Source organism: Bufo bufo, chromosome 3 (genome assembly GCF_905171765.1).
Source record: "Bufo bufo chromosome 3, aBufBuf1.1, whole genome shotgun sequence".
In the NCBI taxonomy this organism is placed as follows: Eukaryota; Metazoa; Chordata; class Amphibia; order Anura; family Bufonidae; genus Bufo; species Bufo bufo.
Window position 1 is genome coordinate 220,170,559 of NC_053391.1, and position 144,179 is coordinate 220,314,737.

The 144,179-nt window shown below is 46.0% G+C and overlaps 1 protein-coding gene across 1 annotated transcript; it reads left to right on the top strand.

The window, feature by feature from the left end:
- The first annotated feature begins 26,335 nt into the window (after positions 1–26,335).
- CTSE (cathepsin E) lies at positions 26,336–110,914 on the top strand. Its single transcript, XM_040421844.1, has 9 exons — positions 26,336–26,391; positions 30,464–30,611; positions 52,811–52,928; positions 54,888–55,006; positions 59,008–59,207; positions 86,368–86,490; positions 87,635–87,776; positions 88,363–88,461; positions 110,735–110,914. Exons 1-9 carry the CDS (start codon positions 26,336–26,338, stop codon positions 110,912–110,914), a joined length of 1,185 nt encoding a protein of 394 aa, XP_040277778.1.
- Positions 110,915–144,179: the final 33,265 nt, after the last annotated feature.

Below are 144,179 nucleotides of genomic sequence, written 5' to 3' on the forward strand. Positions count from 1 at the left end.
GGCCAACATGAGCCCCTGGGGATCACCATGGGCAGACGTGCACAGATGCTGGGCACATCTGTGCACATCGTCCCATGATGCTATGTCTCATGTATGCACATATATACCATACATGCCCGCACGTGTTTGCAGGCATGCATGGATATATATGCATACATCTCAACCGTTCCTCAACAATCCCCCTGTTGTCGGAATATAATACGACAATATAATGGGGGAACGGGTTGAGATATATTTGCCCCCCTTTAACCCCATCTTTGGTGGAAGTTCAGGAAGAACTGTAGTGCCAGCCCTTCCCTTAAGAACCTCACCGTTCCAGGGTTCAAGGTGGCAAATGAATTATGCCTGTCCCTATCGTGACCTAACCTTATCCCCATTCACACAAAATACACATCCCTCCCAACACCACCAAATTCCATTAAATGTGTGTACCCATAGAGACTAATGCAACCTGGCATATCTCTACACCTCCAAAGACACAGGTAGGTCGCAGACCCCTGTGTCAATGGGAAACTACTATAGGATGCAAATGTGTACAGCCGAATATAGGCTGTCACACATTTGTACCTAGAGTGTCTATGGGTATGCAATCAACCGACAAACAAAATCAATACATGTACAATACAATGTGCTATGGGGTTTCAGGGTAGTACAAGTTATACGTCCCGAACCCTCATAGGAAACAAAGTGTGTCCATACAATATTTGGCTACAGGAACAATGTTTGAGTTATGTCCTGAGCCTCCTCCTCCGGATAGTTCTGTAAAGTTCTGTCTGGTTCTGGTGTATTTGGTCAGTAAGTCCCTTGACCCTCCGATTACGATGACCAGAACCAGAAGAAGTTTCACTGGGTGAAACAAGTGATAAGTTCTTCCACCCGAACGTCTCCCAAGTCTTCCTCCAGAGCCTTAAATAATGCTCCCGCTGGATTGTGGCAGTCTTCATTGCTATAACACCTCTAGGCAGAGGTCGCTTTGTTGCCAAAATCCAGTGGGATCCTCTGGAGCTTCACAACAGTGTCAGGGGGAATAGCTGGTCTCTTCTGTGGCGTCTCCTAGGTTTTTCTTCCGCTCCATATCCTATGGCAGAAGAAAACACCAGGCGCTCCCAGGGGAATTTCTCCCCTAACAGTGCAATTAATGTGAAAATTTCCAGCACCAATACCTTTGACCCATGGGTAGAGAAAGGTATTGGGCTGCCCTTTGTCTCACAGGACCCCTCGTCATCCCAACACTGGTGTCTGAACACCCTATCTTCAGAGGATAGAGTCCTCTGCTGCACATCCCTCTGCACCAACAGATAAGGATGGCCACCCTACTAGGTTGGGATAACTGGAGTTCTGTGGACAAAGCACCATCTTGTTATTGATGGCACCGCATCCCTGTCCACCCATGTGCACCCAGGCTGACTTCCCCCTGTGATCCCGTCCCGTGGAGGCCTGCAGAACCAATGGCATAGTCATGCCCCGGCTCCCCAGGACCCCACAACACAAGAACACAGTCCACACTCTGCTGCTAAACATTCTGCGTCCAATCCCTATCAGAGCTGTGCCGCCTGCTAGACTAGAATTAAGTGCGCAGCACAACATTACACCAATGTTGTCTGTCCGCCTCAGTCCCCAGCGCAACACAGCCCTACCGAAAACCTTGAGCACAACAGTGTTATCCGTATCGATCTGAGACCCTGGTTGCCCAGAATAATATCACATCATCCTTTGTGTGCTGCATGGAGAAGGTCCATGCCTTCTCCCGACCAGCAGGATTTCCCGTGTGATATTATCTGCTCGCGAACCTATACGTTCTCGATCCACAGTATAACACTGTTCCACTCCAAGGGGACACAGAATGAAACAAAGACAGCAGACGGGACTTACAACACTAAAATCAGCATGGTAGAACACATCCGTAGACAAGGACTACCACCATCAACATCAAGAAGAACGTACAAACAGATAACAAAAACACACAACATGGACATACACAGGGAACACACGGTGTAACAAATAGTACAGGGGTGTCAAATGTTGCCTAGCCTAGCCTGGCCACTCTGACCCCTCAGCAGCTGGTGATGCTGCCGAGAGGTAACCCCGTTATGGCCAGACTGACTAGACCCCACTGCACAATTTGTTACCTGGCTGATACTGTTGGACACATTGCAATTACTTGCACAAGGGCAATTCCTTGCAATGTGTCCTTTGTTCCCACACCTGAAACACGTGACTTGGTTTCCTGTCCTGTGTGTTTTGCAGTGTCTCGCTATGTGACCTAGGCCACCACATGCAAAACATCTGATGTTTGCTCTGCATGGCCCAGGTCCATCTACACTGCAGTCGTGCTCCCTTCTCCTGAATTGTACCATCCTCAGGGACGCACTCTTCAACACAGTTCTTTTTCCTAAAGTCAGGGAAAAATCTCTGTTAGTCTGGACCGGCTTGACCTGATGATTTGACCGGTCACAGACTACTCTCCCCCCTTGTGGCCCTGCACAGGGCAACATTTTGGGAGATTCCGACCCTGGCTTTACTGAAAAAGAAAGGGCCGGCACCAACTTAGTGATTACCTGTTGCATGCCAGACATTAGCTGGGACCTTACAGCAACCTGAGCCTTCAATTTGGCTACCGTCACGTCAGTAGAGGCAGTCCGCTCCTTGAAGGCTTTGACTTCAGTATAAGACTGAGTCAACTTAGCCTCAATTTCCTCCTTCTGCCTCTGCAGCTCTACCAACTGTGACTCTATCCTAGCCACCTGCGCATCTCGGTCAACAGTAGACTGCACATTCTCTGCCAGCTGTGCCTGCAATGTCGAAACCTGGTCCGAATTACTGGCACAGCACTGGCAGTGAATGGCCGGAGGAATTGTCTCCGTTGACCGAGACACCAGCGCCACTTCCTTTGGCTTACAGATGCTAGCCTCAAACGTATGAACGAGTTTGGCTAGCATCCGAAGCCGTTTGGTGGCCTTGTTCAAAACCGTCCGTTTGTTAACACAAAGCTTGTCGTAACTACAAGCCTGTGCTAACAAATCGGACCACAGCATTTCTGCTGACTTGTATGTAGTGGGGAGGATGGGGTTAAATGTGCTGTGTTTGGCTAAGTGTTGCAGTGTGGGGAAGTTCATACTCACCGTTTGATGAGTGTCCATTTTCTCCTTGGGGCCGTACCTCTTCGTCCTTGCAGCTGCTTGGAAGAAGTCCATTTTCCCGGATCGCTTCTTCCCCAGCCGGACTTGTACGCCGCTCCCACGAAGATGGATCTCCTTCAGTGACGTGTGCTCTTCTCCCTTGCAATCACTTGAGCGATGCTTGTTGGTGCTGTACTTTTCCGTGTCTTCTTCTCTTACCCCAGCGACGGTGACCGTGTAAAGCAAATACAAAAATATTAATTCACAGAACAATTATAGATTCTCTGCAAAAGGTTTTGTTTCATTTCTGGTACTCTAAGGGAGGTATCGCTTCTCCTGTACGAATTATCGGGTCCTAGACGCTCAGACACTCCGCTGACCGCGTCTCTCCTGCCCGCTAATTCACAGTACCAGCGACCCTCAGCCTTAATACCAAAAATAAACGCAAAATCCACGCAGTGGGCCTGGCTCGCCAATGTAAAGGGGGAATATTAATCACCAATATTTATGCAAATATCGATAATTAATATTCATAAATGGGAGGAGCCATCTAGTGATAACTCCGCCCATTTATGCCTTTATATAACAATTACAATACTTTCGCTATGCTCTACACTGATCACTTATGCTAACTGCATGCGCCTTACTAACTTGCTACCGCTAACAAGTACACGCTACACAAAAGGGTATAAATATAACAGTATTTATTACACCAAGCAATACACTAACAATACACTATGCACGCAGTACACTACAATACACTACGCACGCAGTACACTACAATACAGCACTAAATATACAATCCTAAACTACACTACACATTCCCAATTCCACCCATCAACTAACTATACAATTTACACATTCAAGTATATGAACCCACCCCACCTGACTATTCACTGTCCCTACGGGGTATGACGAAGGGTTAAAAGGATTTGTTTGCAGAGCAGAAGCATGCTCTACAGGACCAGGGTAACCACTAGGGGTTAATCAGGGTTAGGGTTCCAGGGGTCAGTAGGGGATCAGGGGATATAGGGTTAACCAGGGATCAGGGTAATAAAGGGTTTATCAGGGGAGGTGGTGTGGATAGGGGTGGATTAGGGGTTATTCAGGGTACAGGGGTCTATAGGGGGGTGAACCAGGGGAGAGTAGGCACACAGGGACCAGGGGAGACCAGGGGTGACCAGGGGTGACCAGGGGAGACCAGGGGAGACCAGGGGTAACCAGGGGAGACCAGGGGTAACAGGGTTAGGATAAAGGGGGTGATACTTAGGGTTCTGCTCGTCCGTCCAGGGGTGGAGATGTCCGGCAGGGTCCCTCTTCCTGAGCGCAGGATGCGCTCTCCTCCTGAAGGGGGGGTAAGGGCTGCAGGGGTTGGGTCCGGTCGGGTCAGCGCAGGACGCGCTCCTCTATAAGGTGAGTGGGGGGGTGTCCCGATGTCCTGAGCGCCGATGCGCTCTCCAGTGGGGGCCCCGATCCTCACCCCCTCGGAGGACGAGACGCGTTCCTCCACGTGGGGGCCCAGAGCCTAAGCGCCGATGCGCTTCTCAAGATGGGGGGCCCTCTCCTAACTCTGGAGTGCCGGGGCCGCCGGATATTTATCCCCCGGCGGCCCGCACTCCCGCGCCACCAGGGGGCGCGCGCGCGCTCCCATCCTCCACGTGGGCCGGCGCAGTGATATGACGTCACTGCGCCGGCCAGCACATCGGGGACGCGCTGCAGACAGGCGGGAGAAGCCTTTGATCTCCCGCCTGCTGCACCTCGCATTCCGGACAGTGCGATGGTAATCGCACTGTCGGAATGCACATAATAGAAGGAGGAGAGGCTTCTCCCCTTCTTCTATCATGTGTAATTATCTCCAGCAGCGCTGAGGATAATTACAACAAAGGGCTCAGATTCTGTTGAATCTGAGCTCTTTGTATCCATCAGGATGACCGGACCCTTGTCTGGTCATTCTGATGTAATTAGCCAGATTGCATCGGTGCGAATGCTTGGGGCACATTCACACCGATGCACCTGGTTTCAGTTGTAGGAGGGGGGGGGGATATATATATAATATACATGCGTATTGATGCTTGGGGCACATCCATACACATGTATACATTAATCATATCTAAGGGGGATTATATAAGGGGATATATAAGGTGGCACAAGCCCCTACACTATAAGGGGGCACAAGCCCCTACACTATCAGGGGGCACAAGCCCCTACACTATCAGGGGGCACAAGCCCCTACACTATCAGGGGGCACAAGCCCCTACACTATCAGGGGGCACAAGCCCCTACACTATCAGGGGGCACAAGCCCCTACACTATCAGGGGGCACATATTTCCCACAGGGGCCAACATGAGCCCCTGGGGATCACCATGGGCAGACGTGCACAGATGCTGGGCACATCTGTGCACATCGTCCCATGATGCTATGTCTCATGTATGCACATATATACCATACATGCCCGCACGTGTTTGCAGGCATGCATGGATATATATGCATACATCTCAACCGTTCCTCAACACCCACCAACATACCCCCGAAAGGACTGCCCATACCTAACAGGTGCACTGCCTTCCGTTGCCTAAATTGCTCGTCATAACGCAACCAGGCTTGCCCCCCATAAACCCGATATGCCTCCCCAATAGCATCTACATAACAGAACAGAGCTGAACAATTTTCCGGCGCCTTCTCCCCCACCACGCTATCAAAAATGGCAAACGAATTGAGCCAATTTGAAAAAGTGCGAGGAATCAAACAATACTGCCTCTTTTCTTCCTCCTCTTTCTTACTCTCATCCTTATTTGCCCTATCCAAATTATAATGCTCAAGGGGGAGCAGTGAAAATATATCCACGTACTCACCTTTTCAAACCCGCTTCAACTCCTGACTTAGATGCTCCCCCAACAGTCCCTCAAAACAAACATACACCTCACCTCTCGCTGCGTCATCCACCCGAGAACACTCCGTACCGACACAGAATCCCTTACTGCCGAAACGCTAGAACTCCCCAACCCCACCACAATAGACCCCCCCAACACTCCCAGATGCCAAACCGGACGCCGCTCCAGCACACCCACTGAACCCACCTGTGCCCCATGCCTGAGTCGGTGACGATTGCGAAACCCCAGCCCCTGCTAACAAGCTGATTGAGCCCCCCAACAGCTGGCCTGAATCTCTACCTAACTCCCCCGAACCCGCCATCCACGGCGCCAATGGACCAAGTGTGTACTCGCCAAGCTGCCTGGGCGCTGTGAACCCAGCAGCCGTAATGCCTGAATCCGACCTCGTCGTCCCGCCATCTTCTCCGCTCACCGCTGTTGAGCTCTCAGGGGATCCGGTGCCCTCTCTTGATGGACGCTGGGCAGATCTCACATGGGACGAAGATCCGCTGCTGGAAACTGACACGCCAGGAACTTGGGACATTGCAGACTTCCCTCCCGCAAATGAACAGCAGTGGGTGGTCAAGAGCATTTGGCACACATCTCTCGGTGCAGCCTGAGCAGGGCCAGCCACGTGCTGCCCGCTCTCACAGGAATCTCCAAGATGGCCCCTGGTAACACCACTGCCTCCTGCCTGAACACAGGAAGAAGCACCAGAATCACCACTCCCACGCTGAGCAGGCATCCCAGAAGAGAAGCCTGCCCCCCTGGACCTGATTCCCCACTGACTGCAGCACCGGAGGGGGAAGATACCCACCCCCTCCATGGGTCCCGCCACAAAACAGCTAAATAGGTTCGCTGCCTTCTCCTATAAAATGGCCCCTTTCTTCACCCACAGCTATCTTTTAAAGCCAAGACTACCCCCTTCCTCCCCAATTTACTAACCCCCACCCCCACAACTCTGCCCAATCCCCATTCCTGCTTCCCTGAACCGGCCTCCCACTAAGGCTACGCCTCCAGCCTGGCCTCACTTTTTCTTAATTCTTTCTGTCTGAAATTTACTAAGGCACTCAGGAGGGAATTTATGAAGCCCTGTATGAAACTGTCATAAAAAGTTGTACATTTTGTTGCTCTCCATTTTACAAGGCAAAAACGTGAGACTTTTATTTTATGTTGCGCTTGCACCTTTGAAAAATTGGATGGGAAAGTGGGCATCGTTAGGTGGGTGAGTAGGTTTAGGTCAGATTTAAGAAATTCCCCTCATGATGAATTTCCCTTAATAACTTTATTCAAGGGTTTCTAATTAAAAAATTAGAACAATATTTGCAAGAGTTAACTCTATTTTTTACCAAACAAATACCAAGCCCTACCCTTTGCTAAAAAGGTGCATAAAGTCAATCATACGGCTATGTAAACTTCATAGACAAACATTAGAAGTAAAATGAGTTTATCACAACCAGGGACATGCCAAATCAACTGTCCCAAATGCATGGGAGTCCTTATAGTATTATCTATAACAGGGATCAACAACCTCTGGGACTCTAGCTGTTCCGAAACTACAGCTCCCAGAATGCGTCATTCACTTCTATGGGAGATACAAAAACAGCTGCCGCACAGCAAACATGCCGAGAGGAGGCCGGACAAAAATTACAGTACTCTGCGGTTTTTGTCCGACCACCTCTCGGCTTGTTTGCTGTGCTGCGGTGGACCTCCGGCCTGCCCCTATCTGATCTATAAGCTGTTATCAAGTTAGAGAACCAGATGGCTACAGTACCTCCTTAAAGGGAACCTGTCATGTGGATAATTGATTATAATCTAACTAATTATATACAATCATTAACTACTAAAAAGTACCTTAGATGTATTCACTTACTGGTGTGACAGATGGTTACCTCATAATATACACACAAAGATGCCACATGCTAATGATTTTGAGTCCAGCATGATGTTTAATTCAGAGCTATAGCCACTCCCCTGCCCACCTGCTGCTGATCATATGGAAAATAACTGTCAATCAGCAGCAGGTGGGCGGGGAGAGTCAGGAGCTCATAAATATTCATGACTCATCATTATCAGCTGGAGCTTTTCAATACAAGATGTTGGCAGATTGACTGGGTCAATTAAAAAAAGTGACCCAGCATTTTGCTAAGAGAATCAGTCACTTATTTATGTTGCCCTAAGTTAGGACACCATAAAACTGGTGACAGGTTCCCTTTAACACAATCATTCAGTGTAGTACATGGGTGTCAAACATGCGGCCCGCAATGAATATCTTTGCGGCCCGGCAAAGATGCAGCATCGCAGACTGCTATGTATGAGCCGGGAGAGAGGAGGGGCTGGAGTCCGTAACTAGGGGCGGGGCCCGGTGCAGTCACTGTACTCTTACACCGGGCCCCGCCGCTCAAAGTATTTATAAAAGTGAATCCTTATCCTGTTATTAAGTTGAACTAACGCTGCCCTCTCCCATGTTCCCCTGTATCCCCATAGCACTTACTTAAGCTTCAATAGCAGGCAGAGCGGACGGCAGCAGTAACGTCACTCACTGACGTCGAGCGCCTGCTCCGCCCACTTTATGAATGAAGCAGGCGGAGCAGACGCGCGACGTCAGTGAGTGACGTTACTGGTGCCGTCCGCTCTGCCTGCTATGGAAGCGTGTTCGTAAGTGCTGTGGGGATACAGGGGAACATGGGAACATGGGAGAGCGCAGCGTTAGTTCAACTTAATAACAGGATAAGGATTCACGTTTATAAATACTTCGGTGAGCAGAGGGCCGGTGTATTGGGGGACACTGTTATGAGGGGGATCTGTGGATGACATATAGCAGTGTCATCCACAGATCCCCCCCATAACAGTTCCATCCACAGATCCCCCCACCTCATAACAATGCCATCCACAGATATCCCACCCCATAACAGTTCCATCCACAGATCCCCCACCTCATAACAATGCCATCCACAGATCCCCCATAACAGCACCATCCACAGATCCCCCACCCCATAACAATGCCATCCACAGATCCCCTACCCCATAAAAATGCCATCCACAGATATCCCACCCCATAGCAGTACCATCCACAGATCCCCATAACAGTGCCATCCACAGATCCCCATAACAGTGCCATCCACAGATCCCCCATAACAGTGCCATCCACAGATCCCCATAACAGTGCCATCCACAGATCTCCCATAACAGTGCCATCCACAGATCCCCCATAACAGTGCCATCCACAGATCCCCCATAACAGTGCCATCCACAGATCCCCATAACAGTGCCATCCACAGATCCCCCATAACAGCACCATCCACAGATCCCCCATAACAGCGCCATCCACAGATCCCCTATAACAGTGCCATCCACAGATCCCCCATAACAGTGCCATCCACAGATCCCCCATAACAGTGCCATCCACAGGTCCCCTATAACAGTGCCATCCGCAGATCCCCCACATGACAGTGCGTCATCCACAGATCCCCCATAATAGTGTCATGCACAGACCACCATTAATTCAAAGCCCACCAAAAGCACAACTTTTGGTTAAAAATATTTTTTTCTTATTTTCCTCCTCAAAAACCTAGGTGCGTCTTATAGTGAAGTTTAATATTTGTATATATATATAGGTCTCACTTGTGTTATTGGGCAACGGGATGTTGGGGGTCAGCAGTCATGAAACAACAATGTTGTTCTATGAAAATGTACGATTTTTTATTTTTTTTTGATGCGGCCCACATAAACCTAAATTTTGTTTTTTTGGCCCATGTTAGCCTTTGAGTTTGACATGCTTGGTGTAGTATATTCTTGGCAACATTGTAACCTGTGTCCATACACTACATCCAGGCAGTCATAGTGCCCACCATACCAGTGATAGCCAGCCATCACATTCCTACTATAGCGCCAGACGACCAGTGCCATAGTCATCCCTGAAGACACTTGTCATTTATCTGGTATTGCCAAAAAGTCTGAGGTGGGCACTAAAAAGTTTCAAATTACAAAGTGATTATTAAAACTCCACTGTCAGCAGGTTAGTTGGACTGGACACTTGCTCCAAGTACAGTGGTAGTTCAACCAAATTACTTTATGTACTATTTAGTGCTAAAATACTAATATCAAATAAACCCATATTCTATTTTACACATTTTAACATAGTTTACCTGTCAAAATCTGGCCAAAAACCCTTACAATTTGATTTCAAATGTATGCAGTTTTTCCACTTGGTTTTTGACTGGCCTATGTAAATATGCCATTAGAGTGAGGCCATCCAATTCCAGACCAAGACCATATGCAGTGTCAATGCCACCCAATTTACCAGCAAAATCATGCAGCCTTTCACTCCTACATGTGGTCTGTTTGCTCAATATTGGCCAACCCTGCGTCATGAATACTAAACTTAGCCATACTTGTTTACAGCAGATGAAAAATCAGATAAAGACAATCCAAGGTGCCACCCATCCAACTTAACCCCTTCAGGACACAGCCTTATTTCACCTTAAGGACCAGGCCATTTTTTGCAAATCTGACCAGTGTCACTTTATGTGGTGATAACTTTAAAACGCTTTTACTTAGCCAAGCCATTCTGAGATTGTTTTTTCGTCACATATTGTACTTCATGACACTGGTAAAATTGAGTAAAAAAAAATTCAATTTTATTTATAAAAAAATACCAAATTTACCAAACCTTTGGAGAAATTTGCAAATTTCTAACTTTCAATTTCTCTACTTCTACAATACATAGTAACAACTCCAAAAATAGTTATTAATTTACATCTTTGTACAGCTTCACGCCATACCTCGCTCGCTTAGAGGGAACATACTGGCGGAAAATTAGTCTCCCCTTGAAAGCAATGAGAGACTCATCAACCGCGACCTCCCTTCCAGGTACGTAGGCCTCCATGAATTTGGGCCCGAAGTGATCGATGACCGGCCTGATAGGCATAGGCAGGATCACCTTGGGGGGGACATGCTGCATTATCTGCATAATGCAGGCATTTCCGGATGGCCTCAAATCGGGAACGTGTCATGGCCATACTGTAGAGTGGGGTCTGGTAGAGGAAGTCCCCACTCCAGTACAGCCTGACACTAGGCTTTTTGAATAGGCACATATGCAGCACGAGGCCCCAAAACGTCCTCATCTTGGCTGCACTGATCAGAGTCCAGCCACCGGCCCTATCCAAAAACGAGCCCGGGTGTTGAGCGACGAACTGTTGGGCGTACAGGTTCGTCTGCTCCACCATCAGATTTACCAGTTCCTCACTGAAAAAAAGACTGAAAAAGTCGTATTCAGTGAAGCCCACTGTGTAAATCTGGATTCCTGATTCACCAACAAATCAGGAATCGGGGGCTCAAAGTTCTCTGGGGTACACCAGACAAGTCCACCTGCAGGGGGCTCAGGTGGACTGACCTGGTGGGCAGGAGAACTAGTAGGAGCTTCAGAGCGGCTCGTACTAGGTTGGGCCACAGGGTCCCTAGCATGGGGTGCCTTGGGGGCTCATCATCGCTTGATGATGAGGAGGATGCGGATGACAACAGGAACGTGGGGTCATCCTCACTGGGGCTCTCGGACTCGGAGGCGTATGCCTCCTCGGCCGAGAACGTCTGGCGGGCCATCGGGGAGTGTGTGCCTGCTTTTGTGTGTGCGTGCGTGGAAAACTTTATTAGGTGTGCGTGTGTGTGAGGCACGTGTGATCCCTAACTAAAAAAAGTAATAAAAAAAAGTGTAAAAAAGAAAAAAAAAAGAAAATAATTGCACCCCTAAAAAGTGTGTGTGTGGGGGCAAGCTGCAGCACCCCTGGGGGGGGGGGGGGGGCTAGGGTCACACAGCTAACTGCTGTGGACCCCAGACACCCGATCAGGGGGCTCACAGACCAAAAAAGATATATATTTTTTTTTTAAAAATTACAAATATATCGTGGCTCACCCGTGTCTGTTAGTGTGGTCAAGGTGCTCTGTTTTTAGGATGTTTCACCTGATCATCCAATAAAACAATATATTACAATTGCGTAAATAAAGATAAAAAATAAAAACAGGCACTCACCAACTGGTATGTCTACAGTAGAATATTTATATAATAGAATGTATAATAAAATATCACATAAAATTATAAAACATATAAAATATATCCTGAATTAAATACACTGAGATAGGTCTATCTGTAATGGACAATGAGGTTCAAATATTGGTTGCTGACATAAATATATATAAATATAAATAAGCAAAATAGGTAATGATGATAATGTGTAAAATATGTGAAAAATTCATAAAAGTGAATAAAGTGAAACAAATATATTAGCTGTGTCCATATAGAATTGTGTCCATATAAAATTATTGCAGCAACTAAATAATTTCCCTACATAAAGTTCAGTCCAATATATAATAGCGCTATTGTAGCAAAGTGTATCAGCACACAGAGTCCGCACTCCAGGTTCAATGATATAGGTAGTAATCGGGTTATAAGAATGGGGCGTCCCCCTCACTGTAAACCCTCTTACCTTGCCTTTCAGAATGCTTCTCACTGTGTAATTTCTGCTGCCGATGATAGTTAAATCCTTTGTACCGCTCGATATGAGATCCGCTGTTTAGGATTTTGAATTTCCCGCTTGTAGCTCTCCGGTCTCAGCGTTCCACGTGATGTCAGTGCGTGTCACCTTCCCGGAAGCAGCATGCAGGGATCGCGTATTCTCGCGGTAGTTCAACTCAGCTTTTCTTTTGCTGGTATCCAGAGACTTGTATTAGCCGATGATTTGCCGATAATTTATGGATCTCTTTCCTTGGGTTCAGGTGGATAGTGTGTCACTCGCAGGACCAGCCAGACGCGTTTCGAGGGGTCTCCCTCTTCCTCAGTGGCTATCTTATATTTTTTTTACCTAATCTAACCCTAAACTTCCCCTAACTACCCCTGCCTACACCTCCCACTACCTGCCTGTCCCTGCCTCCTAAGGTGCCCGATGGCACCAAAAACTCACAATGTCGGTGGGCAGCGCGATATCAGCGCGATGATATTGATACTTTGGAGAGAGTTCAGAGAAGAGCTACTAAACTGGTACATGGATTGCAGGATAAAACTTATCAGGAAAGATTAAAGGACCTTAACATGTATAGCTTGGAAGAAAGACGAGACAGAGGGGATATGATAGAAACTTTTAAATACATAAAGGGAATCAACAAGGTAAAAGAGGAGAGAATATTTAAATGAAGAAAAACTGCTACAAGAGGACATAGTTTTAAATTAGAGGGGCAAAGGTTTAAAAGTAATATCAGGAAGTATTACTTTACTGAGAGAGTAGTGGATGCATGGAATAGCCTTCCTGCAGAAGGGGTAGCTGCAAATACAGTGAAGGAGTTTAAGCATGCATGGGATAGGCATAAGGCCATCCTTCATATAAGATAGGGCCAGGGGCTATCCATAGTATTCAGTATATTGGGCAGACTAGATGGGCCAAATGGTTCTTATCTGCCGACACATTCTATGTTTCTATGTTTCTATGATCTGCTGCTCTCCCTGCTCCACGGACCGGAATGAGCGGGGAGAGCAGCGGCGGAGATTCAAACTTGCCGCGCTCCACCCACATGCCGCATTGGGACCAATTGCAGGCGATCCTGAGAGGTGGCGTGATCACCACCTCACAGGATCGCAGGATGGTGATTGGTGGTGTATAATCACACCACCGATCACCGTCCTTTCCGGGTTATCGGGTCATCAAAGACCCGAATAACCCGGAAACGCAGAAAACCGCAGGTCTGAATTGACCCCCCCTGGGCAGGGCCGGCGTCATAACCCGGCATCCCCGGGCAAGTGCCGGGGCCCAATGCTCCTGGGGGGGCCCACTGAGCTGCTATGAGCACTTCCATCAATACAGATGGGAGCTCTCACTGCTGTCATTTCACATACGCAGTACCCCTTTGGTGGGCCCTCTGAGCTGCAGAGACTCAGGACACGCCCCCTCTACACAGGACATGCTGCCTGAGGAGAGAGACCGCAGCCTGAGGAGAGAGACCGCAGGGCTGGAGCAGAGAAGTGTGGAGACAGTCTGTGAGTGAGTCTGCACTGTGACTGTCTCTTTTCTGTGGGATAGAAGGAAAGGAAGGGGGACTCTTCGATCTGCTGCTTCATTCTATTTAGGGCTCTTTCACACCTGCGTTGTTGTCTTCCGGCATAGAGTTCCGTCGTCGGGGCTCTATGCCGGAAGAATCCTGATCAGGATTATCCTAATGCATTCTGAATGGAGAGAAATCCGTTCAGGATGCATCAGGATGTCTTCAGTTCCGGAACGGAACGTTTTTTGGCCGGAGAAAATACCGCAGCATGCTGCGCTTTTTGCTCCGGCCAAAAATCCGGAACACTTGCCGCAAGGCCGGATCCGGAATTAATGCCCATTGAAAGGCATTGATCCGGATCCGGCCTTAAGCTAAACGTCGTTTCGGCGCATTGCCGCATCCGACATTTAGCTTTTTCAGAGTGGTTACCATGGCTGCCGGGACGCTAAAGTCCTGGCAGCCATGGTAAAGTGTAGCGGGGAGCGGGGGAGCAGTGTACTTACCGTCCGTGCGGCTCCCCGGGCGCTCCAGAGTGACGTCAGGGCGCCCCAAGCGCATGGATCATGTGATCACATGGATCACGTCATCCATGCGCATGGGGCGCTCTGACGTCATTCTGGAGCGCCCGGGGAGCCGCACGGACTGTAAGTATACCGCTCCCCCGCTCCCCACTACTACTATGGCAACCAGGACTTTAATAGCGTCCTGGGTGCCATAGTAACACTGAAAGCATTTGGAAGACGGTTCCGTCTTCAAATGCTTTCAGTACACTTGCGTTTTTCCGGATCCGGAGTGTAATTCCGGCAAGTGGAGTACACGCCGGATCCGGACAACGCAAGTGTGAAAGAGGCCTTAGTGGTTTTACTGTTTCATTAAGCTGTTTGTCTCCATGACACCTGCCCCCCCCCCATATCCTGTCCTATCTCATCCTCATGGAGCCCCTGCTGTCTCCTTTCCTCCCTCATGTATCCAGAGCTCCTGTTCCACCTTCCTATTTCTGCCCTGCGCAGACCTCCTGCCACTACTTCTTGTATGAATCCCCCTCAGAGCCCCTTCCACCTACTTGCTGTGTCCACCCCTCCTGTCATCCAGGGCCCTTGTCTCACTCCTCTGCCTCTCATTATGGTGGCATCTGAACCGCATTCACCATAAGGACCTTCTTACGTCACAGGGTCAAGTGACTGTGCCCCCCACCCTGTACAGTGCCCCCCACCCAGTACTGTGCCCCTCACCCCGTACGGTGCCCCCTTATACCCTGCATTGTGCCCTCCTACCACACCCTGTGCAGTGCCCATAGTCATTCCCTGTACTATGCCCTCTTATACCCTTTTATCCGGTCACTATATGGCGGTGTTATCACTATATGGCGGTGGTATCCAATAACTGCATGGCCATAACTGTATCCCTTCCCTGCCCTCACCACTTTTTTTAGACCTGGCATGAGCGGGAAAAGATACAGATTGCGGTGTTAAGGACCTTTGCGCCACAATCTGTGTCAGAAATACGCCTAATATAGACGTATTTCTATATAATAAATGACCCCCTAATTGTATTGTTATTCGGGGGTAGGGCTGATATCTTTATAGTATATATATTCTAGTGTATTATACTGCGCCCTGTATTTCCCAGTAGAAAATGATCCTTGGGAAGCACAGTCCTCACCCCTGACCACCAGGACCAGGTAGCGCTCTGTCAGTACATGGCGGCCTCCCTGAGTTCCGTCACAGGGGCTCAATACCGGAAAAGACCTGATCAGGCATATCCCCATGTATTCTGAATGAAGATTAATCCGTTCAGTTTGCATCAGGATGTCTTCAGTTCAGTCGTTTTGACTGATCAGGCAAAAGAGAAAACCGCAGCATGCTACGGTTTTATTTCCGGCTAAAAAAACTGAAGACTTGCCTGAATACATTTTCCCATAGGAATGTATTAGTGCCGGATCCGTCCTTCCGGTATGCGCATGCGCAGACTGAAAAAAAGGTGAAAAAATAAATGCCGGATCCGTTTTTGCCGGATGACACCGGAAAGACGGATCCGGCATTTCAATGCATTTTTTCGACTGATCAGGCATTTTTAAGACTGATCAGGATCCTGATCAGTCTTACTAATGCCATCAGTTAGCATACGTTTTGCCTGATCCGGCAGGCGGTTACGGCGACGGAACTGCCTGCCGGATCTCTCTGCCGCAAGTGTGAAAGTAGCCTTATTCTGACACTAGGGCTGGGTTCACATCCTATTTTTTCCATCCATTTAATGAATACCAAAAATGTCTGCGTTAACAGATGCCTCAGACTGATGTCGTACAGTGGCGTCCATTCACCATACAGTTCCATGGTAAAAAAATATACCTTAACGTATGCATTTTTTACTTGACTCTGCAGGATACAAAAACATGGAGTGCTGCACATTTGTATACATCAAACCGATAGGAAAAACGTAATGTGAACACACATTGGGGGGGAGGGGGGCGTACTAAAATTCGCTGTGGGGCCTAGTCAGTTCTAGCTTCATCACTGCACATCTCCTTCTCTCCTCCAGGCCTGGCTCACTGCTGCAGCGGGCCGCTGTAGAGAAGGAGCGCAGGGAGCTGCGGTTAGTGAATGACAGGACCACCAGCTCCCCTGCAATGATAGGTATGTGAGGGGGCCACTGGGGGGTCATTCATCACACTGTGCGGGCCCCTTACACAGTATAATGACTCCCAGTGCCCCCCATTTAGTATAATGATCCCCATTGACCCTCCATTTAGCATAATGACCACCAGAGCCCCCATTAAATATAATAACCCCTTGTGCCCCCTCCATACAGTATAACCCCCAGTGTGGGGGCGACTGGGGGTCATTATTCTGAATGGAGGGTCACTGTGGGGTCATTATACTGTGAGGGCCCTTTACATAGTATAATGACCCCCAGTGTCCCCCATTTAGTATAATGATCACCAATGACCCTCCATTCAGTATAATGACCCCCAGAGCCCCCACCATACAGTATTCCCCCAGTGTGGGGGCTACTGGGGGTCATTATTCTAAATGGGGGCGACTGGGGGTTATTATTCTGAATGCAGGGCCACAGGTGGTCATTATACAGTGGGGGGGGGGAATTGGGGGTTCATTATACTGTGTGAAGGGCCACTAGTAGTCATTATACTGTGTGAAGGGCCACTAGTAGTCATTATACTGTATAGGGGCCACTGGGGGTCATTATACCGTGTAGGAGCCACAGGGGGACATGTCAATGTAAAAAAATGCCTCATGGGGGCCCACTGGGATTTATCGCCCAAGGGCCCACATGAACCTGGAGCCGGCCCTGCCCCTGGGCATTGGTACAGAGTGCCTGCCGAATGATTTTAGTGCCAATAAAACCGCCCCCTCATCCCGCAAAAAAATGAGCCCCTAGCTACTGTAATGCAATCGGCTAAAAAACTTGTCAGTCACAGTGAAGGGGCAGCGAAAGGGGCGTGGTTACCTTGACTTGAAGCAAGGAGGCCGCTGCCTCTGTGACTTTAAGCCTGATTAGAGAAGCGCGCCGGCAGGGGATTAAAGAAAGTTTTTGCAGCTTTTGCTACATCTGCCTGCAGAAAGAAAATGATCGTTACAAACATGCTGCTGGCTACTCTCAGGAACTGCTGCTGGCTTGGGATGTTTGTTAGAGGTGACAGGTGTCCTTTAACTCCTTCCCAATGAAAAAAGAAACTGCAGCAAATATGGCAAAATCACAATGTGTCAACACAACCTAACTAGCTTAAAGGCAGAATGGTGCGGAAGATTAGGTTTTTATAATTCTAAATAGAGATGTCTTTGCGGTTCGCCTGGCGGTTGTTTGCGGGGAACTTTGCTCGTTCGCGATTCGCTGAACATGTGAACATATGGCAATGTTTGCATGCACCATATTTTTTTGCATTGTGCCGAACTTTGGCCTATGACACATCCATCAGGTGGGACAGGACAGCCAATTAAGACGTTTCAGCACATGGACACACCCCCATCCTATAACAGAACCCGATTTGGCAGCCATATTACATTCTGTGTTTTGCCAGTGTAGGAAGAGGTTGCTTTGTGGAGCAGGGACATACTGTTAGGGACACCAAACGCTAGCTAATAGGCCCACAAAAGTCCTTTTAAGGACTGGTATAGGTGTGCTATCGATAGGTGTGATATACTGAGGGGTGTAATATACTTATATTATTTTTTTAACATAAAAGTATATTATAGTACATTTGTATTGTGCAGATGTTGTGTGCGGTTCTGCTGCGATACCGCAGGTATATAGAGGGACAAGCGTTATTGGAACAACTATTTGCAATGGGTGTGATATACCTGTTGCCCCCAAAAAAAACTGATTGAGGGGTGCGATATACCTGCTTCAACAAAATACTGATTAAGGGGTTTGATATACCAGCTTCCACAAAATACTGTTTGAGAGGTGCGATATACCTGCTTCCACCAAATATTAATTCATGGGTTCTATATACCTGTTTCCACAAAATACTGATGTGACGGTCACGTACACTATACACAGGGTGGAGGATAGTGACCACTGCGCTCCACCCTCACCCCTGGCCCTGCCTACTTGCCTCGCAAGTCCTAATGACAGGGGACAACTAGACGGCAGTCCCAAACTTAGGATACTTGCTAGGAAGACAGACAAGACAAATAACGGAATGTGAACGGACCGGGTCAGAACCAAGAGAGCTACGCAGTACAAAGGGTTAAGCAAAGAATGGTCAGGAGAAGCCGGGGTCAAATACCAGGAGAGTAGAGAAGTACCAGAGGAGTCCGCAAAGAGTAGTCAGGTGGGAGCCGAGGTCACAATACCAGGAGGGATGCGCAGTACAGGAGGAGAAGGCAAAGGATCGTCAGGGCACAGGATCAGGTGAGTATTCAGTAGTCCAACAAATAGCCAGGAACCTAGAATTAACAGGCAACCTGTGGCCAGCAGGCTGCCTGTATTTATAGTGGGGTCTGAGGGTCATGTGACGTGGCCAGCGTCACATGACCGACAGACAGACAAGTCGAGCACCAAGTGATCAGCTCGGCGCTCAAGGCAGACCTAGGAGCAAGGAGCTTCCCAGCTAGCAAAGCCTCCCTGGGAACGAGGCTAAACACAGATCCTCGCTCCCGAAGCTAAGCAGCAGGTCTGCGGCTGATGGGAAACCGAGTGCGCCTTTGGCACCCCATGACAACTGATTGAGGGGTGCGATGTACCTGCTTCCACCAAATATTGATTGAGGCCTGCGATACACCGGCTTCCACAAAATACTGATTGAGGGGTGCGATATACCTGCTTCCACCAAATATTGATTATGGGGTTCTATATACATGTTTCCACAAAATACTGATTGAGGGGTGCGATATTCCTGCTTCTACAAAATACTGATTAAGGGGTTCTATATACCTGCTTCCACAAAATACTGATTGAGGGGTGCAATATACCTGCTTCCACAAAATACTGATTGAGGGGTTTGACATACCTGCTTCCAGAAAATACAGATTGAGGGGTGCGATATACCCACTTCCACCAAATATTGATTCAGGTGTTCTATATACCTGTTTCCACAAAATACTGATTGAGGGGTGTGATATACCTGCTTCCACCAAATATTGATTCAGGTGTTCTATATACCTGTTTCCACCAAATACTGATTGAGGCCTGCAATATACCTGCATCCACAAATACTGCTCTTCTCTAGGGACTTTGGCACAGGGTCATTTTGAAAATGACAGGCAGAGGAAGAGGCAGGCCGTTCCGCAGGGGTGGTAGGAGTCGGGCAGGTGCACCAAGCCGGAGCCTAAGTGGGAAGTTGGAGAAGGTGCGTGCGATTATGACAAAGGACGCACCAGAGGTGGTTGAGTGGCTCACTCAGCTTTCTGTATCTGCACCCTCCTCACTCTCTGCTGTGCTGACCCCCAAAGACACCACCACCAACACCACCATAGCCCCTCCACTCGAGTAAGAGGAATTATTTTCCCATCCATTCCCAGACCTTACCGATACGCAGCCATTCTTGGCCTCGGATGAGGAAGAGGAGGTAGCAACGGCCGCCACCCAGCAGTCTGACAGTACCCAGATTAGCCCAATGAGGGTGTTCCCCACTGTTGCTGCCTACTCCGAGATCTCTAATGTCAGTAGTGGTGAAGGTGACGATGATTACGTGTCGATGGACGTCAAGTGGGTGCCCACAAGAGAGGAAGAGGAGGGGAGTGCAGAGGGAGAGATGGAGCAGCAGATAGGGAGGAGAAGGAGGAGAAGCAGGCAGAACTTGCAGTGCACAGGAGGCAAAAAGCAGACTGCAAATGTATCTAGAGCGAGCCATCCACCATGCACGGTCACATCTTGTGCTCCCAGGACGCCGGCACATGGCTCTGCAGTGTGGGCTTTTTTTAACGTGTCAGCTGCTGACCATAGTGTTGCCATCTGCAGCCTGTGCTGTCAACGCATAAGTCGCGGTAAGCCCAACACTCACCTAGTGACGACCGCCTTAAGAGGGCACCTGGTCTCCCACCACCGAGCCCAGTGGGAGCAACGCCGTCAGAACCCACAAAGCCACACTCCCGGTACTCCACGTCCTGCCTCTTCTCCTCCCATTTGTCCTCCACTTCACCTTCCACCATGCCGTCGTCGCGTTCATCTGGCACAAGGCAGGCTTCCGTTGCCCAAATGTTCGAGCGTAAAAAGTTGACGACGACACATAACCCTCTTGCCCAACGGCTGACCGCTGGCTTTTTTGGAACTGCTAGCCTGACAAATACTGCCATATAAACTGGTGGACTCGGAAGTCTTTAGAAAATTTGTGGCCATGGCACACCGCAATGGAAGGTCCCGGGAAGGAAATATTTCTCCCAGAAGGGCATTCCAGAGCTATATAGCCACGTTCAGCGGCAAGTGAATATATCTCTGGCACACAGTGTCAGTGCCAAGATACATCTGACCAGACACGTGGTCTAGCAAACACGGGCAGGGAAGGTACATAACTTTTACTGCCCAGTCGGTGAACCTTCTGACGGCCATCAAGCATATTACCCATGGTACCTGTGTGGATTTGGTACTACCGCCATGGATTGCATGCAGGCCTGCCTCTTCTTCTCCCCCTCTTACTCATCCTCCTTCTCCTCCTCGGCTGACTCCTCCTTTTCCACTGCTACTGCCTCTTCTGCTGCATCCCCCAAGCTCCCCAGAACCTATTCGACGTGCCAGGTGAGACCGGACGTTGCCATGCTGTGCTGCGGCTGTTGTGCCTGGAAGCCAAGAGCCACACCGGTCCTAACCCCTCTCATTTTGACAGTTGGTAAAGTGGTGTGCGACAACGGTGCCAATCTGCTGAGCGCGCTGAAACAGGGCAAAATGACACACGTGCCGTGCATGGCACACGTCCTGAACTTAGTCGTGCAGCGATTTGTTGCCAAATACCTCTGGGTCCAGGACGTTTTGCGGCAGGCCAGGAAAATCTCTGGCCATTTTAGAAGATCTTCCACCTGCCCATCAGACGTCTGATTTATGACAGCCCGACAAGCTGGAACTCCACCTTGTATATGCTTGATAGGCTGCTCCAGCAGCAACGTGCCGCTAATGACTACCTGTACGAACTCTGCAGCAGGACAGGTTCTGGGGAGCTTGGTTTATTTTCTCCGTGCCAGTGGCTGCTCATGCGCGATGCATGCACACTTCTGCGGCCATTTGATTTCACCAAACTGGTCAGTCGCAGCCAGGGCATCATCAGTGACATTGTACCTTACACCATCTTTCTGGAGCGTGTATTGCGTCGTGTCATTGATCAAGCCATCATGGGGCAGGAGCTGGAAAATGAGGAAGTCGCAATGCTGAATAAATTCCCAGGGGGGAACTACTCGATCTGAGAGAAGTCAGCAGGAGTGTGAGGAGGAGTCAAAGGAGGATGGTGTCTGAGGGGAGGAGGAGGAGCAAGAAGAGCAGGCTTTCAAGGGAACTTTAAACTTTTCAGGGATCCCTGCTGTTGTCCGTGACTGGGGGGAGGAGAATGAGGACGAAATTCTCCTGGGCAATGATCAGGAGCCAGGGCACTCCACCGCTTCCAATTTAGTGCAAATGGGTGCCTTCGTGCTCCAGTGTTTGAAGAGGGACCCCCGTATAAAAAGCATAAAGGGCAAGGACCAGTACTTAGTGGCAACGTACTTAGACCCCCGGTACAAACACAAAATGGCAGACATGTTACCAGCATCACAGAGGGCTGTCAGAATGCAGCATTTCCAGGCCTTGCTGCGAGAGATGCTGCATTCTGCTGTTGTGAGCGCTGGCAGAGGAATTTCCACCCACAGCGAAACAGGTGCGGGTACCAATCCTACTACGCCTGCAAGAAGAGAACGGTTTGAACATGTGTTGGCAACTTCGGATATGAGATCATTCTTGCATACAACCCATCGAGAGCCGCACTCCGGATCCAGCCTCAGGGAACGCCTAGACCGCCAGGTGTCTGACTACATCGGGTTAACAGCCGATGTGGACACTCTGAGAAGCGAGGAACCCCTAGACTACTGGGTGTGCAGGCTTGACCTGTGTCCAGAGCTAGCACAATTTGCCATGGAACTCTTGGCTTGCCCCTCGTCGAGTGTTCTGTCCGAAAAGTCGTTCAGACTGTTCGTGACCGATAAGCGCCCTCGCCTAGCTCACAACAGTGTGGACTACCTCGCATTTCTAAAAATGAATGAGGCATGGATCTCGGAGGAATTCAACACCTGTGACGACAACGTGTAATTGAGTTTCCTCATGCCAGCCCACATATCCGCCACTACCCAGAACAAAGAAGGTTTCTGAAGGCCTTTTCTGTCAGGTGAATGCCTAATTTTTGGGGCCTCTACTCCAGTGGCCTACAGTAAAATTTTTATCCAGTGACCGCCTAATGTACCTCCAGCCACATAATCACAAGTTCTTTTCTGTCCGTTGAATGCCTAATGTTTGGGGCCTGTACTCCCGTGGCCTAAACATTTTTTAGGCTCCAGCAGGGAACATTTTTAAGAGTTTCCCTTTAAGACGCATAAAAATGGCCCTGATTAAAATACACATTTTTTGTGGGAATTTTTGCCAATGAACTGTCCATGTTGTGGGACTATTTGTGCACTTCTAGGAAGTATTTGGTGGCAGCAAATATGACCTGAAGGTTTTTCAGGTTCGCCTGCCATTAAAGTGAATGGGGCCCGCCACAAACGCGCAGTTCGCGAACATTTGATTGAGAACGCGCACTCTTAAAACGTCCTGGCCGATGTTCGTCCATCACTAATTCTAAAGTGTCTTAACAAGTGATGAATTTTAAAGTACCCTACAAGGATCCTTGAGGTTACACTTGTGTTGTGCTTTTGGTAGCTGCACCTAGTTTGAGCAGATATTTGGTTATATTTTGAGTGGAGATCACATCTAACTTTTATTTTGTGCTGTATATTATTGTATATTTTATTTTCAGAATACTGTTGAAAACAATACTTGACCGCTATTTTGGGTACATTTGCAAAAGGGGACACCAGGGCCACAGTTAAAGTAAAAATACTAGGGACTGTAGTCTTTAGTACTAGGAGAGCTATGCTGCCACAAGCAGCCTCCCACTGGTCCTCCTGACGTAGATATTACAGACATCCCAACCTTCAGAGAGGTTCTCTTTTTTTTTTCTTTCACAAACTTTTTATTACATTTTCCAAACATATGCAGTATCTGCACACTTTGCTCTATGGTGTGGAGAACTGGGCTCATTACCCTGCCCCAAATTATCATATTTATGTATATGATTAAAGGGATTCTGTCACCACCTATAAGCCCTGTGAACTAAACATATGCTCATGTCTAGGGTAGCATTCTGATTTTTAAGGTGGCCTTATAAAAGCTATTTGTGGCTTTATTCTGCAGAAAAACAGGGTTTACTAACCTGTCAATCATTGAATTAAGGTGCCCAAGCAGGGGAGGTCTGTGGATGCATGGTGCCCGGCCGCACACATCGCCGTTCGGGCCCAGCACCGCCTTCTACTCCTCAGTGCCGCCTCTCCCTCCCCTCCTCCCGCTTTGACATCCCGCACGTGCGCACAGGCTCAGCCTGATGCGCCGTTGCGGACTGCTGGCATCAGCTTCTTCTTGCACTGTGCGCACGCGCCGAGAAGGGGACACTGCTACAGGTTGCCGGGAAGGTTTACTGCGAGTAAAAGTAAACCTTTCCGGAATATATTGTTTCACATGCAGGCATCAGGGAGCCGCTATCTAATAGCGGGAGACTCCCTGAACGTCCGGGAGACTTGAGATCCCTGATATTAACAGTTGCTAAGTTTCTCCTACATGACTCTTTACTTCCTTTCAGCATTCTAGGAGGCTTCTTCTAGCAGATATCAAGATCCCCTTTAGCTATGGGTCCGCCTCCCGTCTTAGTTTCAGCTCATTTGTGCAGGCTGTGGCTCTGCTGGTGTATCAATATGCCAAGCCATAAAATACCATGTGTTCCACTGGGTAAATTACACTTTTAAACTTGTTCATTAGACCATAGTTTATCTCTTGTACTTCTGCAGGTCCTGATTTCCCAATATTATGGAATGATCCTCGTGTGCAAGCATGACCACCAGTAATAGATTGCAGGGTGGTCATAACTATAGAAACGAGCAGTGTATAATGTATTGGAAAAATGAATAAAGCCTGCAAAGGAGGCAATATGGATGATAACAATACATTAGTAAGCGCCTTGTATTAACTTCCACTACATAAATGCTATTTACATGTCCTATCTTTTTGTGGAAAGGCCGGATCGCTGCCCCACGGACTGCGCTCATGCATTGAGGCCCGCATTTTTCAGGCCACAGCACGACCACGGGGCACACACGCCCGTGTGAAAGAGGCCTAGGTGAGACAACCCCTTTAAACAGTACAAACCATGGGTGTCATTTATTATTCAGAAATACACCTATATTAGGCTACTTTCACACTAGCGTTCGGGTGTCCGCTCGTGCGCACCGTTTGAAGGGGCTCACGAGCGGCCCCGAACGCATCCGTCTGGCCCCAATGCATTCTCAGTGGAGGCGGATCCACTGAGAATGCATCCGCCTGCCAGCGTTCAGCCTCCGCTCCGCTCAGTGAGCGGACACCTGAACGCTGCTTGCAGCGTTCGGGTGTCCGCCTGGCCGTGCGGAGGCGAGCGGATCCGTCCAGACTTACAATGTAAGTCAATGGGGACGGATCCGCTTGAAGATGACACAATATGGCTCAATCTTCAAGCGGATCCGTTCCCTATTGACTTTCAATGTAAAGTCTGAACGGATCTGCTCAGACAACTTTCACACTTAGAAAATTTTCTAAGTTTTAATGCAGACGCATCCGTTCTGAACGGATGCGAACGTCTGCATTATCGGAGCGGATCCGTCTGATGAAACATCAGACGGATCCGCTCCGAACACTAGTGTGAAAGTAGCCTTAAGCACATTTCTGGTGCAGATTTCGTCGCAATGCTTAGATGTGCCACAATCTGCGACTTTTCCCCGCTCATGCCAGGTCTAAAATAGTGGGCGGGGAAGGGCAGGCCTGTCTCATTCATCATTTTCTACGCCTGTTTTAGGCATAGAAAATGGTCTAAATGTAAGACAGATTGGAAACTGTCTTACATTTAGGACTCATGCACACGCCGTGCCGTTTTTTGCGGTCCGCAAACCGCAGATCCGCAAAAAACAGAAGCCGCCCGTGTTGCCTTCCGCAATTTGCGGAACGGAACGGGCGCCGGCAATATAAATGCCTATTCTTGTCCGCAAAGCGCGGACAAGAATAGGACATGCTATATTTTTTTTAACGGGGCCGCATCTTTTGCAGTCCCATTGAAGTGAATGGGTCCGCATCCGAGCCGCCAAAATGGCGGCTCAGATGCGGACCCAAACAACGGTCGTGTGCATGAGGCCTTAGACTGACGCTGGATGCGGCGAAGTTATGTAGAGGTCGTGCCTCTTCATAACTTTGGCGGATCCACCGCCAGATATAGGGGGCGGGGCTATTAAGACCAGTGTCTAAAATGCTGGTCTTAATTAATGACCCCCATAATAACTACATTTGTGCTAACCTGCTTCCCCCTCAGGGAGAGCACATTTGTAACCTAACTTTCTCTACTCGCCATGTCAGGGTGACTATTTCAGAAAAGAATGGCGTGGTTAATCCTTGTACAAGCTTTTAACCTTGTTAACTCTGTGAATACTGCAGATATCAGTCACTTGTTGACTTTACACAGCAAACAAGACTATCTGCAGTATATGGGCTTGGTTCTAAAGAAAGATATAAATTGGGATCTATGCTAGGTTTGTGCAGCGGGTCTGACAGAGCCGTGGCATGCACAGAAGATGAAGCGACTACTTGTAATTCTATTGTGTGTGGCTATTGTCCATGCAGTGATACGGTGAGTGGTCTGCTTGCTTTTTTAGATTTAGGCCTCATGCACACGGCCGTTGTTTTGGTCCGCATCCGAGACGCAGTTTTGGCGGCTCGGATGCAGACCCATTCACTTTAATGGGGCCGCAAAAGATTTGGACAGCACTCCGTGTGCTGTCCGCATCCGTTGCTCCGTTCCGTGGCCCCGCAAAAAAAAATATAACATGTCCTATTCTTGTCTGTGCTTTGCGGAGAAGAATAGGCAGTTATATATTAAAGGCTGTCCGTGCCGTTCCACAAGTTGCGGAATGCGCACGGACGCCATCCGTGTTTTGCAGATCCGCATTTTGCGGACCGCAAAACACACTATGGTCGTGTGCATGTAGCCTTACTGTGGAAAAAAATCCTGAAAGATCCAAAAAGTTTAGATAGACAGAGAGATGATAGATAGATAGATAGATAGATAGGTAATAGGTAAATATACCATATGTCATAAAAGGTTAACTAGGAAGTGTCAAGGAGCTGACACCCCACCAATAGTGTTGGGCGCGAATATTCGAATGGCGAATTTTAATTGCGAATATCGCCACTTCGAGAATTCGCAAAGATTTAGAATATAGTGCTATATATTCGTATATTCTAGATTTCTTTTTCATCAGTAACCTCCCTTTTTGCTTGTGGGCCAATGAGAATTTTGCAATGTCTTTGTCTGAGCTTAGCAACATCCCTAGCAACCAATAGGAAAGTTGCCTACCCCTTACTATATAAACCTCCCCAGCAGCCATTTTCTGTAGTTTTATAGAGTTCTGAGAGAGACAGCAGTGTTATTGCTGTGCTCTGTGCTTTTCTGTGTCATTACATTAGATCAGTGATGCCCAACCTATGGCCCGCGGTTCAAATGCGGCCCGCGAAGCCGTGTCATGCGGCCCGCGCAGTGACCGGACTTTATCAGCGCAGGGCACGCTGTGAACGGCACAGGCAGCAAAGCGATGCTGCCTGCAAACTCCCCGCCTAGCGCCGCCTCCTAGCTAATTTATTCACTGCACTTGCCTCTGTGAAATTGAAGAGAAGCGCCGTAATCTCGCACAGGCGCACTGGCAGAGGCATCGAAGTGCGCATGCACCATCTTCCTGGCCTCTGCCAGTGCGGCTGTGCGAGATTACGGCGCTTCTCTTCAATTTCACAGAGGCAAGTGCAGTGAATAAATTAGCTAGGAAGCGGCTCTGGGTGGGGGGGATTTCTGTGGATGACAGTGAGGGGGGATATCTGTGGATGACAGTGAGGGGGGGGGGGGGTATCTGTGGATGACACTGAGGGGGGGTGTATCTGTGGATGACACTGAGGGGGGGGGTGTATCTGTGGATGACACTGAGGGGGGGTGTATCTGTGGATGACACTGAGGGGGGGGTGTATCTGTGGATGACAGTGAGGGGGGGGTGTATCTGTGGATGACACTGAGGGGGGGGTGTATCTGTGGATGACACTGAGGGGGGGTGTATCTGTGGATGACACTGAGGGGGGGTGTATCTGTGGATGACACTGAGGGGGGGGGTGTATCTGTGGATGACACTGAGGGGGGGGTGTATCTGTGGAGGACACTGAGGGGGGGTGTATCTGTGGATGACACTGAGGGGGGGTGTATCTGTGGATGACACTGAGGGGGGGTGTATCTGTGGATGACACTGAGGGGGGGGGGTGTATCTGTGGATGACACTGAGGGGGGTGTATCTGTGGATGACACTGAGGGGGGGGGTGTATCTGTGGATGACACTGAGGGGGGTGTATCTGTGGATGACACTGAGGGGGGGGTGTATCTGTGGATGACACTGAGGGGGGTGTATCTGTGGATGACACTGAGGGGGGGGTGTATCTGTGGATGACACTGAGGGGGGGTGTATCTGTGGATGACACTGAGGGGGGGGTGTATCTGTGGATGACACTGAGGGGGGGTGTATCTGTGGATGACACTGAGGGGGGGGGTGTATCTGTGGATGACACTGAGGGGGGTTATCTGTAGATGACACTGAGGGGGAATATCTGAGGATGACACTGAGGGGGGGATCTGAGGATGACACTGAGGGGGGGATCTGAGGATGACACTGAGGGGGGGATCTGAGGATGACACTGAGGGGGGGATCTGTGGATGACACTGAGGGGGGGATCTGTGGATGACACTGAGGGGGGATCTGTGGATGACACTGAGTAGGGATCTGTGGATGACACTGAGTGGGGATCTGTGGATGACACTGAGGGGGATCTAGGGAGGGGTGTGGGGATGTTGGGGTGGGAGCTCTGGAAGGGGTGGGAGATCCGGGAGGGCCATAATTTTTTTTGCTATAGGGCCCAGTCATTTCTAGCTATGCCCCTGATTGGTAAGATTGGGCGGGCACTGGAGCGATAGAGCGCCCTGCTGTAGGAGAAGCCGGCGGGAGATGAAAGGAGGAGGGGCCAGCTCCTGGTGTATCTGACTGAAGCCTAAAGACCAGACATCAAGGTAGACCTGCAGAAGAAGGTGACAGCGCAGTATGTGATGTATACATGTGTGTAATGTGTGTAGTGCAGTGTGTGATCATCACATACTGCACTACATACATTACACACATGTATACATCACATGCCCCCTCACAGTAATAATGCCAAGATATGTGCCCTCTTCACAGTAGTAATGCTCACACATGCCCCCTCACAGTAGTTATGCCCAGATATGTGCCCCCTCACAGTAATAATGCCAAGATATGTGCCCTCTTCACAGACGTAATGCTCACACATGCCCCCTCACAGTAGTGATGCCCAGATATGTGCCCCCTCACATTAATAATGCCAAGATATGTGCCCTCTTCACAGTAGTAATGCTCACTCGTGCCCCCTCACAGTAGTTATGCCCTGATATGTGCCCTCCTCACAATAGTTATACCCTGATATGTGCCCCCTCACAGTAGTTATGCCCAGATATGTGCCCCCTCACAGTAATAATGCCAAGATATGTGCCCTCTTCACAGATGTAATGCTTGCACATGCCCCCTCACAGTAGTTATGCCCAGATATGTACCCCTTCACAGTAGTTATGCCCAGATATGTGCCCTCTTCACAGTAGTTATGCCCTGATATGTGCCCTCCTCACAGTAGTTATGCCCTGATATGTGCCCCCTCACAGAAGTTATGCCCTGATATGTGCCCCCTCACAGTAGTTATGCCAGATATGTGCCCTCTTCACAGTAGTAATGCTCACACGTGCCCCCTCACAGCGTTTGCATTTCTTTCTGGCAAAGCTACCTGGTTCCGGCCCGCGAAATTTATACCAAGTCTAGTGCGGCCCTCAGATGAAAAATGGTTGGGCACCACTGCATTAGATAGTTAGTTAGTGTGTGTATATATATATATTACAGATAGTTAGTGGGAGATAGTCAGTGTAGTTTAGATGGTGATACAGTGTAGCTAATAGGTTCCAGTGCAGGGTGTTAGGTAGTGTGACAATACTTAGTGCACCAATCAGTAATATGTACTCAGACCTGCTAAAATGTGAAGTTGCACGTATTGCACAAAAATATGCGCATCATTAATTGCCGATTTGCGCAATCGTGAATATATCGGAGCACTTTATCTGCATATAAAGCTATTGTAATGTTCTGCCGTGCCAACCATTTTCTCCAGTCTCAGGAAACTTCTAGCAGCTTGAAAAATGTAGCAACAGTGACCCACGCCTGTATTGCATGTGCAATACGCGCATATTACATTGCCAATTTTCGCAATCAAGAAAATAATATAATGACGAATATTCGCAAAATATCGCAAATTCGAATATTGCCCCTGCTGCTCATCACTACCCACCAACTAGTTCCCTAGGTTTAGAGTTGACTATAGAGGTTTCCTTTGCTCTGCTTTGCCTGTACATTTAAAGAGGAATGGTCCATCATTAGGGTTGCTACATTTAGGGTGTAAAGGCTGATCAGGTTTGGTTTGATTTGGTTGGACACTGATGACCAGAGTATATGCTTTTATGTATTAGTGTTATGTTAGTGTTATCTTGCTGCCATCCTTACTGTATACTAGGAATGTTTATATAATGGGTGTTTTAACACAGATATTGTCGCCCATTATAGAATACCTCTGAAGAGACAGAAATCATTGAGGAAAACCCTCAAGGAAAAAGGACGTCTTTCTGATCTATGGACAAGGAAGGGGCTTGAGTTAATGCAATCCTGCAATAACCCAGAGACAGCCAATGAGCCCCTTGTTAATTATCTTGATGTATGTATATATGTATTCCAGATCTTTTATAGTATGTCTTGTATTGTAGTATGTGCTTTAACTGCCTTGTGTGTGTTTATTCAATTTTTCTAATGTAGAGACATAAAATATTAACACTAAGGGTACAACCTCATTGTCAGGTTTCTGCATGCAGTTCTGGAAGCCAAAATCAGGAGTGGATCATAAAAGCAGAGAAAGTATAAAGGACAAATAAAACTTCTTCTCTTTTTTTAATTCACTCCTATTTTTTGCTTCCAAAACTGCATGCAGAAACCTGACCATGTGGCCGTACCCTAAGGGGCAGGAAGGGGTAAAGTATTCTTCCAAGAGCAGTTAGGGCAAACCGTCTTCATTTAGTGGATATTACTAGTGTTGATTGAGCACCAAAGTGCTCGGGTGGTCGAACACTTGGGATCCTCGGGTGCTCTACCGAGCACCCGAGCACAATGGAAGTCAATGGGAGAACCGGAGCATTAAACTAGGCACCTCCTGCTCTAAAGAGGGGAGGGTGTCTGGTTCATAGGAAAAGGTCAGAAATTGATGGAAACACTACTAAAATGGTACGGGAACAGCATGGGAAGGATGTCTGGATGCATCTTGGACTCTGCTGGGACTAGGTCGCTGCTGGGAACAATGTTGTCCGAGTAGTACGCTAATTTTACAGACTGACAATAATACGCACAAAACCGAAGATAAAATCAAATTTAGAGGAGAAACTGTTAGGAAACATTCTTTCCTGTATATTTACTTATAAAGTGTATAAAGTGCAACTGCTGCCAAAAATTACAAGGAAGAGGCATTCCAATACAACCTATATATCACATAAAAGAGTGCCTCATTCACATTGTGGTACAATTGTTCAGGTAGTGGGACTCCTACACTCATAAAGCCTATGCACTAAGTGATAGAGCTGCCAACAATTTCAAGGAATCAGCACTCCAATACACCCTTTATTACACATAAAGGAGGGCATCATACACACCCTGACAGCTGGCCTGCTGGTGACCCTCAAAAACATTAGGAGCAAGGGCCTGCTGGTGATCCTCTAAAACATTAGGTGCAATGGCCTGCTGCTGATCTGACCATCTAAAACAGGGGTGGGGTGTCAAACTCAAATTCATCGGGGGCTGCATCAGCAGTTTGGTCACCCTCAAAGGGCCGGAAAACTTACAGTTACTTGGCTTGGCCCTTGGGGATCTCGGACGCCACTTCCACACTTTGGCCGGGGGCTCGGTGGAGCTGATGAGGTGTTTTATCCTAATGAGAAAGATTTCATAATAAGTATTTGGAGAAGGTGCAGAGGGATAGCAGAGCAGGGAGAGCCTTCTTTGTGGCCTCAGTAGATGCCCCTATAGTGCCCCCAATCATGTGCCAGTATTAACAGCCCCCCCCTGTGCCAGTAATAATAGCCCCCTATGCCAGTAATAGCAGCCCCCCTGTGCCAGTAATAGCAGCCCCCAGTAATAACAGCCCCCAGCAATAAGAGCCCCTCTGTGCCAGTAATAACAGCCCCCAGTAATAACAGCCCCTCTGTGCCAGTAATAACAGCCCCCAGTAATAAGAGCCCCTCTGTGCCAGTAATAACAGCCCCCAGTAATAAGAGCCCCTCTGTGCCAGTAATAACAGCCCCCAGTAATAAGAGCCCCTCTGTGTCAGTAATAACAGCCCCTCTGTGCCAGTAATAACAGCCCCCAGTAATAACAGCCCATCTGTGCCAGTAATAACAGCCCCCAGTAATAACAGCCCCTCTGTGTCAGTAATAACAGCCCCTCTGTGCCAGTAATAGCCCCCGCCAGTAATAACAGCCCCCTTTGCCAGTAATAACAGCCCCCCCTGTGCCAGTAATAGCAGCCCCCAGTAATAACAGCCCCCAGTAATAACAGCCCCTCTGTGCCAGTAATAACAGCCCCCAGTAATAACAGCCCCTCTGTGCCAGTAATAACAGCCCCCAGTAATAAGAGCCCCTCTGTGTCAGTAATAACAGCCCCTCTGTGCCAGTAATAACAGCCCCCTTTGCCAGTAATAACAGCCCCCCCCTTTGCCAGTAATAACAGCCCCCCCCTTTGCCAGTAATAACAGCCCCCCCTGTGCCAGTAATAACAGCCCCCCCTGTGCCAGTAATAGCAGCCCCCAGTAATAACAGCCCCCAGTAATAACAGCCCCTCTGTGCCAGTAATAACAGCCCCCAATAATAAGAGCCCCTCTGTGTCAGTAATAACAGCCCCCAGTAATAACAGCCCCTCTGTGCCAGTAATAACAGCCCCCCCTTTGCCAGTAATAACAGCCCCCGCCAGTAATAACAGCCCCCCCTTTGCCAGTAATAACAGCCCCCGCCAGTAAAAGTATTGTACATCGTAAAAACAAAAAAAAACAAACACATACTTACCTCCATGTCAGTGATGCGATGCAGGCCTCTTCTGGCCTGTGTCCCACGCTGTATGGCTCAGGCAGCGCGATGACGTCATCGCTCCGCCTATGCCGGCCTCTGATAGGCTGCCGGCCTAGTGCCTGCAGCCTATCAGAGGAAGGGAAAGGGACACGCCTCTCCCTCCCCTACCGCAGCACAGGCAGGCATCTGTATCGCTGTCCAGATGACTGGAGATGAGCGCTTCCACTATGGAAGCGCTCATCTCCCTGTGCCCAGCCGCCGCCGCCAGCTCGCTCGCTGCGCGGGCCACATGACGAGGTCTGGCGGGCCGGATTCGGCCCGCGGGCCTTGTGTTTGACACCCGTGATCTAAAACATTAGGGGTTAGGGTCTGCTGCTGAGCTGACCATCTAAAACATTATGGGCGAGGGCCTGCTGCTGAGCTGACCATCGAAAAAATTATGGTTTAGGACCTGCTGCTGACCTGACCCTCTAAAACATTAGGAGCGAGGGCAGCCTAATAAGCATGTTAATATGATGGAGGAGGAGAATGAGAAAAGGAAGATTGAACCATATACCCTTTTTTGTGGTGGAAGGGGTGCATGGGAATACAGTGTATTCAATACACCATAAATCTGCAAAGAAAAGGGGGTTAGTCAGTACATCCCAATGCGCAGGTGCACGCTGCCATGGCTAAAAACATAGAGAAAAAAAGACAATGCAACAGCACTCTGAAAACCAGATAAAGTACAATAATGCCATAGTCACAAAAAATATTATAGTACTAATGCTACGCTTATTTATAAAGTTATATGTTTGACAAATGCATTTTGAACCAACACTTCCTGCACTTTATGGTGGCCATTTTGGCGCATAACAGGTAGTATTTAGTGTTAGGTGCCCATCTTACAGAGATCATCTTGACATTCGGCAGACGGGCTCAAATGGTTTTGTACAAAATGCATTTGCCAAGCATCTCACTTTATAAATAAGCGTAGCATTAGTACTATAATCTTTTTTGTGACTATGGCACTATTGTACTTTATCTGGTTTGCAGAGTGCTGTTGCATTCCCTTTTTTTTCTCAATACACTATAAAAGCCACATTTAAAGTGCCTTTATGTTCAGTCACTTTCCTCTGGTGGAGTAGAGAAGTCAGGGGCAATCCAGGCCTTGTTTATTTTGATAAGAGTCAACCTGTCAGCATTTTCAGTTGACAGTCGGATGCGCTTATCAGTTATTATGCCCCCAGCAGCACTAAATACCCGCTGTGACAAAACGCTGGCGGCAGGGCAGGCCAGCACCTCCAAGGTGTAGAGTGCCAGTTCGTGCCACATGTCCAGCTTGGACACCCAATAGTTGTAAGGCACAGAGGGATCATTGAGGACGCTGACACGGTCTGCTACATACTCCTTCACCTTCTTCTAAAACTTTTTTCTCCTTGTGACACTAGGCCGCGCATTAGGGTGAGGTTGCTGACGGGGTGTCATGAAACTGTCTCAGACCTTGGAGAGTGTTGCCTTGCCTCTGTTGGAACTGCTGTGTGTTCCCCTCTCCTCCCCTCCTCAGTTGTCCAAGGAACTACATACTCTGCTGCCAGCGTTGTCAGCTGGAAATTTTTGGAGCAATTTTTCCATACGGACCTTCTGGTATTGCACCATTTTGCTAGTCCTCTCCACCACAGAAATGAGAGATGAGAAGTTCTCTTTGTAGCGGGGGGTCGAGAAGGGTGAACAACCAAAATGCGTATAACGCGAGAGTCATGGGAAAGGCAGCATAACATAAAGTCAGCCATGTGTGCCAGAGTCCCAACACACAAGACTTCGCTGTCCTCATCAGCTCCTCATCCTCCTCTTCGGCCCATTCACGCTAAACAGATGGAATAAACCTGCTGTGGGTACTACCGTCTCCTGCTCCTCCTCATCCAATTCGCGCTGAGAAGACGAACGGAGGGTGGTCTGGCTATAACCCTGTATACTGTCTTCCCCCATTTCCACCTCTTCTACATGCAAAGCGTCCTCCTTCATTGTGAGCAGCGAGCGTTTCAGTAGACACAGAACTAGGATGGTTGCGCTGATAATAGCAGCATCGCTGCTCACCATCTGTATTGATTCGTCAAAGTTGCGTAAAAACTCAGAGGTCAAACATCCATGCCCACTCGTCGCTTGTGAAGAGTGGAAGCGGACTGGAAAGGCGACGACCATGTTGCAGCTGGTATTCCACTACTGCCCTCTGCTGCTCACAAAGCCTGGACAACATGTGTAACGTGGAGTTCCAGTGCATGCTCAGTTCCAGTGCAACAGTCAGTGAGCTGGCAATTGCAAGCGCTGCTGCAGCATTGCTAGACCGGCGGCAGCTGTAGATGACTTTCGGAAATGGGCACACATGCGGCGCACCTTCACCAGTAGCTCAGGCAAATTGGGGTAGGTTTTGAGAAACTGCTGAACCACTAAGTTGAACACGTGGGCTAGACATGGTATCTGTGTGAGCTTGCCGAGCTCCAAAGCCGCCACCAAGTTCCGGCCATTATCAGACACAACCATGCCTGGTTCTAGGTTGAGTGGCGAGAGCCACAACTCAGTGTGGTCCCTTATACCCTGCCACAGCTCTGCGGCGATATGCTGTTTTGTCACCTAAACATATTAGTTTCAGCACGGCCTGTTGCCGCTTTCCCATTTGCAGTGCTACACTGCTTCCAGCTACTGACTGATGGCTGTCGGCTGACTGGTGCTGCAAGATCATAATTCAGAGGTGGAGGAGGAGGTGGAGAAGGGGGGGGTTGCAGCCACTAATGTAGGTAGTGGCGGAAATCCTGATGGAAGTAGGGCCCGCATTCCTTGGCGTCTGTAGCACCTGTGCCATCCCACGGTACAACTCTCTCCCTGCCTCCACAATGTTCACCCAGTGTGCAGTCAGGGAAATGTAGCGTCCTTGGCCACAAGCACTTGTCCATGTGTCATTAAGTGAACCTTCCAAATAACTGCGTTGGTCATGTTACGGGACAAATGCTGGTGTAAGGCGGGGACGGCACACCGGGAAAAATAGTGGCGGCTGGGGACTGAATAACGAGGAACCGCCGCGCCATCAGGCTGCGGAAAGCCTCAGTGTCCACAAACCTAAATGGCAACATTTCCAGGGCCAGCAATTTGGAAAGGTGCTCATTTAGTGCTATGGCCTGTGGGTGGGTGGCTGGGTATTTGCGCTTTTGTTCTAAGGCCTGGGGTATGGACATCTGTACGCTGCTCTGGGACACAGAAGTGGATGTGCTAGCTGATGGTGCTTGCAGGAGGCATCCGGGCCTGCGTCTTGGACAGGGTATTGGCCAGCACATAACACAGGGGAAGAGGAGGCAGTGGTGTGACCCGCAGACACTGATTGTGGACCAAGGCGTTCGACCCACCTATTGGGGTGCTTTGATGCCATGTGGCGGATCATGCTGGTGGTGGTGAGGTTGCTAGTGTTCACGCCCCTGCTCATTTTGGTACGGCACAGGTTGCAAATGACAATTCTTTTATCATCCGCACTTTCCTCAAAAAAGCGCCAGACTGCAGAACACCTAGCCCGTGGCAAGGGAGATTGCCACAAGGGGGTGCTCCAGGGAACAGTTGCAGGCCTGTTTGGTGTGGCCCGCCTTCTCCCTTTTTCCACCCCACTGCTTCTTCCAGCCTGTTGCGGTGCTGCGGATCCCTCCCCCTCTGTACTGCTGTCCTCGCTCGGCTTGCCACCTTCCCAGGTTGGGTCAGTGATTTCATCGTCCACCACCTCCTCTTCCACTTCCTCACTCTGGTCATCCTCCTGACTTGTTGACCTAACAACAACCTCACTTGACAACTGTATCTCATCATTATCCACCTCGTGAAACACTAATTGCTGTTCCCCATCATCTTCTTGTGACTTCATCTTCATTTTCTTGTGACTCTGGATGCTCAAGAGTTTGGGCATCGGTGCACACTATCTCCTCATGTCCCTCTTCAAGCGGGCTTGGCGAGAGGCCCAAATCAAGGAATGGCAATGAAAAGATCACTTGTTTGGCAAGACTCTCAATGGTGGGAGGAAGGAGGATCAGGGTGAGGATTCTGTTGACCAGACTCTTGGCTACTGAGACTGGACTTTGTGGAAGACAGGGTGGTGCTTAACCGACTGGAAGCATTATCTGCTGCAATCCAACCGACTACCTGGTCGCACTGGTATGACTTTGAGAGTGGTGTCCTGCGTCGCCCTGCAAACTGGTACACTAGCGCAGTTTTGTAATTGTATGCGCAAATCAATTAAACTGAATGTCACTGATATTTAGGATGTGCAAATGTTAGGCCTCTTTCACACAGGAGTTGCGGGAAAAGGTGCGGGTGCGTTGCGGGAACATGTGCGATTTTTTTGCGCGAGTGCAAAACATTGTAATGTGTTTTGCACTCGCGTGAGAAAAATCGCGCATGTTTGGTACCCAAACCCGAACTTCTTCACAGAAGTTCGGGCTTGGGATCGGTGTTCTGTAGATTGTATTATTTTCCTTTATAACATGGTTATAAGGGAAAATAATAGCATTCTGAATACAGAATGCATAGTACAATAGGGCTGGAGGGGTTAAAAAAAAAATATATAATTATAATTTAACTCACCTTAATCCACTTGCTCGTGCAGCCCGGCATCTCTTCTGTCTTCATCTTAGCTGTGTGCAGGAACAGGACCTGTGGTGATGTCACTCCGGTCATCACATGGTCCGTCACATGATCTTTTACCATGTTGATGGATCATGTGATAACCAAAGTGATGTCACCACAGGTCCTTTTCCTGCACACAGCTAAGATGAAGACAGAAGAGATGCCGGGCTGCATGAGCAAGTGGATTAAGGTGAGTTAAATAATTTTTTATTTTTTTTTAACCCCTCCAGCGCTATTTTACTATGCATTCTGTATTCAGAATGCTATTATTTTCCCTTATAACCATGTTATAAGGGAAAATAATAATGATCGGGTCCCCATCCCGATCGTCTCCTAGCAACCTTGCGTGAAAATCGCACCGCATCCGCACTTGCTTGCGATTTTCACGCAACCCCATTCATTTCTATGGGGCCTGCGTTACGTTGAAAACGCACAAAGAGGAGCATGCTGCGATTTTCACGCAACGCACAAGTGATGCCTGAAAATCACCGCTCGTGTGCACAGCCCTATAGAAATTAATGAGTCAGGATTCAGTGCGGATGCAATGCGTTCAACTCACGCATCGCATCCGCGCGGAATACTCACCCATGTGAAAGGGGCCTTATACAGGAGATGTAGTGCAGGTAATGTCGCTGCTGTCACCAGGGGCTAATAAAAAATTATAGGGAATGTCACAGCTATTTGGGAACGGATGTGCAAATGTTATACAGGAGATGTAGCGCAAGTAATGTAACTGTGTGTAGCAGCCAACAAACGTGCGGGCAGAAGACTCGAGCATCACGCTCGAGCACACACGGTATTCGGCCGAACACTGCGATGTGCCGAGCATCACGATGCTCGATCAACACTAGATCAGTGGCGTTGCAAGGGGGGTGCGGGCCGCACCGGGTGACACCAGTCTGATGGGGTGTCACCCGGCCGCCGGAGGCCCGGACTGACTTACTGCCGAAGTGCAATTACATCATTGTGTATACTAATTAATCACCTTGGTAGGTCTGGCTGGCGGCTGCTGCTACAATGGGGTGTCACCCGCCCCCGCCGGAGGCCCGGACCGACTTACTGCCGAAGTGCAATTTCATTGTGTTACTAATTAATCACCTTGGTAGGTCTGGCTGGCGGCTGCTGCTACAATGGGGTCTCACCCGCCCCCCGTGGGGGCAGGTGACACCCCATTGTAGCAGCAGCCGCCAGCCAGACCTACCAAGGTGATTAATTAAATTTGTGCTCGGATCGGCTCATGCTGAGAGGGTCCCCTACCTACGCCTATACTCCACCCCCCCAACCTAGAAGCAGCAGAGTTATGCCGGAACTGCTTATCGAAGGGTAGCCTAAAGGGGGCTACCCCAATAATGAGACCTGAAAGAAGGGAGGGCTCCTGGGTGAGTTGAAATCGTTCGAACCGACAAGTGGGGGGAGGAGGGCCAGGTTTAAATAGTGAACGCCCCGCCTCCCCTCACACAAATACGGCACTCTTAATTGCCTACCACTTGTGCTCGGATCGGCTCATGCTGAGAGGGTCCCCTACCTACGCCTATACTCCACCCCCCCAACCTAGAAGCAGCAGAGTTATGCCGGAACTGCTTATCGAAGGGTAGCCTAAAGGGGCCAAAAGAACCATGCATAGGAGTTAGAAAACTTGATAACAGAAACTACAGACCAAAACTCGAAAGCCAATGATATTTCGTATAAGGATCCGGGATATTACGTATGGAACACACGGAACTGCGACGACCCAACCGTTTGATGACATGTACTGGCACCTTATGCATGGACGCCGCCGCTGCCGCGCCCATGCGGAAGGAATGTCCTGTGATCCAGCGAGGACCGACCCCTGGACCTGTCAACTAACCTGAAAGTACGTAAGAAAGGCCGCGGTGGTTAGCCGGGCATTGACTAGTTCGAGTACGGGAGAACATGCCGCTTGGACTAAATACTACGCAGCCAAGCCTCCAAGGCCTGCACCGGACACCATCTGCTGTCCGTGGGAAAGTATCTGACCGCCACTGGTTGCCCCGGCCGTGACGTCTTGGACGAGGCCAAGGTGAGGACATAGATGGACCCGCGCCGGATGAGCTGACCTTTCCGCAGGCACCCAGCCAGCGTATTGGTGCCCATGAGCTCGCCTGACCTGAGGAATCCATGGAAAGCCAGGTACAAGGCTGTTTCTACCAGAGCGCTAACCTGTGGCCCGAACGGTTTACCCTGCAGTTTGTCTGTCACGGCCTGAACAAGCTACCGGTAAATGGCTGACGCCCATGTCGTTTCACAACAGACATCTTGCGCAAACCCTTCAACGCCGCTTTGATCGGGTGGGCGGAGAAGAGTGACGGTAGGTCCGGATGTAGCCTGCACCAATGGTGCTGAATACCTGCCATGTATAGTTAACAATGCTATAGGACAGGTTTAATTGAGAGTGGCAAAAACCCTGACAAAGCCCAATAGGTGAGTGATAGGTCCCCGGCCAGCGGCCGGGTAGGTGTTCTCATATCTCTGAAACAGGTGCCAAGCTGTCTTGTAAGCCCTCAGAGTATTACTGGCCAAGGAATTGGCCATCAGTCTCTTAGCTATGGTGAGATGGGAGACTAGTCCCAGCGCAGCTGGGCCTGGTGAGGAAATTTTTTTTTATTTTTTTATTTTTTTTTTTTTAATCTCCATGCGTGAGAGACTCTAATGGCGGAGTCATATGTGTAAAACTAAAATGGAGAAGCTCTGCGTGAGGGACTCTAATGGCGGAGTCATATGTGTAAAACTAAAACGGAGAAGCCATGCGTGAGAGACTCAGATGGCGGAGTCATATGTGTAAACTAAAACGGAGAAGCCATGCGTGAGAGACTCAGATGGCGGAGTCATATGTGTAACCTAAAACGGAGAAGCCATGCGTGAGAGACTCTAATGGCGGAGTCATATGTGTAACCTAAAACGGAGAAGCCATGCGTGAGAGACTCTAATGGCGGAGTCCTATGTGTAAAACTAAAACGGAGAAGCTCTGCGTGAGGGACTCTAATGGCGGAGTCATATGTGTAAAACTAAAACGGAGAAGCCATGCGTGAGAGACTCAGATGGCGGAGTCATATGTGTAACCTAAAACGGAGAAACCATGCGTTTGAGACTCTAATGGCGGAGTCATATGTGTAACCTAAAACGGAGAAGCCATGCGTGAGAGACTCAGATGGCGGAGTCATATGTGTAACCTAAAACGGAGAAACCATGCGTTTGAGACTCTAATGGCGGAGTCATATGTGTAACCTAAAACGGAGAAGCCATGCGTGAGAGACTTTAATGGCGGAGTCCTATGTGTAAACCTAAAACGGAGAAGCCATGCGTGAGAGACTCTAATGGCGGAGTCATATGTGTAAAACTAAAACGGAGAAGCTCTGCGTGAGGGACTCTAATGGCGGAGTCATATGTGTAAAACTAAAACGGAGAAGCCATGCGTGAGAGACTCAGATGGCGGAGTCATATGTGTAACCTAAAACGGAGAAACCATGCGTGAGAGACTCTAATGGCGGAGTCTTATGTGTAAACCTAAAACGGAGAAGCCATGCGTGAGAGACTCTAATGGCGGAGTCATATGTGTAACCTAAAACGGGGAAGCCATGTGTGAGAGACTCTAATGGCAGAGACATATGTGTGAACCTAAACGGAGAAGCCATGCGTGAGAGACTCTAATGGCGGAGTCATATGTGTAACCTAAAACGGAGCAGCCATGCGTGAGACTCTAATGGCGGAGACATATGTGTGAACCTAAACGGAGAAGTCATGCATGAGAGACTCAGATGGCGGAGTCAAATGTGTAACCTAAAACGGAGAAGCCATGCGTGAGAGACTCTAATGGCGGAGTCATATGTGTAAACCTAAAACGGAGCAGCCATGCGTGAGAGACTCTAATGGCGGAGTCCTATGTGTAAACCTAAAACGGAGAAGCCATGCGTGAGAGACTCTAATGGCGGAGTCATATGTGTAACCTAAAACGGAGCAGCCATGCGTGAGACTCTAATGGCGGAGACATATGTGTGAACCTAAACGGAGAAGTCATGCATGAGAGACTCAGATGGCGGAGTCAAATGTGTAACCTAAAACGGGGAAGCCATGCGTGAGAGACTCTAATGGCGGAGTCATATGTGTAAACCTAAAACGGAGCAGCCATGCGTGAGAGACTAATGGCGGAGTCATATGTGTAAACCTAAAACGGAGCAGCCATGCGTGAGAGACTAATGGTGGAGTCATATGTGTAAACCTAAAACGGAGAAGCCATGCGTGAGAGACTAATGGCGGAGTCATATGTGTAAAACTCACACGGAGAAGCCATGCATGAGAGACTCTAATGGCAGATCTGTATGTGTAAAACTAACACGGAGAAGCCATGCGTGAGAGACTCAAAAATGTATATATTATTATTTTATTTTTTATATATATATATATATATATATATATATATACACATACTTTTTTTTTTTTTTTTTTTTTTTCACTATCAACCACTTAAGCAGCTCCCGTATGGGCACAGCTCTGAGTACGAGCATGAAGAGCATGGTATAACGCAGATCACCTGCACGGACTAACTAACATCTTGTGCCTAAATAACCCCCTTGGAACCTAATGTACGGCCGGCAGCAGGAAGCCAGCCACCGCCTATGATCTGCTCCCCCTGACCGAGCCTAGTACTCCTTCCCCTGATCCCTGCCTACCTAACGGCACGGCGGCCCGTGCCAGACTTTATTGAAGATGAGGAGCCTTACCCCCCAGCCGCGTGGGGAGCTCACGCTGCTCCCTGGCAGAATGCACCAGTGCGGGAGGGCCGACCCACCGCCGGCTGGACACTCGTACCGCGTGGGGAGCAGCGCCACTCCCTGGCAATGTGCACCGGATCAGAGGGAGCCCTTCCTTTACCGTGGGCCCCGGCCCCCGCTGGTTTGAACCGTGTGCCGCGTGAGGAGCCGCACAGCTCCCTGGCATTGTGCGCCGGTGCGGGAGTGCCCCCCCTCACCTAGGGGCTGGTTATTGTGACTGGAACCCGCTGGGAGACTGAAGCCTAACTGGACCTACCTGTGACCGTGAAGGCTGACCTCCCAGGCCGTGGCTGACCCACGTGCGTAGTCGTGACGCAACTACCTGTAGATGCCCACCCAGTGCCTGTAGTTAACGGGAGTGCGACCGAGTCTGTGGATGTGACCGACTAGCCCCTATAGTCGTGAGGGGACCCTACATCGAGAGTAGCGGTAACGGACCATCGCCTGTAGACGTGGTAGTATTACCTCATGAGTCTGTTGACATGAGACTAATGCCTGCAGTCGTGGCCGGTCTTAATAATGAGTCTGCAGTCGTAACGGATTTGTGCCTGCAGTCGTGGCAGGGCTTTAGAGCGGGTCTGTAGTCGTGACAGACTGATGCCTGCAGTCGTGGCAGGACTTTATAACGAGTCTGTAGTCGTGACAGACTGATGCCTGCAGTCGTGGCAGGGCTTTATAACGGGTCTGTAGTCGTGACAGACTGATGCCTGCAGTCGTGGCAGGACTTTATAACGAGTCTGTAGTCGTGACAGACTGATGCCTGCAGTCGTGGCAGGGCTTTATAACGGGTCTGTAGTCGTGACAGACTGTTGCCTGCAGTCGTGGCAGGGCTTTAGAGCGGGTCTGTAGTCGTGACAGACTGATGCCTGCAGTCGTGGCAGGGCTTTATAAGGAGTCTGTAGTCGTGACAGACCTGGCAAAGCAACATTCCTATCTATACCATTATTATAATTTTTTCTTTTTTTTTCCTTTTCCCCCCCACCAAAGGCCACGACTGTAGGCGCTACCCTGTAAGAGATGCGCCAGAGGCCTGGACATAATAGACCACCATCCCCTGTCCCCAAAGCCTATGCAGGAGAAAAGAGGGGGTTGGCCCCCGCATGCACCACCCCTGACTCACCTGGTGGCCATGACAGCCACGAACCCCACAGTATCGTAAGTTAGCCCACCACCTGTGGACCTGAATAACCAAGGACAGACGTGTGAGTGAGCGCACGCCAGCTGGGCGACACTTCACTCATGCCACCGCTCCCTAGCTAACCACCGGATTATTGTGACTGCGCCCGAACCAACCCCCTGACTGACCGTATGGGCTTATGGGCGGCCCGGCTGCGTGCGCAAAGTGACGTGGCCAGCCCCCCTCCTTGAAGCCCTCTTTATATTTGATCCTTGAACATATTCCAAATTTTTTTAAATATTTTTTTTTTTTTTTTTTTTTACTCCTGCCTTAGTACCTAGCCACTGTGCCTGAGCAGAGGAGCCCTGCACCAAGACTGCAGTACCAGTATGGGCCTGTAGGTGTCGACCATCCCCCACCCTCTCTCAAGCCAGGACCTGCTGGAGCGCAGCAAGCCAGTGATTCCCTTCTAGGTTAGAATTAACCATTGAAATCATAACTTGTTATACAGTGCACATGTCTGAGTATCTGCTTATCTCGTCTTGCCTGAGTTTGGCGCAGTAAAGAAGACGAGTTTATTCTGCAGCGGATTCCTAGACATGAATAAGCATGTCCACCTTCACAGCCTCGCTAATTGTAATTACCAGGAGAACGTGCATCAGGATCGGCTGCGAGGGATTTGCGCTCCGCCATGTGGAACATTGCATCCCGTGCCCACCGCTATCGACTATTTGTACAGGGAAAGCCGCGGCGTATTAATCGCCTATAGGTTTCGGCTTCCGTCCCCTGATCCTGCAGCTGAACCTCCGCTTACTGATTGCAGCTAATGAATAGATCCCTGTGTGAGCGGACGGCGTTTTCCTCTACGGCGGAACGTTCTGATACGGGAGTGAGTGATATATAACGCTGCGTCGTGGAGCCGACGGCCGGCGTGACCGATGCTCAGGGTATGCGAGCGGACGTCGTGACCCGTCGCTGCTGAGCCACAGGTGAGGGGTGCCTGCCTGGGGGACGCTGCATGTGGGAGCGGGGGTGCTTAGCGCAGGGCCTGGAGCGGATCGGGGTGCCTGTCTCAGGGTGCCGGAAGCGATCGGGAGTGCGGGCAGTCTCCAGCGCAGCTGGGGACCGGCGGCACGCTCGGCAGCCCCACATGTTATACATAGCGAGACGGGTGTGCAAGCCACCCTGCCTACCTAATCACCGTAGCGACGAGCTCGACGCAGCCGATCCCCCGATCCTCCAGTGACGCATGCCCTTCTCTGGCACCAACCCACAAGCCGATTCGAAATCGTTCGAACCGACAAGTGGGGGGAGGAGGGCCAGGTTTAAATAGTGAACGCCCCGCCTCCCCTCACACAAATACGGCACTCTTAATTGCCTACCACGATGTAACACATTGAAATTGCACTTCGGCAGTAAGTCCGGCCGGGGGCCTTACATACTATTTACTTACAGTGCGGGCAGCGGGCCTGCGGCTGTCCTATTCTTGCCTACATGTGTGCCGGCTCAGGCCAAAGGAGGCGTCACTGACTGTCAGTGGGGCCGCGGCGGAGGGAGGAGAGGAGGCGGAGCTGCTGTGGCCTGTAAAAGCTGCCCCTCCAGGCTGGCAGCAGAAGAACACAGTGGCATGCTGTTGGAACTTGGCCGACCCTGCTGGACTCTAGTCTGGACCCAGGAGAAGACACCTTAAGGCAGAGCCAGGCCAGCTGAGATTGGAGCCAGGACCAGACCGACCCCACTCCAGCCAGACCCCAGTGATATATCAGGTACTGACACTGTAAATGTATTGTAATTGTAACAGAGAGGGGGAGATGGGGGACAAAATGTACAAACATGTCTGTAACATGGAGCCTGGAGGGGAAGAAAAGAAATGTCTGTGCCACCGACTCCAACATTGTCCCTCATCATGTCACCCCCCCTGATGGCGCAGACTCCAACATTGTCCCCCATTAGGGAGCATAATGGATGGGGGCTGACGGCTGTCATGGGGGGCATGATGGCTGACATGGGGGGGCTGATGGCTGACATGGGAGTAATGATGGATGGGTGCTGACGGCTGACATGGGCATGATGGATGGGGTGCTGACATGGGGGGCTGATCGCTGACTGCTGACATGGGGTGCTGACGGCTGACATAAGGGGCATGATGGATGGGGGCTGATGGCTGACATGGGCATGATGGATGGAGTGCTGACATGGGGGGCTGATGGCTGACATGGGGTGCTGACGGCGGACATGAGGGCATGATGGCTGACATAGGGGCATGACGGCTGACATGGGGGGGCATGATGGATGGGGGCTGATGGCTGTCATGGGCATGATGGATGGGGTGCTGACGGCTGACATGGGGGCATGATGGCTGACATGGGGGGCTGATGGCTGACGGCTGACATGGGGGGTAATGATGGATGGGGGCTGACATGGGCATGATGGGGTTCTGACGGCTGACATGGGCATGATGGATGGGGTGCTGATGGCTGACATGGGCATGATGGATGGGGTGCTGACATGGGGGGCTGATGGCTGACGGCTGACATGGGGTGCTGACGGCTGACATGAAGGCATAATGGCTGACATAGGGGCATGACGGCTGACATGGGGGCATGATGGATGGGGGCTGACATGGGCATGGGGCATGATGGATGGGGTGCTGACGGCTGATATGGGGGTCTGACCTGAGGTATAATGGAAAATATTGTTTCTTATTATACTCCTCTAAAACCTATGTGCATCTTAAAGGGCGAAAAGTACAGTCCTCAAACCAGATTGAAGCAGAGAGAAGATATCAGGACCACACAGAGGAGAAGCCAGCTGCTGCAGACAGAACCAGGACCAGGTGAGCTGCGGGCGGGGAGGGGGGGGGGGGGGGTCACCGAGATGTAGCTTCGCTTGTGTTGCCAAAAAATCCTTGCACAGGCTCTGGTCACGTCCACGTTACAGGGCCGGTGCAAAGAGTCCCACAGTACATAATGTGGGCAAAATATACCTACTTACATAACATTCCCAATAAATACATTTATTTTTTTGTGAAAAAAGGCTATTTTACATTTTTATTAGTGATACTCTAAGGTGCCAGGGGGTGTACCCTGGCATTTTTATTATGGTACACCACCTGGCACCATTTTCCACATAAAAATAAGTTTATGTATTGAGAATGTTATGTAATTAGGTATATTTTGCCCACAATATGTACTGTGGGACTCTTTATTTATTATATAAAAATATAGGGGACACGTACTGTGCTGTAAAAATATTGCTATTGCCAAAGTCAGGAGGTAAGCAGGGTGGCCACCTCCAGGCTCTATCATTGTGCCACTCTTTGGCCTTCTCATACTGCCACCAACTCCTCACTCTGTCATTTTGCCTCTCGGTGGCCTTCTCCTGATGCTGCTGCCCTGAACTCCAGACTCTGTGCTTGTGCCACTCGGTGGCCTTCTCCTGATGCTGCCAACTCCAGACTCGGTCAATGTGCCACTTGTTGGCTTTCTCCTGACACTGCTGCTGCTGACGTCAACTATAGACTCTGTCATTGGGCCACTCTGTGGTCTCCTCATGCTGATGCCAAATCCACACTCTGTCATGCTGCCGCTTTGCGCCTACTTAATTATATTTGGGGGCGGGGGGCATTTCCAAATTTTAACCTGGACTCCAGGTTGGACCTGGAGAGATGTCAGGCACTCAGAGCCCTCTCTGTGGGCACCCATCCCACACCCTGGGAAAAAGTCTATGGGTGTACCAATTTGCCTTACACTTTTTCTGCCATTCATCAGTGCAGGGCGCGCTATAAACAACACAGGCAGCGCATTAACTGTAGGCAGGATATTATAGCTATGTAAATGATAAAGTACATGGAAGACAGACCATATTGGTATTCAGGTTAAATTGCCATGTTGGCACTTTTTTATAAATAAGTGGGTTTTGGGTTGCAGTTTGGGCACTCAGTCTCTAAAAGGTTCACCATCACTGCTCTATACTGGGCCCCCTTATATCCTATATCCAGTCACTTTATGCCGGTGTTATCCAGTCACTGTATGTAGGTGTTATCTGGTCATTGTATGGCGGTGTTATTATTTGGTTTGAGGACTGATATATTTACAGTGTATACTGTAGATTCCAGTATATTATGCTGTAGTGTGCCCTGTATTTCTCAGTAATGTAAATTAGCCTTGTAGAACACAGGCCACACCACTGACCACCAGGACCAGCCTTCTGTAATATAGCCTACAGTTAATCTTTTAGTGTGACAGTCAATTTGCATGTGGTCATCACGGGACCATCACACCGGCCATAGTGTCATAGTGACACTACTATGGCCTAATGGCCGGCATGACAGTCCTGTGATGACCACATGCAAATCGACTGCCATACTAAAAGAGTTCATTAAAGGGTTTCTACCACCAGAAATACTATTATGTAGCTGACTGACAGTAGCGATGCGCTAATGTCAGCACTACATAACAGTATGTTTCTAACATTAGTCCCTGCAGCCGTTTTTGTTAAAAAAGCACTTATTATATGCTAATGAGCCTCTAGGTGCTATGTGGGCGTAAAATCAGCACCTAGAGGCTCCATCCACTCACCCTGTATTCTGCCCAGGTCCTGTGTTGTGCCCGCCCAGCTCCTCTTGATTGATGCCACTGTTCCCTGCGTCGTTGGCGAAATCCCGTGCCTGCGCCGTTCACTTCGGTCTTCGGCGCAGGCGCAGTGAGTGAATGATGCGATCCTGGTGCCGGCTTCCTCACTGCGCCTGCGCCGACTACGTCACAGTGAGGATCGCATCATTCACTCGCACTGCGCCGAAGACCGAAGTGAACGGCGCAGGAGCGGGATTTCGCCAACGATGCAGGGAACAGTGGCATCAATCAAGAGGAGCTGGGCGGTCAGAACACTGGACCTGGGCGGGATAAAGCGTGAGTGGACGGAGCCTCTAGGTGCTGATTTTACGCCCACATAGCACCTAGAGGCTTATTAACATATTATAAAAGTGCATTTTTAACAAAAACGGCTGCAGGGACTAATGTTAGAAACATACTGTTATGTAGTGCTGACATTAGCGCATCGCTATATCAGTCAGCTACATAACAGTATTTCTGGTGGTAGAAACCCTTTAAAATGGCCCTAGCCCAATGATTTTAGCATAATTCAAGTTGCCTTCCCAGCCTGAGCCTGCTATTATTTTCTGTCTGCCGACACAAAACAATCTGGAAGTGCTCCTCCTGAGACCGAGCTCTGGATCCGCCACTGCGGGTGGGTGCTCTGCAACCATCCCCCACAAAGTTAAACCAAACGACGGTGTATGATATGGTTTATCCATACCATTAGCAAAATATGAGAAGCACAAGAGACAAATTATATGTTTTCATGCTGTCCTTTTTTCAAATAGATTTCAGAAAGCAAAGTCTGAATTCCTAAGCGAATATTCCACCATGCCACATGGAGTGCATAAGTCAAAGAGGCCAAGTGGATTCCAGCAAAGGAGAACAAAAGAGGCAAAAATTCAAGCAATCAAAACCCTTGCTGGATCCATGCTCAAGTATGTCAAAAGACCAGATGATGGCCAGGGTTCATCAAAAGACACTCCGCCAATTGATCAAGCTGATTCTTTTGATGCTTTTGCTAGAAAGCTTTCTGCAGAGGAACAAGAAGTGGAAATGGCAGAATCTGAAGAAGAGCGAGGAGGGAAAATAGAAGAATTTGAAGCAGAAGAGCAAGGAATGGAAATGACAGAATCTGAAGCAGAAGAGAGTGCTGAAAGTGACTCAAGCCATAGTCCGTATACTATGAAAGACATGACTGCAGTTACGGAGAAAGATTTGCAAATTTTATCTGATGTGTCCTTCTGGGAGATACCGGTTCCAGATCATTTTCGGGTAGAAATTGTGAAAAGAGGAAGTGCTTCTTTCCAGAACCAAGATGGTCCTTTTAGTGTCACCAAAAGGCCAGATGAAAAAGCTGCATCAAAGGGAGAAGTGCGCCAACTTTCAAAAGTGTGGTTTTACAAGGTCATGCCAAATGGAGAGAAAATTCTGAGGACATGGATGGTTTACTCACCTGTCAGCGGGAATTTATATTGCTTTTGTTGCCGACTCTTTACCAGCTGTACTACAGATACAACATCCAAATTTGTCACTGGGTTTCAGAAGTGGTGGAAACTGAGCCCAAAGGTATATAATCATGAGACATCCGAAGAGCACTTATACTGTCTGGAAAAGTGGAAAACTTTGGCAGCAGGACTGAGGCTGCATGAAACCATTGATGCCCAAACTATTTCTACGATGGAGACTGAGAAGAAAAAGTGGAGGGACATTTTGCACAGATTGCTGGATATTACATTGTTTCTTGCCAAGCAGAATCTGGCATTTCGTGGTCACAAGGAAGATGAGTCTTCTTTGAATAAAGGGAACTTTCTTGAGATGGTTGAGATGCTTTCCAAGTATGATCCGGTACTGAAGGAACACCTAATTAGGTTAAAGCAGCACACCTGTAAAGTTAACATGTCTGTCTCCTATCTTTCTCCACAAACTCAGAATGAGTTTATAAGTGTCCTGGCAAATCATGTGAAGGCGAAGATTGTAACGGACATAAAGTCTGCAAAGTACTTTGGCATCATGTTTGACAGCACGCCTGACGTATCGCATACTGATCAGATGTCTGAAGTGATCAGATATGTACACATCACCAACAGGAAAGTTGAGGTAAAAGAAGTTTTTTTAGGATTTTTCCCTTTAAAGGGGAAAAAAGCTGCTGACCTCAGTTCTGACATTCTTCAAAAATTAGAAAGTGATGGACTCGACATAATGATGTGCCGCTCTCAGGGTTATGATAATGCTGCTACTATGGCTGGAATCCATGGAGGTGTACAATCCATTCTGAAGGGGAAAAACAGGAAGGCTATTTTTAATGGATGTGTGGACCATTCCCTTAACTTGTGTGGTCAGCACTCTTTTGCTCAAAATGCATCTTGCGTGACCTTTTTTGGAACTCTGCAGACAATGTTTTCTTTTTTTGCTGCTTCCACCCATCGATGGGATGTGTTAATTGACCATGCTGGAGTGTCAGTAAAAAGACTATGCACAACACGCTGGAGTGCTCATTATGCTGCAGTTAAGCCAGTAAAAGAAAAATTTGACATGTTCGTGTCGGCACTTGGAGCTCTTTGTGAACCATGTGAAAATATGGACACAAGAGGAGCAGCACAGGGTCTTCTACCTGCTGTCTGTGACTTTACTTTTCTATGCTACCTGCACTTCTGGTCTGATGTACTGAGGGAAGTTAATGATGCACAGCAGTACCTGCAGACTAAGGGCTTAAGTCTCGATAAAGTGGTGACAAAGCTTGAGACACTAAGACTTTTTCTGTGTGAGGAGCGCAGTCACCTAGTTGAAAATGCAATTCAGCAGGCACTTTTAAAAGCTGATGAATATGGAATTGCAGTAGAGAGAAGAACCAGGTTCAAGAAGAGGATGGCAGGGGAACTGGCAAGAGATGCTGGAAGCCCAAGTCTGCAAGAAGAAAATAAGAGGGCGATGTTTGAGTGCATTGATCGCTTTCATTTGGAACTCCAGACCAGATTAAGAGCCATCATGGAAGTAGCAGGCATGTTTGAGGCTGTTCAAGCAAAGAGTCTCATATCTGCCACTGAAGGAGAATTAAAGGTGTCCATTCCAAAACTGACCAATTTCTATGATGAGGTATCTGAGAGTGAGCTGTTACTGGAGATACCAAGGTTCAGAAGACACCTAAAAGCAGCAAAGTTGGACCTAGAAGAAGTCAAAGATTGGGCAGCTTTACAAGTTTTGACCTTCATAGCTGAATGGGATTTTATTGAGTCTCTCCCACACCTTTCACTATGTCTGAAATTATTCCTCACAATCTGCGTATCTGTGGCTTCGTGCGAGAGGAGCTTTTCAAAACTTAAACTTATCAAAAATTATCTGCGATCTACAATGGGAGAGTCTAGGCTTTCCAATCTTGCACTGTTGTCAGTTGAAAGCGAATTAGTGCAAACCATTGATTTCGATGAAGCAATTAATAGTTTTGCAGCTTTGAAGGCCAGGAAAGCAAAGTTCTGAATTGATTGAGATGTTCTTTAAGTGCACTTGTATCTGTTCCTGTTCAATTTTCTGTTATTTAATTATTTATTTATTTATTAGTCATGTTGAATTTTGTGTTATTTAATTATTTATAATTTTATCCTGTTAAATTTTGTGTTGTAAAATGTTATTTGTTCAGTAAAGGGGTTGGATTTAAAATAAACGTTATTTTTTAAAAGCATTAACTTTGACTTCTTTCATTCTTTCAACATATTTTTGGTTATATGACTAAAAGATTATTGCTCGGGGGGGGGGGGGCAGGTTGGGGTGACACCATTTTCTACCGCACCGGGTGACACCAGCCCTAGCAACGCCACTGCACTAGATATTACCTCTGGTTTAACATATACTGAATTTTCTAAATCTAGTCGTAAGAAGGTCCTACTGTGCAATCAGTTCTATCAGAAGTGGAATAATGACTCACCTCAAGCACACAATGACATGCAGAACTGAAGGCGTCACATCATTGTATAATGAACAGTTACTCTATGGGAAAGGCAAACTATTTTGCAAGTAGGAGGAGATGACTTTATGTTGTTCAGAAATATTAAGCGCCAGTCAGCATTAGCTACATGCCAAGTATCCATTCACACATTACGCTTCATGCATATAAGTATACTGTGGCCCCATACAACTTCTTTGTGTATGGAGTTGCAATATGGCACTTATAGAAGTCTCCACGTCTGACTCTACCTATTTATACCTCTGATGTTACTGGTTAAATGATTATTATACTTTATATATATAGATGACACAATATGTGTTATAACCTGGGTGGATCTTACTGAATTGTATTAATAAAACTGGATCAAATTAAGAGGCATTTCTGTAAAATACATGTTAGGCCTCTTGCACACGAACGTGGTCTGCAATGCACGGGCAATGAATGTGGGGATGCCGCATGCGTATCGCGACCCCCTTCACTTCAATGGGGTCCGCGATCCATCGGTCCCGCAAAAAGATAGGACAAGTTCTATCTTTTTGCGGAACGGAAGCACGGAACAGAACCCAACGAAAGCACTCTGTGTTGCTTCCGTAGGGTTCTGTTCCGTGCTTCCGTTCCGCATCTCCGGATTTCCGGACCCATTTAAGTGAAATATGGCCGTGTGCAAGAGGCCTTATGGAGATTTCCAACTCTGTACCTAAATAGCAACACAGATTTCTTTACTTCTCAGGTGGAGTATTTCGGACAGATTTCCATTGGATCACCTCCTCAAGTGTTTACTGTGATCTTTGATACTGGCTCCTCTAACTTGTGGGTTCCATCTATATACTGCACTGGCCAAGCATGTCGTAAGGATGCATCTTTACCTATGATAATTACTGTATATCTAAGTAACCAGGGGCGGGGCAACACAAGTATGCATGGCCAACTCAAGCCATAAGTAGTCTGCGACAACAGAAGTAGGTGGGGTTTGCAGCACAAAATACCACCCCAGCAGAACCAAATACCACAATGCAGCACAACAAATACTGTCCTATCACCATACTGAGCACAGTGATACAGTGTAATCCAGGAAGACATATGGCCAGGTGCATAAGTACCTGATGCTCGTAGCATCAATTAATGCTGAAAGCGTCAGACCATTATGTACCTGGCCAGGTAAGAGGGCTCAATGTAGCCATAATTACTGTGTTGGCAAAACTGCTGTGAGGGGGCACAATATGGGCATAACTACTGTGAGAGGGAATAAAGTGGGCATTACTAGAGTGGCACAATGTGAGCATAATTACCCTGAAGGGGAAACAATGTGTATATAACTTCTGTGTGGGGGCACTATAGGGACTGGGCAGGATTGGATGTGTATAGATATGTATTGGGTGGAGTTACAGGTATGGCTTAAAGGGAATGTGTCATCAGAAAATGACCTGCTGTTTAAATCCCTTTTTTATGTTTAACATATTTTTAAAGAATTTGATGATTTTCCATGTCACTTTTTATATTTAAACTAAAACCAAAAATCCTGCGTTTTTCACACTGGCCACTATGTCTAATAATTGACGTCACGTCTTAGTTTGTACAGATTACTTTACTGCAGTTAACTCATTCTAATCCTGATATCACCTATGTGTATGGATAAGACAGGATCCACTATTCATAATAGGTGACTGTCTGAGTTTATATATTCCTTACTTGTACAATGACCTCTGCACAGGTCACAGAGCATGCCTAGAAGACTCTCCCATAGAAGTCAATGAGGTCCTCTCCTGTCCATTGTGTCTATGGCCCATGGGGCTGCCATAAAGCAATTTTTTTTTATGCTGTGTAAATGCTGTTAAGAACAGCTCAGACAAGATGGCCACCCCCATAATCAAGTTCAGGAAATTAAAAAAAATCTATAATCAGAAAATTTAAGCAGATTAGAAAAAAGGATGTGTTACTATATGGTTTTAACTGGCAGACAAATTTTTGGTGACACATTTCCTTTAGGGCTCGTTCACTCGTCCATGGAGCAGGCGCATGGGGATCGTAGACCCATTCACTTGAATGGGTCCACAATCCTTCCGTTCCGCAAGTTCTATCTTTTTGCGGTGCGGAAGCACGGAACAAAACCCCAGAAAGCACTCCGTAGTGCTTTCGTAGTGTTCTGTTCCGTTCTTACGTTCCGCATCTCCGGTTTTGCGGACCCATTGAAATTAATGGCTCCGCATCCGTGATGCGGAATGGCCACGGAACGGTGCCAGTGTATTGCAGATCCACAAATGCTGTCCGCAATACGGCAACTGACATCACACGTTCGTGTGAACGAGCCCTTAACCGGCCACTGCTATTGTCCCTATTTGTGATTTTCAAAATTTGGGAAGTATGTTTACAGTGTATGGAGGTGTCCAAATGCATTGGTGCCTTTTCCAATTATATGTGTGCATGGTATTGATGGGGTTAATGACAGGCGCGTAGCTAAAGGCTCATGGGCAATGGTGCAAGAGTTCATCTTAGGCCCCCCTTCCCTCAGTGAGTTTGTGGCCAAGTCTTAGTGCTGCCTGAGGCAAAAATTTAAACGGCACCCCCCATGCCAAATTTTTTACCTGACCCCTTCCCTCCAGCCAGAGGTGTAACTTGACCTGCATGCACTTTCTATAATACTGGGGTCTTCTTATGCGGCACAAGGGTCTTTGGGCCCCTCAGGCTCCTGGGCCCGGTAGGGACTGCTACCTCTGCACCCCCTATAGCTACGTCCCTGGTTAAGGAACTGTATATATTCTTTATAGAAAAATAAGTAATAACTCTAATAAATTGTGACTTCTTCATAGTTCAACACTCCAGGTTCCACCCAAGTCAGTCTTCCACCTATAAGACAGAGGGTCAACCTTTCTTTATCCAATATGGAACTGGCAACTTAACAGGGATATTAGGAATCGATCAAGTTACTGTAAGTGCCTATAACGTATAGCAAGGACATTGGGTATTAAATAATTTCAATTGAAATGGTAATAAAATTAGACACTCTAAGGGCACTTTCACACTAGCGTTTTTCTTTTCCAGGGGCTCATGACCGGAAAAACTGATCAGTTTTATCCTAATGCTTTCTGAATGGAGAGCAATCCGTTCCGTATGTATCAATTCAGAATGCATCAGTTCAGTCCCTCTTACGTTTTTTGGCCGGAGGAAATACCGCAGCATGCTGTATTTTTCTCTCCGGCCAAAAATCCTGAACACTTGCCGAAATGCCTGATCCGGCATTAATTTCCATTAAAATTGCCGCATTGACGGATCTGTTCTTCCGGTCCACGCATGTGCAGACCTTTAAATCTGTGAAAAAAATAAATACCGGATCTGTTTTTCCGGATGACACCGGAGAGACGGATCCGGTATTTCAATGCATTTGTCAGACGGATCCGCATCTGGATCGTCTGACAAATGCCACCCGTTTGCGTCTGGATTGCCGGAATTCTCTGCTGCAAGTGTGAAAGTACCCTAAGAGTCCATTCACACATCCGTGGTGTATTGCGGATCCGCAAATTGGGACATGTTCTATTTTTTTGTGGAGCCGCGTCCCGGAAGTTCGGGGCCGAAGACCGGAAGTTCGCGGCCGCACTCCTGAAATGCGGACAGCACATAGTGTGCTCTCCGCATCCCGTTCTGCCTCATTGACAATGATATTGCGGAACGGATGCGGACCCATTTGCGGACGTGTGAATGGACCCTAAAACTAAAAATTCTGTTTTACCTGGAGTCTTAAGAACTTCCACATCTCTTGATACTTAAAAAGGTTGTTCAGGTAGATTTTTTTGTCCACAGGCTGTTTCTAGTACTCAGTGCTCATTTTGAAAGGGTCTGCTTTTTTTTCTTCCAGAGGTAGCGACACCCTTGCCCATGGGCTGTGACTGGTATTGCAGCTTAATTTCAGCTTGTCCAGATCTCATGGAGAAGCATGGTGCTGTTTCTAGAAAAGCAACAGACCTTTTTCTTATCCTCCTTTAAACAAACATATTAGGCCTTGTTAACGCGTCAGTTATTTGGTCAGTTATTTCAATCAGTAATTGTGAGCCAAAACTAGGTGCGGGTCAAAAACACAGAACAGGTGCAAATCTTTTCATTATACCTGATCTCTGTGTAGCCTCCACTCCTGGTTTTGGCTCATTGATCAAATAACAGAAGTGTGAACTGGGCCGTACAATGTCATGTGACATCCCCTCTCAACCGGATCAGTGGGACCCTATTTTTATTTTTGCTGTTCAGCCCCTGTTCGGTTCTGCATGCTGCATAGATCGACATACTGAATTTGCATACAAAGGGGAAGATTTATGTGGTGTTAAAGTCACAAACTGCATGTTTGTGACTTTTTAAATGCAACTTTGGAAATAATTGTCACAAATGGCCGTTTTTAAGCCACCCTCTCCACTTTTCCAAAAAGGGATGTGGCAATGGTGGGAAGGAGCATGGTCAGCAGCAACAAATTTATCTTCATTTACGCCAGCTCCAACATGTTGAAGATTTCTGTCTGGGTGCAAAGACTGCCAGAGGATGTGGCTAATGTAAGATGAGGCGCAAGCCTTGTCATATATTAGGTGCATCATCCAGCAGCCCAGAGGATATCAAAACTGGTGCAGAAAGCACAGTCTTGATAAATCTCCCATGAAGGGCTCATTCACACGAACGTTTTTTGCGTTTCGTATACGGGCCGTATTTTGATTCCGTATACGGAACCATTCATCTCAATGGGTCCGCAAAAGATGCGGACAGCGCTCTGTTTGCTGTCCGCATCCGTTGCTCCGTTCTGTGACCCCGCAAAAATTATGAGGCATGTCCTATTCTTGTCCGTTTTGCGGACAAGAATAAGCATTTCTATAATGGGCCTCCTGTTCCAAATTGCGGAAGGCACACGGGCGGCATCCGTTTTTTGTGGATCCGCAATTTGCAGACCGCAAAAAAACGGCACGGTCGTGTGCATGAGCCTAAAGTCTGCGACTTCTTCCTGCTCACACCAGGTCTAAAATTGTGGGCGGGGAAGGGGGTAGAAATGGTCACTGGCTTACATTTAGAACTGGCACTGGATGCTCTGAAGTTATGGAGAGGCCACCACCGCCAACTATGGGCCTTTATTAAGACCGGCATCTAAAACGCCAGCCTTAATAAATGTGCCCCTATATATGAATGAAAAGGCTTGTTTTTCTGTTCCAAGTTTTATAGATATTTCTACAAACCATGCACTTTTTTTGCTTTCTTTCATATATCTACAGTCGTGGCCAAAAGTTTGGAGAATTACATAAATATTGGAAAAGTTGCTGCTTAAGTTTTTATAATAGCAATTTGCATATACTCCAGAATGTTATGAAGAGTGATCAGATGAATTGCATAGTCCTTCTTTGCCATGAAAATTAACTTAATCCCAAAAAAAACTTTTCACTGCATTTCATTGCTGTCATTAAAGGACCTGCTGAGATCATTTCAGTAATCGTCTTGTTAACTCAGGTGAGAATGTTGACGAGCACAAGGCTGGAGATCATTATGTCAGGCTGATTGGGTTAAAATGGCAGACTTGACATGTTAAAAGGAGGGTGATGCTTGAAATCATTGTTCTTCCATTGTTAACCATGGTGACCTGCAAAGAAACGCGTGCAGCCATCATTGCGTTGCATAAAAATGGCTTCACAGGCAAGGATATTGTGGCTACTAAGATTGCACCTCAATCAACAATTTAGGATCATCAAGAACTTCAAGGAAAGAGGTTCAATTCTTGTTAAGAAGGCTTCAGGGCGTCCAAGAAAGTCCAGTAAGCGCCAGGATCGTCTCCTAAAGAGGATTCAGCTGCGGGATCGGAGTGCCACCAGTGCAGAGCTTGCTCAGGAATGGCAGCAGGCAGGTGTGAGCGCATCTGCACGCACAGTGAGGCGAAGACTTTTGGAAGATGGCCTGGTGTTAAGAAGGGCAGCTAAGAAGCCACTTCTCTCCAAAAAAAACACAGGGACAGATTGATCTTCTGCAGAATGTATGATGAATGGACTGCTGAGGACTGGGGCAAAGTCATATTCTCTGATGAAGCGACTTTCCGATTGTTTGGGGCATCTGGAAAAAGGCTTGTCCGGAGAAGAAAAGGTGAGCACTACCATCAGTCCTGTGTCATGCCAACAGTAAAGCACCCTGAGACCATTGATGTGTGGGGTTGCTTCTCATCCAAAGGAGTGGGCTCACTCACAATTTTGCCCAAAAACACAGCCATGAATAAAGAATGGTACCAAAACACCCTCCAACAGCAACTTCTTCCAACAATCCAACAACAGTTTGGTGAAGAACAATTCATTTTCCAGCACGATGGAGCACCGTGCCATAAGGCAAAAGTGATAACTAAGTGGCTCGGGGACCAAAACGTTGACATTTTGGGTCCATGGCCTGGAAACTCCCCAGATCTTAATCCCATTGAGAACTTGTGGTCAATCCTCAAGAGGCGGGTGGACAAACAAAAACCCACTAATTCTGACAAACTCCAAGAAGTGATTAAGAAAGAATGGGTTGCTATCAGTCAGGAATTGGCCCAGAAGTTGATTGAGAGCATGCCCAGTTGAATTGCAGAGGTCCTGAAAAAGAAGGGCCAACACTGCATATACTGACTCTTTGCATTAATGTCATGTAATTGTCGATAAAAGCCTTTGAAACGTATGAAGTGCGTGTAATTATATTTCACTACATCACAGAAACAACTGAAACAAAGATCTAAAAGCAGTTTAGCAGCAAACATTGTGAAAACTAATATTTGTGTCATTCTCAAAACTTTTGGCCACGACTGTACATATTTTTAAAATTAAAGGTCAGAATCTAACAGACTAATTATGCATCTATATAATTTTGATATTTTGTCTATGCATAGTTTTTATGTATTACAGTATCTATTTGATACATTCATTCCTAATCTATATGTTCTGTATCTTTAAGGTTCAAGGTATAACTGTACAGAATCAGGTATTTGCAGAAAGTGTATCTGAGCCTGGAAGCACCTTCCAAGATGCAAATTTTGATGGAATTTTGGGTCTTGCATACCCTTCCCTTGCTGTGGATGGTTGCACCCCAGTCTTTGACAATATGATTAATCAGAATTTAGTGGAGGAACCAGTATTTGGAGTCTACATGACCAGGTAAGATCTGCAGTATGGGTGCCTTCACATGCAGCAGATTTTGTTGCAGAAATTTCCGCAACTGAAAATCCCTTCCATTCATCTGAATTGGACTTGCAGAAATCCATGTGCTTGTTGCCCCATTCAAATAAATGGAACTGATTTTCAGTCGTGGAAATTTCTGCAGCAAAGTCTGCAACGTGTGAAGTCATCCTAAAAGAGCCACTCTATATGGTGCTAAGGCTTAAAAGGGTTGGCCGATTTCATAAACTGGGGTTATAGGATAGGCTAGGATTTGCCCTGCTAGGATATGCCCCCCAGTGTCTGATAGATGCGGGTCCCACCTCCTAGAACGGTGCCCGCAAAGTGACAGCCGCCCACCTTGAATTCCTATGGGAGTGCCGAAAATAGCCGAGCGGCTATTTTCAGAAGTCCCATAGAAGGGAATGGGAAGCGTCCTGCGCAATCACTTTGTTCACTTCGTTTACTTCTATGGGGCTGACGGAAATAGCCGAGCCATCCATCCATCCATCCAGTGTACTGTATGAGAAGAGCCAACCCCTTTAAAGGAACCCTCTACAGAGAAAATGCACAACAAAAATGATAAGTGTGCCAGATCTTGCTCCCTTCATCTCCTCTCTTCCTTCGATCCTCATATTACACTTAAAGGGAACATATCAGCACATTTGCCACATGCAACTAATGATACAGTGCTCTAGGAGGGTCACACCACAGCAAAATCATTGCTGTGTCTGTTAAAACTGACAGTTTAGGCATCGGGCACAATAAGATGCCTTGATGACTCCATGACCCAAATGTTCATATGAAAAGATACAGTCAGGTCCATAAATATTGGGACATGGACACAATTCTAAAATATTTGGCTCTATACACCACCACAATGGATTTGAAATGAAACGAACAAGATGTGCTTTAACTGCAGACTGTCAGCTTTAATTTGAGGGTATTTACATCCAAATCAGGTGAACAGTGTAGGAATTACAACAGTTTGCATATGTGCCTCCCACTTGTTAAGGGACCAAATGTAATGGGACAGAATAATAATCATAAATCAAACTTTCACTTTTTAATACTTGGTTGCAAATCCTTTGCAGACAATTACAGCCTGAAGTTTGGAACGCATAGACATCACCAGACGCTGGGTTTCATCCCTGGTGATGCTCTGCCAGGCCTCTACTGCAACTGTCTTCAGTTCCTGCTTGTTCTTGGGGCATTTTCCCTTCAGTTTTGTCTTCAGCAAGTGAAATGCATGCTCAATCGGATTCAGGTCAGGTGATTGACTTGGCCATTGCATAACATTCCACTTCTTTCCCTTAAAAAACTCTTTGGTTGCTTTTGCAGTATGCTTTGGGTCATTGTCCATCTGCACTGTGAAGTGCCGTCCAATGAGTTCTAAAGCATTTGGCTGAATATGAGCAGATAATATTGCCCGAAACACTTCAGAATTCATCCTGCTGCTTTTGTCAGCAGTCACATCATCAATAAATACAAGAGAACCAGTTCCATTGGCAGCCATACATGCCCACGTCATGACGCTAGCACCACCATGCTTCACTGATGAGGTGGTATGCTTAGGATCATAAGCAGTTCCTTTCCTTTTCCATACTCTTCACATCACTCTAGTACAAGTTGATCTTGGTCTCATCTGTCCATAGGATGTTGTTCCAGAACTGTGAAGGCTTTTTTAGATGTCATTTGGCAAACTCTAATCTGGCCTTCCTGTTTTTGAGGCTCACCAATGGTTTACATCTAGTGGTGAACCCTCTGTATTCACTCTGGGGAAGTCTTCTCTTGATTGTTGACTTTGACACACATACACCTACCTCCTGGAGAGTATTCTTTATGTGGCCAACTGTTGTGAAGGGTGTTTTCTTCACCAGGGAAAGAATTCTTCGGTCATCCACCACAATTGTTTTCCGTGGTCTTCTGGGTCTTTTGGTGTTGCTGAGCTCACTAGTGAGTTCCTTCTTTTTAAGAATGTTCCAAACAGTTGTTTTGGCCACGCCTAATGTTTTTGCTATTTCTCTGATGGGTTTGTTGTGTTTTTTCAGCCTAATGATGGCTTGCTTCACTGATAGTGACAGCTCTTTGGATCTCATCTTGAGAGTTGACAGCCACAGATTCCAAATACAAATAGCACACTTGAAATGAACTCTGGACCTTTTATCTACTCATTGTAATTGGGATAATGAGGGAATAACACACACCTGGCCATGGAACAGCCGAAAGGCCAATTGTCCCATTACTTTTGGTTCCTTAACAAGTGGGAGGCACATATGCAAACTGTTGTAATTCCTACACCGTTCCCCTGATTTGGATGTAAATACCCTTAAATTAAAGCTGACAGTCTGCAGTTAAAGTCCAACTTGTTCGTTTCATTTCAAATCCATTGTTGTGGTGTATAGAGCCAAAAATGCTAGAATTATGTCCATGTCCCAATATTTATGGACCTGACTGTACATCTTCAAAGTAGATTTACCTCAGAATGTCTAGACTGACCGTTTTAAGATACATAGCAATGATGTTGCAGTGGTTTGATCTACAGCACCATATCATTAGTTGCATATGGCAAATCTGGTTCCCTTTAAAACTAAGAGATATATAAAGAAATCTTCTCTATGTATCTATGTATCCCAGCAACTCAGCCATGTTCCCCTCCTACTTCTCAATGTTCTGTGTCTGGCTGTAAGACAACTCACTTGAGCAGGAACCTCCCTTCTGTGGCATGTCTGTAGCATCAAACGATCATTAAAGTGTAACTGCCTTTTATTTATTTTTTTATATGTAGGGAAATTGATAATAAACATTTTTTTTCAATATACAGGTGAAACTCGAAAAACTGGAATATTGTGCAAAGTTCATTTATTTCAGTAATGCAACTTAAAAGGTGAAACTAACATATGAGATAGACTCATTACATGCAAAGCGAGATATTTCAAGCCTTTATTTGTTATAATTTGGATGATTATGGCTTATAGCTTATGAAAACCCCAAAGTCACAGTCACAATCTCAGGTATCCTTTGCTCAGGGGATATGGATTAATTAGCTGACTAGAGAACCTTTTCAAATTTTAAGTTGCATTAATGCAATTCCTTTTAAGTTGTATTACTGAAATCAATGGACTTTTGCACAATATTCTAATTTTTCGAGTTTCACCTGTACTTTATTGATTTTGCAATATTTAATGTAAAAATTTACCCTGTATTTGACAGTGAGCTGCCTGAATAGTGAAGACTTTCCTCCCTCACTGCTCTGTGCTGTCCGCACTACCTCCCTCACATATTCGTTAAAGCATGCCATAAATACTTCATATACAGTGTATATATACAAACCGGATTCCAAAAAAGTTGGGACACTATACAAATTGTGAATAAAAACTGAATGCAATGATGTGGAGGTGCCAACTTCTAATATTTTATTCAGAATAGAACATAAATCACGGAACAAAAGTTTAAACTGAGAAAATGTACCATTTTAATGGTGTCAACAAATCCCCAAAAAGTTGGGACAAGGCCATTTTCACCACTGTGTGGCATCTCCCCTTCTTCTTACAACACTCGACAGACGTCTGGGGACCGAGGAGACCAGTTTCTCAAGTTTAGAAATAGGAATGCTCTCCCATTCTTGTCTAATATAGGCCTCTAACTGTTCAATCGTCTTGGGCCTTCTTTGTTGCACCTTCCTCTTTATGATGCGCCAAATGTTCTCTATAGGTGAAAGATCTGGACTGCAGACTGGCCATTTCAGTACCCGGATCCTTCTCCTACGCAGCCATGATGTTGTGATTGATGCAGAATGTGGTCTGGCATTATCTTGTTGAAAAATGCAGGGTCTTCCCTGAAAGAGATGACGTCTGGATGGGAACATATGTTGTTCTAGATAAACCAACACAGTTTCCCTATTATTTATCAATTAATCTAATTTAGACATAAAATAACAAAAACTCCCACAGACATACATAGAAAAGAACAAAAAGAAGATATATCCTTGATGACATGGAAGATAGTACTTGTAATCGTCCCCAAATACGGGTCAGAGATGGACGGACTGGACAGAAATGGAGTCTAATCTGTCCCTATTCCTGGCCCTGGGCTAGGTAGCCCTGCCTATGAACGGAATAGCCGCCCTGATAAGGACGATCCCGTATTCTGGAACCTCCTTGTGAAACCTGAATAGACCCTGTAATCCTGGTGGATCCCTACTTTGGGGCCTGCTCTAGGTTCACAAAACAAAAAAACAAGTATAGATAAACAGTATAGAAAGCAACAAGCCAGCCACACTCATAGATGCTCAGTGGTGTGGGTGGAAAGTTGCCAACAATAAATATGTCATAAAGGATGCACAGGCAACCACAGGTGTGGTTATCTATGAATGTGCATCATAAAATGGACGATATCACTGGGAGTTTTTGTTATTTTATGTCTAAATTAGATTAAAGGCTACGTTTTAACTACTTAAGGACCACAGGTTTATACCCCCCTAAAGACCAGGCCCTTTTTTACAAATCGGCACTCTACAACTTTAGCGGTTTATTGCTCGGTCATGCAACTTACCACCCAAATGAATTTTACCTCCTTTTCTTCTCACTAATAGAGCTTTCATTTGGTGGTATTTCATTGCTGCTGACATTTTTACTTTTTTTGTTATTAATCTAAATTTTACGATTTTTTTGCAAAAAAATGACATTTTTCACTTTCAGTTGCAAAATTTTGAAAAAAAAACCACATCCATAAATAAATTTTTCTCTAAATTTATTGTTCTACATGTCTTTGATAAAAAAAGTTTGGGTAAAAAAAAAAATGGTTTGGGTAAAAGTTATAGCGTTTACAAACTATGGTACAAAAATGTGAATTTCCGCTTTTTGAAGCAGCTCTGACTTTCTGAGGACCTGTCATGTTTCCTGAGGTTCTACAATGCCCAGACAGTACAAACACCCCACAAATGACCCCATTTCGGAAAGTAGACACCCTAAGGTATTCGCTGATGGGCATAGTGAGTTCATAGAACTTTTTATTTTTTGTCAGAAGTTAGCGGAAAATGATGATTTTGGTTTTTTTTCTTACAAAGTCTCATATTCCACTAACTTGTGACAAAAAATAAAAACTTCCATGAACTCACTATGCCCATCAGCGAATACCTTGGGGTGTCTTATTTCCAAAATGGGGTCACTTGTGGGGTAGTTATACTGCCCTGGCATTCTAGGGGCCCAAATGTGTGGTAAGGAGTTTGAAATCAAATTCTGTAAAAAATGACCAGTGAAATCCGAAAGGTGCTCTTTGGAATATGGGCCCTTTTGCCCACCTAGGCTGCAAAAAAGTGTCACACATCTGGTATCTCCGTATTCAGGAGAAGTTGGGGAATGTGTTTTGGGGTGTCATTTTACATATACCCATGCTGGGTGAGATAAATATCTTGGTCAAATGCCAACTTTGTATAAAAAAATGGGAAAAGTTGTCTTTTGCCAAGATATTTCTCTCACCCAGCATGGGTATATGTAAAATGACACCCCAAAACACATTCCCCAACTTCTCCTGAGTACGGAGATACCAGATGTGTGACACTTTTTTGCAGCCTAGGTGGGCAAAGGGGCCCATATTCCAAAGAGCACCTTTCGGATTTCACTGGTCATTTTTTACACATTTTGATTTCAAACTTCTTACCACACATTTGGGCCCCTAGAATGCCAGGGCACTATAACTACCCCACAAGTGACCCCATTTTGGAAATAAGACACCCCCAGGTATTTCGTGATGGGCATAGTGAGTTCATGGAAGTTTTTATTTTTTTGTCACAAGTTAGTGGAATATGAGACTTTGTAAGGAAAAAAAAAATAATAAAAAAATCATCATTTTCCGCTAACTTGTGACAAAAAATATAAAATTCTAGGAACTCGCCATGCCCCTCACGGAATACCTTGGGGTGTCTTCTTTCCAAAATGGGGTCACTTGTGGGGTAGTTATACTGCCCTGGCATTTTCCAGGGGCCCTAATGTGTGGTAAGTAGGTAAATGACCTGTGAAATCCTAAAGGTGCTCTTTGGAATGTGGGCCCCTTTTCCCACCTAGGCTGCAAAAAAGTGTCACACATGTGGTATCGCCGTATTCAGGAGAAGTTGGGCAATGTGTTTTGGGGTGTCTTTTTACATATACTCATGCTGGGTGAGAGAAATATCTCAGCAAAAGACAACTTTTCCCATTTTTTTATACAAAGTTGGCATTTGACCAAGATATTTATCTCACCCAGCATGGGTATATGTAAAATGACACCCCAAAACACATTGCCCAACTTCTCCTGAGTATGGCGATACCAGATGTGTGACACTTTTTTGCAGCCTAGATGCGCAAAGGGGCCCACATTCCTTTTATGAGGGCATTTTTAGACATTTGTATCCCAGACTTCTTCTCACGCTTTAGGGCCCCTAGAATGCCAGGGCAGTATAAATACCCCACATGTGACCCCATTTTGGAAAGAAGACACCCCAAGGTATTCAATGAGGGGCATGGCGAGTTCATAGAAATTTTTTTTTTTTGGCACAAGTTAGCGGAAATTGATTTTATTTATTTTTTTCTCACAAAGTCTCCCTTTCCGCTAACTTGGGACAAAAATTTCAATCGTTCATGGACTCAATATGCCCCTCACGGAATACCTTGGGGTGTCTTCTTTCCGAAATGGGGTCACATGTGGGGTATTTATACTGCCCTGGCATTCTAGGGGCCCTAAAGCGTGAGAAGAAGTCTGGAATATAAATCTCTAAAAAATTTTACGCATTTGGATTCCGTGAGGGGTATGGTGAGTTCATGTGAGATTTTATTTTTTGACACAAGTTAGTGGAATATGAGACTTTGTAAGAAAAAAAAAATAATTTCCGCTAACTTGGGCCAAAAAAAGTCTGAATGGAGCCTTATAGGGGGGTGATCAATGACAGGGGGGTGATCAATGACAGGGGGGTGATCAGGGAGTCTATATGGGGTGATCACCCCCCTGTCATTGATCACCCCCCTATAAGGCTCCATTCAGATGTCCGTATGTGTTTTGCGGATCCGATCCATGTATCCGTGGATCCGTAAAAATCATACGGACATCTGAATGCAGCCTGACAGGGGGGGTGATCAATGACAGGGGGGGTGATCAATGACAGGGGGGGTGATCAATGACAGGGGGGTGATCAGGGAGTCTATATGGGGTGATCACCCCCCCTGGAAGGCTCCAGGGAGACGCCTGTATGTGTTTTGCGGATCCGATCCATCTATCAGTGGATCCGTAAAAATCATGCGGACGTCTGAATGGAGCTTTACAGGGGGGTGATCAATGACAGGGGGGGTGATCAGGGAGTCTATATGGGGTGATCACCACAGTCATTGATCACGCCCCTGTAAGGCTCCATTCAGACGTCCGTATGCGTTTTGCGGATCCGATCCATCTATCAGTAGATCCGTAAAAATCATGCGGACATCTGAATGGAGCTTTACAGGGGGGTGATGAATGATAGGGGGGTAATCAATGACAGGGGGGTGATCAGGGAGTCTATATGGGGTGATCACCACAGTCATTGATCACGCCCCTGTAAGGCTCCATTCAGACGTCCGTATGCGTTTTGCGGATCCGATCCATCTATCAGTGGATCCGTAAAAATCATGCGGACATCTGAATGGAGCTTTACAGGGGGGTAATCAATGACAGGGGGGTGATCAGGGAGTCTATATGGGGTGATCACCACAGTCATTGATCACGCCCCTGTAAGGCTCCATTCAGACGTCCATATGCGTTTTGCGGATCCGATCCATCTATCAGTGGATCCGTAAAAATCATGCGGACATCTGAATGAAGCTTTACAGGGGGGTAATCAATGACAGGGGGGTGATCAGGGAGTCTATATGGGGTGATCACCACAGTCATTGATCACGCCCCTGTAAGGCTCCATTCAGACGTCCATATGCGTTTTGCGGATCCGATCCATCTATCAGTGGATCCGTAAAAATCATGCGGACGTCTGAATGGAGCTTTACAGGGGGGTGATCAATGACAGGGGGGTAATCAATGACAGGGGGGTGGTCAGGGAGTCTATATGGGGTGATCAGGGGTGATCAAGGGTGAATAAGGGCTTAATAAGTGACAGGGGGGGGGGTGTAGTGTAGTGGTGCTTGGTGCAACATATTACTGAGCTACCTGTGTCCTCTGGTGGTCGATCCAAACAAAGGGGACCACCAGAGGACCAGGTAGCAGGTATATTAGACGCTGTTATCAAAACAGCGTCTGATATACCTTTCAGGGGTTAAAAAAAACACATCTCCAGCCTGCCAGCGAACGATCGCCGCTGGCAGGCTGGAGATCCACTCTCTTACCTTCCGTTCCTGTGAGCGCGCGCGCCTGTGTGCGCGCGTTCACAGGAAATCTCGGCTCACGCGAGATGACGCCAATCGGCGTTAGCATAGCCTGGGGGAGCCGCCGCGATGACGCCTTTCGGCGATACAGTTGCGGCAAGTGGTTAAACAGGTCGTTCCCTGTGATTACAAATATTGGATTATATACCACCTGTGGTTATTATTCCCTCTGACGGGATATCGTCTTAGCTGTGATTACTATTATTTATCAAGTATGTGATCCATTATCACTCATAGCGTAACCAATAAAAGATATATGGATCTATATAAATTCCAAATCACAACTCAAGCAACAAGATTTTATACAAAATCACTGATGTTTATTAGTACAAAATAGAGTTGTGACCACTGGCCACACAGACATTAAGAACACTTAAAATGTCATTCAGACCGCAGATGTGTGGTGATTACAATACATATACGTAAAGTGCAAGTGCTAAAATACTTTACAGCAATAAGATACAGTCAGTGCCTAGCAGAGAGTATTATCCTGTCTATGATATATTATCAAAAGGTCAGACAGTGGACCCTAGACTCTATGGACATCAACTCACACTATATTATCTGAAAGGTAGTATAAGATAAAGCATACTGACCAAAGTATCTACCACAACACTAGCAGTCCGTTTTCAAGGGGTAATGACAAGCACTTCATAGCCGGGTATATATAGTCCCTATGATGGGCGGAAACATATCCACCTAACCAATAGATCAAGGGCACATTGATGAGGAGGTAGAGTCCCACAAATTCCTCACCTGTATAGTACAACCTCACTTGCCTCGTGTATTATGGCGCACGAACCGCCGCACACCACCGATGCCCGCGTACACGTTCTAGAACCTGAATATATTTTTCTGCATTGTTGGTGCCTTTCCAGACATGCAAGCTGCCCATGCCACACGCACTCATGCAACCCCATACCATCAGAGATGCAGGCTTCTGAACTGAGCGTTGATAACAACTTGGGTTGTCCTTGTCCTCTTTGGTCCGGATGACATGGCGTCCCAGATTTCCAAAAAGAACTTTGAATCGTGACTCGTCTGACCACAGAACAGTCTTCCATTTTGCCACACTCCATTTTAAATGATCCCTGGCCCAGTGAAAACGTCTGAGCTTGTGGATCTTGCTTAGAAATGGCTTCTTCTTTGCACTGTAGAGTTTCAGCTGGCAACGGCGGATGGCACGGTGGATTGTGTTCACTGACAATGGTTTCTGGAAGTATTCCTGAGCCCATTCTGTGATTTCCTTTACAGTAGCATTCCTGTTTGTGGTGCAGTGTCGTTTAAGGGCCCGGAGATCACGGGCATCCAGTATGGTTTTACGGCCTTGACCCTTACGCACAGAGATAGAAACATATAGAAACATAGAATGTGTCGGCAGATAAGAACCATTTGGCCCATCTAGTCTGCCCAATATACTGAATACTATGGATAGCCCCCGGCCCTATCTTATATGAAGGATGGCCTTATGCCTATCCCATGCATGCTTAAACCCCTTCACTGTATTTGCAGCTACCACTTCTGCAGGAAGGCTATTCCATGCATCCACTACTCTCTCAGTAAAGTAATACTTCCTTATATTACTTTTAAACCTTTGCCCCTCTAATTTAAAACTGTGTCCTCTTGTGGTAGTTTTTCTTCTTTTAAATATGCTCTCTTCCTTTACCGAGTTGATTCCCTTTATGTATTTAAAAGTTTCTATCATATCCCCTCTGTCTCTTCTTTCTTCCAAGCTATACATATTAAGGTCCTTTAACCTTTCCTGGTAAGTTTTATCCTGCAATCCATGTACTAGTTTAGTAGCTCTTCTCTGAACTCTCTCTAGAGTATCTATATCCTTCTGGAGATATGGCCTCCAGTACTGCGCACAATACTCCAAGTGAGGTCTTACCAGTGTTCTGTACAGCGGCATAAGCACTTCACTCTTTCTACTGCTTATACCTCTCCCTATACATCCAAGCATTCTGCTGGCATTTCGTGCTGCTCTATTACATTGTCTTCCCACCTTTAAGTCTTCTGAAATAATTACTCCTAAATCCCTTTCCTCAGATACTGAGGTCAGGACTGTGTCAAATATTCTATATTCTGCCCTTGGGTTTTTACGCCCCAGGTGCATTATCTTGCACTTATCCACATTAAATTTCAGTTTCCAGAGTTCTGACCATTCTTCTAGTTTTCCTAAATCCTTTTCCATTGGCGTTTCCCTCCAGGAACATCAACCCTGTTACATATCTTTGTGTCATCAGCAAAAAGACAAACCTTACCAGCGAGGCCTTTTGCAATATCACTTATGAAGATATTAAACAAAATCGGTCCCAGTACAGATCCCTGTGGAACCCCACTGGTAACATTACCTTGTTTTGAATGTTCTCCATTGACTACAACCCTCTGTTGTCTGTCACTCAGCCACTGCCTAATCCACTCAACAATATGGGAGTCCATGCTCAATGACTACAGTTTATTGATAAGTCTTCTATGTGGGACAGTGTCAAAAGCCTTACTAAAATCTAGATATGCGATGTCTACTGCACCTCCACCGTCTATTATTTTATTCACCCAATCAAAAAAATCTATAAGATTTGTTTGACATGATCTCCCTGAAGTAAACCCATGTTGTTTTTCATCTTGCAATCCATGGGATTTTAGATGTTCCACAATCCTATCCTTTAATAGGGTTTCCATTAATTTGCCTACTATTGATGTCAGACTCACTGGTCTATAGTTGCTCGATTCCTCCCTACTACCTTTCTTGTGAATGGGCACGACATTTGCCAATTTCCAATCTTCCGGGACGACTCCTGTTACTAATGATTGGTTAAATAAATCTGTTAACGGTTTTGCCAGCTCACCACTAAGCTCTTTTAATAATTTTGGGTGTATCTCATCAGGCCCCTGTGACTTATCCGTCTTCACCATAGACAGCAAACTTACAACATCTTCCTCTGTAAAGATACATGCATCAAACGATTTAATAGTCATTCTTTCTAGTGGAGGTCCTTCTCCTTTTTCTTTTGTAAAAACTGAACAGAAGTATTCATTAAGGCAGTCGGCTAGCCCTTTATTCTCTTCTACATACCTTCCGTCCTTTGTTTTTAATTTAGTTATTCCTTGTTTTAATTTCCTTTTTTCATTTATATATCTGAAGAATGTCTTATCCCCTTTTTTCATAGACTGAGCTAGTTTTTCTTCTGCCTGCGCTTTAGAAGTTCTTATAACTTGCTTGGCCTCTCTCTGCCTAATCTTGTAGATTTCCTTATCTTCATTGCTCTGGGTTTTTTTATAATTACAAAATGCTAGCTTTTTATTTTTAATGATTTGGGCCACTTCTGCTGAGTACCACATTGGTCTCCTCCTTTTTTTGCTTTTACTGACAAGTCTAATGCAATTTTCTGTTGCCTTCAATAATGCACCTTTTAAGTAGTCCCATTTCTCCTGGACTCCATGTAATCCGTTCCAGTCTGATAAGGACTCATTTATGACTAATTTCATTTTTGAAAAGTCTGTTTTTCTAAAATCTAAAACTTTTGTTTTTGTGTGGTGGGACTCTTTCACAGTTCTTATATTAAACCACACTGACTGGTGATCACTAGATCCCAAGGTTTCGCCTACAATGACATCATATACCGAATCCCCGTTTGTGAATACCAAAGATTGTTTGTATGTTTGGATGATGGTATGCACAGTTGATGACGCTAGATGCAAAGTCTTTGCAATTTTTTGCTGGGTAACACCTTTCTGATATTGCTCCACTATCTTTCTGCGCAACATTGTGGGAATTGGTGATCCTCTACCCATCTTGGCTTCTGAGAGACACTGCCACTCTGAGAAGCTCTTTTTATACCCAATCATGTTGCCAATTGACCTAATTAGTGTTAATTGGTCTTCCAGTTCTTCGTTATGCTCAAATTTACTTTTTCCAGCCTCTTATTGCTACTTGTCCCAACTTTTTGGGGATTTGTTGACACCGTGAAAATTGGAATCAACGTATTTTTCCTTTAAAATGATACATTTACTCGGATTAAACGTTTGATCTGTCATCTACGTTCTATTACAAATAAAATACTGACATTTGCCATCTCCACATCATTGCATTCAGTTTTTATTCACAATTTGTTTAGTGTCCCAACTTTTTTGGAATCCGGTTTGTGTATATATATATATATATATATATATATATATATATATATATATATCTTCTATCTTTATTCAGCAGGACCTGCGCTGACATCACCGCGCTCACCACGTGGTGAGGGCGATGACGTCACCGAAGGTCCTTTTCCAGCCAGGTCTTGCAAGAAGAAGAAACAAGACGAGCCCGGCTGCGCGATCAAGTGGATGAGGTGAGTTACATTTAATTTTATTTTTTTAACCCCACAATGGACCTTTTACTTAGCATTCTGAATTACAGAATGCTATTATTTTCTATTATAACCATGTTATAATGGAAAATAATAAAATATACAGAACACCGATCCCAAACCCAAACTTCAGTGAAGAAGTCCGGATTCGGGTCTGGATACCACAGTCAGTTTTTTATCACGCGCGTGCAAAACGCATTGCACCCGCGCGATAATAACTGAACATCGGAACGCAATCCCTGTCAAAACTGACTACAATTGCGTACCTACTCACACGATTTTCCATGATCGCAGACGCAACGCATCCGGACTTAATCCAGACACGCTGGTCTGAAAGGGGCCTTACAGTGATAACAGAAATATTAAAGATGAAGTATGATGGTAGACACTCACAGCAAAATGCACAAACATACATGTGGCAGAATTTAAGGCTACTTTCACACTTGCAGTAACAGGGTCCAGCAGCCCACTGTGCTGCCGGAAGTCCGCTGCAGTGTTTGTCCTGCCACCTCTCGGCATGTTTACTGTGCTGCGGCCGGACCTCCGGCCTGCCCTATTATAGCGAATGGGGCCAGGGCGGACCTCCGGCAGCACGGTAGGCTAGCGTAAGCATGGATATGGCAGGCTGTTCCCCCACTGGAATAGCCTGCCGGACCCTGGTACCGCAAGTGTGAAAATTGCCTTACACATATATGGATATCCTGCTCTTAAGTCAGTCAGAAATAAGACACATGCAGTTCCTATCACACATAGGAAGCATGCAATGCACGCACCAAGACATTTTTTGCCTAACCCTATTAAAGGGATTGTCCGAGTTTTTTTTTTGTTCTTTGTATGTTTCTAAATAATCAAATATAACAGATTTACCATGCACTTACTGCATCTGTAGTTGCTCCTTTCTCAGATTTCACTGAGGGTCCCTGCTCAGATGATGGTTCGTGCACAAGCCTGAGAGAGCAAATGTGAGTCTGTACAAAGACATCACAGTGCTGGCCACGCCCCGTGCACTGCTGCTTATTGCTCTCTCCCTGGATTCTTAACCCCTTCAGCAGCACAGACTCAGGGCTGAAGGCTTTATTGAGTAGCTGCAGGAAGTGAGGAGACAAATGCTGGGCACAGGAGCTGACAGAGTTCTGCAGAGCATTGCACCACAGGTAGGGGGAAGATCCTGTGTGTATCAGCAGTGTCATTGTACAGCTGGGACCTGTAGTCCTACCCATACAACATGCTACTGAGTATTCCAGCAGTCAGACATGTCCCTCAGGGCAGACCTATTCACTCCCTTTGCAGAGCAGGGGGAGGGGCAGATATTGATGTTATTGCATGTAAACAAAGGGCCAGAAGAGAACCAGGGAAATGAGGAAATAGAATTATTTTTTTACCTAAAACTTGCTTAGCTTAGTTATATATTGCTGCCCATCAGATTTACAGTGCTATATCTTTTTTTTCCGTAACCCGGACAACCCGTTTAAGTGTAGCACACTTAAAGGGGCTGCCTCACTTCAACAAATGGCATTTATTATGTAGAGAAAGTTAACACAAGGCACTTACTAATGTATTCTGATTCTCCATATTGGCTCTTTTCCATCACATTATACACTGCTTGTATCCATGGCTTTGACCACTCTGCAATAGTGGTGGCCGTGCTTACACACTATAGGTAAAGGTGTTGGCCTATGTGTAGATAAACACTTTAAATCAATAAATTAGAACTAAATTAGAAAAAGCTGGCTGGCACTCAATTATAAGGAGTTACACGGTTCCATTATTTACATCCAAAATGTATTATAGTTGATATTGGTACGAATACTATAATACATTTTGGATGTAAATAATGGAACCGTGTAACTCCTTATAATTGAGTGCCAGACAGCTTTTTCTAATTTATTTCTAATTTATTTATAGGACAAGACTAAGGGGTGTGTCTGCTGGAGTGTGCACCTGAACCGTGCCTGGAAGTGAGGTTGTGATGGAAAAATGAATCAAGCCAGCAAAGGAAGCAATATGGATAACAACAATATATTAGTAAGTGGCTTGTATTAACTTTCTCTCCGACTTACTGAAGTGAGACAACCCATTTAAGACCACATTCCCTTGATCATGGGGGTCCCAGCAGTCAGACCCCCACCAATCAGACACTAATCACCGGTCGTGTCATAGCTGTTTCACCTTTAATATTCCCTATCCTTAAAGGTTTTCTTTGAGCGTAAAAAAAAAATGTAATAAAAAAAATCTGGCCCAAAATATGTGTCAAACTAAAATAGAAATGCTCGTCTGTTAAAGGGCCTGTGTCCACTTTTCTAGTTATCCTTTATTCACAGGATCGGGGATAACTAAGTGATCCGTGGGGTCTGAACGCTGGAGCCCCCACTGATCCCACTTCTTGACTGAGTGGCAGGTCGAGCATATGCCCTGCCTCTCCATCCATTCTCTGTGGGGTCTCTGTGGCAGAGTACAGCGCTGGATAACTCCAGTGGTCCCAAAGAGAATGAATGGAGCAGCAGGCCGTATGTGTAGCCTGTCACACCATAAAAAGGGGGAACAGGACCCGTTCCTGGGATCAGTGGGGGTTCCAGAATCGGACCCCACTATTTATATTGTTATGCCCTATGGTGTGGAGAGGATAACTTGAAAACCTGGACAACCTCTTTAAATCCTCCACCACTCCACCACCAGTATCTCTTTACATGGCAGCAGTGATGCCTGTAAATATGGAATATCATCACTGCCGCCATGTAAACTATACGTGTCAATACTAAAGAATATGATGCACTACAGAATTTTTCGGGAATAAGTCCAACCCCCTTTTGCAAGTCACAACCTTTAACAAAGCCCAAGCAAAGATGCTAGAGGAGCAATTTGAGCAAAGGGCACAAACAGAAGGTCATACCTGAAGCATAGACGTTAGGGTCGCCTGAGGCAGGGTAATAGTGGGGATCCTGGAGCAGGGGTAACTGGAGAAGAGGCAATATTAGCAGTGCATTTAGAGTGGGGGCATCTGGAGCTGGGGCAATTATGGGGGTGCACCTAAAGCAGAGGCATTAGGGTCATCTGAGGCAGGGTAATAGTGGGGATCCTGGAGCAGCTGCAGAGGTATTAGGGGGGCAACTGGAGAAGATTCAATATTAGGGGTGGTTTTAGAGTGGGGGCATCTGGAGCTGAGGCACTTATGGGAGTGCACCTAAAGCAGAGGCATTGGGGGGGACCTAGGACAGAGTCCCCCCAATGCCACTCTGAACTCTGCAGAGAGCAGCACACATACACAGATCTGTGTCTGCTATAAACAAATCCCCTATTTCCCCCTTACAGTCTCCTACAGCTCACTATTGTCACACACCTGAGAAATCAGCCCAGCACCTTAGAGGAGTCCTTCTCTCCAGCAACCACAGTTTTCTGACAGCAGGGAGGGCAGGAGGATGGCCAGACATGTTCTCTCCTCCTTCACTGCCAGCAGCCCGGGAAGCTTAGGATTCTGCGGGGCCTCCTGTACAATGTACACCAGTAGGAGGCTGCATCACTGTGCAATACTGCCAGCTAGTGGCTACAATAATTATCTCTCCTGAGAAAGGAGAAATAATTACTCTTCCATCTTATCTCGGGCACAGGAGACTGGGGGCCCACCGAAGAATCCCCCGCCTCCCTGGTGGGCCAGTCCGAGTCTGGCTGTTAGGTTACTAGGCGTATTTTTTGGCAAATAATTGGAAAGCGCGGGGTGATAATTTCCACTCAAAACATAGTCTATGACATTCCCCGACTCACAGGAGGCGGCAAAAAAACAAAACCCTGTGAGGTAGAAGCCAAATTTCCTCACTTTAGGGGAATTAAAAATTCCTTCCCGACTCCAATCAGGCAATCAGAATAACTCCCTGGATCAACGACCCCTCTCTAGTAGCTATAGCCTGTAATATTATTACACTCCAGAAATACATCCAGGCCCCTCTTGAATTCCTTTATTGTACTCACCATCACCACCTCCTCAGGCAGAGAGTTCCATAGTCTCACTGCTCTTACCGTAAAGAATCCTCTTCTATGTTTGTGTACAAACCTTCTTTCCTCCAGACGCAGAGGATGTCCCCTCATCACAGTTACAGTCCTGGGGATAAATAGATGATGGGATAGATCTCTGTACTGACCCCTGATATATTTATACATAGTAATTAGATCTCCCCTCAGTCGTCTTTTTTCTAAAGTGAATAAACCTAATTTTGATTATCTTTCAGGGTGCTGTAGTTGCCTCATTCCAGTTATTACTTTAGTTGCCCTCCTCTGAACCCTCTCCAGCTCTGCTATGTCTGCCTTGTTCACAGGAGCCCAGAACTGTACACAGTACTCCATGTGTGGTCTGACTAGCGATTTGTAAAGTGGTAGGACTATGTTCTCATCACGGGCATCTATGCCCCTTTTGATGCAACCCATTATCTTATTGGCCTTGGCAGAAGCTGCCTGACACTGGTTTTTGCAGTTTAGTTTGCTGTTTATTAAAATTCCTAGATCCTTTTCCATGTCAGTGTTACCGAATGTTTTACCATTTAGTATGTACGGGTGACTTGCATTATTCCTTCCCATGTGCATAACTTCACATTTGTCAGTGTTATACGGCCACATAATCACTGCAATTAGGTTAACAATGGCCAGTGGGGAGGACGGAGTGGTGGGATGGGGCAGAGAGGGATCTGGGTGGTAGAAATAAAATAAAAAAATTCAATTAACCTGATATGCTCCCTGCCATTTGAAAAAATATAAATCTTGGACAACTCTATTAGGCCCAACCCAGGGCTGCCATCATGAATTTCAGGGCACCATACAGGCAAACCATGTGGGCCCCTCCAGCCCTTCTCACATTTATTGCCATAACTTTTTTTTTGCATGAAGCTATTTTGCCATACACATTAATAAGATTTTCTATCAATTTTTATCACAGGTTAAATGAAGAAAATAGTGTGCGCCATTTTTATTTACGCTGTTTACTGGTTACCATAAATAATATGTTCACTATATTGTGCAGATTATTAGGATTACAGGGATACTAAATATTTTATGATATTTATGTTACAAAAACACATTTATTGTAATGGTTTTTTGTGCTCTGTTAATTTTGTGAGTGACAATAACTTTGCAAAAAATATAACTTTTCCCATAAAAGAAAAATTAGAAAATAAAAGTTACATTTATATGCCCATAACCTTTTGTGGTCAAGGCTACGGCCGAGCTCGTGCCTGAACGTGCCGAACCTGACAGAGGAAAACCACCATGCCTACCTGATATGGCTGGAGATGTGCCCTTAGCCATGCCGCGGGTAAGCCTAAAAGGGGGCATACCCTGATGAGTATGAATAGAAAAGGGGAGGGTGGGTGGGGCACCAGAAACGCACGCAAATGGGGAGAGGGCATGCCTCCTTTTAAGGGTGCCTACGCCCCTCCCACAAATGCAGGCTGACATGTCAGCCTTAACCTACTTGTGGTCAAGGCTACGGCCGAGCTCGTGCCTGAACGTGCCGAACCTGACAGAGGAAAACCACCATGCCTACCTGATATGGCTGGAGATGTGCCCTTAGCCATGCCGCGGGTAAGCCTAAAAGGGGGCAAAAAGACAAACAGGTAGGGAGGAAAAAACCTTTATTGGGCAGTGAACCGATTTACAAAACCAACTTGTGGAAAGCCTGGGATATCTCGACCTGGGGGTTAGGTATGTATCGTGTGAAGCAAGAGGAGCGCCAGCGACCCATTTTCCGGATGATGTGGCTGGGGACGTTGTGTTTTGATGCTGCGGATGCGGCACCAATGCGGAATGAGTGCCCTGAAATGGTCTTGGGGTCGAGACCCCAACCCATGGCCAGAGTGCGGACGTGTGAAATGAATTGCGAAGCGGTGAGGGCTGTGGCCTGAAACGGGAGCAATGGTTGGTCAGGGGCGGAGTCCCCCAGAGCCGACAGCAGACTCTTGAGTACCTGGACCGGGCACCATGTGTTGGCGGAAGGGAAGAAATCCACCTCCACTGGTGGACCTACCTGCGAGGTTTTGGAAGTAAGGAGGTGCAGGGAGAAATGGTCGTGGTGCCAGACTAGTTGACCCCTGGTGAGACCCTTGGACCTAGCTGACGTGCGGGTGACTTCGCCGGGTCTTAAGAACCCGTAGAAACTAAGGTACATGGCGGCCTTGATGACTATGCTGGGAAGGAGCCCAAAAGGAAGACTATCTAGGGAGGTTGAAAGTTTCCTAAATAGTTCCCCCGATACGGGCTGCCTGCTTGGGGTGGCTGTGATATTATTTTTCTGAACCCCCCTAAGGGTTGCCCTGACTGCTTGGGATAGAAAGACCGACCTGCTTTCGGGGTCTTCCAACATGAAAAAATGTTGGACTCCGGCCAAATACACTTTGATGGTGCTGAAGGACAGCTTGAGATCGAAATGACAGAAGGCTATGAAAGCTGTGATGTACGTGGTTTTGTTGGTGTCTCGACTTGGGTGTAGGCCCCTGAACTTGTTGAAGGTGTTCCAGGCGGTCCTGTAATTCCTGGCGGTGTTGTGAGACAAAGACTTCTGCATCAATGTTTTTGCTGCATTAATAAAAAGGTTTAATCCAACACTAGCAATTGGTACATCGGAGGAGGAAGCCCCACACGGTCTCCCGCTGGCATGACCTGGAAGAAAGTTTCATAATTAAAACGAGATAGGGCATCTGCGGCCACATTGTGAACCCCCTGGATGTGCTTGCATGTTACGTGGAAATTGTGCACCAGCGAGAGCCAGACCAGCCTGCGGACAAATGACATGATCTGGGGCGACTGAGACCTGCCCCTGGTGATGATGTCCACCACTGTTTGGTTATCAGTGATGAACGCCACCGAAGAGTTGGCCCACTGGCCGCCCCAGACCTGGGCAGCCGCCACCACTGGATAGAACTCCAGCAAAGGGGATGACTGCAAGGCGTCTCTGGCTGTTGATACCTCGGGTGGCCAAGGGCCCGCGAACCATTGGTTCCCACAGATCGCCGCGAACCCCCCGGAGGCGGCGGCGTCTGAGAAAATCAAGGTGGACTCTGGCCCTAGCCGAGGAACGAACAACGAGACACCGTTCCAAGAGGCCAGGAAGTTCTCCCACATGGACAAGTCGGCCATGGCTTGTGCGTCTAAGGTGACGAGACTGTCCTGCTCTGGGGCTGAGGGGAGCAATTGGAGAAGCCTGGACATGAAGGCCCTGCCCTGGGGCATGACTTTGGTGGCAAAGTTGAGCATGCCTAAAAGGGACTGCAACTCGACCTTGGTGCAGGTCCTGCAGCCCGCCGCGGTTGAAATGGCTGTCTTGATCTTTGCCAATTTCTCGGCTGGAAGCCTGGCCTCCATCTTCCCTGTATCTAGCGTTATACCTAGGAAGGTGATTACCGTGGCGGGTCCTTCGGTTTTTGCGGCTGCCACCGGAACATTAAGTCGGCCGAACATGTGCAGCAGAGCCTGGAGTTTGCAAGGCTGGCGGTCTGGGCTCTCAATGATGAGAAAATCATCCAAGTAGTGGATGGTCATAGGGCAACCACAGTGGTTGACCAGGATCCAAATGCAATGCCTGCGCGAACTGGTCGAACAGCCAGGGACTGCTCTTGGACCCGAACGTCAGGCGATTGGCAAAGAAGTACTGATCTTGCCACTTGATACCGTAGAACCCCCAGAGCCGTGGATGAATGGGCAGCAGCTTGAAGGCGTCGGCGATATCTGCCTTTGCCAACCACGCCCCCCGACCTACCTGGAGGATCAGCTGTATGGCTTCGTCTATGGTGGCGTAGCTCATGGAGAACTCCTCAGAAGGCACTAAGGAGTTGAGACTGGGTACACTGGAGCCATGAGGCGCCGACAAGTCATAGATTAACCGTGCTTTATTTGTGAACTGCTTGGTCACAATACCGATAGGGTTGATCCTCCAGAGGTCGAATGGAATGAAGGGGAAGGGGCCGATGAGAAACCCCTTCTCCAACTCTGAATTGATCAGAGTCCCCACCGGCTCAGGGTCCCTGCTCGCTGACAGTAGATTGGGCCCTTCCCAGGAAGTTTGTGGGAGAGCTACTAGCCCCGTGTGGAACCCTGTGGTGAACCCGGAGACCAGGAACTGCACCCAATGCGGCCTATGGTGCTCGCGCAAAAGGGACTCTAACAAGACCACGTTGACCCCGCTTAGTCAGGATGGCCTTGTTCTTTGAGGACACGCCGTCTGCGGGTGAGCCCTGAAACAGCCTGTGCAGACGTGGAGAGCCCTGCACTTGTTGTAATAACAAGCCTCCTGATTAAAATTATTACAAACCTGGCTGTTGCCCAGAAAAACTATTGGCCGACCTAATTTATCCGTGGTGGCGCCAGGACGTGGGAGGGGCCCGGAGCTACTACGGAGGGATCTGCCCTGGGATGTGGAGGGACCTGAGTTGGGGCACCAGTCCGACGAGTGAGTAATGGACTGGCATGACGTACATGCCGGTGCCCTGAGGCACGCGAAATGTCGGCAAAAGAGTTCCATGTCCATTACCGCCCAGTTCGTAAGGTGCTGGAATTGGACCAGCGAGGCGGCGGCTTTAGCTGAGAACGAACGATGGTAATCGTAGAAAGCCTGCCCACCGTACTTGTGGCCCAACTCCGTGACCCTGTATAAGTAAGTGTCCAACTCTTCCCGCCTCTCAGGGTGGACGGAGCAGATGACATCTCTGTATAAGCTAAACGCCAGGACAAACTCCATGGGGGTTAGCTTCCTGTTGAGGCGGGGGTCCCTCGCTTTGAGGACGATGGACATATCGCCGCAAGCAATGGTCTTGCTCTCCACTGTGTCATGGGTTGCTATCAAAATAGACGCCAGGTTGACGTCCTTGCCCTCTAAAATGTCCTTCTTGATGTTGCTGGGGATGAAATGGGCCGGAGCTACCTCGGGTGCGCAAAGAACTCTACCTGGGGGAACCAACCCTGCCACGGGGGCCACCGGCAGTGGAGAGGCGACCCGCTCGGATGACAGTCCCTGGTGAGACTCCACTGCCTGGAGTCTGGACTGCACGTCCGAGACTGAGGAGGCGATAGTGTTCATCATAGCGTGCAGTTGTGTCAGAGACACTTGCATAGTGGACATGGAGACTTGCTCCAAGTCCTGGGCTGCTGGCTCCGCTGTGAGTAGCCTGAAAAGTTCGGCTTTCCGGGCGGAAGCGGGGTGTTGGATCCCTCTTCTATTAAGCTCCGCAATTAACTTGGCGATCGTCCAACTCCTCAGGGATGAGGAGCAGGGCCGTTCGGATGCGGGTGTCTCCGGGACGGACAGAGCTTCCTCGAAATTGGAAATCTGCGACATTTCGTGGCTGTGAGGTGATAAACAAAAATTAACATCTGAGCCGGAGACCCCAAGTGACAGAACGACGACACCCGAGCCGTGAATGGTGATGAAGAGCGAACTTGGGGCGGGCGAGTGCCTAGAGCTATGAAGGGGGGACTACTGTGGAAGACCTTACCAACCTGAAAGTGAAAACAAGACGTAAGCGCTACGAGGACGTGGCCATTGACAGAGGAGTAAACACATGGAAAAACACCAAACCTGGGGTCGTACCGTAGAAAATAATATCGATCGAACCTGAAAAACAATGATAGCGACAAAAAATAGTGATTAACCGCATGAACCTGACCTGTAACCGGTAATGGACAACGTAAAACCGTCAGCGTGACGGGGAATAAAAACATGGGGGAAACGTACGCCTGACGACGTGATAGGCAACAGACGGGGTACAGTAGATACGTAAGCCTGAAGCGTAACAGGCAACAATTGGAAAAACGTAAGCCTGAATCGTGACAGGCAGCAGGACATGTAAAGAAACGTGAACCGGAGAGGAACCGGCAAGAGAAAAAAGGAAAAACGTAAGCCCGCCGACGTGGCGGGCAACAGACATCAAATAACGGGAAATGTGAGCCAGGAAAGTGACTGACGCTAGACAGAGAAAAACGTAAGCCTGGAACGTAACAGGCAGCAGACATGTTATGACAGAAACGTGAGCCAGAAACGTAACTGGCGACAGAAAGAACCCAACAAGTGAGCCTGTAAACGGAAAACAGACAGCAAACATGAGAATAAGCCCCTTTTTTTTTTTTTTTTTCCTGACCCCGGCTCTGACGAACTGAACGTCAGCCTGAACCGCGACCGGGAAACAGTATGGTGTGAGAGAAAAACGTAAGCCCGTAGCGCCAAGGCAATGAGATGACAAGAAATACGTAACCTTTACATAAAATAGGTCCCAAACATGGCGGAGCATGTTGTGCCATGGAATCAAGAAGTAATTACCGAGCAATGTTCGTAGATGCGGCAGAGCGGAAAGGCGGTGTTCGCAGCGGGTGGAATTCGTAGAGAACTTTTTGGCAGACGATGGATGACAAGCACGGCAGAGTAACCAGAGTCTGCAACAATAATCAGTAGCGTAAGGGGGGCGGGGGGGGGGGGTGGGGTGGCCCCTGATGCCATGGTACGACCCTGGACCAGGGAAAAGCGTGACCCTGCGACTGATGAGACTGTTTGTGGGAGCTGAGGTGCGAGGTAGCGGGACCGCTGCCGTGGGGTGTGGAGGGTTGACTGGCCTGTAGTTTTGGCCAGACAGAGGGGGGCCCGTGGGAGCCAGCGGAGGGCCAGCCCCTGGCAAGCAGCTGTGCTGTGTGTGAGCCGGCGAGGGCCTATGATGGGGTTTATGGAGTCGAACCAGTGTGTATAACAACCTTTTTTTTTTTTTTTTTTTTTATTTATAACTTTATTGCTTGGCGAACAGCAGCCGGCGCCGGCCGGTGGCTGCGTGTGGAAGAAGCGGTGCCCCTGGGTCTCGACGGACCTGCCCGTGGGGAGAGCGCCAGGACCAGCCAGACGAGGGGGTTTGAGCTGCTGTGGCGGCCGGAGCCAGGACGGGAACCCGACAGCAGAGACCGGCCGGGACGCCAGATCCGTAGCCATGGCAACGGAAGTGCTGCCGGCGTCCCGCGAGATCTGGTTTCCAGGCGGCGCCTGAGCGAGGCCGGGCCTGGCGTGCGAACCGGGATGCTGGGTGAGTGGTGAGTGGAGCGGAGCGGACCGGACCGGGGGGAGGGGGGGAAAGATGGACACGCCGGAGGGGGGTGCGGTGGAGCCTGAAACTTACCCCAACAGCCGCCCGGGAAGCGATGGAGGGGAACCCTCAGCAAAAACTTACCTACTCAGCAGAGCAGCAGGACGGGGCGTGACGTCAGGCGGGAAAAGGCACCAGAAACGCACGCAAATGGGGAGAGGGCATGCCTCCTTTTAAGGGCGCCTACGCCCCTCCCACAAATGCAGGCTGACATGTCAGCCTTAACCTACTAGTAAGAAAATTTTTTGACAGCTCTGCTGGGAATTGAACCCCAGACTTTCTGCATAGCAGGCAGTGGACTTCCCACTACTCTATAAGATTGCTCTCTTGGAAGGGTAGGAATTTATGTGCCTAAAAAGCTATTAAACACTGTTACTATTTAATATTATGCCTGGGAAGAAAACAGTAATACAATTTAATAGCATTTTAGAGTCGTGAGTAAGGCTGCTGCTGTCTGCCTACTATTTGGAAGGTCTGGAATTCAACTCCCATCCTGTGAAATTATTTCTTTAGTAAAATTGAAGGCAGAAAACAGTAACTTTTACTTTCTAGCTTTTTTATTTTAGGGTGAAAGGTATTTTTCTGCAAAGTTAATATTACTAACAAATTACTAATAAAAAAACCATTACAATAAATGCTTTTTGGGTAAAAATTAAGCAAATTACTTTCCTTTTAGTTTTTGTAATTAACTATATATTTAATATTTACAGCACATATTTATTTAATATGTGATGGGAGAGGCCTCCCCTAACCAATATCTAACCAAAGGGCGTGTGGAGATTCGCTCTGGTAGGCAGGTTAGCAGATGCAATATAGAGGCAATGGACCAGGTTTTAAATCAATCTTCACTGTTTATTCACACACATAACATAACAGAACAGTCCCTTCTCAGGCTTGGTGCTTGTTCACACACAGAAAAAACAAAATAACATTCACCTGGTATCCTGGATGTCAGTTCACACCCGGCTGAATGCTCGGCCTCAGAAAGTCCACTTATAGGCTATTAGGCGGCCTGCTCGCCTGACACACGGCCTTCAGACCTCAGCGCAGAGAGCTCCCAAAACCACAGCGGCTTCACTGTGAAATGGAAGATAATCCCCTCAGCTGAGACTGCTGGCTGGGTTTTTATCCCAGCCAAAACCTGGCCTGGAGCATGGGGAGCAGCCACCCACCCTGCACTTTGGCTGCTACCAATAAGAGCCGGCCAGGATCGGCTTTACAGCCTTACTAACTAACAAATAGTGTCAGTTAGCACTAACTGCCGCTGACACTTAAAATGGCTAGGCCTAGGCCCCTGACTGCAGTACTACCAGTACTGCCATGATAGAAGCCCTGAGCCCCACGATGCCCAGGTAAGTGCCCAGGAAAATTCAGTACAAAAACCTTGTAAATGGTAACTTTCTTATTTAGTCCTTCTTTCTTTTAGACTATGCTAAGTAAGTTAAACAACATGGGCTTAAAGCTGACATTTTTATATACATGTGTTTAGCACACAGAAAATTGAAGACTATGGGGGTCATTTATCAAACTGGTGTATTGGTTCTATGGGCAACTAAGCCAGTTCTACTTTACACCAGTTTGATAAATTACCCCCTATGTACAGTTGCAAGAAAAAGTATGTGAACCCTTTGGAATGATATGGATTTCTGCACAACTTGGTCATAAAATGTGATCTGATCTTCATCTAAGTCACAACAATAGACAATTCCAGTCTGCTTAAACTAATAACACACAAAGAATTAAATGTTACCATGTTTTTATTGAACACACCATGGAAACATTCACAGTGCAGGTGGAAAAAGTATGTGAACCCCCAGACTAAAGACATCTCCAAGAGCTAATTGGAGTGAGGTGTCAGCCAACTGGAGTCCAATCAATGAGATGAGATGAGATTGAAGGTGTTGGTTACAGCTGCCCTGCCCTATTAAAAACACACACCAGTTCTGGGTTTGCTTTTCACAAGAAATATTGCCTGATGTAAATGATGCCTTGCACAAAAGAGCTCTCAGAAGACCTACAATTAAGAATTGTTGACTTGCATAAAGCTGGAAAAGGTTATAAAAGTATCTCCAAAAGTCTTGCTTTTCATCAGTCCACGGTAAGACAAATTGTCTATAAATTGAAAAAGTTCAGCACTGCTGATACTCTCCCTAGGAGTGGCCGTCCTGTAAAGATGACTGCAAGAGCACAGCAATGAGGTGAAGAAGAATCCTAGAGTGTCAGCTAAAGACTTACAAAAGTCTCTGGCATATGCTAACATCCCTGTTAGCGAATCTACGATATGTAAAACACTAAACAAGAATGGATTTCATGGGAGGATACCACAGAGGAAGCCACTGCTGTCCAAAAAAAACATTGCTGCACGTTTACATTTTGCACAAGAGCACCTGGATGTTCCACAGCAGTACTGGCAAAATATTCTGTGGACAGATGAAACCAAAGTCGAGTTTTTTGGAAGAAACACACAACATTATGTGTGGAGAAAAAGAGGTACAGCGCACTAACATCAAAACCTCATCCCAACTGTGAGGTATGGTGGTGGGGGCATCATGGTTTGGGGCTGCTTTGCTGCGTCAGGGCCTGGACGGATTGCTACCATCAAAAGGAAAAATTAATTCCCAAGTTTATCAAGACATTTTGCAGGCCATCTGTCCACCAGCTGAAGCTCAACAGAAAATGGGTGTTGCAACAGGACAACGACCCAAAGCATAGAAGTAAATCAACAACAGAATTGGTGAAGCAGAAGAAAATACGCCTTCTGGAGTGGCCCAGTCAGAGTCCTGACCTCAACCCAATTGAGATGCTGTGGCATGGCCTCAAGAAAGCGATTCACACCAGACATCCCAAGAATATTGCTGAACTGAAACAGTTCTGTAAAGAGGAATGGTCAAGAATTACTCCTGACCGTTGTGCCACTACAGGAAACGTTTGGTTGAAGTTATTGCTGCCAAAGGAGGTTCAACCAGTTATTAAATCCAAGGGTTCACATACTTTTTCCACCTGCACTGTGAATGTTTACATGGTGTGTTCAATAAAAACATGGTAACATTTAATTATTTGTGTGTTATTAGTTTAAGCAGACTGTGATTGTCTATTGTTGTGACTTAGATGAAGATCAGATCACATTTTATGACCAATTTGTGCAGAATTCCATATCATTCCAAAGGGTTCACATACTTTTTCTTGCAACTGTACATATAATATACAGAATAAACTGCAAATGTGTGACTGTGAAGACACATTATATATTATAATACAACCCATGAATATAAAATGTATAGGCTGGTAATCTTTATTGTTACTAATGGCTTCAAATCTAATTTCTTAGGGATCCAAACTCCTCAGACGGTGGGGAGCTGTTGTTTGGTGGCTATGACACATCACGTTTCTCAGGCCAGCTGAACTGGGTGCCAGTTACTGTACATGGATACTGGCAGATCCAAGTTGATAGGTAAGCCCTATAAAGTCTGGCTCTTCCCAATTAAGCGTCTAAGGCCTAAGGAATGTAAAGACCATAAACATTTAAAGGGATATATTAACCACTTAGTGACCACCCATACATGTTTTTACGGCGGTCACTAATGGGCCCCGATTGCGGGGTGCCGATGTGTGTGAAGGCTGCCTGGGGTCTAATGTAGGCCCCAGACCAGCCTTCAGTAATTTCAATATCAGAATAGCATTGCCATTAAAATACAATGCACTATAGGGATAGTGCATTGCATTTTAAAAGCAATCAAAAAGCTGTCTGTTAAAGTCCCCTTGTGGGACTATTGAGTGGTAAAAAAAAAATCCTGTAAAAAAAAAAAAAATTACGCTTTTTTTTCCATTGAAAATACGCTTTTCAATAAAAAAAATATAGCAAAAAAAAAATCTTCCCCATTGTTTGGTATTGCCGCATCCATAACGACCCAGACTACATAAATATCATGTAAATTATCCCCTACTGTGAATGCCGTAAAAAAAAAAAAAAAAAGACAGAATTCCTAATTAATTCTTAGTTGCCACTGAAAAAACATAATAACAAGCGATCAAAAAGCGCCATTTACTCCAAAATGATTCCATTGAAAAATACGAGTCGTCCCGCAAAAATCAAGCCCTCACACAACTCCATAGAAAGAAAAAAGAAAAAAGTTATGCGTCTTGGGAAGCAGCAATGCAAAAACATTTTTTTCTTTTTAAAAAGTAAAATGTAAAAAAAAACTATATGTATTTGGTATCACTGTAATCGTACTGACCAAGAGAATAATGACCGCCGTAAAATTTATAACATAAAAATGCAGTGGCAGTATTGCTGTTTTTCCCATCTCCCTCCCAGAAAGAGTTAATATAATGCCGCCATTAAAAACTACAACTTGTCCCGCAAAAAACAAGCCCTCATAAAGCTACATAGACGGAAAAATAAAAAAGTTATAGCTCTTGGAACGCGACGATGAAAAAAGGAAGAAAAACGCTTGGTCAGTGAGGCCCAAAACAGGCTGGTCACTAAGGGGTTAAATTATTTAGTGGTAATTTAGTTTCAATATTATATTCAGTACATGTAATCATTCCAATAAATGTATTACTGTAAGAAAATAACGATTCCATATTTTGTTCAGCATCCTGGTAGGAGGAGAAGAGGCATTTTGTAGCCAAGGATGTCAGGCCATTATAGACACTGGAACTTCTTTGATTGCAGGACCATCATCTGATATTCTGCTGCTACAAGGGTACATTGGAGTTACTGAAACAGATGAAGAGGTAAGATACAAAAAAAATAATTATGAAATATTAAAATTGTAAATTTTGAAAATAAAAGAATACTTGAGAGGTGTGAGGAAGGAAACTGTAAGGAAAAGTGATAGGGGTTTTAATATGTGATGATGGAATTTGTAATATGATTTATGCCATATTTTGATAAAAAGCAAAAACAATTGTTTATTCCTTAGATGCTCTATACTTATGTTCATATATCACCTATCACTCTTCTCCATTTTATAGAAATCTTGTTTCATCTATTTCTCTGGAGCTCTTTTCTAACTCAATTCAAGTATCTCCATGTCGTTCCTTTTCAGTATTGCTGTACTATATTATTGTAGATATATATTTTATCATTCTTATTTGAATGGGCTATAGGAGATAGAGAATTGTTTTTCCCAGAAACAGCATCTTTCTTGTTCATGGACTCTATCTGGTATTATAGCTTAGCACCAGTTATTGACTGCATCTAAGCTGCAATACCAAGCACGTCCCATGGTCAAGAGTTGCACTGTTCCTCAAAAACAAAGTAGCAATTGTATGCCTTGGAAAAGTAGTAACCAATATCTTGAACTTTTTTTCATTGCAGTATGGCGTGAGTTGCAGTAACCTAGGCTCCATGCCCAACGTGACTTTTGTAATCAATGGTGTTAATTACAACTTATTACCTGAGCAGTATACACTTCCGGTAAGTTAATCAATGTACAGTATATATGTCTTTTCAGTTTTGAGAGAGGAGAAAGCTGCTGCCAGACATCTCTACTGGTGGCTTATCTCCCAGTGTAACAAAATAAATTCAAGACTATCAATTCTTCTCGAGCTCCCAATATACGTTACAAAATTGGCAGGTTCAGCCGACAATAGTAAAATGTGGGCCTTTAGAGTTTTTCGCTTCATCTTTCTGAATGTAAATCATGAAATTGTTACTACTAGAGCCAGATCTTTATGTTTCTGTATAGTAAATGTTGCTTTGCATACGATTTATAATAGTTATGAGGTTTTCATGGGCCCATGACTAGTAATTTGACCATAAGAGAGAGCTGTGGCTGTTTGGCAGTTTGACCAATACCTACTTTATTTTTCAGACTATAAGACACATCTGGCTGTAGGACACACCAAGGTTTATAAAGCAGAAAATAGGAAAAAAATATTTCACACTAAATAAATCTTTCCTGGTGGTTTAAGGAATTACAGAGGTTAATGTCATATACTTTTGTGACCTCCTTTCTTGGTGTTTTAGTGTAGATGAAGAGGTTCATGTTTTACTCCACTGTAGTGTAAGTAGTGTAAGGAGGTCTAAGTGGGATTCATACCACCAGCTGAGCTGTGGCCCTCAAACGTAGGTGGTTACAGTAAATTTAGCTGCTAGTGACCACAGTGCATAGTGTGGCAAAGTGGGCTCATGTGATGACAGAAGAAGCGTATAGGCTAATTTTCCATCATACATACTGGTTATTATGAAGCCGCTGAAACATAGGCCTTGTGGTAGATATTACATCTAGGTGGAATTCACTGGCACCCCCTTTTTAACTGTATTGAAAAGCCTACTAGGTTACACTTTATGTACAGTGAGGAACAGAAGTATTTGAACACTTAGAGATCATGGAGGGGTCTGAAATTCACATTGTAGGTACATTCCCACTCTGAGAGACAGAATAAAAAAATAAAATCAGGAAATCACATTGTATGATTATTAAAGAATTTATTTGTCTTGCACTGCTGAACATAAGTATTTGAACACCTAAGAAAATCAGTGTTAATATTTTGTACAGAAGCCTTTGTTTGCAATTACAGAGGTCAAATGTTTCCTGTAGTTCCAGACCAGGTTTGCACACACTGCAACAAGGATTTTGGCCTACTCCTACACACAGATCTCCTCTAGATCTCTCAGGTTTCGGGGCTGTCGCTGAGCAACACAGAGTTTCAGCTCCCTCCAAAGATGCTCTATTGGATTTAGGTCTGGAGACTGGCTAGGCAACTCCAGAACCTTGATATGCTTCTTACGGAGCCATTCCTTGGTTATCCTGGCTGTGTGCTTCGGGTCGTTGTCATGTTGGAAGACTCAGCCACGACCCATCTTCAATGCTCTGACTGAGGGAAGGAGGTTGTTGCTCAAAATCTCACAATAAATGGCCCCATTCATCCTCTCCTTAATACAGTGCAGTCGTCCTGTCCCCTTCGAAGAAAAGCACCCCCAAAGCATGATGTTACCACCCCAATGCTTCACAGTAGGGATGGTGTTCTTGGGATGCAACTCATCCTTCTTTTTCCTCCAAACACGACGAGTGAAGTTTAGACCAAAAAGTTCTACTTTAGTCTCATCTGACCACACGACTTTCTCCCATGCCTCCTCTGGATCATCCAGATGGTCATTGTAAAATTTCAGACAGGTATGGACATGTGATGACTTGAGCAGGGGAACCTTCCGTGGAATGCATGATTTGAAACCATAACGGCGTAGTGTTCTACCGACAGTAACCTTTGAAACTGTGGTTCCAGCTCTCTTCATGTCATTGACCAGCTCCCCCCTTGTAGTTCTGGGCTGATTCCTCACCTTTCTTATCATCAGTGATACCCTACGAGGTGAGATCTTGCATGGAGCCCCAGTCCGAGGGAGACTGACAGTCGTCTTTAGCATCTTCCATTTTCTAACAATTGCTCCAACAGTTGCTCTATTCTCACCAAGCTGCTTGGCAATTGCCCCGTAGCCCTTTCCAGCCTTGTGGAGGTCCACAATTTTGTCTCTGGTGTCTTTTGACAGCTTTTTGGTCTTGCCCATGGTAGTAGTTGGCGTCTAACTGACTGTGGGGTGGACAGGGGTCTTTAAAGGGCTCAGACAGGTGCTACTAAGTTAAATCAATGAGTGGAGTAGAGGTGGACTTTTTAAAGGCACAGTAACAGGTCTTTGAGAGCCAGAATTCTTGCTGTTTCTCAGGTGTTCAAATACCTATGTTCAGCAGTGCAAGACAAATAAATTCTTTAAAAATCATACAATGTGATTTCCAGATTCTTTTTTTTTATTCTGTCTCTCAGAGTGGGAATGCACCTACAATGTGAATTTCAGACCCCTTCATGGATTCTAAGTGGGAGAACTTGCAAAATCGCAGGTTGTTCAAATACTTCTGTTCCTCACTGTATATATATATATATATATATATATATATGTATATATCAGTAGCTCTAAATGTGTAAATGGGCAACAGATGCAACTACTGTATATGACAGAGTTCTATATGTCTTGGATTGGGTAATACTTAAGATACTCAAGATACTGTATTTATTGGGAGATTTTTCCTGATGTACATCAGGAACATACACTGCAAACACTGAGTGAACAGAGCCTAATAAAGCAAATTGGAACGGGCTAGAAAGAGCTGAACCCAACAAGGATAGTTGGGAAGCTCTAGTTTGGAGAGGATTAGAAAATAAAAAAGAAAAAAAGGAAATGTTGGTCAGAAAAGAACTTTACACTATGGCTTAATGGAATACATCTAAAAGGTTTCACTAATAATAGTAATAGCAACTTTCTCTCACTTTATTAATGTTATCATTGTTCCTAATTACAGTAACTAAAGCATCTACAATGCAAATATAGCATGTAAATATACACACCATGCATAGACAGGAATACAGGATCAATGCCGGGTGATTTACCACCCATGGTAATGAAAAATAAACATGGCCTTGTACTACCCATTCAAGTTACACAATTGCAGTCTTGAAACGCACGAAAAATGAATGTGATATGTGTTACCCACTTAAATCTGTCCATGTATACTCTGACAATATGACCAGGTGTGCTACTGTGCAAACACTATTGAGTTGGCATTTACTCCTCCCAATCCAACCAAGATAAAGTCTAAAGCTAGCCACACACACCAGATAACTGGTGAAAGTTCCTTCTGAACAGTGTGAGAGGAGAAAGCTAAATCATGAACCCTCTGCTAGTGGCTTGTCTCTGGGAAAACAAAAGTACTGGGCATTGAAGACCAAATGACTAATTCTTATCTCCCCTCAATCTGTTTTCCGTGAAGATTTGCGAGACCCCCATGCACATCAGGTGGTCAACAGGTCCTGCTGAAATCAGCAGTTCTGGCCTACATTTATCTAATGTGTATGGCCAGATTAAAGGGGTTGTCCCACGAAAACATAACAAAAAGTGAAAAAAAGGAAAGGGTATGAAGACTTTCCAAATGCATTGTATGAATAAGGCTAACTCACAAAGAACTGTGGATTTTAGCAAACTGGAATCTGTAAAAGCGTATTACACCAGGATAAAATTCAGCCATTGGGTGAAAAGAATATTTGCTTTTACTAAACACAAACAGAGATCTTGATATGGACCCAAAGGAACTTTGTGTGCTGCTGTTAAATAATTGGCATCGTATCATGGACATTTTTTTAAAAATAATTATTCTTAGTGCTTAGTGCATTTTATGTTGTGTTGATATCTCGTTCGAAGTACATATTGGGAGAGTTCCTTAAAGTTTTCCTCTAGTTTCCCACTGTATTCAATGGCCAACTGCCACAATGGTAATAAGTATACTGCACAGTATATGTTTTTTTGAAGAGCTGTGTAGCTGTAATTTCCTGCTTCACAATTGATGATGGGCCAATTGGATCTTCATATGATCATTTCTGATCATTGCCCCATGTAAACATGTCTGCTGATGAGCCAAAAAATTACAAAACTCTTATTTGTTGTGCATCTTTTATTCAGGCATAAAAGTTGTTTTTTACAGGTATGTGCTGCCAACAAAACAAACGTTGATTGACATGGTCATGATATGGTTGACTAGCATTCGTTTAAGGGCATATAAGTTGTCCATATAAAATGACTCTTTAGAGACATTGTAATCCTTGACTACTACAACAAATATTCACTGCTAGCCAGGTAAACTTAGCTCTGGATTTTATCAACATGCTGATAAAATTGCACAAGTAAAAGATTTGGTTGTTAGCCAATGATCTTGTTAGGTAATGGTTAGGTAAGTACATTATCTTTTGCTATGACACGTACACTGCATCTACACTTATCCCCAGCAGTACGCCTTGCCTCACTGAATGGCTAGGTCCAACATAAAAGAAATGAGGAAGAACATTCCTGACCAAACTTAGTCTACTTCTTCCCATTTACCAACTTTTTAGTTCTTACTTTATATAAAACATTCCTTGCTACTTCCCCCCTCAGATCTCCAGATAATCATTATTGAAGTAACCAACACCAACTGTAAAAGCACAATTAACAGTAGAGTTCTTCCTACAGTGTGGTAAAAAGGCTTTGCACAACAACCTAGCATCATTGATATATCTCCTTCCTCTCATTTACTTGAATGTGTCGATGGTATCGTTGGCACAGCAGAGGTCCAAAACCTTCCAATGACAAAATAAGGTTGAAGTATTATCTTTTCTAATATACTTTTGATATAACTTTTCTGAGATCTCTGTTTGCTGTTATTCAGTAGGAAGCTTCATTGTCTACTTTTAGGGGATAAACATCTTTTCTAGACCTGTGATGGGCACGTAGGACATGGCTCATTACAGCAGAAAGCTCTGATACAGTCCTGATCAAAAGTTCAAGACCACTTGAAAAATGGCAAAAAATCATATTTAGCATGGCTGGATCTTAACAAGGTTCCAAGTAGAGCTTCAACGTGCAACAAGAATAAATGGGAGTGAGACAAAACATTTTTTGAACATTCAATTGAATAAAAACAACGAATAAACTGAAACAGGCTGTTTTTCAGCTGATCAAAAGTTTAGGACCACACCTCAAAAAAAAAAATGAAACCCCCCCAAAACAGAAATCCAACTTCCAAACATGAACTCAGTAATGAGTAGTTCCGCCGTTAATGTTTATCACTTCAAAAATTTGTTTCGGCATGCTTGATGCAAGCGTTTCCATGAGGTGAGTGGGAACATTTCTCCAAGTGGTGAAGTCGGCCGCACGAAGGCCATCTACTGTCTGGAACTGTTGTCCATTTTTGTAAACTTCCCTTGCCATCCATCCCCAAAGGTTCTCAATTGGATTTAGATCAGGGGAACACGCAGGATGGGCCAAAAGAGTGATGTTATTCTCCTGGAAGAAGTCCCTTGTCCTGCGGGCATTGTGTACTGTAGCGTTGTCCTGTTGAAAAACCCAGTCGTTACTACACAGACGAGGGCCCTCAGTCATGAGGATTGCTCTCTGCAACATCTGGACATAGCCAGCGGCCGTTTGACGCCCCTGCACTTCCTGAAGCTCCATTGTTCCACTGAAGGAAAAAGCACCCCAGACCATTATGGCGCCCCCTCCACTGTGGCGCGTAGAAAACATCTCAGGTGGGATCTGCTTGTCATGCCAGTAACGTTGGAAACCATCAGGACCATCAAGGTTACATTTTTTCTCATCAGAGAATAAAACTTTCTTCCACCTTTGAATGTCCCATGTTTGGTGCTCTCTTGCAAAGTCCAAACGAGCAGTTCTGTGGCGTTCAAGGAGACGAGGTCTTTGAAGACGTTTTTTGTTTTTGAAGCCCTTCAGTCTCAGATGCCGTCTGATGGTTATGGGGCTGCAGTCAGCACCAATAAGGGCCTTAATTTGGGTCGAGGATCGTCCAGTGTCTTGACAGACAGCCAATTGGATCCTCCGGCTCCATGTTGATGAATTTTTTTGGGGTCTTCCACTTGACTTTTTTGTTCCATAACCCTCAGGATCATTTAAGAAATTCTTACTGTGTCCCACCTCAGCAGCGATGGCGTGCTGTGAGAGACCCTGCTTATGCAGTTCAACAACCCAACCATGTTCAAAAAGGGAGAGTTTTTTTGCCTTTGCTATCACAACGTGTGACTACCTGACAGAAAATTACAATGAATCCACATCTTTGCACAGATTTGGCCTTTTAAAGGCATGTGGTCCTAAAATTTGGATCAGCTGAAAAACATCCTGTTTCAGTTTAATCGTTATTTTCAATTAATTGAATGCTCAAAAAATGTTTTGTCTCACTCTCATTTCTTCTTGTTGCATGTTGAAGCTCTACTTGGAACCTTGTTAAGATCCAACAATGTAAAATATTTTTTTTTGCAATTTTTCAAGTGGTCTTAAACTTTTGATCAGGACTGTATGTGATGATGTGTTATCCATACGGACATCACATCTCCTTACTACAGTGGTCAATGATAGACAGGGTTGGACTGGTCCACCAGAGTACCAGAGGATACTCTGGAAGGCTCAATCTATAAAGCCATAGTGGGTCTCAAAATTCCAGGAGAAAAAAAATCCCATTTGGAACTAATAACTTGCCATTATGGTCTATATATTTGATTTTAAACTATTACTTATTGATGATATAGCATTTGAGCCCCACTAACTTCCTCTGGTGGGTCCAAGGAACATTCATGATAAACCACCACAGCAATGTTTCTGAACATGCACAACACATAATCTGTGAGAGGCCTCAGTGGTAAAGTGAAGTGTTGTCACTATCAAAGCCATGTTAGGCTTCTTCAGTGGGTTCTTCAGCTGGTTTCTAAGCTACAGTAAAAAAGTTTGGAGAAGATTGTACTAAAACAGAGTTGCATTGCACTTGACAAGGCATTGTAGGGAAATATCAAAGGGGCCCTCCTATTTTACCCTTATGGCTGGCTACTCCTGGGTACTTGAAGGGGTATTCTGGTTATAACAAGCTATCCTCTGTTCATTCCTAAGAGAGTGCCAGAGCCTTGTACTCAACTATCTCTTGTACTCAAATAGTAATGAATGGAGCACACTTTTTCGACCAGCCGCTCCGTCCATTTCAGGTGGGCTCCATGGAGTATGGAACCCCCATTCTTGTGATCGGTGGGAGTCCCACCAGTAGGTCCCCAAGATGTGATAGATATCCCCTATCCTGTGGATAGTGGATAACTTGTTATAACCGAAATACCCCTTTAAGACACCTTTCCCTATGGGAGGGTGCCTGAACAATAGGTTGCCTAGTTTGGTAGTTCCTACAATGATGGGATATACCGACTTCTGCCCCTTTCCTGGATATTGATCCTCTACTGCCTCACCTCACCTGTGCCTGACTTCCATATTGACCCTTTGGTGCCTGCTCAGACAGTTTATCAGATTGTTTGTACTCTACCTGCCCTGACCTCTGTCCATTCATGACTACAGTTTCACCTGGCCACTCTGTGTTCCACACCAATATCTCTGATACCCGTGGCTCAGCTGTCAACCACACAGAGACTACTCCAGGAGGTAGAAGCCTAGTTGTTCCCCTGCAGCGAAGTCCAGATTGCTGTGTAATGGTTAAATGGTCAAAAACAAGCAACAGCCAAGATAACGCACTTAGGAATAGCCTAGAGTCAAATGTGTTAATTGACACAGTGGTTCCACACCCACTGCTGTAGCATACGGCACTGTATATGCTCTCTACCTGCCAGGATGAACTGCTGTTTTGGACAACAGGTGAGGATGACTCCATGTTATTTTCTGGTACACTGTATTAGACCCTGAAGAAGTTCTTATACTCAACACAGAGTATGATTTGCAGCGATAGCAGATATTTCTGACTTTTCTATGTAAGGTCCGCCTTTATTTATATTACTCTTCTGCTTATTTATCTAAACTTCTCCTCTTTCTTATTTTAGGATGACATTTTGGGGGCTTCAGAACGAATCACTAGTTTTATAAGCGTTACAATCTTGAGTTACAATATTTTTAATGTATAATGAACATAAAGGGGTTTTCTGAGATGTTAATACAGGTGTCAGCTGTTCGAGAAGGCTGCAGCTCTTGCAGTAGCACCATGGCCTTCTCGCTGCTTTCCCTAGGCTGAGTGACGACACGTTCATTGGTCATATGGCTTAGTCGCAGCTCAGCCCCATTGAAGTGAATGGGGCTGAGCTGCGATACCATGCATAGCTGCTATGCAATGTACAGAGCTGTGCCTGGTAAGTACGGAGGAGGCCGCAATGCTCACATAAGCACTGGTGCCTTTTAAAAAAGGTGATCGGTGGGAGTCTCGGGTGTCGTACCCCACTGATCAGATACTGATGAGTCTGACCTATCCTGAGGACAGGTCATCAGTTGTAAAATATTGGAAAACCTTTTTAAGCTGGTTTGCCAACAATCCAGAAATTCCTGGACAGTCTGTAAAAATATGGCACTTTTTTCCAGCATCTGTGAAAAAAAAACATTTGTGTCAGATCATTGTGATTGTTATTATCTTTATTTTATGGCTCACACTAAAGACTGCTAATATTTAAATCAGAATATTTAGCTATAGATCTGCATTACCTTTTTTGTTCAATGTAGTTTTACAATTTGTCCATAAAAAATGTTGGCTGTCAGTGATTTTAAAAAATTTATTTAGGAAATGAAAAATTCAGGTTGGCAACCCTGAACATGAGCAACCACTGTAGTTCTACAGTGATTGCTCTAGTCGCTGTGGCCCCGTAATCTGGCTCTCTTTGTCCTCATAGGACCCTATTAAAATTGGGGATAACTGTAGATTTTGGAATATTCAGTTCAGCAAGAATTTCACTAAATATGGTGATTTTTACTTTTATCATTGCATTACCTAAGACTGTTGCTAGATGGAGACAAATCTCAGTATAAATATTTGAGGAAATGGCTTTTTTGCGTTTCATAACATAACAGATAAGGGAACATTTACTATGTTTCTTAGCTCTGACTTTTAGGGTCCTTTTACATGTATCAATGACCTGGCAGATTATCGCTAAAGAGTATTTGTATAAAGGCTTATTCCCGATAATCTGCCAGTGTAGAAGGTGTCGTTCATCGGGTGATAGTATTGTTCGGGCAGCACTGAAAATCATCATCCCTGTGCAGCATATTGTGGTGTATAAACAGCGATCTGCTGATGGAACAAAGATTTTCTATGGAGACAAGCAATCGTTGTCTGTATCCTACCTAGAGTGGCCAGACATCTGGTTTTAGGCCGGACAGTCCGGTTTTACTGGCTCTCTGCCCTCCGTCCGATGCAGGGCCTGGACGGACAAAAGAATGTCCTCCTTTCTCAGTAGCTCGCGCTCAGACAGCAGCATTGCACTATCTGAGCATGAGCTGCATCTATAAACTGACTGACTGAGGCTTCTCTAACTCCCAGTCAGTCACTAGAGCCGGCGGACATGGCTCTCTGTGGCTGACTGAGTGAGAGAAGCACCCCGGCTGCCCCCAGATCACCTTCCCGTGTTCCATAATTTTTTTATTTTTTATTTTGCCGGCAACAGGAGTGTAGTTTAGTGGTCCGGGGACATGGCCTGTGATGTCCAGCTTTATGGGGTGAAGCCAGTGACCACCCCAAGAGTGCGGCTTCCCATAGGTGACTGCTGCATGTAAGTGCAGCCCTCATCTCCGCTGATCTGATCGGGAGCGTCTGCTTTATTTCTAATAAACTGTCAGATCATTGGTCCATGTAAAAGTACCTTATCAGGCAAGCAAAGATTGCTGTGTAGCAGTGCAAAGATTAAAATGATGTCGGAGTGTGACTCGAAAGTTGCCATGACCCCAGTATCACAAAAATTCAAGCACTGATGTTTTTTTTTGCGATTCTGGGATTGCGATTACGGCAACTTGCCATTTGTGCCGTTATCTTTGGTTGCACAACAGGTGTCATAGCTGGGATCACCATGTAGCCCCAGCTTAAATCTAATGGTAGATATGCTGACCACAACAAAACACTAGGTGGTATGTACGGCTTGGTAGACATTGTTGGAATACAATATGTCAGTGTGCGTGGATGGCGAAAATAGTAATAGTTTGGTATGATGATGACTTAAGCTATTTTCATCACACTGTGTTTGGGTAAACACATTCGGCCTAGGCATCAGGAAAGCTGTCATAGTATACCCTGGATGTACCTATCAACCCCCATTTACCTGATAGAGGACACAGAGTGTCCTTTCAGCACCCTGCATGCTGGTACACGTCTGTACTGCATAGGAAAGTGCAGTAGATGGTGCTTTTCTTGTACATTGAGCCACGCAAAAAAAAACCACTGGCTACGTTTTTTAAATTGTGCCCAGCAGCCCACTATATGCTATATTGAGGCATATGTCAGAGGAATACGATGAAGGTATATGTCAGGAAATATTCCCACCCTATGTAACCGATATATAGACCTAAACTGAAAGAAAACTCTGTTGCCCATAGCAGCCAGTCCTTTTCATATTGTGCTTCTTATAAATGAAAGTTCCATGATTGGTGTCATGCAAATCGTTATGTCAATCATATAAAGCTTATTTGTGATATAATAGTCTGAAAAACTGCATGTCACAGAATGTAGAATGAACATGGTCCCTACAGGAAGATTTCCCGGTAGGCTGATGCCCATAGGGCCACCCAAGCCCTCTTCTTTCCTCTTGGCCACCAGCCAGGTACACAAAGATCTGATGCTCTCAGTATTAATTAATGTAGGTAGTATTTTGTGCTCTAAACAATTAAGAGAATATTAATTGTACTTAGTTAGGGGCTCACACAGAGACAAAATGGATAGTAAGGGGTTCACTATCTACTGGGTCACCCATTCCCAGTACGTAAAATGTGTAAAATGGTAAAAGGTAAGATAGGCACTCCTCCTTCTGGTTTGTATGTAGGATAAATGAATTTATTAATACAAAAACATATAAATAAAAATGAAAATAAAAATGAAAATAAAAATGTAAAAAGTACAAGAAAATTAGCATGATTCACCTAAAAAAATATACCGTGCATGATTAAGTGGTTAAAAAATCTTACATATATTAGGGTCCCCAAATTCCTATCATACTACTTAATATTTTCACCCAATATAGTAATTCATTGGCTGAAATTATTCAGTAGTATGATAGGAATTTGGGGACCCTAATATATGTAAGTTTTTTTAACCACTTAATCATGTACTTACCCGTATTTTTCACCCTATAGGACGCACCAGTGTGTTAATAATGGGCAACATGGGGTTAAAGCATGAGGTACTTGCTATTAATGTTATTAGCACAGTCTTATGAATTTTGACTTCCATCATTCCATGTGCCTCACATTAAGGCCTTATGCACACGACCGTTTTTTTTGCGGTCCGCAAAACGGATTTCCGTTGTTCCGTGATCTGTGACCGTTTTTTCTTCCGTGGGTCTTCCTTGATTTTTGGAGGATCCACGGACATGAAAAGTGAAAAAAAAAACTAAGTCAAGTTTGCATTGAAAATTATAGGAAAAACGGACACGGATCACTGACACGGATCACGGACGACTATCTTGTGTGCATCCGTGATTTTTCACTGACCCATTGACTTGAATGGGTCTGTGAACCGTTGTCCGTGAAAAAAATAGGACAGGTCCTATTTTTTTCACGGACTGGAAAAACGGATCACGGACGCGGAAGCCAAATGGTGCATTTTCCGATTTTTCTACGGACCCAATGAAAGTCAATGGGTCCGCGAAAAAAAATGGAAAACGGAACAACGGCCGCGGATGCACACAACGGTCGTGTGCATGAGGCCTAATAATAAGGCTACTTTCACACTGGCGTTTTGGCTTTCCGTTTGTGAGATCCGTTCAGGGCTCTCACAAGCGGTCCAAAACGGATCAGTTTTGCCCTAATGCATTCTGAATGGAAAAGTATCCGCTCAGAATGCATCAGTTTGCCTCAGTTTGCCTCCATTCCGCTTTGGACGCGGACACCAAAAAGCTGCTTGCAGCGTTCTGGTCTCCGTCTGACGAAACTGAGCCAAACCAGAATCCATTTTCTATGATACAATCTGGCGCAATAGAAAATGGATCTGTCCTCCAATGACTTTTAATGGTGTTTAAGACGGATCCGTCTTGGCAATGTTAAAGATAATACAAACGGATCCGTTCTGAACGGATGTAGACGTTGTATTATCTGAATGGATCCGTCTGTGCAGATCCATGATGGATCCGCACCAAACGCGAGTGTGAAAGTAGCCTAAGTTCACATCAGCGTTCAGCCTTTCTGTTCTCCTGCTCCGTTATAGGAGCAGGAGAACGGAAAGGACGGATTTGGCACATAACTGAGCCGAACAGAGCCTGGAGACCACATAGACTATAATGGGGTCCGTTAGGTTTACGCTCAGAAGATGATTTTGGAGCAGAGACGAAAGTACATGCAGGACTTTTGTCTCCGCTCCAAAATCATCTTCTGAGCGTAAACCTAACGGACCCCATTATAGTCTATGGGGTCCGTAGGCTCCATTCGGCTCAGTTATGTGCCGAATCCGTCCTTTCCGTTCTCCTGCTCCTACAACGGACCAGGAGAACGGAAAGGCTGAACGCTGATGTGAACTGAGCCTATGTGGCCTGTATTCTATAACTCACATAATGTAATGACCGACGACACGCACAGGGAGGAAAACAGGGAAAGCCCTGCCCAAGGGAGAGGGAAAGGTGGTGACCCCTAACTCACCTTGCGGCTGGCACCTGACTGCCCTGACGTCCCTAGACGGGTTCCTCACCCGTGCGGCGATCACGTGCCTAAACCCTGGCTTTCCCTAATATGAGCCCTGGATAGTGAACAGGCCGGTGGGATCGCTAGTCCACACCACTATCACTAAGAGGGAAACACCAGGGAGAGGACAGACAAAACATACAAACACATACACCCAGGTGGGCGACCACAATAAACCAAAAAGGTCCAACAGGGATCTGGAGGGTAGCGTACTGGACCAACTACCAGCGAACGCAGCAACACAGCTCCAGAAGGTCAGAATAGATGTCCAGGCAGGAAGCTCTATCTCTGGCAACCAGAGAAGTGTGAGAGAGAAATATAAGGAGGTCTGGGAGTGCTGGACAAGGAACAGCTGAGGAGAAGGAGCTACGGATCCCTGAGTGAGCCAAAAGGGTTTGCTAAGCAAACCCAGAAAGCTACCATAAGGAAAACAGCCCTATCTTAAATAGAGCGTGCAGCCAACCGCTGTGACTTCCTGACCCCGGGTATAACGGAGTCAGGCGTGGTCCTCGACACCCTCGTGACAGTACCTCCCTCTCTACGAGGGGCCTCCGGACACTCAGGACCAGGTCTCTCAGGATGAGAGGCATGAAAAACCCGAACTAACCTGTCGGCGTTTACCTCAGACGCAAGAACCCACATTCTTTCCTCGGGACCGTAACCTCTCCAATGCACCAGATATTGAAGAGAGCGGCGGACCCGACGAGAATTAACAATTTTGGATATCTGAAATTCTAGGTTACCATCCACGACAACAGGAGGGGGTGGCAGCGGTGATGGTTCTAGAGGTGGAACATATTTTTTGAGTAACGACTTATGAAAAACATTATGAATTTTAAAAGTCTGAGGTAACTCCAGGCGAAAAGCCACGGGGTTGATAATGACTACAATTTTGTAAGGGCCAATAAACCTAGGACCCAGTTTCCAAGAGGGAACCTTCAATTTAATATTCTTAGTAGACAACCACACATAGTCATTCACTCCTAGGTCCGGACCTGGCGACCGTCTCTTATCAGCCATGCATTTGTATTTACCTCCCATATTTTTCAAGTTAGCTTGCACCTTCTGCCATACCGATGAAAGAGATGACGAAAACCGTTCCTCTTCGGGAACCCCAGAAGACCCCCCCTCTTTGAAAGTACAGAATTGGGGATGAAAACCATATGCACCAAGAAATGGTGACTTGCCAGTGGATTCCTGACGACGATTATTTATGGCAAACTCAGCTAACGGTAAATATGATGACCACAACTCTTGGTTCTGAGACACAAAACATCTTAGATATGTCTCAAGGTTTTGGTTGGTACGCTCAGTCTGTCCATTCGACTGAGGATGGAAAGCAGAGGAAAAGGACAAGTGTACCCCCAAACGAGAACAAAAAGCTTTCCAAAATTTAGAAATAAACTGGGTACCCCGATCCGAAACAACATCGGAGGGGACCCCGTGAAGCTTCACGATTTCACTGTCGAATACCTGAGCAAGAGTCTTAGCATTAGGTAGTGCGGGTAACGCAATGAAGTATACCATTTTGCTAAACCTGTCCACTACTACCAAAATAACTGTTTTACCCGCAGACAAAGGTAAGTCAGTGATAAAATCCATTGACAGATGTGTCCACGGTCTATTGGGAATGACAAGTGGTAATAGAGACCCTGCAGGACGTGTATGTGAAACTTTTGCGCGCGCACAGGTAGAACAAGAAGACACAAAATCCAATACATCCTGAAGCAATCTTGGCCACCAAAAACGACGAGACAATAGTTCCAAGGTTGCTTTACTACCCGGGTGCCCAGCAAGTGCCGAATTATGATGTTCCTTTAATAATTCGAAACGTAAGTTCAACGGTACAAACAATTTCTCTGAGGGGCAAGAGACCGGGGCGTCCCCCTGGGCCTCTAACACCTTCCCCTCCAAAACAGAGTGTACCTGGATCTCCTAGAGGGACAAACATTTGCCAGATGATTTATACCTCCACAACAAAAGCAAACCCTCCCCTGCGGGCTGAATCTTCTATTGTCAGAAGCAATCAACCCCAGCTGCATGGGCTCCTGCTCAGAAGGGGCTGACAGCGACTGGGACCCCTGTGCACAGAATGACACCGCTGCACTGTCCCAGGACTGAGTATGACAGGAAGGAGAGATCTCTCCTCTCTCTCTAAGACGCCTGTCAATACGAACAGCCTGAGACATAGCAGAATTCAAGGAGTTAGGTCTTTCATGAAAGGCAAATGCATCTCTCAATCCCTCTGAAAGACCATAGCAAAATTGACTTCGGAGTGCAGCATCATTCCAACCCGTATCTGCTGCCCATCTCCGAAATTCTGAGCAGTATATCTCTGCGGATTGTTTACCCTGGCATAACAGACGTAGTCTAGACTCAGCCAGAGCAATACGATCCGGATCATCATATATCTGACCCAGGGCTTAAAAGAATTCATCCACTGAACGGAGGGGCCGTGCCCCCTCCGGCAGCGAAAAGGCCCAGGACTGAGCATTACCCCTGAGCAGCGATATAATGATGCCCACCCTTCGTTCTTCATCACCAGAAGAATGGGGAAGAAGGCGAAAATGGAGTTTGCAAGCCTCTCTAAAACGTACAAAATTCTCACTACCCCCGGAAAACGTATCCGGGAGTGAAATCTTAGGCTCAGCACAAACTCCATGAACGCAAGCTGAACCGGTCACTTGAACCTGAGAAAAAGTCTTACGGAGATCAGCTACCTCCAAAGCAAGACCCTGAAAGCGTTCAGCCAAAAGCTGATAATGTCACGGATGGTGTACAGGAAACAAGATGATACAATACAAACAATGACTCACTGGATCCACAACTAAGGAACAAAAGGGAGACCCCTGCAATCGACCTGCCGCTCTCCCTTATTGCTCAGCCTATGCGACCACCCCAAAGGTGGATGGGCGCATATCCACATACCTCGGCTATCTTAGACCTGAAGGCCCTACAATAGTGAGGGGACACGACCACCGGCTCCCTACACAGACACGGAGGGAGTCAGGGTCACCTGGATCCAGACAACAGAAAATCATAAATACATAAACAGAACTTATCTTGCAGACGACTGTGGACAGGGAACCGGGAACTGGGAGCTGGGAACTGGGAGCAGCATGCACACACACTCCAGGAAGTTGTATCAGCCGCACCCAACTGCCTTATGGGGAGGAATATAAAGGGAAGTGATCAGTCCGACTGCATGACAGCTGAGATAGACTAACGAGGTGAGGAACAGAAATCAAAACAAAGAAACTCAAGGAGGAGGATCTGGACGGCTCCTGTCAGAGCTTCTCAGCTGTCTGGTTGTGACAGTACCGCAGAAACAACCACTCCTCTTTGAAGAATGGGTACCGGATCACTCACATTACCCCCTCCAGGGAAACAACGAGATAGTGCATCAGCCTTGGTGTTCTTTGCCCCAGGACGATAGGTAATCACAAAGTTAAACCTGGTAAAAAATAGCGACCACCTAGCCTGTCTAGGGGTGAGACGCTTAGCTGATTCGAGGTACAGAAGATTTTTGTGGTCCGTAATCACAGTGACGGGGTGGACTGCCCCCTCTAAGAAATGACGCCACTCCTCAAACGCAAGTTTAATAGCTAATAGTTCCCTATTGCCAATATCGTAGTTCTTTTCTGCTGCAGATAGTTTTTTAGAAAAGAAAGCACAAGGACGCCATTTGCCAGGAGACGGACCCTGAGACAGCACCGCCCCCACTCCCACCTCTGACGCATCGACTTCAACAATAAAAGGCTGAGAGACATCAGGTTGGACCAGTACAGGTGCTGAGGTAAACCTCTCTTTTAGAGAGGAAAAAGCAACTTTAGCGGCGTCAGACCATTTAGAAAAATCAGTCCCCTTCCTAGTCATGTCAGTAAGCGGTTTTACAATAAGTGAATAATTTTTAATGAATTTCCTATAGAAATTCGCGAAGCCCAAGAACCGTTGTAGTGCTTTGAGGTTCTCAGGAAGATCCCAATCTAAAATTGCCTGGACCTTCCTAGGATCCATACGGAAACCTGACGCAGATAAAAAATAACCCAGGAATTGTATCTCCTTAACGGCGAAGACACATTTTTCAATTTTAGCATATAATTCATTCGTCCGTAGGACCTGCAGTACTTGTCTGACATGCACCTCATGTGTTTTCAGATCAGACGAATAAATTAAAATATCATCTAGGTATATTACCACAAACCTGCCGATTAGATGACTAAAAATGTCATTAACGAAATGTTGAAAGACGGCAGGAGCATTGGTCAGACCGAAAGGCATAACTAGATTTTCATAATGCCCCTCAGGGGTGTTAAACGCTGTCTTCCACTCATCCCCCTCCTTAATACGAATCAGATTGTAGGCACCCCTAAGATCAAGTTTGGAGAACCACCTAGCACCCGCAATCTGATTAAACAGGTCAGGAATGAGAGGAAGAGGGTATGGGTCTCGGATGGTTATCTGATTTAATTCGCGAAAATCTAAGCAAGGACGCAGGCCCCCATCTTTCTTTTTAACGAAGAAAAACCCTGCAGCCACGGGTGAAGAAGAGGGTCTGATGTGTCCCTTAGCCAAGCTCTCGGAGATATAATCTTTCATGGCTTGTCTCTCTGGACCCGAAAGATTATATAACCTGGTCTTGGGTAATTTTGCGACGGGAATAAGGTTAACCGGGCAATCATAAGGACGATGAGGTGGTAACTTCTGACAACCCTTTTCAGAAAAAACATCCTCAAAGTCCGAAATAACTGTAGGTAGGGTAGTTATGGAGGCGACTAAGCAATTGCTATTTAAGCAATTTTCTCTGCACTGCTCAATCCACTCCAATATCTCCCTGGCCTGCCAATCCACCACTGGATTGTGCGCTACCAACCAGGGAAGACCCAGCACTACCGGAGTGGGAAGCCCCTCCAGAACATAACCTGAAAGCATCTCGTTATGGTGGTCCCCTACCCGAAGGTGTAAATTATGAACAATGTGCGTGAGGTTTCTCTGAGACAGGGGAGCAGAATCAATAGCGAATATGGGAATGGGTCTCTGTAAAGTACAGAGAGACAAACCCAAAGTGCGGGCAAAATGGGCATCTATCAAATTTACCCCTGCTCCACTGTCTAGAAAGAAAGAAATAGTCTCCGTCTTATCACCAAAAATAATAACCGCTGGCAACACAAATTGCGATGTACGTATGGAGGAAACGTATACCCCCCGGCTGACATCCTCCACACAGCCTGGGGTTAGTAGTTTTTCCGACGGTCTTTTGTTTCTGAGGAAAGAAGGACAGACATTAATGAAATGACCCCTCTCCCCACAAAAAAAACAAACCCCACGCCTACGGCGAGCCTCAGGAGGACGGACCTGACGAGTAGTTCCTCCTAGCTGCATAGGCTCGTCTAAGTCCGTACAGACTAACTGCTGCTTGGGAGGGGTTACCAATTGCTCCGGTTTTTTCAACCTGACCCTAAGGCGTCTATCTATTCGGATAGAAAGGGACATAACCGCATCAAGGGAAAAGGGGGTCTCATATAATGCAAGCGCATCCTTAACCCTTTCGGATAACCCAGAGCAGAACTGACTCCTGAGAGCCGGGTCGTTCCATTGGGTATCCGTAGCCCACCTACGGAATTCAGAGCAATACTCCTCTACCGGCCGCTCTCCTTGTAAGAGTCTCCGTAATCTTGATTCAGCCAGGGCGACTCGGTCAGGGTCATCATATATGAGACCCAAGGCCCCGAAAAACTCATCCACTGACCGAAGAGCCTGGGAATCAGTAGGTAAAGAGAACGCCCAGGACTGCGGATCCCCCTGCAGCAGGGAAATAACAACCCCCACCCGCTGATCTTCATTACCAGAGGAGTAAGGGCGCAGTTTAAAATATAACTTACAGGCCTCACGGAATGTCAAAAACTTGTCCCTTCCCCCAGAAAATCTGTCAGGGAGAGGGACCTTGGGTTCCGCAACAACCTGGTTACCAGTAGCAACCGCTGGGCTTGCAGTCAGTTGTAATTGCTGCTGTTGCTGGAGGACCGACGCCTTCAATCCTACCACCTCCAAAGACAGGCCATGAAATTGTTTGGACAGAGCAGCAATTTGATCCATACTGGATTCTAAGTAGGTAAAAAATTTTTTTTTTTTACCTACACAAAAAAAGGGCCAGAGATAATGTAATGACCGACGACACGCACAGGGAGGAAAACAGGGAAAGCCCTGCCCAAGGGAGAGGGAAAGGTGGTGACCCCTAACTCACCTTGCGGCTGGCACCTGACTGCCCTGACGTCCCTAGACGGGTTCCTCACCCGTGCGGCGATCACGTGCCTAAACCCTGGCTTTCCCTAATATGAGCCCTGGATAGTGAACAGGCCGGTGGGATCGCTAGTCCACACCACTATCACTAAGAGGGAAACACCAGGGAGAGGACAGACAAAACATACAAACACATACACCCAGGTGGGCGACCACAATAAACCAAAAAGGTCCAACAGGGATCTGGAGGGTAGCGTACTGGACCAACTACCAGCGAACGCAGCAACACAGCTCCAGAAGGTCAGAATAGATGTCCAGGCAGGAAGCTCTATCTCTGGCAACCAGAGAAGTGTGAGAGAGAAATATAAGGAGGTCTGGGAGTGCTGGACAAGGAACAGCTGAGGAGAAGGAGCTACGGATCCCTGAGTGAGCCAAAAGGGTTTGCTAAGCAAACCCAGAAAGCTACCATAAGGAAAACAGCCCTATCTTAAATAGAGCGTGCAGCCAACCGCTGCGACTTCCTGACCCCGGGTATAACGGAGTCAGGCGTGGTCCTCGACACCCTCGTGACACATAAACCCCATGTTGTCCATTTGAGAAGGTACGGTCACTTACTATTAATGTGAGGCACATGGGGCTCACTCCAAAAGCATGGCCCAGCCTGACATTAAAAATACAGTATTTAAAATTAAAAAAAAGCGTGAAGCGCAAAAGCCATTTTTGAGAAGGGCAAAACCCAGCAGTGTCAAAGGTCACGTGCGACGTGGTACAGAGATTATTATAGGAAATGTTTTTCTTAATTCATTTTTATTAATAAAAGTACATAAAAATGACATCAATATACAGGTGCTGGTCAGCAGCGCTTTACAAGGCAAATTCATGTACAGTTATCACATATACTGTGTAAAATTGACAAGGGGCAATAAAAAAATACTTGTCCAGTTAAAAAAAAAAAAAAATACAGTATTTTTCGCCCTATAAGATGCACCAGCCCATAAGATACACCTAAGTTTTTGAGGAGGAAAATAAGAAAAAATATATTTTGAACCAAAAGGTGTGCTTTTGGTGGGTTTTGAACTAATGGTGGTCTGTGGATGACACTGTTATAGGGGATCTGTGGCTGACACTGTTATGGGGGCATCTGTGGATGGCACTGTTATGGGGGCATCTGTGGATGGCACTGTTATGGGGGCATCTGTGGATGGAACTGTTATGGGGGCATCTGTGGATGGCACTGTTATGGGGGCATTTGTAGATGGCACTGTTATGGGGGATCTGTGGATGACACATATAGCATCTTATGCTATGTGTCATCCACAGATCTCCCCCCATAACAGTGTCCCTGTGTAGTGTGAATGATCCCCAATACAGGGGGTGGGGGCCGGCATCTAGTTTTGTAATGGCAGCGGGGCCCGGTGCAGTCACTGTATTCTATTGCTCAATACAATCCATTAATCTTCACTTACTAACGTCCGTATCAGGCAGGAGGCCGGGCGGGCACTGGCAGTGTAACTCATAACGTCACGCGCCCGCGCCGCCTGCTTCATTCATAAAGTGGGCGGAGCAGGCGTGTGACGTAGTGAGTAACGCTGCCAGTGCCCGCCCGGCCTCCTGCCTGATATGGACATTAGTAAGTGAAGATTAATGGATTGTATTGAAGATTATTATAGTTAAACAATGCCTACAGTTATAGATAGGATTACTACAGTGAGCGGGGCCCGTTGCAATAGAATACAGTGACTGCACTGGGCCCCGCTGCCATTACAAAACTAGATGCCGACCCCCGGACCCTCCTCACTCCCCACTGATACACCCGCCGACTGCACTGTGCAGCATGCGGTTGGCGGTGTATCAGTATAAACTGCAGCATTCACCCCATAGGACGCACTGCCATTTCCCCCCCACTTTTGGGGGGGAAAAGGTGCGTCTTATAGGGCAGAAAATACGATCCGTTATAGGAGCAGGAAAACGGAAAGGACTGATTCGGCACATAACTGAGCCGAACGGATATAGACGTATTATCTGAATGGATCCGTCTGTGCAGATCCATGATGGATCCGCACCAAACGCGAGTGTGAAAGTAGCCTAAGGCTGAGTTCACATCATTTACGCTCAGAAGATGATTTTAGAGCGGAGACAAAAGTCCTGCATGTGCTACTTTCGTCTCCGCTCCAAAATCATCTTCTGAGCGGAAACCTAACGGACCCCATTATAGTCTATGGGGTCCATAGGCTCCGTTCGGCTCAGTTATGTGCCGAATCCGTCCTTTCCGTTCTCCTGCTCCTAAACTGAGCAGGAGAACGGAAAGGCTGAACGCTGATGTGAACTCAGCCTATTAATGTGAGGCACATGGAATGATGGAAGTCAAAATTCATAAGACTGTGCTGATAACATTAATAGCAATGACTGTTCATGTACCTCATGCTTTAACCACATGTTGCCCATTATTAACACACCGGTGTGTCTTATAGGGCGAAAAATACAAGTATGTGGTTAAAAAATCTTACATATATTAGGGTCCCCAAATTCCAATCATACTACTGAATAATTTCAGCCAATGAATTACCATATTGGGTGAAAATATAAAGTAGTATGATAGGAATTTGGGGACCCTAATATATGTAAGATTTTCTAACCACTTAATCATGTACTTAATTTATATTTTTTTAGATGAATCATGCTAATTTTCTTGTACTTTTTACATTTTTTTTTTCATTTTTATTAAATGTTTTTTGTATTAATAAATTTGTTTATCCTACATACAAACCAGAAGGAGGAGTGCCTGTCTTACATTTTACCATTTTAGTATTTTGTGCTGTGCTGTGTTATTCAGTTCTGCTGGGTCAGTATTTTGTTCTGCACTATGGTATTGCACCCTACTTCTGTTGCCCCACTTTCTGTCAATTTGGACATGTCTACAAATGGGGACAATTATATATATTTTTTTTCCAGGGCCACTTTAAGTTCTCAGTCCACCCCTGATGGCCTGATAGCTTTCCACCAGAAATGGGGACTGGGCACCCTTATTATTGGGATTATTAAGGGTCCACAAATCAGACCCTCACAACTCTGATGTATGAAGATGCTGTAAATGTCCATATCAGCAAAAATTAAATTTAAGGGCATAAGATATACGTACTAAAATGTTGTTGGATGTTGTAACAGGAACTCGCATAGCAGCACCTGTTTGCTTGTTAAGGTTTTCATTTGTATGTACTGTATATGTATAGGGTGCATGAATGGAGACTTGCCTGCAGTAATTGATATCCAATCTTTCCTTGTTCTCTAGGAAGGAGAAGACTACTGCAGCAGTGGCTTTCAAGGACAGGATATTCCTCCACCTGCAGGACCTCTGTGGATTCTGGGAGATGTCTTTATTGGCCAGTTTTATTCTGTGTTTGATCGAGGGTACAACAGGGTGGGACTTGCTCCAGTCGTTCCATATTCATCTGCTACAAATGGGGCTTAAAGTTGTATGGAGTTGTTTTTACCATAACTTTAGTTCATTTAAAGGCATTATGGTGGATTTTATTACCATATTCACATGTGAAGGTGGTAATAAAATTCCTGTTTAGATGGAGATATCGTATTTCCTGCACCATAAGATGCACCTAGGATTTTAGAGGTGGGAAATAAGAAAATAAATATTTTTCAGCAGACCTCAGATCAGACCCCCAATCTTCAACAGACTTCAGATCACTTGCCCAATGTTCATCAGACCCTAGATCAGACCCCCAGTCTTCATCATACCTCTGATCAGACTGCCAATCTCTATCAGACCTCAGATCACACCACCCATCTTCATCAGACCTCAGATCAGACCACCAATCTTTAGGAGACCTCAGATCAGATACCCCCTCTTCATCAGACTTCAGAAAGACCCCCACTCTTCATCAGACCTCAGATCAGACCCCCAATCTTCATCAGACCTCAGATCAGACACCAACTTTCATCAGACCTCAGATCTGACTCCCCAAATCAGGCCCCAATCTTCATCAGGCCAGAAAAAGATCATAAGATCATTTAAAAAAAAAAAATTAGCTCTCCTCCTCCAGATGGCACCGCTACTCGGGAGATCCAGCACTCTCTACTTGCAGTTCTACATCCATAATGGAAGCGCTCATTAGTATTTGCATTATAAGATGCACTGCCATATTACCCCACTTTTGGGGGGGGGGGGGGGGAATGTGTCTTATAGTGCGGGAAATACGGTATACGGTATACATAAACATAATGCAAATATTTTAACAGATCAATATTTTTATAATAATACAGTCTCAATTTACTGGATATGTACTGTGCAAAAAAAACAACTAACCTGAAATGGTTAATGTATGTGCATTTCTGTATGATTTGGCATTTACAAATGTCCATCTTCTAACAGTGTGTTCTTTTCTCTGATACAGAGCTCCAAATTCACTGCATAAATATGAAATTAAATGATACATTTCTGAAACAACTAGAGGTAGCTTACTGTATACTGATTAATTATTGCGTTCAATGGATATAAAATATGCACAAATCCGCTTAGCTCCCCTAGTGGTGACTGCATTTTATAATTTGATTCTGTGTTGAGCTGAGCATTCAGAGCCCTCTTAAGAAAAACTGATAAAGATATCTTAAAAGGCATCTGTCAGCAGGCTCAACTTTATTAAACCAGCCATAATGTCTGGTAGGGCTGACCTTATTGATTTAAAAGCATACCTTTCGTCCTCAAATCTGCTGCTGCATTTAGGAGAAATAAATGATTTTACAAATATGCAAACCGAGGGCAGGCCTAGCACCCTAGTTCCTTTGCTCTGCTTCCCTAGACAATCCACATCCTTTGATTGACAGGGCCAAGTGTTCAGGCTGAAGGGTAAGGCCTTTTTTACACTACCGTTTATTTTTTTTCGTTTTGCGGGCCGTTTTTTGCGGTCCGTATACGAAACCATTGGGTCTGCAAAAAAAACGGAATGTACTCCGTATGCATTCCGTTTCCGTATCTCCGTTCCGTGCAAAGATAGAACATGTCCTATATTTGGCCGCAAAGGACGTTCCGTGGCTCCAAGTCAATGGGTCCGCAAAAAAAACGGAATGCATACGGAAATGCATCCGTATGTCTTCCGTATCCATTCCATTTTTTGCGGAACCGTCTATTGAAAATGTTATGACCAGCCCAATTTGTTCTATGTAATTATTGTATACTGAATATGCCATACGGAAAAACGGAACGGAAAAACAGAACCGAAACGGAAACACAACGGAAACAAAAAAAGGAACAACGGATCCGTGAAAAACAGACCGCAAAACACTGAAATAGCCATATGGTAGTGTGAAAAAAGCCTAAGTGTTCGGGGAAACACATTGGAAGTGCTAAGGTGCAGCGAGTGGCTAAGACCATGCCCTTGGTGCACTCAAGCACTCATTTGCATATTTTAAGGAACATTTATTTCTCCTAAATGCAGCAATGATTCTGGCACAGAAAGGTATGTTTTAATCAGCAGGGTCAGCCCTACCAGGAATTAGTCTAGGTTCAAAAGGGTTGATTCTGTTCCTTCTAAATACTTTCGACTTTCCAGAAAAGTCAGTTTGACATTTTTCTGCTTCATGTAACTTGTGCAATACAGTCAACCTTTTCCTGAAAATGTCATCCTATATTCACGCGTGCTTGCACACCTCAAAGTTTTGGTTGTTTTTGGGATCACAGTTCAAAATTGTTACTTGAAGGTAAATTCCAAGGGGCTTTTACGTAGAATCTGTATTGCTGACTTCTTAAGCCGATCACTATAATGAAATGATTTTTTGTATGAAAGGTTAATATTTACTAATATAATATTGAAACAAGCAAGTGACTAATTACTGCATTCATCTAATAAAAGGGAACGAGAAGGATCTACATGTATCATCTCATATATCATTGTATCTACATCTGTGCTGTAGTGTAAAATTAAAAGAAAATACACCACACGCAACACCTATTGGCTATTTACAGCCTGGAGACCATTCCTTCTGTGTCCACCATTACTGGCTGCCATCTTACTGTACAGAAAGAACAACCAGAGGTATATACACCTGCTTCCTAATAGAATGCATGAGAATGTATATTAACATGGAGCAAGGTGATTTATTTCATGAAATTGGCACTAAAAAGTGAAATTGCTGAATTCCTCAAAGATTTTCTCAATCTTCCAAAGGCAAATGTTTGTTTGCTACTAGATAGAACAACTGGAAGGTATGGAGGTGTTCTGGTTCTGATCAATGGTCAGGTAGGTTGATACACTGCTCCAAATTAGATAGATACGTGCATGCACGGCGAGAGAAATAACACTGACACTCTAGATAAGGTCAAAGCATAACTCTAATTTATTAGGTGGGGGCTTCACATTATATACCCTCCATATAAGTGGGAGGAGTGGGCTCACATGATTGGTCTTTTAGCAAGAAGGAATGTAAATAGGAAATAAGTTTAAGGCATATGTATGCTAGACTGAGAGGAATTCCTGACCGTTTCAAGTCTTTACTTCAAATAGTTTCAATCACAGAATGCATACTGGGGGTTGTCTCTCGGACAGACACCATTTTGTAAGTGACAAGCAAGTGTCCATTATGTTCCATAACAGTCCCCCCTTGGATTCTTGATTGTAGAACTTTCCCTGCCTAGTGAACCCCTGGGAATACCATTCGCAATCCTCTTCACCCACAGTGGTGACAACCTACCCCTTTCGGGTAGACTCCCGGTTAATCAGACTTATGATAGTACCCTGGGATTCATCTTTCCCTATCTCGGTACGACATCGTAATTGGTAGGGGAACTTGTGTTGAATTCTTTGGTTTCCATGTCTTCTTCACCATATAGCAGCATGATGGGCTGTTCAGTATTTGATTTAGGAATGCCCTGTCAGGATGTCACCTGACCAGGGTTATATGCTACTATGTGGTTACACACTAGTGTCTAACTGGCTGCGCGCTGCCAGTATGACATATGGACACTGTGTGATTGCTGAACACAATAGTAGTGGGCTACAGCGAATTGCTAAGTTAAAATTAGAGGCTCACACTGCCCCCCGACATGTTTCGCCGTGTACCGGCGTCTTCAGGGGTAAGGGCAGAGTGTGAGCGTGTCCGCTCGCGGCTGGCCTATAAGACCTTTGTTTATTACGTATTTCCTGTGGGGGCGTGATTAGGGACCAGGAGTAAGGCGGTGATGGGACGCGCTGCAGGGCTCCACCCCCTGATGTCATGAGGATCCAGAACTGAGGCGGTGATAGGACACGCTACAGGGCTCCACCCCCTGACGCAAGCAACCTCCCATTCATGTCCTCCTAGTTCGCTTACGTCATGGGATTGCGCTGCGCATGTCTTGTGCACTTAGAAGTTTTTAGATAGGTTTTTTCTGCGCATGTCGGTCGACTTAGTTCCCGGCCCCTCAGATTCAGGTTATGATGCTTCATTACGGCGCATGCCCATGGACTTCAACGCTAGCACCATCGGGTCGATTCATCATGGTATGTATCCTGACCTCTTTTGCCCAGGTATGGTTGTCTATGCCGGAATGAGTATCTGCTACATGTCTCAACACCCTCAGTTGTACAGCCTGTACATTCCCTTATTATTTATATTTTTGCCACTTATTGCTGGTATCTGAGGGTTCAGTTTCTTGTCGGCCCTTTTGAGAGATAGAGGGGTGCTCGTCACTGCACATACTACTGCCCTGTGGTCAATATCTGCTTATTCTCTGTATTATTTTGCTTGGATGTTTATCTTACCTATCTTTAGCCATCACTTAGGTTCATTCTGCGTGCATCCACTCCTTTTAATGTATATTCCCTTCAGCCATGCTGATTGACTTCCCCTGCCCTATTTTTTGTCCCAGTAGCTTGTCCCTTTCTCTTCCTATTTATCCGGCCCTAATCTATGTTTCCTGCTCACCATACAGTGCCTGCTCTACAGACAAAAATGGTCTTTATGGGATTCATGATATTGTGCCAGACCACCTTTATAGGATATTGGCTCTACTATTCCTATGTAATGGCATCATTCCCACAGATGCTAGCTTTCATTATCGCATTTACCTCTTTCTTCCTCCTTTCTTTTTTTCTTTTTTCCTTCTTTTCTGGTCTTGCCAACGAGTGGATTACTCTATTTTTTAGTTTATAGTTTCTATCGTTTACTTCTAATTGTGTTTGCTTATAGTATTTCTTCCTAGATGGGGATCAAACCTACAGGAAGGACGAGTACGTGAATCCTTCATTAAGGCCTCTCGGAGATAAGCTGTTAAGCAGGTAAATCCATTTTGTTTCCTCCTGCTGGAGTCTTCTGTCTATATCCCCTTTCCGTGGGCCTGGTTTTACCTTCATCAGTCCCCAAAATTTGAAGTCTGTATTTTGGTCCTTGTGCTTTTCTCTCATATGTCTGGCTAGGCTGGTGTCTTCCCCTGTATTGATGCTGCTCAGGTGTCTTGAAATTTGCCTTCTTAACTCCTGAATGGTCTTTCCGACGTACAGTTTGGGACATTCACATCTAATAACGTATACAACCCCTTTTGTCTTACAATTGATGTAATCTCGTATTTCATAGTTTTTCCCATCCACTGGGTTTGTGAAGGTTTTTGTGACTTTCATCCGACCACAGAAAGTACAGTCCCCACATGGATATGATCCTTTGTGAGATAGCCAGTTGGTCTTTTTAGGCATTCCGTGGGGTTGATAGTGGCTATGGACTAGTTTTTCTCTCAGGTTTTGCCCTCTTCTGAATGTTATAGCTGGATATTTTGGTATGACTTGTTGTAGGTCTATATCGGCCTGTAAGATGTGCCAGTGCCGTCTCAGAATTTGTTGTATGACACTATGTTCTGTATCGTATGTTCCTATACACCGTATGATTTTTTCTCCTCCTTTTGTCCTCCTACCTGCCAACAGGTCAAGTCTTCCTACCTTCCTGGCTTTGTTGTACGCTTGATGCAGACATTTCTTGGAGTACCCTCTATTATAGAAACGTGAGTATAACGTACTGCATTCCTTTTGAAATGCTTCCTCTGTGGAGCAGTTCCGCCTGACTCTCAGGTACTGCCCTAGGGCTAGGAATAGGAGTACAATTACGAGACAGAGAGAAATGGGGCTACAACCAAAAGATTTGACAATAGGAGTACAACAGGTAGAAGAAATGAATACAGACCCCAATCCAGTACGGAATGTAACTAACGCAGGGGCAATGCAGATTATCAACAAAACTAAGATAGAATTAACACCTGAACATATTAGTCTGATACAAAAAGGCCTCTCCTTCACCCCAGCACCGCACTTCAACTGTTTCCTATGGGTTAAGGATATCAACCTATTTGCCAGGAAACTGGCATTACATAAGGAATTTAATTCCAGCGAGTATGAAATGGCAAGCATACAGAGGCGCGAGAGGGAAGCAGTTGATACCCTTGAGTCCCTGCTGAGGGAAGGAGAAGGCCAAACAATAGCCCCCAGTCCACCATTTAGTACTCTCACTCCTAAGTCCAGATTTACCCCCCCTTTTGGGAAATATGCGAACATCCAAACATTTGTTGATGTGGTCACTAGGGACTTGCAAAAAATTAAGGCCCCAAAAAGAAACAAGCATAGCAACTTGACTATGGAAGAGCAGAAAGCTATGAGAGATCTAATAAGTAATGACAACCTAGTCATTAAACCTTCAGACAAAGGAGGAAATATTGTGTTACTGGAAAGGAAATATTATGAAAAAATGATAATGGATCTCCTGAATGAGAGCAGCACCTATAGGGAGCTAAAAACGGACCCCACGGAAAAATAGGTTATAGAACTAAAAAAACTCCTAAAAAATGCCAAAGACCGAAATCTAATTACGAAGGAAGAGTACAAATATGAGTGAAATATACCGGAAACCAACGTCTACTAACAACCTACTACACTGGCAAAGCTTCCACCCTGACCCCCTTAAAAAGGGAATCCCTGTGGGGCAGTACCTGAGAGCCAGGCGGAACTGCTCCACAGAGGAAGCATTTCAAAAGGAATGCAGTACGTTATACTCACGTTTCTATGATAGAGGGTACTCCAAGAAATGTCTGCATCAAGCGTACAACAAAGCCAGGAAGGTAGGAAGACTTGACCTGTTGGCAGGTAGGAGGACAAAAGGAGGAGAAAAAATCATACGGTGTATAGGAACATACGATACAGAACATAGTGTCATACAACAAATTCTGAGACGGCACTGGCACATCTTACAGGCCGATATAGACCTACAACAAGTCATACCAAAATATTCAGCTATAACATTCAGAAGAGGGCAAAACCTAAGAGAAAAACTAGTCCATAGCCACTATCAACCCCACGGAATGCCTAAAAAGACCAACTGGCTATCTCACAAAGGATCATATCTATGTGGGGACTGTACTTTCTGTGGTCGGATGAAAGTCACAAAAACCTTCACAAACCCAGTGGATGGGAAAAACTATGAAATACGAGATTACATCAATTGTAAGACAAAAGGGGTTGTATACGTTATTAGATGTGAATGTCCCAAACTGTACGTAGGAAAGACCATTCAGGAGTTAAGAAGGCGAATTTCAAGACACCTGAGCAGCATCAATACAGGGGAAGACACCAGCCTAGCCAGACATATGAGAGAAAAGCACAAGGACCAAAATACAGACTTCAAATTTTGGGGACTGATGAAGGTAAAACCAGGCCCACGGAAAGGGGATATAGACAGAAGACTCCAGCAGGAGGAAACAAAATGGATTTACCTGCTTAACAGCTTATCTCCGAGAGGCCTTAATGAAGGATTCACGTACTCGTCCTTCCTGTAGGTTTGATCCCCATCTAGGAAGAAAGAAAATCGGAAATACTATAAGCAAAAACAATTAGAAGTAAACGATAGAAACTATAAACTAAAAAATAGAGTAATCCACTCGTTGGCAAGACCAGAAAAGAAGGAAAAAAGAAAAAAAGAAAAGGGGAAGAAAGAGGTAAATGCGATAATGAAAGCTAGCATCTGTGGGAATGATGCCATTACATAGGAATAGTAGAGCCAATATCCTATAAAGGTGGTCTGGCACAATATCATGAATCCCATAAAGACCATTTTTGTCTGTAGAGCAGGCACTGTATGGTGAGCAGGAAACATAGATTAGGGCCGGATAAATAGGAAGAGAAAGGGACAAGCTACTGGGACAAAAAATAGGGCTGGGGAAGTCAATCAGCATGGCTGAAGGGAATATACATTAAAAGGAGTGGATGCACGCAGAATGAACCTAAGGGATGGCTAAAGATAGGTAAGATGAACATCCAAGCAAAATAATACAGAGAATAAGCAGATATTGACCACAGGGCAGTAGAATGTGCAGTGACGAGCACCCCTCTATCTCTCATAAGGGCCGACAAGAAACTGAACCCTCAGATACCAGCAATAAGTGGCAAAAATATAAATAATAAGGGAATGTACAGGCTGTACAACTGAGGGTGTTGAGACATGTAGCAGATACTCATTCCGGCATAGACAACCATACCTGGGCAAAAGAGGTCAGGATACATACCATGATGAATCGACCCGTTGGTGCTAGCGTTGAAGTCCACGGGCATGCGCCGTAATGAAGCATCATAACCTGAATCTGAGGGGCCGGGAACTAAGTCGACCGACATGCGCAGAAAAAACCTATCTAAAAACTTCTAAGTGCACAAGACGTAAGCAAACTAGGAGGACATGAATGGGAGGTTGCTTGCGTCAGGGGGTGGAGCCCTGTAGCGTGTCCTATCACTGCCTCAGTTCTGGATCCTCATGACATCAGGGGGTGGAGCCCTGCAGCGCGTCCCATCACCGCCTTACTCCTGGTCCCTAATCACGCCCCCACAGGAAATACGTAATAAACAAAGGTCTTATAGGCCAGCCGCGAGCGGACACGCTCACACTCTGCCCTTACCCCTGAAGACGCCGGTACACGGCGAAACATGTCGGGGGGCAGTGTGAGCCTCTAATTTTAACTTAGCAATTCGCTGTAGCCCACTACTATTGTGTTCAGCAATCACACAGTGTCCATATGTCATACTGGCAGCGCGCAGCCAGTTAGACACTAGTGTGTAACCACATAGTAGCATATAACCCTGGTCAGGTGACATCCTGACAGGGCATTCCTAAATCGACATAGAAAGGCCAGTGAATGCTGGAAGTTTTAAACATTTAGTTTAGTTATTTAGTTACCCACTTAAGTATTAGCAGCATTATCAATAAAAGTTATGTCTTAGCTATTGGTAGGTACAGGATTAATAGGTGCTATCCAGCCCTAACGGGCACTAATAGTAATGAATTTGTTGCACAATACACCTTATCCTTGTACTTAAAGGGAAAGTATAGTAATTGAAGTTCAGTATTTGAGGTCACAATTTTTTCACATATTTTTCGGACACAGTGCACAATGCAACATAGCACTACTGACATTAATACTAGCATCAAGACTATCACCATACCTATCTGGGTGAGGGAGGATTTCCAATTTTTGAACCATCCAAAGTACTTATCCCATGGGTCTGTTATCCCTGAGTTACGTTTTAATTCCTCTGAGAGGTTAGTAAGCTTGTTTATTGCTTCAGTTACCTTCCCTTTTGGGCCAGTGTTATCTGGGGTGTAGGTGCAGCAAGTTTCCCCAATCATTTTACAACCTCCTTCAGTCTCAGCTAGGATCATATCTAGGGCCATCCTGTTCTGAAAGGCCACAGCAGAAGTAGCCTCTAACTGTTCTGCAATTCCTTTTAGGGCATCACGGGTGTAGTTTACAAATCTTTGCTGATTATAATATATGTAGTTTATCCAGTCGACGTTCTTGTTGATTGTCACCATTGGAGTAGGGATTCAAATCCAGCTGCCACCTGATCTCTGGCCTTAAATTTGTTGGGGACCCCCCTTGGGACTCCTATTGCGTCTATATACACAAACATGTGGGTCAAAACTCCCTTGTGGGGAGGCCTCCCTTTTTGACCTCCCTAAATAGTTTTTTTTAAGTATACCCTCTAACTGTGGGGTCATCTTCTAGTATGTGAAGGGGCATTATGGCTTATGGAAGGAATGTAAACAAGAAATAAGTTTAAGGCATATGTATGATAGACTTAGAGGAATTCCTGACAGTTTCAAGTTTTTGCTGCAAATAGTTTCAATCATAGAATGCATACTGGGGGTTGTCTCGGACAGAAACCATTTTGTAAGTGACAAGCAAGTGTCCATTATATTCCATAACAGAGGGGTAGGGATGTTAAAGGCTTTTTTGAGAGGTAGTGGTGTTGGAAAGGAGTCCTTAGCCTTTTAAGGGTTTTCCAGTGATGTCGCCGTGTGCTCCTTTGTCTCGTTCTCACAACGGAAAACGACCGCCAGAAGCACAATCGGGAAATCCCTGGTGTAGTGTGCGTTGATGTGTGCGCAATTCCTCCAAAATAACATCAGAGAGATGTTCTCAAGTAGGTTCCAATAATGTGCCTGCCTCCCAGCGGCTAGGCGTGGTTTATTTATACCAGAAGATGGGAGGTGGTCTTACAATCATGACCAATGAGGAGACAGGTTATGGTATGAAGTGATTGGCTGGAAGGCGGTCTTACAATCATGACCAATGAGGAGACAGGTTATGGTATGAAGTGATTGGCTGGAAGGCGGTCTTACAATCATGACCAATGAGGAGACAGGTTATGATATGAAGTGATTGGCTGGCAAAGATGTGAATGATCGCGCGAACTTATGTTCGCGTGTTCACACACATATTTGCGCCCTTTCCATTGCCGCGCTTATCCTCGTGGATGAAGAAACCCTCGCTCGACGGTCCCCATCCCGTCCCCCTCAGCCGGCGCCATGACACTGGTATCCTGCAGTAATACCAGGCCGGGCACAAATCAGCTAAAGGTCGGGACGACCAGACCATCGTGCGAAAGTTTCTGCGCAGATGCGAACGCGAATGCGAACGAATCTGCGCATCTCCATAGGATAGATGGCGACCATACGGCGAACAATAATTTTTCCACAACAGTTCCCCCCTTTTATCGCCATATGTTGTCATTTCAGCGGCTTCCTAACACTACAATCACTCAAACCAGACCTCTAAAGGGAATAAACATGTAAAAGGGGGACATGCTACACTACAGATGAACTAACAAGAAGAACCTGGCCTATCATTCTTGGGCCTCTTCGGTTGCTTGACCGCGACGTCCTGTAAGGGTGGTGACAAAGAAAAGTCTCTAAAGTATCACTAATAAAGAAATGTCTTCCAAGGAAGGGTGATTCTCCATGACTGTTCCTTAAAATGCAGTGGTTCTTCTTGGGTTGGTCCTCCTGGAGTAAGAATCCGGTTGTTCCAGGCGATGGTTCTCTGTGATCATAACGTGGTCCTCTGAACGGCTCCTCGCGACTCGATTCATCAAGCAGCAGGTCATTCTCACCGCCACATAGAAAAGAAATAGAAAGCACAGCAGTAACAGGACATACACTCCTATTTCCTTAAGCCACGATCCTATAGAGAACAACATATCACCGAAGCCCCCCAGACCTTTAAAGGGGTTCCAACCTTCATCTGCAATCACACATGCTTGCCCCTGTAATGCCTTAACTCTATCTAGATGGGCCTGAACCTTGTCACCAGTATCTTCCACCCAGTGTCACAACCAGACAGCTGAGAAGCTCTGACAGGAGCCGTCCAGAACCTCCTCCTTGAGTTTCTTTGTTTTGATTTCAGTTCCTCATCTTGTTAGCCTATCTCAGCTGTCATGCAGTTGGACTGATTGCTTCCCTTTAAGTTCCTCCCCATGATGCATTAGGTTGCGGCTTATACAACTTCCTGGAGTGTGTGTGCATGCCTTTCCTAGTTCCCAGTCGTCTGCAAGATAAGTACTGTTCGTGTATTTGTGATTTTCTGTTTGCTGGATCCAGGTGACCCTGGCTCCCTCCGTGTCTGTGTAGGGGGCCGGTGGTTTTGTCCCCTCACTATTGTAGGGTCTTCAGCTGTAAGATAGTCGAGGTACGTGGATATGCGCCCATCCACCTTTGGGGTGCTCGCATAGGCTGAGCAGTCAGGGAGAGTGTCAGGTCTCATGCAGGGGTCTCCCTTTTGTTCCTTAGTTGTGGATCCAGTGACTCATAGATTATATTGTATGGATATGTAGAGAGAATCTCTAAATCGCACATCCTCATACCTATGCTTCTGATATACAACTGTTTTCAATTATCAGCATTTCTTATGATAAAACATGGCTATACAGCGATGCTATCAATCAATTGCTGTGCACTATAAAGAGACAATTAGTATACAGTTTGATCAAAGCGCATAGGCCCACTTACCGCGACAAGGTTGCCTCTTGTTTAAGTGGGAACCTAGTCTAACCATGGCGCAGAGCCGTGCGGCGACCACCACGCCTCCACACCGCTCCAGCAGGCAACGGGATCCAGCAGCCGCACAGCAGCCCCACTGTACAGTGAGGCCACATGGGCCCCGGGTCCCATCACTCCACCAGCACGGCACAGAAGCAGAGACGGCCGCCGTCCAGCGCCGCATGTGAACTGGTGCAAATGGCTCACCTGTTCACAGCCTCTCAGGAACTCCAACTGAGATGTGGTAGGAATTTATAGACCCTTTGCAGACTTCTGATAATTAAAAAGCACCTGAGCCACATGGGGAGGAGTGCTGATTCAGGGGAGGGGGGAAAAGAAGTTTATAGCATAAATTGTATGGATATGTAGAGAGAATCTCTAAATCGCACATCCTCATACCTATGCTTCTGATATACAACTGTTTTCAATTATCAGCATTTCTTATGATAAAACATGGCTATACAGCGATGCTATCAATCATTTGCTGTGCACTATAAAGAGACAATTAGTATACAGTTTGATCAAAGCGCATAGGCCCACTTACCGCGACAAGGTTGCCTCTTGTTTAAGTGGGAACCTACTCTAACCATGGCGCAGAGCCGTGCGGCGACCACCACGCCTCCACACCGCTCCAGCAGGCAACGGGATCCAGCAGCCGCACAGCAGCCCCACTGTACAGTGAGGCCACATGGGCCCCGGGTCCCATCACTCCACCAGCACAGCACAGAAGCAGAGACGGCCGCCGTCCAGCGCCGCATGTGAACTGGTGCAAATGGCTCACCTGTTCACAGCCTCTCAGGAACTCCAACTGAGATGTGGTAGGAATTTATAGACCCTTTGCAGACTTCTGCTGATTAAAAAGCACCTGAGCCACATGGGGAGGAGTGCTGATTCAGGGGAGGGGGGAAAAGAAGTTTATAGCATAAATTGTATGGATATGTAGAGAGAATCTCTAAATCGCACATCCTCATACCTATGCTTCTGATATACAACTGTTTTCAATTATCAGCATTTATTTAAATTAGCAGTAGTCTGCACATGGTTTTAATTCCTACCACATCTCAGTTGGAGTTCCTGAGAAGCTGTGAACAGGTGATCCTTTAGCACCAGTTCACATGCGGCGCTGGATGGCGGCCGTCGCTGTTTCTGTGCTGTGCTGGTGGAGCTGTGGGATCCGAGGCCTATGGTGGCTCCGCTGTACAGCGGGGTAACTGGTTGGCTGCTGGATCCCATTGCCTGCTGGAGCAGTGTGGAGACGCGGTGGTCGCCACACGGCACTGCGCTACGGTTAGAGTAGGTTCCCACTTAACAAGAGGCGACCTTGTCGCGGTAAGTGGGCCTATGCTCTTTGATCAAACTGTATACTAAATGCCTCTTAATAGTGCACAGCAAATGATTGATATAACCGCTGTATAGCCATGTTTTATCATAAGAAATGCTGCTTATTACATACAGTAGTCAATAGTATAGGAATGAGGAGGTGCGATTTAGTTTCACTCTACAAACCATTACATAGATTATATTGTATTGTCTTGTTTCCCTGTACACCATCCGTGACATTATAAGCCACCAAAACCGTCTCAAGCATGGATCCGGTTTCACTTTTGGCTGAACGCTTCCAGGGTCTTTCATTGGAGGTAGCTGATCTCCGTAAGACTTTTTCTCAGTTTCAAGTGACCGGTTCAGCTTGCGTTCATGGAGTTTGTTCTGAGCCTAAGATCTCGCTCCCGGATACGTTCTCCGGGGGTAGTGAGAATTTTGTGCGTTTTAGAGAGGCTTGCAAACTCCATTTTCGCCTTCTTCCCCATTCCTCTGGTGATGAGGAACGGAGGGTGGGGATCATTATATGGCTGCTCAGGGGTAACGCTCAGTCCTGGGCCTTTTTGCTGCCGGAGGGGGCACGGCCCCTCCGTTCAGTGGATGAATTCTTTTTAGCCCTGGGTCAGATATATGATCCGGATCGTATTGCTCTGGCTGAGTCTAGACTACGTCTGTTATGCCAGGGTAAACAATCCGCAGAGATATACTGCTCAGAATTTCGGAGATGGGCAGCTGATACTGGTTGGAATGATGCTGCACTCCGAAGTCAATTTTGCCATGGTCTTTCAGAAGGATTGAAAGATGCATTTGCCTTTCATGAGAGACCTACCTCCTTGGATTCTGCTATGTCTCAGGCCGTTCGTATTGACAGGCGTCTTAGGGAGAGAGGAGAGATCTCTCCTTCCTGTCATGCTCAGTCCCGGGACAGTGCAGCGGTCCCATTCTGTGCACAGGGGTCTCAGTCGCTGTCAGCCCCTTCTGAGCAGGAGCCCATGCAGCTGGGGTTGATTGCCTCAGACAATAGAAGATTCAGCCCGCATGGGAGGGTTTGTTTTTGTTGTGGAGGTATAAATCATTTGGCAAATGTGTGTCCCTCTAGGAGATTCAGGCAGTTTTCTGAGAGTAATAAAGAAACAAAAAGGAAAAAATCTTTTAAAAATGTTCCGTCTGTTACTATTGGCAGGGTTGAGGCGGAAATTGAAGGTTTTCCGTTTGCTTGTAGTTCCCGTTTTGTCCTGCCTGCTAGGGTGGCGCTAGAGAGCAAGAGCATTTTTTGTGAGATTTTTGTGGATAGTGGAGCAGCTGTCAATCTCATTGATCATCAATTTGCAATAACTCATGGTTTCCAGGTATGCACTTTGGGAAAGGATATTCCTGTTTTTGCTATTGATTCAGCTCTACTTTCTCAGAAATCATTAAAGGGCATAGTTCACAATATCCGTTTAATTGTGAGTGATGCTCATGTTGAGGATGTGTCATGTTTTGTCCTTAGCGGTTTGCCTACTCCTCTAGTGTTGGGGCTACCCTGGCTCACTAAACATAACCCCACCATTGATTGGCAAGCGAGGCAAATAAATGGTTGGAGTGACTTTTGCAGAGAGAATTGCCTCATGACATCTGTTTCTGAGGTTTCTACTAAGACTGTACCACCTTTCCTCTCTGAATTTTCGGATGTCTTCTCTGAGAGTGGAGTTCAGGATTTGCCCCCGCACAGGGAGTACGATTGCCCTATTAATCTCATCCCAGGCGCCAAGCTGCCTAAATCTCGTTTATACAATCTTTCCCAACCTGAGAGGGTCGCTATGCGTGCTTATATCTCTGAGAGTCTGAGAAAAGGACACATACGACCCTCGAAGTCACCTGTTGCCGCTGGTTTTTTCTTTGTTAAGAAAAAAGATGGTTCTTTAAGACCTTGTCTGGATTTCAGGGAGCTGAACAGTATCACTATTCGTGACCCTTATCCGCTTCCTCTGATCCCGGACCTGTTTAACCAGGTTGTTGTGGCTAAAGTCTTTTCCAAATTAGACCTAAGAGGGGCATACAACCTGGTCAGGGTCAGAGAAGGAGACGAATGGAAGACGGCTTTCAATACCCCTGAGGGCCATTTTGAGAATTTGGTTATGCCTTTTGGTTTGATGAATGCCCCAGCCGTTTTTCAGCATTTCGTGAACAGCATTTTTTATCATTTAATGGGAAAATTTGTATTAGTGTATTTGGATGACATTTAGATTTTTTCTCCTGATTTCAAGACTCATAAGGAACATTTACGTCAGGTCTTGCTCATCCTGCGGGAGAATAAATTATACGCGAAACTGGAAAAATGTGTGTTTCTGGTGGCCTGCGCTTCGTAAGTCGGTTGAGGGTTTTGTGGCAGCCTGCGAGACTTGCGCTCGTGCCAAAGTCCCTCATTCACGGCCATCAGGTCCTCTCCTTCCCTTACCCATTCCTTCCCGTCCTTGGACACATCTGTCCATGGACTTCATAACGGACCTGCCTCGTTCCTCGGGGAAGACTGTGATTCTGGTGGTGGTGGACCGTTTTAGCAAAATGGTGCATTTCATCCCTTTTCCTGGTTTGCCCAATGCTAAGACGCTGGCGCAGGCATTTACTGACCACATTGTCAAATTGCATGGTATCCCTTCAGACATAGTCTCTGATAGGGGCACGCAGTTTGTTTCCAGATTCTGGAAGGCTTTCTGTTCTCGCTTGGGGGTTCGGTTGTCATTCTCTTCTGCTTTCCACCCGCAGTCGAATGGCCAGACGGAGCGCGTCAATCAGAATCTGGAGACATATCTGCGCTGTTTTGTGGCGGAGAATCAGGAGGATTGGTGTTCGTTTTTGTCCCTTGCTGAGTTTGCTTTAAATAACCGTCGTCAGGAGTCCTCTGATAAGTCACCATTTTTTGGTGCATATGGGTTTCATCCGCAGTTTGGGACTTTCTCGGGAGAGGGGTCTTCTGGTTTACCTGATGAGGACAGATTCTCCTCGTCTTTGTCATCTATTTGGCAAAAGATTCAGGATAATCTAAAGAGCATGAGTGAGAGATATAAGCGTGTGGCAGATAAGAGACGTGTGCCTGGTCCGGACCTGAATGTTGGTGATCTGGTGTGGTTGTCTACCAAGAATATTAAATTGAAGGTTCCCTCCTGGAAGTTGGGTCCTAGGTTTATTGGGCCTTACAAGATCCTGTCTGTCATCAATCCTGTTGCCTACCGTCTTGATCTTCCTCAGACTTGGAAGATCCATAATGTTTTTCATAAGTCCTTATTGAAACCTTATGTTCAACCTATTGTACCCTCGCCTTTGCCTCCCCCTCCGATTATGGTTGATGGAAATCTTGAATTTCAGGTCTCTAGGATTGTGGATTCTCGTCTTGTCCGCGGTTCCCTCCAGTACCTCGTTCATTGGGAGGGTTATGGTCCTGAGGAGAGGATGTGGGTCCCAGTGACGGACATTAAGGCCACTCGTCTCATCAGGGCTTTCCATAGGTCCCATCCTGAGAAGGTGGGCTCTGAGTGTCCGGAGTCCACTCGTAGAGGGAGGGGTACTGTCACAACCAGACAGCTGAGAAGCTCTGACAGGAGCCGTCCAGAACCTCCTCCTTGAGTTTCTTTGTTTTGATTTCAGTTCCTCATCTCGTTAGCCTATCTCAGCTGTCATGCAGTTGGACTGATTGCTTCCCTTTAAGTTCCTCCCCATGATGCATTAGGTTGCGGCTTATACAACTTCCTGGAGTGTGTGTGCATGCCTTTCCTAGTTCCCAGTCGTCTGCAAGATAAGTACTGTTTATGTATTTGTGATTTTCTGTTTGCAGGATCCAGGTGACCCTGGCTCCCTCCGTGTCTGTGTAGGGGGCAGGTGGTCTTGTCCCCTCACTATTGTAGGGTCTTCAGCTGTAAGATAGTCGAGGTACGTGGATATGCGCCCATCCACCTTTGGGGTGCTCGCATAGGCTGAGCAGTCAGGGAGAGTGGCAGGTCTCATGCAGGGGTCTCCCTTTTGTTCCTTAGTTGTGGATCCAGTGACTCATAGATTATATTGTATTGTCTTGTTTCCCTGTACACCATCCGTGACACCCAGGTGCAGCAATCCTCCCCGATGAATTCACAGAAACCCCCCTTTTCAGCTAAAAGATAGTCGAGAGCCATCTTCTCCTGGAGGAGAAGAGTTTTTAACTGTCGCCGTTCGGAGGAGACTTCTCTCATGGCTTAGACGGTCTTGTTGAACATCTTATCCACTATGGTAGAAAATTTGTTCAGCCGCTTCATAAGTTCTATACCCCATCCGGTCCATGCCGGAAACCATGCCCAAGCACGGTCCCCTGCAGAGAACAGCTCCCTCCTAGTCCTTCTTCCCATACTCACCCTCCTCTGCACCATCAGATCCTCGTGGCCATCAGCAATGTAGGAGGCGGGGACTAACCTGACTAAGGAGCATGACCCTCTAGCATTCGTGGGAATGACTCTGTAAGCAGCCTGCCCACACAAGAAGTAATAGGGCCCAGTTAGAGAGACACAAAGGTCATTAGGGTTCCGGTTACGAGAGTTGAGCAACAGCTGGATGGATAAAGGGATTGCTGCACCGTCCTGAATGTCACACCCTCCCCCCCAGCAGATATAGTCGTGTCTGGTGGTTAGGTGGTTACGATCAGGGATTCTATGGTCGATCTGGACAGTGATCCCAGATGGGCACTCGGTCCGACCCATGGACTTAGCTGCAAATCCAGAGCTGATATTAAAACAAATCTGGGGTCGCCCTAATTGACCGGATACCCACACGGGTCTACTAAGCCTACTACAAGTCTCAGGGCTGAAATCAAGACCATAAGTGACGTTACCATCTAAGAATGTATGGTTGAACTCTACGGATAGGTGACGCTCCATAGATTTACCTAAAGGGTTGATTTTTCTCATGCCCACCCTGATGTCATAAAGGGCATGAACTGCCGCCATGGCCGGGAGGCTCTGACCCGGAGGTGGTTTGGAGCACACCCAGCAGTTGGATCTATTTGCAGTCTTTGCTAACTGCAAATGCATTCTGAATAACAAATTCGGATGTGACTCCTCATAACATTTTCAAAAATGCATTAGACAGGAAGAATAAAGGAATACGAGGTACCTGATCATTGCACTTTGTGGTCCAGTAGTTTCTTGCAATGGCTGGCGTGGATCCATCCGTCACGTTCCTCGACCTTGAGGGAGATTGGTGTTGTAAGTAGAACCTGGTACGGCCCGGTATATCTCGCCTCCAGTCCCTGGCGCTGATGTTTTTTAACGACCACCCAATCGCCTGGTTGTATGGAATGCAAACCAGTTATAGATTCTGGATCAGGAATAGATTCATAAACTCTCTGGTGTATCTTTTGGAGTTCCCGTTGAAGAGATTGCACATACCCCGTCAGCTGAGAGTGTAAAGATGACAGCTGCTGGGGAAAGTACAACCCTGTCTTTGGTCTACTCCCGAACAGAATCTCATATGGGGACAGCCCATGAGGCAATCTTGGTGCATTGCGCACAGAGTAGAGAGCAATGGACAAACACTCGGGCCATGGTTTACCCGTGTTGGCAGAGATCTTAGAGATCTTGTTCTTGATAGTACCGTTTAGTCTCTCCACCTTGCCACTGCTTTGGGGATGGTAAGGAGTATGGAGACCCTGATTGATGTGGAGAGCCTCACATATCTCCTTGAAAACTTGTCCCGTAAAGTGAGTCCCCCGGTCGGATTCAATGGTTTCGGGTACACCCCATCGACAGACAACCTCAGAAAGGATCTTTTTGGCGGTCGTTGTGGCATTAGCTTTTTTAACGGGCCAAGCCTCCGGCCATCCAGAAAACATGTCTACACAGACCAAAGCATACTCATGGGGCCCACTCTTAGGCATGTTGATGTAATCAATTTGGATTCTCTGGAAAGGGTACTCAGGTTTTGGGGAATGTTTCTTTGGGGTTATAGCCGGTCGTCCAGGGTTGTGTAAAGCACAGACCAGGCAAGCACTAGAAAATTTGGTGGCTGTGGTGGAGAATCCTGGAGCTATCCAGTACTCTTCCACTTGAGCACACATGACAGTTTTGGACTGGTGACAGGGGTAGTGAGCTAAATGGGCCATCATTGGATACAATACTCTTGGCAAGCACCACTTACCACCGAGACCCCAGATCTTATCAGCCCCCTCCGTTGCCCCCAACGCTGCCCATCTCCGCTTCTCTGAGTTCTCTGTCTGAGCCTGCAACTTCTTGAACCCATCCAACGACACATCAGCGGGTTTAGCCAGCATTAGTGTCAGGGGAGGGGGGTCTAGGGCTCCTTCTTTAGCAGCCAGATCTGCCATTGCATTGCCCCTAGCTTCCATAGTCGTCTCTGTGGTGTGAGCCTTGACCTTTAAGATAGCCACTTCTAATGGGATTGTAAACGCTACAAACAATCTATTGATTAGTTCGGCGTGCTTCACAGGTTTCCCCGAGCTAGTGAGGAATCCTCTGGCCTTCCAAATTGGACCGAAATCATGGGCTATTCCGAAAGCGTACCTTGAATCCGTGTATACATTGATCCTTAATCCTTCATGTTTCTCACAGGCTCTGGCCAAAGCGTGTAATTCGGCCTCTTGGCCCGACATGTGGCTGCTGAGTGAGCCTTTTTCTACTATTTTGTCGACTGTTGTTACAGCGTAGCCCGTGTGAGGTTTACCATCTGATGTGTAATACCTGGAGCCATCTACAAAAAGATTTATTGCTTCCGGAAGGGGAGCTCCCTTGACAGGGCTAACTGCTTCTGTCTCAAGCTCCATGAGCTCGAGACAGTTGTGATCGTCTGAGTTTTCAGTCATGGTCGTGTTAGCGTCGGTCGCAATCCTTTCGTCCTCCCTCTCTTCTTCCGAGTCTGATTGGATCGGGAGAAGAGATGCAGGATTGAGGATGGTACATCGTCTTAGTGTAAGGTTAGTAGGGGTGAGGAGAGCCACTTCATATTTGGTCAAACGGGCGGCCGAAAGATGTTTGGTTTGGACCTGGTTAAGGATCTCTTGGACAGAGTGTGGGGTGAAAAGGGTCAAAGGGGAATCTAAAACTACGTATATCACCTACTTTGTGCAATAGTACAGCGCAGGCGGCTACAGCTCAGGCACACCCAGGTGAGCCTTTGATGACCGGATCCAGTTCAGTTGAAATGTACATGATGGGTCTATACCTGGATCCGTGTAATTGGGTCAGTACCCCAGTGGCATGCCCTTTACTTTCGTGACAGAAAAGGGAAAAGGGTAGGTTGTAGTTGGGAATACCTAGTGCCGGGGCTCTAGAAAGTTCCTGGATCAGATCCTGGAGGGTTGACCAGTTTTCCTCAGTTAATTGAAATGGTGTTTGTGACGGAAGAGTATAGAGAGGACCCAGTTTGGATGAGATGTTAGGGATCCAATCTCTGCTATAATTGATTAGACCTAGAAGGGCTCCCAATTGTCGGGCATTACGAGGTCGAGTAAAGTCTCTTAGAGTCTGTATCCGTTGCATTGTCAAATGTCGGGTTCCTTTTGAGATACAGTGGCCTAGAAAAGTAACCTTCTCCATACAAAACTGCAATTTCTCCTTGCTAGCCTTATTCCCAGTGGATGCCAGATGGTTAAGCAACGAAATGGTATGCCTATAGCATGACTTCTTATGCGGGCAACAAACCAACAAATCGTCCACATATTGCAACAGGGCGACCTCCGGATCCTCTGGCACCCACTGATCTAATACCACCTTTAGCTTACAACTGTATTCCGACGGGCTAGTAATGGACCCTTGTGGTAACCGGGTCCATGTGAGTTGTTTACCCTGGAATGAAAAAGCTAAGAGATATTGACACTGGGGATCCAGTGGTACAGAGAAAAAGGCATTGGACAAGTCGATGACACTAAAGTACGAAGCCTTAGGAGGGATGGAAGCAAGTAATGTGTGAGGATTAGGCACTAACGGGGCATCACTGACAATGATTTTGTTAATGGCTCTGAGATCATGGACCAGTCGGTAAGTGACTTCCTGGCCCTTGGCTGATTTCTTCGCCACCGGAAATAGAGGAGTGTTACATGGAGATTGAGTTGGGGTCAAGACCCCGATTTGGAGATACCTGTTGATCTGGATTTTGAGGCTGTCCATCTGCGCTATGCTCAGCGGGTACTGCGGTAATCTTGGTAATACGCAACCGGGGGCAGTCCGTATAGTGGCTGGAGGTACTGGCAGCAGGCCGACGTCATACTTGTCAACCGCCCAAAGTTTAGGATCTACCTCAGCCAGCACGTCCAGGGGCACAAAGTTGCCAGGTTCTCCAGTATACGGAACTGCCACCACTGCACACAGCAGCTCGTCTGTGAGTGCACTAGTAACCACAACACCCTCCGGGGCATAGGAGATTTTGGCCTGAATTTCTGACAGAATGTCTGCCCCCAAAAGGTTAATAGGGACATCATCTGAGATCAACAAAGATCTAACTGCCTCTGTGTGTTGGCCTAACTTACAGTGCAATGGTTTAGTCTCTCTGAGAGTCACTGATTGACCTGTAAGTCCAACGGTGGGGCTAGTCTTGCCAGAAAGTGGAATCCTGCCTCTGAGGTCTTGGGTTTTTAGGACAGTTCTGGCTGCGCCGGTGTCAATGAGGCAGGATAGAGGGTATGGCAATTCCTCAAGAAGCAGATTGACATGAGCTGACACCGGTTTGCCGTTTCCCTAGCGGGCTGAGCTGTTGAACTGTGTAACAGCTCTGATGTTCTGGGTATGTACGGGATCGGGGATGAAATGGTAGGTTCCCGGAGGGCCATCCGTATTGCGGTACGATATCCCTGGGTTTGGTTTATGTGCATAGGGCCGGTCAGGGGTGGTCTTATGAGGTTTGGGAGAATCCTGGTCCTCCTCATCCTCATACTCTGGACAGTGGCGTGCTACATGACCTCTCTGACGGCAAAGGAAACAGACAGGACTAGGATATTTGTTCCCTTTGTTTCTCCTTTGCCTAGGATGGTTACTCTGGGCAATTAACTCAAACGCTGTCATGATTTTGGCTGACTTGGTCTCCTTCCTTGCATGCAAGTCCAGCTCTATGGCCTGGATCGTTGCCATGAGGGAGTGGAAGTCCATGGAGTGAGCTTCCGGCCGTGCCATCATTAACCTATCCCTCAATTTAGGCACTAATCCAGCCAGGAATTTGGCCTTCAACATCAGGTGGATTGGAGATATGGGTGGTCGCCAACTGATGTCGCCGTGTGCTCCTTTGTCTCATTCTCACAACCGAAAACGACCGCCAGAAGCACAATCGGGAAATCCCTGGTGTAGTGTGCGTTGATGTGTGCGCAATTCCTCCAAAATAACATCAGAGAGATGTTCTCAAGTAGGTTCCAATAATGTGCCTGCCTCCCAGCGGCTAGGCGTGGTTTATTTATACCAGAAGATGGGAGGTGGTCTTACAATCATGACCAATGAGGAGACAGGTTATGGTATGAAGTGATTGGCTGGAAGGCGGTCTTACAATCATGACCAATGAGGAGACAGGTTATGGTATGAAGTGATTGGCTGGAAGGCGGTCTTACAATCATGACCAATGAGGAGACAGGTTATGATATGAAGTGATTGGCTGGCAAAGATGTGAATGATCGCGCAAACTTATGTTTGCGTGTTCACACACATATTTGCGCCCTTTCCATTGCCGCGCTTATCCTCGTGGATGAAGAAACCCTCGCTCGACGGTCCCCATCCCGTCCCCCTCAGCCGGCGCCATGACACTGGTATCCTGCAGTAATACCAGGCCGGGCACAAATCAGCTAAAGGTCGGGACGACCAGACCATCGTGCGAAAGTCTCTGCGCAGATGCGAACGCGAATGCGAATGAATCTGCGCATCTCCATAGGATAGATGGCGACCATACGGCGAACAATAATTTTTCCACAACACCAGGTTCATGATATTGATGGTCAGTTCAATATTAGACAAATGGAACTCTCAGCTTCCCTGTCAATCAGCTGTTTAAATGGACAGTGTTGCTTGGGGTGAGCCGCCACTTTATCGTTTGCACTGCACGCCATCTATTTAGTAGCAGTTGTGCAGGGACTTGATTGTCTAATGTGGCAAGGTACAGCCCACCCTCAGAAACTGAAGAGAATAGAAATTTATGACCAAAGGTGAGAAACAAGCTAAAAAAGATGAAAATTGGGAGCAATGCTTTTTTTTTTATACGTACCTACTATGGAGGCAAACCATGCGACTAGTATGGGTTCCAGGGGGAAGGAAGGCTAGGTTCTGAACTGCTTTTCCTGTTCCAGACATAGAATAATTTCAATTCTGGTAGCCACCACTAGGTGGAGCTAATTGAAAAGCAATAATTCACAGGGCCTATTAAAGAGGTTGTCCGGGTTCAAAGCTGAACCAGGACATACCCAGAATTTCACCCAGACAGCCCAACTGATGTTAGAATCGGAGCAGGGCTTTTTTATTTACAATAACACACTGCTGGGCGGAGACTTCTGCCCAGCAGTGTGTTCGGTGACATCACCGCCTCTGATGATCCGGCTTTAGCGCTGCCCTAGCCTCCTCCTGGCAGCCCTATGGAGAGCTTGGTACATCACCGTAACTCCTGAAAATGCCTTTGCCCTGCGCGATCTTAGTGGGGCTGCCTGGGTGAAAATATGGGTTCAGCTCTGAACCCGGACAACCCCTTTAAGATAATTGGTAATTGTATAAATTTCTATGCACTGAGCTCCCCCTATTGGTGGTTGCAGGCAGGCAGTTTTATAAGAAGGAAGAAAGAGATTTATCAATGTATTTATGCCAGTCATCTGATATAACTACATTGAGAAATATAGGGGGGGAATTTATCATGTCAGTTTTCCTTGATTCTGCGTTGGAGTACATTTGCTGCACATTGTTTGTTAAATTTGGCTCATCTTTAAACCTAACACTTTTGTCTAGAAATGCTACTCCAGTTTTCTGCACCATCACCATATTGGAGTGGCTTTGGGACTTTTTTCTTGGAACTTTAAATTTTTTTTGGACATGCGATTGGGGACATGAATAGGACAAGCTCTATCTTTTCCGCGGAGCCACGGAACGGAACCACGGATGCGGACAGCACGCGGTGTGCAGTCCGCATCTTTTGCGGCCCCATTGAAATGATTGGGTCCGCACCGGTTCCGCAAAATTGTGGAACGGATTCATTCATACGGCCGTCTGAATGAGCCCTAAATTAGATTTATCTTACGCAGTCTCTCAATAGTCATTTTTTGAGTAATGCGTCTCAAGTTATGACAACTGTCAACAGATTTAAACTAAAACCAAATTGTTCCCCACCTCTGTGTCGTCCACCATCTAAATACATGTTTGTGGAGGTTACGTACTTTTTCATGACTCTTGCTTCATATAATGTAACTGCTCCTTAACGATCCATAGGACCATGGTTTGGAAACGCTTCTATTGCTACATGTAAATACTGATTCTAATAACCACTAACAGTTGCTTTTGTATAATCGGCTAGCCTGAGATTGAAAAAAGGAGAAGTCAAGTTGCATTTGACACACACAGATGTTTGTGGTGCAATCCTACCACAAACCCAATAATTTTCACATGCTTGCCATTCTCTTAGATGGTTCATTGATCATGGGACAACCTGGTGTCATGGAAAATAACTTTCAGTATAATAGTTGCGTGGGACCCCCGCCGATCAGCTGTTAGAAGAGGCCTTTAGCGCCCCAGTCTCTTCCTAAGCCAGTGACATCACTGTACATTGGCCACATGGCCATGTTGCTCCTCTTCCCCATTCAAGTCAATGGCGCTGAGCTGCAATACCAAGCACTGCCATTATACAATGTACGGCGCTGTGCTTGGAAAGCTGCCGGGAGACTGTATCAATCACCAGAGCTCCGGTAAGCGCAGCGGCTCTCTGAAACAGCTGATGGGTGGGGTGCTAGGACTTGGACTCCTGCTAATGTGATCTGTCCTGAGGATAAGTCATGATCATCTTTTCCAGGATAACCCCTTTAAAGATGTCTTCTAGCAATGTGACCTAAGTATGGGGATTATGCATATACTGTGTGTTTCTACTTTATCTCAGAGGTCAGGTAATGGCTACATTCAGCATTTACCAGGCTTTTCTATATGTGCATAATCTATTGGATCCCAAATTAATGGCATGTACAACTACAAATATGTGGATTGGCATCTGGTACTGTATGTGCTTGTTACTCATAGTCCAGTGGCTCAGTTTGAAAACTGGTAAGGATGATGATTGTCCACAGAAATAATGGCATAAATGACCCAGCCATATGTCCACAGTCCCTTAAAGGAATTCATCACCCTCTTCAGCAGTAAAATAGCCATACCCTCCTTCTCCTTTTCTCTATCACATATGTAGGTAACAGGTAACCTGGCCCAGACTGGCAGTCTGTGATATTGGGCAGATTTCTGGTTGGCCACTTTTGTAGAGCACACAGTGGGCCACCTGGTCCGCGGCTGGTTGCACAGCCTACAGTAGTGCAGTGGTCCCCGTTGCACATTGTTCTTATAGCACACAGTCCGACTTTCAGTGCAGAGCGAAGCTCAATACTGAGCTGTGACTGCCCACGCATGGCTACCCATGATGTTGTGAGTCCTGCCATTCCCTTTTTCAGCTGTAGTCAGGTAAGGGGCACAGAAGAGAGACTTTACTACTACTACACAGAGTCTCCCAGTGAGAGGGAAGCAGCAGACCAGGACCACTGTGGCAGAGCAATGGGGATGACCCCTAAACTGCTATACACAGTTAACAGATCAGAACCATAGCGGCAGGATTATAAGTAATTGGAACACGGAAGATAAGGGTAGCTTCACACAGAGTTTTTTTTTATATATTTAATACATGTTATACTGAATCTTTTCCCACAAAACTGTATATCAGTCTCCTCAGTTCCTCCTGCTATATAACAAACTTCTTGCAGATTATTTCACATTTTGATGGTGACATTGTCCCTTTAACATCTTAGATACCACGATCAATAGCAATCATGGCATCTAAGCGCTTAGACAGAGGTTGGAGGCTCCTTATGTTACCCTATTGCATGATCAGTTACCTAGTGGGTTATTCTGTTTGTGATCAGGAAATTAACTTTATAAATTGTTTATTTTGTCACAAAACCAAGCAATAAGAACTATACAGCAGGCATATGCCTTAAAAAAATAATAATAATAATAACTCACTTTAGGGTCCTGGTGATACAAACATGTGTCTCTGGTCCCTGCCATTTTCAGTCCTAGCCATAAATGATGACATACTGTCCCCAATCACATGACTGCCACAGTCAATTACTGGCTTCAGCAGTCACATGTGCGAGAATAGGACTTCTGAGCCTTTGCAGTGGCATGCCTTTCTTGTACACATGACCACTTAGAGTTAGACCAATAGTTTCAGCAGCGGTCATGTAAATGGAACTGACATGCCATCTGTTCCTGTCCTGTGCGGACGACAGCTATAGCACTCGATTGGCAGGACCTTTATCAGATGAGGGACTCTTTTTTTGCATATTTAAAGAGGCTCTGTCACCAGGATCAACCCTATTCAACCAGGAATGCTGCCTGGTAGGGCTCATCTGGCTTATTAAAACGATACTTTTCTTTTGTTTGTATGCTAAACAGCTGCAGAGATATCTGTGTGTTTTTATTCATATACAAATGAGTATGTTGGAGCACCAGGGGGTGAGGCTGAATCCTTGGAGTACTGCTTTTGTAACACCCCCTGTGCTGTGCACACTCTCCCTCCCCTTGATTGACAGGGCTAGTGATTAACATGCTGAGGGCAGAGCTATGTCCTTGCATGTACTTATTATATACACTATATTCTATAGCAGGGGTACTCAAGTACTTTTTGTAAAGGTCCACATACCCGAGTCTGCTGTAGGATGAAGGTTAAAGCTGCAAAACAAAAAATATATAAGGAGGGACAACATCATTGGCGTGTATCGCTGCAATATTTTTTTTATTATTATTATTTTTTTTTACAATAATCCACACCTCCAAGCCCGCCTAATCTCCTTTCTGCCAACCAAACAGTAAGAATGTCCTTTCAGTGCCCCATAACAATAATGATGCCCCTTTAATTCCCCTCAGACGGTATGATATCCCTTCAGTGCTCCACAGAGTATGATACCCCTAAGTGTACCCTCACAGCAGGGTGATCCATTGGTGCCCCCTCACATTATGATACTACTTAGTGCCCCTAACACATTGCGATGCCTCCTTAGTGGGACAACCGGGCCACAGGGGTGTAGTGAGTGTTACGGTGGTGGTGTGCCGAATGGGTGCAGTAGTTGTACTCAATTTTCTGTAGCTCCATGGGCTGGCGCGCAGTGGAGGGACAGCACTAAATCCTCCGGGGCACTATCTATTGCAGGGAACACCAGCCAGATGGAAGTTGAGGTGCTCTTGATGGTATAGGTGTTTAAGGTGCTTTGGTGGCTTGGCCCCTGTGTTCGTGACGCCAGCACCGTTAGGTGTAAATGTTGAGAACAGTAGAAAGGGTGAGGAGTCCGTTGTAGTAGAAACAGTTGAACATTTACTGAATCAATTGTCTCAGGGCAGTTGTTACAGTTCATCAATACAGCAAAATCAATAATCCAGATGTTGGTATAACTGGAATTCCTTATAACAGGTATGGCAATTGTCAGTTGAGGAGTTCTCTTAATGCTGTTACTTTACAGGCAAAGAATGGGTAAATTTGCACTAAGTCCACTTTCTAGCACTCAGGTACTGAATATAATGGTTTCCTTACTTCTATATTAAGCAATCCAATTAAGGCATTCTCCCTCGTGGCAGGCAAACTCTCTGCTACATTACTTGATGCAGGATGCTCTCCTAAAATATTCAGATCCACTATGTCCCAGAAGGCGTTTAGCGGAAAAGGATAATTCTGCACACTAATTATCCAGTTGTGTCCAGGTACCGTTAAGTTCCTCCCGGTCACTGGTGCTGGTGAAGTCCCTTGGCTAGACTTAGCTCTAATCTTCACTGGACTTGTTTTATATTCATTCTTAGACTTACTGTCTTGTGCTGGGCTGCAGTAAACTCTTGGTTAGTCCTCTCCAGGTTTGATCAGGGCCCAGAGGAAAGAAAGGCAGTTACATCTTGGACTGAGCCTGCTCTCCTCCTCTATTAACTTCCTTCTCCTCTATCAACACACTTCCTATAGCAAACCCCAAGCTATATATATTATGTGGCGGCAGCACCACCTAGGGGCGAATAAATGTAATGACAATGCCAGCCTGATATTGGGGAAATACAATACATTAAATATGAATAATTATTCTGAAATTTAAGAGGACCACTTGTAAACACATAAGTGGGACGCTGCATTAGTTCCTCCCCACAGAATATGAATACCCTCACAGTAGTTATGCCCTCTCTGTGCCCCTTTCACAGTAGTAATGCCCTATCTGTGCCCCTTCACAGTTGTAATGCCCTCTTTTTGCCCCCTTCACAGTAATAATCCCCATTTTGCCCCCTTCACAATAATAATTCCCATTGTGCCTCCTTCACAGTAATAATGCCCCTTAACCCCTTAAGGACCTGGTCATTTTTCACCTTAAGGACCAGATTCATTTTTGCAAATCTGACATGTGTCACTTTATGTGGTGATAACTTTAAAACGCTTTTACTTATCCAGGCCATTCTGAGATTGTTTTCTCGTCACATATTATACTTCATGACAGTGGTAAATTTGAATCAAAATATTAAATTTTTATTTATTAAAAAATGAAATATTTACAAAAATATTAGAAAATTAGCAACTTTCTAAATTTCAATTTCTCTGCTTTTAACACAGATAATAAAACCTCATATAATAGTTATTACTTTACATTTCCCATATGTCTACTTCATGTTTGGATAATTTTGTGAAAGCCATTTTATTTTTTGGGGACGTTAGAAGGCTTCGAAGTTTCAGAAAATTTCCAAAACCCACCTTTTAAGGACCAGTTCAGGTCTGAAGTCACTTTGTGAGGGTTACATAATAGAGACCTACCAAAAATGACCCCATTTTAGAAACTACACCCCTCAAGGTATTAAAAACTGATTTTACAAACTTTGTTAACCCTTTAGGTGTTCCACAAGAATTTATGGAAAATGGAGATGAAATTTCGGAATTTCACTTTTTTGGGCAGATTTTCCATTTTAATAATTTTTTTCCGCTAACAAAGCAAGGATTAACAGCCAAAGTAAACTCAATATTTATTTCCCTGATTCTGTAGTTTACATAAACACCCCATATGTGGTCGTAAACTGCTGTATGGCCACACGGCAGGGCGCAGAAGGAAAGGAACAGCATATGGTTTTTGGAAGGCACATTTTGATGGACTGGTTTTTTGACACCATGTTCCATTTGAAGCCCCCCTGATGCACCCCTAGAGTAGAAACTCCAAAAAAGTGACCCCATTTTGGAAACTACGGGATAAGGTGGCAGTTTTGTTGGTACTATTTTAGGGTACAGATGATTTTTGGTTGCTCTATATTACACTTTTTGTGAGGCAAGGTAACAAAAAAATAGCTGTTTTGGCACTGTTTTTATTTTTTGTTATTTACAAAGTTCATCTGACAGGTTAGATCATGAGTTATTTTTATAGAGCAGGTAGTTACGGACGTAACAATACCAAATATGACTACTTTTTCTTGGTTGTTTGTTTCAGTTTTACATAATAATGCATTTTTGAAATATTTTTATTTTTTTACATTTAGCACAATAAAAGCATTTTTTAAACAAAAAAAATCATGTTTTAGTGTCTCCATAATCTAAAAGCCATATTTTTTTTTATTTTTTTGGGCGACTGTCTTATGTAGGGGCTCATTTTTTTCAGTATGAGATGATGGTTTGACTGGTACTTTTTTGGGGTGCGTATAACTGTTTGATCACTTGCTGTTACACTTTTTGTGATGTGAAGTGACACAATGGCTTTTTGATACCTTTTTTATTTTTTTAACGGTGTTCATCTGAGGGGTTAGGTCATGTGATATTTTTATAGAGCAGGTCATTACAGACGTGGCAATACCTAATATGTATACTTTTTTAATTTATTTAAGTTTTACACAATAACAGCATTTTTTAAACAAAAAAAATCATGTTTTAGTGTCTCCATATTCTGAGAGCCATAGTTTTTTTTATGTTTTGGGCAATTGTCTTAGTTAGGGGCTAATTTTTTGCGGGATGCAATGACGGTTTGATTGGTACAATTTTGGGGTGCGTATGACTTTTTGATTGCTTGCTATTACACTTTTTGTGATGTAAGGTGACCAAAAAAAATTGCTTTTTTGACACTATTTTTACGGTGTTCACCTGAGAGGTTAGGTCATGTGGTATTTTTATAGAGCAGGTTGTTACGGATGCGGCGATATTTAATGTATACTTTGTTTTATTTTTTTTACATTTAGCACAAAAGCATTTTTGAAACAAAAAAAATCATGTTTTAGTGTCTCCATAATCTGAGAGCCATATTTTTTTTTTTTTTTTGGGCAATTGTCCTATGTAGGGGCTAATTTTTTGCAGGATGAGGAGACGTTAGATTGGTACTATTTTTGGAGACATACTCCTTTTTGGTCGCTTGGTGTGATGTAAGATGACAAAAATGGCTTTTTTTTACACAGTTTTTATTTTTATTTTTATGGTATCTATCGGACGGGGTGGATCATGTGATATATTTATAGAGACGGACGCGGCAATACCTAATATTATTACTTTATTTTTTTTATTGAAAACACTTTTTTTAACTTTCTTTTTAAAACTTTATTTCTGTCCCACTCTGGGACTTCAACTTTTGGGGGTCTGATCCCCTCTGCAATGCATTACAATACATCTGTATTGTAATGCATTGACTGTTATTGTATTACACAGAGTAATACACTAATAGGTTGCCTAGGAGGCGCAGCCTGAGGCTGAATCTCCTGGGTCCCCGCCGCAGCAGCGCTCCTTCACCCGCCACAAACCTCTTCTATGTCGCGGTCAGCGCTGACAGCAGCATAGAAGGGGTTAATCTGCTGGCATCGCTGTAAACAGTGATGTCGGCGGATACAGCAGGGGCCCGGCTACCAGGGACCAGCTCCTGTACCCGCCCGATCAGCCCGCCATGCATGTACGGCGGAATGCATTCTAGCAATGCATCCCGCACCGTACATGCACATCACTTTGCGTTAAGGGGTTAATAGTATTATTGCCCATTGTACCCCCTTTAAAGTAATAATGCCCATTGTGACCCCTTAATAGTAATAATGCCCATTGTGCCCCCTTAGTAGTAATGCTCATTGTGCCCCTTCACAGTAATAATGCCATCTGTGCCCCCTCCATAGTAGAAATCCCCATTGTGCCCCCTTAATAGTATTAATGTCCTCTGTGCTAGTAATGCCCATTGTTCACCCGTAAGTTCAGGGCCAGAAGTTTGGGGCCACGCTCCGGAAATGCGATGTGGAGCCCACATAGTGCCTTCCGCATCTCTTCCGGCCCCATAGAGAATGAATGGGTCCGCACCCGTTCCTGATATTGCGAGAAGGATGCGGATCCATTTGCGGACGTGTGAATGGACCCTTAAACTGATTGCACCCTGGTGGAAAAATCTTAAACACTGAACGCAATCGAAGACAAGACTGACTGAACTTGCATTCAAAACCATCAGTTTTTTCCTGAACAGATCCGGATACAATCCGTATCGCTCATGTGAAAGAGGCCTAAATGTCATAAGATTGATAATTAGCCTACACTCGCCTGTTCCTCCACCCCACTGTTTCCAGCACCACAGCCCTAATCTTCCTCAGGGTGTTTTGGCAGAAGGCTGCAGTGGTCATGTAGAAGAATACGGCACATGACTGCAGCAGCCACTCAGCTTATTTTTTCACTCCATATGACTCATTGTCAAGCTTCATTAAAGGTCTTGAGACAATTTAACTCTATCTTGGATATCTACTGTCTATTGTTACACGTCTGATTCCTCCCCAGCACACAGTCATTGACGGGCGTTTAGTTACGTAGTTAGCTTTGGCTGTGTTAGGAGGTGACTCAGCTGGTATTTCTATGGGAGACACAAAAACAAAGCAAAACAGATTGCAACACAGAACAGAGAGATCTGCTGTTCTCTCTTTTTTTTCTTTGTTCTTATGGGAGTGTTTAAGCTGCGAGTAGTATGGAGCGGTAATATGACTCCCATAGTAGTCTATGGTGCTATACTGTACCTCCCCATGCTGCCAAAGACATAAGAAGGTTTCTGACTGTATGTATCTGAAACAGAAGTACATGTATAAATCCGTAACTGTATTAGGGTGGCATAAACACTCACATTTTCACTATGGAATTGCGAGCATTACAGTAGCATCAAAGTAGATGAGATTTGAAAAAAATATCTTATCCACACCAGGGGCGTAGCTAGAAATGCATGGGCCCCATAGCAAAAAAAAATTATGCCCCCCCCCCATAACAGTGTCCCTGACAGTGACTGACCCCCAACAGGGGGTGGAGGCCGACAACTATTGTAAGACGGACCCCGCGTTCCTTATGTAAGTGAGCTTAAAGGGAACCTGTCACCAAAAAATCACTTATTAAGCTGTTAATAGTACCTTATAGTGCTGCATAGTAGTTTCCTAATGCACTTTTTCTTCATTTAGCCTCCTTGAGAAATCGATGTTTTATTCAGCCGCTGCCCCGTGCTTCAAGTCAGGTTTGAAGTCAAGGGGGCAGCAGCCTAGGCGTCTCCAATCCTGCTCTCCCCGCCTCCCGCCGCCTTTATTGACACGCCGGATCTCAGTGCCGGCACCGCGCTCCCAGCCCGCATGCGCAGTAAAGGGCTGCTGTAGCCTGTAGCGCGATCCCGGCTCCGGCTCGTACACTCAGCCGGCTTCAGTTTCGCTACTGCGCATGCGCCCGCCAGCCTTACATACTAGCGCAGTTACAGAAGATGCTGGGCGCATGCGCAGTAGCGAAACTGAAGCCGGCTGAGTGTACGAGCCGGAGCCGGGATCGCGCTACAGGCTACAGCAGCCCTTTACTGCGCATGTGGGCTGGGAGCGCGGTCCCGGCACTGAGATCCGGTGTGTCAATAAAGGCGGCGGGGAGAGCAGCATTGGAGACGCCTAGGC

What these genes read in the sequence shown, in the direction of transcription:
- CTSE (XM_040421844.1), top strand. Translation starts at nt 26,336, where the DNA reads ATGAAGCGACTACTTGTAATTCTATTGTGTGTGGCTATTGTCCATGCA. An exon ending in ATTGTCCATGCAGTGATACG is followed by an intron (nt 26,392 to 30,463) that starts GTGAGTGGTCTG and finishes CGCCCATTATAG; the next exon opens with AATACCTCTGAAGAGACAGA. An exon ending in TGGCAGATCCAAGTTGATAG is followed by an intron (nt 86,491 to 87,634) that starts GTAAGCCCTATA and finishes TATTTTGTTCAG; the next exon opens with CATCCTGGTAGGAGGAGAAG.